Raw genomic sequence first — 108,125 nt, forward strand, 5'->3', positions numbered from 1 at the left:
TAGCTTGATATCATAGCTTAACTAGTCATGTTTCTCTTAAGACAGGTGGTTCTCAACGTCGGGTCCAGGGGCCCCCAGCAAAATGATGAATAGTCAAACTTCACCGTTATTTCATTTGCAAAATGTTAGCACCACTTGAGAAGGTACAATAACGACTGCTCTCATCATCATCTTCATAAGCGTGGACAGGTATGGGAGTTTGGACTGAATCGTATCTGGCAATAAAGTCCCTCGGATTGGGGGGTTCCAGAGACAAAATCTCATCCGACGGGGTAATGTCAAATCAAATGAAGGGTCCTTCATATGACAAAAAAGGTTGAGAATCACTGTTTTGAAAATGTCAGAGCTTTGCACATTCCACACTGATGGACACTGTGGGGAACTTGCTGGTTTTCCACTACGGACATTCATAAAGGGACTTATCAGGCTCTGCTTTCTTTCCGTGGGTGCGAGTGTCATGCGACATGATCGGCAACAGGCTAACAGGGTTTCTGGTAATCAAAGCTGTTTATAGTATTTACAGAGTAACCTTCAGTGTAGGGAAGTACACCAACGAAATAAAAAACAAAACCCACTTCCTCATCAACGTGCTACGGCTTGGATTTCCCCGTCGTCTGTCTTTTGGTTAAGACCTGTTTCACTAAATAAACAGAATTCTATTTGGCATAAATCCCACAACAACATTTCTTCTTCTTCTTCTTCTTCTTCTTCTTCGTCTTTGCCTCTGCGCGCCCCACCCGTCCCTGCCAAGTGTGACTCAAGGTTTAACCTTTTAGGATCACACGGTTCTTAAGGAGGCTCAGGAGGCCGCGTCTATTCATATCGCGGCGATAATCTCCAGCGTGTCGCGAGGGCGTCCCTTCGAAAACCCTTGCGCAAGCCTCCCAGAAGCGACCCCTCCCAGAAACCATCGGCTTCAGTTTTGGGGTAACCCATTTCAGAGAGAGGGACACCGACTGGCTTTAGCGCCTCATTTCGGAAGAGGAGTTTCAGCCCGTGAATTGATCCTGTGCAGAGAGCATTGCCACGCGCCTGTGTCCATACCCCTTCTGACTCTGATTGAGACAAATTATTATTGTAACTATTCCGAGTACGTGGCAATTAACTCAAACGTTTCCCAAAATAAAAAAAAAGAAAGCGGTCCGCACATTTACATAACATTTACGTTTTATCCCCCCCCCCCCCCCCCACCAAAACAACAAATTATATGTCGAATTGCGAAGAAGGCCGACGCCCACCGTGTAGCGGCGGGAGCGTGTCAGGGTGCGGACACGAGGGCGAAGCAGCGGCTCGGCGCAGGGCTCGGGGCTTCCAGGAGGCGACGGGCGGCGGGGGTCGGAGTCATTGTTCTTCGGAAAGGCTGCGGGCCGACCCTGCGAAGGCCGTCTCCGTCCATGACCCGTCATCCACCTGCTGAGCTGCTAAGCAGGTTAAAGATAGCGACAGGTGAACAGACACTATTTGCGGGATGACCCAGTGTCTGGACGGAGTGCGCTCAATCCCTCGCCACCGCCCCGCCCGCTGCCTGTGAGTCGGACGCTGGGTGTTTGGATTTGAACGTCGGAGACAGTTTGACTGTGTCACTTAGGCTCTGTCGTGTGGGTTCGGGGGATCGGCCGACGACAGACAGTTCCCTGAAATGGGATCCTCATTGTTCCTCCTGAAAGTGAGATTTGAGATTGATGATTTGGTTCGGTGAAAGCAAAAATAAAAAAAAGTGGAGGTTTTGAATAATGCTTTTTTTTTTGTTTGTTTTTTTGCTCAGAGGGTGTTTATCTAGAAGGGTTTCTTTTGGGGCATTGGGAGCCTGCGGCGTCTCTTATGAATGCCACTGGAGGACGAAATGAAGTACCTCAGCATGAGTGTGATCAGTTTGTGTCAGTGACATTTATACACCTCAAATCCTTTCAGTACTTTTAGTTGATGGTGTACAGGATTTGGCAGATGATGGTACTGACACCTGAGCTGAGATCTTCACTTGTTCACATGGAAAATACGTCACTTTATCTCCTTCACTCACTTCTCACTTCATCTATGTGTCACGCCGTATCACCTGGAATCAACGTTGCAAATGACTCCATTTTGGTGCAGTGTTACACGCATTCTCTGAACTTTTTCAGCAGTGAAAGGCCGCCGGGGCCGCCGCCGTGTTTCCAAGACACAAAGGGGACATTTCTTAAGTTACGCGGCATCTGGGTCGTGTGTATTTGTTCAGCGTTGCGTTGTGTTGTCGGAGGTGATCGCCGAAAAAGGGTGAAAAAAAAAAAAAAGGGTGTGTCATCTCGCAGGGTGGCCTGGTTTCCACGCCTGGGATATGAGATGACTCGGCAAATATTGAAACTAAGGGGTGAAAGGATTTGCCGTTTGTTTGGATTCTATTGAAAGGGCATCGTGCAGAATTCTGTCTCCGTTGCACGGAGGACATAATGCGACTATAGAGGAAGGAATCTCCGTCTGTATGTCCTTCGATTATCTATAAAGTGCCTCGGTTAGATATAGCAAACATGGCCGTTTGGGGTAACTTGTCTCATGGATTTTGGGGTAAATTATCACATGTGACACGTCCTCCAAAATCCCTGAGACAAGTTGCCAGTACACATAGACACAAAAAGTCCGCTTGTCAACTGGTGTCGTATGTAGTTTTGAATTTTGTGTATTGCGTTTTGAAAGACGAAGAGAAGAGGAGCGATGGTCAGGGATTATGAAAGAAAAACAGATAATGGCAGCCCTACCGCCTGACGTGGTGCCAAGGGCAGTGAGGCAGGAGAAGTTGGCGAATACTGTGAATCAGTCAGGAGTTTAGCGAAGGATTATAACATGAACTACCGTACGCTGGCCCGATACCGTAAGACATTCACCGCAGCCGGAACAGAAAGACAGACAGCCATCCCAACCACGGTGGTTGGGTATGAATCTCCACGGCAGGTTTTTAGCCTGGACTTGGCGCTGCGCCTCGACCAGCGCCTTCGCTAGATCAGCTGACATCTGTGTTGGTTTGTCGCCAGCTAAGGCGGGAAAGCGAGCGCATTAATTTGAAGCCGGCACGGGAGCTGCCGTTCGCTGCCAGCCTGGGCAGAAAGATAAACAGCCAGCGGCGAGCGGTTTGCACGAGAATGTCAAGACTTTCTTTGACAACCTGGGGACCAACCGGTAGAGTCACTGACATCTGGCGAGAGGCGTACCCTAGTGACGCGAGCATGCGCAGTCGCAGCAACAGGGAGAAATATTCTCCCCTCTTCTTCCTTATCCCTCAGGTGAACCTCCGCGATCACTCAACAATGTGACCGGCCAGCAGCAAAGGAGCGGCAAACCCTGCAAACTCTGGCTGGATGAAGGACACACACTTTGTGGATTTTCCTCAATCGTCTTGTTGAACATGCCAAATGTTCAAAGGAAAAGTCACGCTTACTCCTTCTGGACAACCACAGCTCGCATCGTTGACGGACGACATTTTTGCCAAAGAAAATGGCGTAATGACGCTCTCCTCCCCACCCTACCGCTCACATAGGCTGCAACCTTTGAACGGAACCGTTGATGGGCCGCCGAAGAGGCACATCAACTCAGTGTCACAATCTATGACAACTCTTATCTTCTGGTGCAACCCCCACTGAATATTCAGGCTGGCTTTCGGATGACAGGGGTTCAACCTTGCGACAGGGATGTGTTCTTGGAGGTGGCATTTGCACCATCCCATGTCTCAGATCTCACCTTCCAGGCCCCAACACTTCCAGGCCCCAGCACCAACCCAGTCTTTTCAGGCCCAAGCACTTACCCAGCCCTGCCCTTTAGCACCACCTCACCCTTGCCTAGTGAGGCCAGCTCAACCCACCAATTAACTCCGGAGGACATTTGGCCATACCCAAAAGCTGGTCCAAGTAAAAGTAGGCCACCAACCAAAAAAACAAAAAAAGAAAAGAAACTGCTATTCTCACTGACACGCCAGTGAGGGAGGCACTTGCAGCTAAAAGGCAGGCACAAGGTAAAAAAGAATCGTTTCCAAAAGAAATGCAGGGGAACCAAATCTAAAACACCAAAGAAAAAGAAGGCAGGTATTTAAAGAAAGAATCCAGATGCCGGTTCATCAGATGAGTGTCTGCGCCTTGTTCGTGTGGAGCCATTTGCAAACAACCGTCCAAGAGAGACCTGGGTGCAGTGTGTGAAATGCAAACATTGGGCTCATGAAGAGTGCACCGCTGGCAAGGCGATTATGTACGTCAGAGCTGCCATTCCGACTAGTGAGGTTTGAGACTGGCTTTGAGGTTTGTTTGAATGCTTGACATGTTTTATTTGAAGGTTGATGATTTTTCGATTTCTTTCGATTTGATGATTTTCCAGATGTTGTAGTTAAGAGTGATTTAGCGGCTATGTTCCCGCATTGATTCGAGTTCAATGAATTAATAAAAAAATTCTGGAGCTGAATTACATTTTTAATTTTGAGTTTAAAAAAGTGTAATCCAGTGTGCCGTCTTACCCCACATAGGGTGAGAACTTACCTGCTGATGGGGGTACGTGTCACGTGTACACACTCACTATTTAAATGCCTGTAACTCTGTATAGAAATGAGATATGAAAATGAAATGAATACAAAATATATGCCTGAGACTTTGTTCTTTTGTTTCGTATGCAATTTAACAATATGATATATTTATATGAAGGTATATAAAAGAATGTGAAAAGTGTGACAAGACGCCCCGGTCTCCCCTACTTATCCCATTTCACACTACACATAGTTATTCTACATACCTCTTAGGGGTATGAGTTTGCCCTTTTATCATTTCACTGCATGTGACCCATAAACAATCCTTTCAATTCAGTCTTGAATCATTCCAAATAATGATTAGCCATTCCATTTTCAGTGCTTGAGCCATCTCCCTGACTGCCGAGAGCAATGGCTTTCTCTTTTAATTTGACTTTTTATATAGGTCATAAAACAAGTCGAGGCGTCAGTGTGCACATCGATTTGCGACGCTTGTGATAATGAGAATATATCAGAAGAGGCCGACGGCATCAGCTGCCAAGTCATTGAGCGGACACTTTTCTTTCCGTGGAGACTGCAGATGCAATTTCTTGCACGGCCTATCGCACTCACATGTCCTGACTGAGAATGTGATGCAGGGCTATTAAAATAAAACAAGTTCCCCGGGAAATAAAACCCTCTCTCTCTCACTCTCTCTCTCTCTCTCTCTCTCTCTCTCTGCAGCGACATGTGACGTGCATTTTGATTCTCTCTTTCAGAAGGCGGAAGAATGTGTCAGCGGCGGATTACTTCTCTTCAGCGATGAACTACCTCCAATGTGAATTTATACTTGAATCAAACAAACATAGATCGATTTTTCGCTCTGGATTTCCGATAGCAAATCCAGTCTGCCGCGCAAATCTGCGGCTCCCCGTTCCCCTCTCCTGTGCCGCCGGCCGTGAAGTTTCGCTAGCTCTTCATCAAATTTCGCCCATTGTGTCCACTGGCCTACGGCCCAAAAAGCGGCAAACGAGCAGGGCAATCAGGAAGAGCCAGAGTGTGACTAACCAGATCTCTTCCCCAGGCCTCCACAGAGACATGGAGCTGGGAGCTGAGGGAGAGAACATCATTACCCCGGCCTGGGCCAATTAAGAGCAGATTCTAAGTTGGAAAAAAAAAAAAAAAAACAACAACCTTGAGTCTGCTCCATGTATTCCTCAAGTGGCTCCTGCTTGTCATGGAGACTGGTATCCCCCGGGGGGGACACCCATGCTCACGGGAACAGAAACAGGACACCTGCCTTTGTTTTGCATGTGAGCGTACAGGTAGATAAAAAGGAACAAAGGGCGGAGGGGATCAGAGGTTGGGGGGGAGACGCGGGGGGTGAAGCCACGGAGAGATGGAGGAGGGTGCGGGCGGCAGGTGCGTCACAGATCTTCGGTTTCAGTGTTTCGGGTCTCGTCATTTCGGTACGGGCTGGGTGTAGAGAGAGAGAGAGAGAGTGTGTGAGAGAGAGAGAGACGGGGAGTGAGAGAGAGCGAGACGGCGACCGAGAGAGAGAGAGCGAGCGGGAGGGAGAGAGAGAGAGAGAGAGGGAAGTCGGATGGAGGAACTGATTTGCCGCTGAACTGTGGAGTTCCCCAGCCGGTGCTGCCGCTGCCACCGCCGCCGCCACTGCTGCTGCTGCTGCGACAGAGAGGAAAGAAGAGGGACGGAGGCAGACGGGAGGCACGAAATAAGCAGAGATCGGCGACACCGTCGCCAGCCGGAACGTTCTGCACCAGAGACACGTTGATGAATCGCGTTCGCCCCAGGCTGTGAATATATAACAACAACAGGGAAGAGCGGGGTGGGCTGCCGCCGAGCGCCAGGAGACATGAAGACCGGCAAGAAATCCTTCATCGGTAAGATCATTTATGGATGATTCTTCAAATTCACTGCCTGCCATATATGTTACCGGGATGTTCTAGCGTCATGTGCCGCGCCGCCGGGACGCAGGCATCTGGGGGACGCTGCGCCTTGTGGCTTTGCATCTTTAGAGGTTGTTTATCTCGCGCGCCGTATCCGTCGCTCGTCCCTTCGCCGCGCGCACCCGTCATTCAGCCGGCGGCTCTCTCTCTCTCTCTCTCTCTCTCTCTCTCTCTCTCTCTCTCTCTCTCTGCCTGAGTAATCAACTTCAGTCTCCTTGGCCCTATTCAAGGATCCGTTTCACCCCCCCAAACGATCGGGATGGCCGAGTTTGAGAAAGCTTTATTTGTCACACCTCCCTTAAATCGCCGTGCCCGCTAACGTCCGAGCCCCAGGCTGTCGTCCTGATTCCAACGGCTTCCCAAATCCAAAATATCCTTCCCAAATTTGTTCTGTCACCTGAGCGCAGAGTAAGGGCTCACGGTGAATGGACGTGATTATTCTGATTCCGCGTCTTGAACGACACTCTGCTCCGGTCGCATAGAAACTGACACAATGGCGAGAATTCGGAGGAGTGCAACCTCCCCCTCTCCTCTACCCACCCCACACACGCAGACACTGCAAACTCCGAACCACACATTTCGAGGGAAATCCCACTTTCCTTGCTTTCAAGACGCGCGGACTTGAACAGATGAATTGTAAAATGTTTGTAAGATTTCGTTCAACCCCACCCAACAAGCCTACAACAGCCCTGGATTCTTTTATTCGAGAGCCCCCCCCTGTTCAGTCGTTCACGCAATCGCATTTTTCTCATAATCCAGGCCACGCATGGAGGCGCGGGGAAGGGATTTAAACGTCACGTGAAACGTGTGGAGTCACAACGCGGCGTCGGTTTCCGTCTACGCCTGCCCGCGTGGACGCCACACCGCCGCCGACGAGAGCACACTAATCAGAGGAGGAGGAGGGTTGTTTCGTACAACCTTTCCCCTCCCCTGGCGTGGTTCACTGGGCCGGGACGGTTTGGGTATCCCTAGAGAACACTCGATCCTCCGATGGGTCGTCCTGCATCACTGGGCCGGCGCTATACCGGGGGCATTATATCGGAGGTACAACTAAAGGTCTCCACAGCGATACGGCTCCTTCCCGCGTCTAATCCGTGCGAGGCGGTGCGACGAGGCCTAAGTACCGATATCGGATAGACTTTTTTTTTTTTTCGTACTGTTCGATGGCGTACTGTTCGATCCGGTCGATTGGAAAGCTGTGGTCTCGCGAGTCTGTCAACAGCCAGGCGGCTGCCCATTCGGGTTCGCAATGTCACAGCAGCAACACCGGACAATTACGGCACAAAATGTCTGACAGACTTATTAGGAACCTACGCCTCAGCGAGGGAGCATTTAATTCCACAGCGTCACACTCAGTGACCCATGACTGTCGGCCCACGTCCACGAAAAAAGACTCTTGCCCAAGGATGTGAACTTTTGTTTGGGACGGCAGAGTCATAGCCAAAGATGCACACAAATCACAATCACTCTAAGGAGGCCAAAAGCACGTTAGAAGACGGTAAGAACAGCAATATTAATTGCTGTTCTATTTATACGAGTAAAGCTACTTCTGCATAAAATATTCGTTTTGCATAGAGGCAACTTAGCACACACGATAAACCGCCTAACGACAGTGGTAGTATAAGTGAGTCATCTACTTTTCTGCCCCGTCAGTTTCAAACGGTGCAGGAAACAGTGCTGTCATGAAATCCCCGTGAGACTTTTAAGAACATAAAAAAAAACTAAAACAGAAAAGTCATTTTCCGCTCGGCAACTCAGAAGCGACGCGATTCACGATTCATTTGGCGATTCACAAGAGGTCCCACGAACCAAGGCGGCGCAGGCTTTACCGAATGTCTGCCCGGCGTCGATCACACGGTCAGTCGGAGCAACGGGAAGGAGGGCGGCTTTTGGGGAGAAGCTAAATAAAAACCTTTTTTTTTTTTTTAAATCTTTCACGTGTTTGAACTGGCCCAGAGGTGTGTGTGTCCTTTAAAGAGTGAAGGTGGCATCTGTCGACGCGTCGGGCAATGATTTTTTCAGTTCCAGGCCGGTAAATCTGCAGATACCCGGTAAAGATCCTACTAATAAGAAACTTTAAAGAAAATATCATCTGAAGAGTGAGGAAACCGATAGGATGAATATCATGAACATGCACATCAGTTTTTTTTTTTTTCTATTATAGTTTTCTATATGCTTCACGTAGCATCTAAATCCGCTGCATATTCAAGGAAACGGTCATTCTGGCATTATTTCTCATGACAGATGGCCGGGGGGAAGTAGATTTCCCAGAACAGTATGAGAGACAGAGTGAAACAGAAAGAGCAACCGTGGGCTTGACCCTGGGAATGGATGCAGAGAGGTATGCAGCTCAGCGTAGCAGCTCAGTATCAGTAAATTCCCGAGCGGTTCTCCTTCCACTTCGCCAGTACAGGGACTACCGGTACCAGGAACCAAAAGTAAGAACTTCCCCTGTGATTTCCCTCTGATTGTCAGGAGCTCTCTGTACCTCAAAGGATCTTTTGTCGTCCTTGGCAACAAAAAGCTCCTCTCTTACTCTCCCTCCGGACGACATTTCAAGCAGTTTCACCGTCAAAGACAAATCTCTGGCCGGCGATGTCAAAGGAGTGTCAAAACGACTGGGATTCATGCTGGATGACATATAAAAACACTCAAGCAGGTTCTTTTTCCCCTAAACCACATAGCGTGTGTTCCTCTACGACTCGAAATCAGAGTTGGTAAATGTGAGATGGAGTCCAGATTTCATCGCAGGGATGCACCGCATCACACACTTGAAAGGCTCTTTCCTCCATCCCGGTAACGCATCCCAAGATGTGTGATCACAGGGGATCAGGCATCTCATGATCCAGCCGTTCCTGGAAAGACGCATCATTCCTTGCGCGGCCTGAGGCGGGTCGCGGCGCTGCATCGCGCACGCGGTCGGTAAACGTAGGAGCCGAGGACTCAAGACAACATCAAACCAACCCCATCGCAAGGTTTTCTGAGCATCTCAAATCAAACAACCGCCGGCGATGTTAAAGCGTTCTAAACGACCCGCGAGACGAGAGAACTCACGATGATTTTCGCAACATCATGAATCTCGAAAAATCCTATAGCATCCCATAGTAAGTCGCAGGCATGGTCTAACAGTCCGGTGGAGTGTCCGGCTCACTCCCCTCGTTACGCTGCCAGCCTTTGCTCCATGACACTGTTATATAACATACAGGGTTAGTGGATCACATCTGCAGGAGCCGGAGGCGTACGGCATGAGCTTAATGGAACATGATGCCATATATAAATTCCTTTTATGTAATTTTGCTGAGCCATGCCACCTCCACAACCTTGACCTCAACAAACCATGTTTGCAGACAAAGAACTGCCGCCATTAACAGCCTGCATGGCAGGAAAACGAATGGGGACATTTTACTATATTCATTAATTAGACTTAAATAATAATAATAAATATATAAGATAAATATACTTTATTAATCCCCAAAGGGAAATTCCAGTGTTGCAGCAGCAATCACATACATGACAAAACACACATTGTTATTGAATCAATTACTATATAAATACAGTACATACACACACACACACACACACACACACATACATACATATATACACATAGACATACACACATATATACAGATACATACACATATGCGTGTGTGTATATTCATATACATATAATAGAAAGAAAGAAATATAAACAATAATATAAATAAATAGAATAAAATATAATAAAATGCATAACAACCAAAGAGCCATGAGGAGTTGAAATGGACCTCTGTAAAAGCTCGACTCCAAGGAGGAACTTTCTCTTCAACACATAGGGTGGGGCGCCGTCACTCGTCTATGGCTATCCAGAGCATAGAAATATTAATTATAGCCTATAATTAAAGTGTGGCCCTGGTCTTTGTGTGTTTATACGTCATCAGTCAAGTAAAATAGATGGATGCAGCGTTATTAGACGTTAATACCCTGGAAGCTCTCACAGTCCACTACATTTCACTGCATATTATTACATTTCACTGCATATATGTATGAAAGTATGTATATGTATGTGACGAATAAACCTCAAAAACCTCTTGAAACCTACCACTCAAAACAATAGGCGGTAACAATGTAACCTCATGTTTTATAATAATAATAATAATAATAGTAATAATAATAATAATAATAATACATTTTCAGGATCACTTGGGTGGAGTGTATTGAGCGGGTTTGATTATTGGAGTAGTTACCCCACCATCCCTCTGGAATCAGGAATCAGCACACATACGCTCTCAAGGCTCTTTATTATATCATAATAAATGAATGGCTGGGACGGATCTTTCCGTTCCGCCCCCCTGCAGGCAGAGCAGGGAGCGGCGGAATCCCGTGACGTCACGCCGCCGGCCGTTGCCTTAGTTACGCGGGTGACGTCGACGCGTTCCGCGCGCCCCGTATATAAAAGCCGACCGCCGCGCGCCGTGGGCAGCTGCGCTATGAAGTCAGCTCGTGGAGGTGCGTAGCCGCGCGTGAAACGGAGCGCTCGCTCGGTCGCAGCCACAGCGGGAGGAACTCCGCATCGCACCGCCTCTGTTTTCCCGTTTATATTGGATTTCTGCAGCTTTTCTTTAACATGGATGTGACCGAGGCTGGATGTGATTTGACTTACTGCAAAATGAGAGGGATTGTGACAGTTCTGACTGGTGAGCGTGTGCCCTGTGGAACGCGGAAAGATTATTTTCGGTGGATTATTCGTTGGCTGACGTTAATTATTGGTATTGATGGATATTTCATAGAAGTATGTTTCATAAAACGATATCGTAATCATAATACTCGTACTAGATGTGTGTGTGTGTGTGTGTGTGTATATATTTATGAAATTGTTGTTTTTTTACTGAATTGTCATTTCATTTAATTGTCATCTAATAATCTAAGTCATTTAATAATCATCAATTACAGCGTTAAAATAGAAATTCTTGATCTGCATAACGACAACGTTAGAAATAAATAAACTAGTAGTAATGGGAGGTTGCGTAACGCGTAAACCCCGCAACGTTCTATACCCATGGGTAATCTACCCCGGAGGACGTTTGGAATTCGAAATGTACAGATTGCGAACAGTGTGTGAAAACATCTCGGGTCTGTTTGTCCTTGCGAACGCCGCAAGTGTGTCGTGAGGCTCCGAATGGAAGGCAGCGCACGCAGTGCGTGACGTGCGCGCCTGACGTCACTGTGTCCCTGTTCGCAGCTTTCATCAAGGAGAGAAAGATGGGATTGAACGACTTCATCCAGAGGCTGGTGTCAACCCCACACATCTGCCAACAGTGAGTATAGTCCTGTGGCAACGAGCACAGATGTGAAGTGGATTGGTAACATGATGATAATAATAGTTTATTTCTGTAGCACCTTTCATACACAGCATGCAACGCAACGCGCTTTACGTAATAGCATGCCATGAAATGATCATTTTATTAACATAAGTAAATATTGCATTTTAGTTTTGGGTCATCAATTTAGACCGACAGTAATGCTGTCTCTCAGCCGGGGGGGGGTGGTGTCTTGCTCGTGGGCTGGTGCAGAAACTGAATTTGAAGAATATACAAATGAAATGTCCACGGCTGCGTTGAAAGAACGATCCCATCTAAACAGCGAGAGTGGAGACGAGTTGGAAGCCGAGCCGGAAGAAGGGGGGGGGGGATGTGTGCCGGTTCTCCGCGGCCTCTTTGGGTTTGTTTTCAAATCGCTAGCCCACGGCCGGTGCGTGGCGGCCAATCCCGTCAGCCGCCTGCGCTTGGCTGTACACTCTGCGTGGAGCGCTAATCCCTGTTCCAAGCAGGCGGAGGCGAGCGCAAGAATAAACCCTCGTCGTGACGAGCGCGTTCGTTCACAACCTCGCCGGTGCTTAATCACCTTTTCCGCAAATCCCTTGTGTCCCGGAGACAAAGATAAACCTGTAACCCACTTTGCTTGGCGTGGCCCGGACGGCTCACCGGGCCCCGCGGGGGGGGAGACATCTTCGGCCAAACGACGCGCGTCCTCCTCCCGTTCGCCTGTTTTCGCTCGGCCGCAGCGGCCTCGCAGACGGCTCCAGGAGCTCCATCCCCGTCGCAGCCGTCTCAACCCGGTTGCGCCTGACCGAGCCTGGTCCAATGGGCCTGGTTTGCGGGGCCGCGCTATCAAATATGTATCACTCGCCATTCGGCTGCAAGCCAGATCCAAACAAACACAAAAAAAACAAAAGAGGCCACCGTATTAGGTCAAATACGGGCATGTGACGGGAATATTAGATCATATCATCAACAGCCACCCGCTGCTTGCTGACTGGTGATAAACAGCCTGATAATAGTCGCTGTCCCCCCTCCCCCCCCTCTAGTGCTGAGGTGAACAACTTTCTAACGATTGATCCAAATCAAAACGAGGAGGCGGAGGAAGGTGACCTGGAAGACAGTCAGGTGAGCAGGGCTCTCACCAGATCTCACCACCGCGTCTTCAACGTGTGTGTCAAGTGTCCTGACGTGAAAAGTGTGGAAGCGCGGTTCCCTGACGTGTGTCCCCCCCCCCCCAATCGTGTGTTTCAGATGTGCCTGAATTCGAGAAGCTCACTGGCCGAGGAGACTCAGTAAGTAGCCTGTCGGCATCTTCTCCCAACGGATATTGGGTTTTTTTTTTTTCACTTATTCAAACTTTTTATTTTTTGAACACACACAACCACCCTGACCTCAATGTTAACCGCGCCGTCCCCCCCTCCCCATCAGGATCAAGCCCTGCCATTTTGACTACCTCAAGATCATTGGCAAAGGCAGCTTCGGAAAGGTGAGCGGTCCCGTCTCGTCGCCGTCGTGTCCGTGGAATCGCCTCCACGTCAGCCGCACGTTCACTGACGCGCTCCCCCCTCCTCCTCCTCCTCCTCCCACGCAGGTTCTGCTCGCCAGGCACAAGGAGACCACCAAGTACTACGCCGTCAAAGTCCTGCAGAAGAAGATCATCATGAAAAAGAAAGAGGTCGGCGCTCAACGGTCACCGCGCGACTTAAAAAATAAATAGACTACGAAACGCGCGCAATTGGTGCCGCTCGGGCGGCCTCGTTTTCTGACGCGCTCACGTCGGTTCGGTTTGTCTTGCCCTCGCAGCAAAAGCACATCATGGCGGAGCGGAGCGTGCTGATGAAGAACATAAAACACCCCTTCCTCGTGGGCCTCCACTACTCCTTCCAGACGACCGACAAGCTCTACTTCGTGCTGGACTACGTCAACGGCGGCGAGGTACGACGAGCGGGGGGAACGCAACACACAGCGCAGCGTGTTTTAACTTTGGGCCGTTAAACCATCCTGACTTGTTTGTTTGATTGTTTTTTTTTTGTTTGTTTTTTTTCCTTCCCCCGCCTCCCGTAGCTCTTTTACCACCTGCAGAGAGAGCGGATCTTCCTTGAGCCGCGGGCCCGGTTCTACGCGGCTGAAATCGCCAGCGCGCTCGGCTACCTCCACTCCCTGCACATTGTCTACAGGTGCGTGACGGACTTGGCCTGCACCTCCCCCTGGCGGACATTTAAAAACGCCACGCGTCACCGCTGAACATCGCGTCACGGGAAGAATGTTGCGTGGGAGGGTGAGGGGGGAGGAAAATACATCATTAATCCTTTTTTTTTTTCTTCCCCACAGAGACCTCAAACCCGAGAACATTCTCCTAGACTCCCAGGGCCACATTGTTCTGACGGACTTTGGGCTCTGCAAAGAGGGACTGACGGACAACGGGACCACGACAACGTTCTGCGGGACCCCCGAGGTGCGGATGTAGTTTTTGCTCTCGACTTAATTTGATTGAACGTGGCGCGTGGGGATCACGGCCGCTTTCGGACAACGCGGTTGACATCCTTCTTCTGACTCTTGCAGTACTTGGCCCCTGAGGTCCTCCAGAAGCAGGCGTACGACCGCACCGTCGACTGGTGGTGCCTAGGGTCCGTGCTCTACGAGATGCTTTATGGACTCGTAAGTGAAGTCAGTCGCCGTCAAGTCTCAGCGGTGTATGTTTGCAGATTTTGGACGTACAGATGTATGGACCATTGCTGTACCGGTGTTATTTGGATTCTAAATCCATTTGGCCTCTGACTCATCTGATGTTTGAAACCCATCTGATGTTCACCACCTTCAAATGACATATCAGAAAGCATTGAAGGTTTAAACCGTTCAACGATATGCGCAGGACGCAAATCAGATTTTAAACAGATCATTTTAGTTTAGGCACTTTACCGTCTTCTGTTGAGCGAAGACTTTCTGGAGATCCTCCCCGAATTGCATTGTAGAGGTTGCTAAGCATTTCAGCCATGTTTAAAAAAAATGGTGGTAGCTCAGAAAGCCAATTTTGTCGATTAATCTGAGCCATAGTAAGTAGATAAGCAGCAAATAGTCTACTCTTAAATAGGTTCAACTTGTCCTTTTAATGTAAATGCCTTCAGTGCCCGGGCCGTGGAAGATCCAACTGAGTTGCGATGTCACGTTCCCCCCCCCCCCCCCCCCCCTGCCCACAGCCGCCTTTCTACAGCCGCAACACAGCCGAGATGTACAACAACATCCTGCACAAGTCTCCCGTGCTCAAGCCCAACGTGTCGAACGCGGGCAGGGAGCTGCTGGAAGGGCTCCTGCAGAAGGATCGCACCAAGAGGCTGGGAGTCAAAGATGATTTTGTAAGTATCCGGAACTCGCTGGCGGGGTTCCAGTACTGGTTTGTCATGAGAAGGGAGGTTTGACTCGGCAGGGAATCGACCCTTGACTCTGGCGCCGCAGACTCTTTGATATTATTTCAGGGCCGATGAATATTCAACATGTAAAATCGAAGAGCAATTTGAAACCGAATGAGGAAAGTCGCATTCTATGTCCGCTCATTAAATATTTAGTTTACAATCCAAGGCAGCCGGGACAAAATGAAGCCTCATTAGCAGACGAGCATCGAAAGAAGAGTCTAGTTTTGACCCTTAACTATGACGATAGACACAACATTTGCAGTGTTTGACTCGCAGTGTACTGCTGTTGGTCTTTATAAAGTTCTAGCCCCATTGGTCTTAAGCGTTGGACGGTTAGAAAGTCTTGGGACCTGACCTTAGGGCCCCAAAAGAACCAGCCTCGACTTGGTCTTGTCCGGGTCTAGACCACCACACCGCTGACCGACTATTGCATGGAATCTGTGATTATTATTTTTTTTTATCCATTTGCTGATTTGTCGTTTCTATTTCCCCCCCGGCAGCTGGAGCTCAAACACCACTCCTTCTTCTCCCCTATCAACTGGGGCGACCTGATGGCCAGGAAGCTCACGCCGCCGTTCATCCCCTCCGTGGTACGGCCGCACTTTTCACGACCGCGTTTGCGCGCGTTTCCCACCGTCCGAACCACCCACGCGCTGCCTCGGTGTCACGGTTGTATCTCTTAACCCTCACCCCTCGCCCGCTTTTGCCTCCGCAGACCGGCCCGACGGACCTCCAGCACTTTGATCCCGAGTTCACCCACCTCCCCGTGACCTCCTCCCTGTGCAACACGGACGCCCTGACCGTGACGAGCAGCGTGAAGGAGGCGGCGGGAGCCTTCCCGGGGTTCTCTTACGGGCCGCCCGCCGACCATTCCTTCATGTGAACGCCCCCGGAGAGCGCGCGGCGCACACGACGAAACCAGGAGAAAAGGCGGCGCCATCATAGGGGGCCGCAGCGGAGCAAGCCTGTCCGGGGGGGGGGGAGGGCGTTACGCAGCGCGCCGGGGCGATCGAGGAGCGTCGAGAGCGGAGCTGCTTATATCTTCCGTCGCCACCCCCTCGGCTTGACCGGATGGACTCTCCGGCGGCGATTCTGAGCGTGCCAAGTTGGGAAATTGGGACGCACTTTCACGCTCTTGAGACAAATCATTTCTCTCCACACCGGGCTGGGGACTTCTCAGCCGGTAGTCAAGCGATGGAAAGAGAAGTGCCTAAAGGGTTTTTTTTTTTTTAAGGCGGTTTGGAAAGTAGCAACAGAGCTTGGGAAAGAGCCGCCCGCGTCAAAACCCACGACTTGTCTAATTTGTTTGGAAACTGTTACCAAGGCACTCACTCCAGAAAGAAATGGGTCTAAAGTTGGCAATGCATTTAATGTTTAATTTCTCCTAAGTCAATGCTCAATTGCACTTGAGGAAACCACGGTCAGGAAAAAAAATAAAAAAATATATATATTTTAAAAAAAAAATCTTGGTAAGCGTCTATGTTATTACTCAGTTAAGAGAGATGCATATCTTTTCACTCTTCAAATCATATCTAATGGTTGACTCGTTCCAAAGCTGTACATTTTGGAAGGCCACCAACTACAACAAATACGATTATTTGACATCCCTCTTAAGTTCTGACCAGTTTTTCCTACAGAAACAAAGAACAAACTTGTACTGTATAAAAAAACAACATTAATATATGTTAACATTTTTATGTTAACGAACGAAATTTTTTTTTTTTGTCATTTTAATAACAGCATTGTTTACTTTAGGCTTTTTTAAGTCCTATATACACTGGTTCTACTGTACATCTTTTCAAAATATAATGTATAAGGGTATCTCTTTATTTTCTTACATTTTCCCTTTTTCCCCAGTTTATTTTGGTGTACTTCCATAGACTACTGCTCTTGGCCGACTGAGACTTGAAAGATGAACCAGCAATAATGTTTCTGTGGAGGAAAGAAGACGAATGCTTTTGTTTAAACCTGCTATACCTACTACGATACTATGCTTGTTTTATATGACGCGTAATTTACACAAACATCGAGTTCTAGAGGATAGAAATGGACTGAATGTATTGTGCCTGTGTCCAAGGCGGCCTGATCCGTGTACGTGTACATATCTCCTTATCCATACGATTCCTATTCCAGTCAGAGATGGGTGCAAGTTGTGCTGCAGTCCCCTTGACAAGGAACCCAAAACACTTGCCACCCGAGAAATTATAGCGATTTTATCCTTGAAAGTGCAATATCTTGTTGATAGATCCAAGATTCATTCTTTTCAAAGTAAGTTACGATCACTCATTATGTTATCGACCCTCTTTAACGAAACAAGAATATACTTAGTTTTAGCCCTTCTCAAGTGTCTACTTTTTTAAGGCGGGAAATATGAATGGTTGATGTTGTGTGCGCGTCTCAAAAGGCGAAACACAGTTCTAGACCATTTTCTTCCATATTTGGAAGATTTACTTAACGGTTTTGTATTATTTTTCCATGTATATTTATTTACATGTCATTAAATTATATATAAGATGTCTTTAAGAGACCAGAGGAAGGAGAAAAATCTTGTTAAAACAAATGAAATATCGAACTGTAATCCGTTCCAAAAATGGAAAAAATACATTTATTGAAGTCGAAATGTCGAATGGCTTTTGTTCAGTTGTTTACTTTGTCCTGGAATCGAATAAAATTCAGAAATGCTGAGATTTGGGGATTTTTCTTATATGTAAAAATGGAAAGTGATTTGAGATCCGTTTTTCGTATCACTGAACTCTTGCGCTTGTTAGTAATTGAACTTTCTTTCATATCAAGCGTTCCATTTCTTGAATCTCCCATTCTGACTACGCTTAAAGCCGTTGTCCAACATCAACGTTCCAATTCTGACGTAAACAATTGAGATTTGGGACGTCAGCAAAATGATTTGATAAAATTCTAACTAGATATATTATTTATATCGGGAATTGCATTGTTGATTAGTATTATTATTATTGCAAAATTCGAATCAATAATGCAATTTCTGACACAAATCATGGAAAGTTATCGTTGGAACCGGTTGAAATACAGCTGTTTGCGTCGAAAGGTGCGCTTCATCTCCGGTTTCCACGGAATGCAGTGTGAAGGTAATGATCGCTGCCGCTGCCGCTGCCGCTGCCTATCCACGGTGGCGCCGCCCCCCCCCCCCCGCGCACCTGTGGCACCCCCCCCCCCCCCGCGCACCTGTGCCCCCCCCCCCCCCCCGCGCCGAGCTCCCACGTGCGCGAGCGCGAGCGCCTGCGCAGCGGCGCAGCGCGGCGGAACTTCCTGCCAAATAGTGCCTCCTCACAGGGCAGCGCGGCGGCACTTCCTGCCAAAGGGAGCTCCCTAACAACAGACAAAGCTTGACAGTGCGGGGTGTAACGATAGAAGGCGCTTGATAGCGTGTTGGCGTCCTCCATGGTAAGGCGGATGCGGCCCGCGCTGCTCGTTTGTTGCCCGGCTGACCGACATGTTGTCACGTTTCTAAGCTATTTCATTACCCAACTACCCTTGACTGTCCCCGGGAGCAGAAAACTTTGGTAGCGCGGCCAGGTGGCTAACTAGCTAGCTGACGCTAACGTTTAACCTAGCCGCCTTCCAATGTTGTCGAGGTCCGCTAACCCTTTCGCATGCTAAGTGCTAAGCGCCCACAGCGCAAACCGCGTGGGGTGAGACGTGCCGCGGTCCGCGTGAGGCGAGGCCCTTCGCCACAATATTTGGTTATGGCTAACACCAACTTTACCGACGCTCGCTAGCTCCAACCCCCCATAGCCCGGAGTGGTGGAGTAAACCCACCCAGATGAGTCCAGGCTCAAACAACCGCTGCGTTAAAGCTGCACTGTCACCGTTTCCTTGGTGATAGGAGTCAGGGGGTTGACGCTTGTTTGACAACTGACGTTTGGCTTCACAGCAGCGGAGTTGACGGTGCAGGTGGAGGGGAGGGAGGGGGGGGGTAGACTGAAATAAAGAGCTGGAGTCAGAATATCGCTTGGATTAAGTTCAAAATGGATTCGTTTTGGTTTAATGGAATACCCGCCCCTTGTTTCCCATGCAACACGTATTTGATGGTAAACAAAGAGGAAAGAGCTTTGATTCCCATTCTGTTGTTTGTTGATTTGTATTATTGTCTTTCCCCGATGCCAAGTCAGCCCCAACTTTGCTGTGGAGTCGAAACGTGTCAGTGACTTGTGTAGCAGGGATACTGAGATTCGATGGGCCGTCTGAGGATTTTGTTTGGATTATTTGGAGGTTTTACTGTCAAGGACTTTAATATGGTAGAGATAATTAAAAAAAAAAAATCTTGGTGCCTTATTTAGATCTTTTTTTTTTTTTTTTTTACAAGATGCTATTTTCTCATGGTAGACCATAGCCTAAATGTGGACTTCTAAGATTTAAGCTAACTCTAAGAAAGGTAGTACTGCTTCTGGGTCCGAGAGCTTGCATAAGCTGGCACGTGTGTTCATGTGGCCTAGCCAATTTTGGTCGCACCCTGTTGATGCAGAACGTGAGCCATTAACAAGTGCCTGTCATTTTGAGATGCTTTTCAATTTGCCATCTGGCCCGTTTCTCTCTCATGCGCCACGTTATACCAGTTATATAAATGCTCTGTCTTTCCATTTGTGCTGGAAAGGACAGTGGAGACAGTGGTGGACAAAATGAGGTTAGATCTTATCCCATAGGGCACCTATTGAGGCAACAGCTTACACCTAATGCTTTGAGAGAGTATATTTCGCTGAATGTAGGTTAGGTCACATGTAAGGAGGCACGCTCCCTTAATCCAACTGTAAACATATGAGTGGCGCACATGCCTCACCTGCCACTTGTGCAGGAGATTAGAGCAGGGTGCCCCACTTCCTGCCGTGCTGAGCAACCGCTGCATCTCGATACCGATCACCTCCGATGGGCGGAGGAGGTGTACAGGGGGTGTGTGTCGGGGGGGGTGTAAGAGGCCACGAACAGACTACAAAAGGCAGAGCCCTCGTCCACTCAAAGTGGCTATGTGTGTGTTTTCTTGCGGTTGTTGTAAAACAGGGTCCAGACGGTGTCTCCAGGTGCGGACAGTAGGCTGAACGTGCGGACATGGCAGCTCGCTCTGCTGTAGAGATGGACGACTTGCAGGAGCTTCCCGAGCTGCCGGTGAGTCCACATGCCGAGACGCTTCCCCTTTGATGGAAACCTCTTGTGGTTAGATCTGTGGATGTGTTTTGTGATGCTGCGAGGACAAGTCGACATTACATTGAAAAAGTACTAATTTTCAACTATAATCCAGTGGGTCTTGTTGTGGCATCTACCTGATGTCATAATGAAATGTATATATTTTTTCAGAAACATGCATTAAACTAAAGTTGTTTTTTTTAGTTTTTTTTTAATCTACATTAAAACTTTCAAAACCTTTCTTGCTTGCAGTCAAAGAAAGCCAAACTTGAGATAGATGATGGGCTTGAGAAAGAACCAAGGTCGGTGCTCTTCATTGATTACTTGTCCATTAAGAAATCCTTTACTAAACTTTGATTTAAAAACCTCTTTAACCCTGTAATTATTGATGGGGAACCACAGAAAAATAAATGTCAGAATATACTTTTGTATAATGACTTACTTAATATGCGGCTGTTGATTTGCTTGTATTTTGTTTGCAGGTGATTCTTTAAAGTTGTATATATTCATAGTATTGTAAACCAGCAGTGTTAATTAATTGTCTTTGCTTCCCCTCCAGGAATTCTGGGGAAGATGGGAACTCTCCTGCCCTGCTTGGCTCAGCAGAGCAGAAAGGCTCCTATCCTGCCCTATCCAGTGCTCCAATTGATGGAGGTTGGTGAAAAACTATGTGCAAGACTGGGTGTTGTTGTGAAAGAGCACGGGCAAGAGAGAAGTTGTGCAAGGAAATGTCAATGTGCTGATGTTTAACCATACACTTATTTTCTTTTATTTTTTAAATAGTGGTCAACCAAGAACAGCCTGACCAACAAAGTGGAGCAGCACAAGTATGCGGTGACTCTATGACCTCGTATACACATTCTGGTATGACCAAACCCCTTTAAACACTTTCATGTTTGCTACAGAAAAAATCAGAATTCTTATTAAAGTTGTCTTGTGCTGTGGCTGCAGTCGGGACCTGCAAAGAGTCTGATGCAACTGCAACGTCTGAATATACCTCGCAGATTTACCAAGGAAACAAGTAGGTGCCCTGCATGTGTGGAATATATCTGTGTACATATTTCCTGTCTCTTTGTTGTTGCTCTGCATTTTAAGTATTTGTTTGTTTTGCTTTTAAACACTTGTGGGCACCTTCATAGATTAATAGATTCCTAAACACGTTACCTGAAGCTCATGATATTTATATGCTTACATGATGGATTCATCAGTAAAAGAAAGAAATGCTTTAATAATCCCCATGGATGAAGCTTGGTTAGTCACCGATGCATAAAATGTGCAATATGTGCAAACACACAGGAACAGTGCATCAGGAACCAGCCTATAACTAATAAAAAAGGTGATATTTCTAAAAGAGAAATCCGAAAAAATCAGTTAAAACAACGTTTAGTAATTCAGGAATAATTTAAAAAAATATATTTTTATTTTATTTTTTTTTTAAAGCCCACTCCCCTAGTCAATATTTTACGGGTAAACCTGAATGTTGGAAAAAGCAATGCAGTTTTTCATGGCATTATGGAACTTGTACTGTAATCCACCCAACACAGACAATCTCATGGATTGCCACGTTAAATAACTTAACAGAACTTATAAAGAGATACTGAAATTTAGAGTTGGTAGCAATTCATAGAAACTGCGGGAAGGTATCCAACATGAAAAGCATTGGGATCTTGCATGAGTGACTGGTTGGGATGACTCGCTTTTCTTCCTCAGCCCTACAGTGACGTCCTACACCAGCCAGGTGGCGTTCTCTCCTCTGGCCCAGTCCAGCATGTACTCGACCTTCCCCCAGACGGGCCAGACCTATGGCCTCCCGCCCTTCGGTTAGTCATCCCCCCTTCCCCTCCCTCCTCTTCACACTGTCTGCTTACTAAACACCCAGTGCCGCACTTCTCCAGCTGTGCTTCAGGCCACGTGATGCTTTGGCTCTGTCTATTCAAGTGCTTTTGATTCCTGCCGACACATAAATCACATCTAAACTTGATTGGCTTTACTAATTTAACTCCCTTTCCCCCGACCCCCCTCCTCCACTCATCCTCCTTTCCTTTTCTGCTTCCGTCGGTCTCTATCTTCAGGTGCTATGTGGCCAGGCATAAAGGCAGAGACAGGGTTGCCCGAGGCGCCCTCTGTTGGCCAGCCCGGGTTCCTCAGCTTTAGCAGCGCATATACCTCAACCCAGCCAGGCCAGCTGCACTACTCATACCCCAGCCAAGGCAAGCTGCCCCTCCACCTTCTATAAAGCTTTCTAAATCTGATTACGACACGAGGGAATAAAAAAAAACAACAGCAACCTGCAGCGCTGACCTGCCGCCTTTACACTGAAGCTGGCAAACAACAACTGCTCACATGAAGTCTCGTTCATTTCTTGTGGAGAGTCGGAAACGGCACGCAAAAAGCTCCAACCCTCTGCCATGTGGAGTTTTGTGTCCAACCGAGGGTCCAGGTGTGTTGAGAATGTGACAGCTCTTGCGACAAATTTTTGTTCGAACACTATGACGAGATGCCCAAGTGTAACAAGCTAGCGTTACTGGAGGTGGGCTCAAACTAAGTGAGATATGTATATAAACAATGTTGTGAGCGTTAATGTTGAGTGGTGATTGCCCACCAGTAAATCGCTTTCTATTAATCAATGTTACCAATTATACGTCCCTGTAAAGAAAATATAAATGTGAGTTTGTCACGCCAAACCTTACAGCCAAATTTGAATGATTAAATAAATAAAATAAAATAGGGGGGGGGGGGGGCTCATGAGTTGGTTTGCTAGTGGTGGGTGAATGAAACTAATCGGGTTACTTAAAACTGGGGTTGCCAAAAAATGCCTCCGATCGGAGCTCACAGTGGCTTTACTAGGGGCGGTGTTAAGGAGTGGCCATGCCAAGTATGACCGCTCTACTTCATCGAGTCATGATATAGGCCCGCCCAAAAAAATTGAACACAAAAACGGTGAGAAACAATTTAACGGTCCTACATCGTTCAGTCTTTTCACGTGTGTTCTCAGCAATGATTTTCTTACCTGTATTATGTGTTTGCAAACAAATCATTGAACTCACTTTACAGGGACTTTAAAATTATTAATTTGAATTATTATTTTATGTATTGTGTATTCATTCATTTGTGCGCTCTTTGTGAACACTATATAAAGGAAGTTTTCAACCCTTCCATTCGTTAAAAGTGGTAAATGTCCTGCTGAGAAAACTACTCGGTATCGCACTGCGAAGCTCGAGATGCAACCAGAGAAAACAGTTTGTGATGTGAAATCTAGATACCAACGGCCACCAGAGCGGGGCGTTCGACAGGCGGATCCATTGCCCGTTTCGGTGTAAAGGCGGCTTCACTTTGTTCAGGGCTCACCCTGGGGTCCCACACCACTCCTCTCTCCTGCAGAAACAGTGATGTTTTTTCCTGTCCACCGTTGTCCCTTTATTATCAAGCGTGTACGAATTCTCTGCCAGGCTCCAGTTTCACCACATCCAGCGTGTACTCTAACATCCCTGCTACAGCCACAACCACGCCTACAGCTACCGGCGTCCATCAGGTAGGGGAAGCAAGGAAGGACAAACTTTTCACGAGGAGACAAATGCAAATAACAGACCAACTAAAGTATGCCCCCCCCCCCCAGGAGTTCAGCAGCTATAACTCTCTGGGACAGAATCAGTTTTCCCAGTACTACGCCCCACTCCCCAGCTATGCACCCGCTGGCCTCCCCAGCAGCAACTGCCACGGGGCCGACGTGGCCATGGCCGGGTATCCAGCCATCAAGTCGGAGAGCGCCGTGCCGGCCGGGCTGCCCAGCACCACAGGTGATTCTAACAGCTGAATTAATAATAGCTGCGGGTCGTCAACTACGGTTAAAGTGGTAATCCATTACATTGTCTGTGTCGGGTGGATTACACCTCAAGTCCCAGAGTTCCATCTGAGACTGAAACATTACGTTTTTATTTTTCCAATAACCAGATTGTCCCCGCTCTCACTTTCTTTTCTCGGAAGTTAGTTTTTGGGAATGTTAATCCGTATCAACAATTCACTGCTAATAACTCTCTGAACTCATTAAATTCACGTATCGTGTGCTGATTAGTGCTTTCTTGCCGGGAAAGGCGGACTCCACTGCCAGAAATGGAAACGGCATACAGAGGCGCACATGTTTTTGAACGGCTTTGTATTTTAAAATGCCAAATTTGTTATTTGAAGTATCAAATATGTGATCATTTAAAAATAATAATATTATATATATATATATATATATATATATATATATATATATATATATATATATATATATAAATAATCATTAAGTAATCTTATGGTTTACGACATTAATCCTTTTTAAATTGGTAATCCGTGCTGTCTTTAGTTGAGCAGTTTTTCCCAATTGAAAACCGATGGAAACTCCTCTGTGATAACTCCTACCATGCCTAGATGCTCCCCCACGTGAGAATCTCCCCACGGGCATTGCCCTTCCTGCAGGCGTGGCTCTCCCCACCGGGGCCCGGGAGGTGGACGACGCCAGCCGCAGGAACTCCGTCGGGAAAGCAAAGGGGAAAGCCAAAAAATCAGAAAGCAGCTCACCGGCTGACAGCGACCTGGAGGTAAACCTGCCGACGCTCATCTGAGTAAATTCAAGTTTATAAGAATGTGGCTGACGTTTATGTGTTGGTTTTCTTTAAATTAAAAATGGAACGCACTGAACACTAAGGTTCAACTTTGACAGCCCCGTGTGTCTATTATTAACAGTCATTTTTTCCACTGTTGTTGAAAGGAAATTGGATGTAGCATCAAACAGTCACACGTGGGAGCGGGGTTTCAACTGAATTGTTTTGTTTAGGTTTATGTACGAGCGTATTTTATATGCACTCGTACTCTGACTCCTGATATCAGTCCTGTGTTTTTCCATTGATCTAGTTAGGGTTAAAATGTCATGACATTTCTTCTAACCTTTCAGAAAAAAAAAAAAAAGCCGCCCTGCAAATCGTAGATAGTGAAATTGATGGGAAATATTTGTGCTCTGTTACGCATTACATTGAGTGTAGTGCTTCCTTTTTTAAAATTTGTATTTTTTTTCCCTGTGGTGTTTTCCAGCGCATCTTTCTGTGGGATCTAGATGAAACCATCATCATATTCCATTCCCTTCTCACCGGCTCCTTTGCACAGAAGTTCGGCAAGGTTTGTGTCACTTAATGGAATCCATTTAAACGAATAAGTGATGACCAAGACGGGGTTGATTTGTTATTATTGTTAATCTTTTTTTCACCTTGTCTTTTTTTTTTTTTTTTTTTGTGCTTTGTTAGGACCCCGCCACCGTGCTGAACATGGGCTTACAAATGGAGGAGCTGATATTTGAGCTGGCTGACTCCCACCTGTTTTTCAACGACTTGGAGGTCTCATGTTGTTCAATGGCTCGTGCATCTGTCGATTATTTATTTTAAACCTATTTTACAATTTAGCTCGATTTTTTTATTTTTATTTATTTTTTTACAATCTGTATATACCCGGAAAATATTTAGAGTTTTGGAGAGACGAGGTTGGATACAACCGTCAGCCGTGACCCCCCCCCCCCTCTCCCTCTCTCATCTCGTTTTTTTTTTTTTTTGTTTGTTTTTCTTCTCTTCTCCAAGGAGTGTGATCAGGTCCACGTCGAAGATGTGGCTTCTGATGACAACGGGCAGGAGCTCAGGTTTGTGTCCGATTTTGCTTTTCACGTGAAGCCACTGACATTGACAAAGCGCCTGTTTATCTGACTGGGTTTTGTGTAGCGCTTTCATAGAAATAGTTTATTTTTCAACTTCATACTTTAAGGTTTACCAGTAAAATGTCTTTAATGAACGGTTTTAGTGTTGTCATGAACAATGTTACGTGTTCAATCTTTCCTTCTTACCACCTTTTTTGGAGTTTTTCGCGCCAAATGGATTACCAACCACTGCTGCACTCTCTCTCATCCCCTCTTTGTAGTAATTACAACTTTGTGGCGGACGGTTTTAGCGGCCCCAGCGGCGGGGGCAGCTCGGGGGCCACCACAGGAGTCCAGGGAGGCGTCGAGTGGATGCGCAAACTGGCCTTTCGCTACCGTCGGCTAAAAGAGATTTACAACGGGTACAAAGGCAATGTTGGAGGTGAGTTTGTGTTGTTTCAAACATGTTTTTGAGACACTTGGTATCATGTGACTTTTTTTTTTTTTTTTTTCCCCCGTGGGAAGAAAACCCCCTTTGGCTTCTGCTGCCAGGAAAAACAGTACAATGTTTATTCGGCGTGTTAGTCAAACAGACACAAAACATGTTTTCACGTTTTACCATCGTACTTGAATGTATACTTCTGGTCCTGAAATAGGCACAGTTCCTGATAGGGATGCCTGAATTTTAGCTCACATTTTTGTGTGAATGTTTTTTTTCATTTCTGGTCGTATTAAAGATGCTGCGGGAAAAAGTCCCATATTTTATATTTTTCCTTTATTTATTTATCCGGCACATTTTTAAAGGGCACCTATTATGAAAAACTCACTTATCTCAGTACTTGTGCACATACATTTTGGTCTCTGATGGGCTTAATAACACACAAAGTGTGAAATAAGACAACCCAGTCAGTTTTTTTGTGAGCGGAGCGGTCTATTTCAGAAAACATGTGGTGAAACACGCCGTTCAGATTGGTCTCCCAACCCTACGTCACGTTGGGCCTGGGTAGAATTAGAACTGCGTTCCATCTGAGTAGCTGTGGCGTGTGACCCACTCTGCGTTTCTCCAAACAAAACCAATAAACATATAGAGTTTTTATTGTAGATGTTCTTATTTTATTTTCTGACATTTACATGAAACAAAAAATCCTGCACGCACTGTCCCCCACAAGCCTGCAGAGCGGCAACATAGTTGGAGCAAACTTTTAAATGAGGCCTTGTAGATCTAATATGAGTAAAGATTCAGCAACTGGATTGCTTATTTCTTGTCTCATATTTGTTCAGAAACAGATTTTGGTGGACTGACGAGATGAAATCAGAGAAAGTTAAAAGAGCAGCCGAATCCGGAAGTCAAGCTCACAGAGCTCATATACTTTTTACATTTAAAGGTAGCTTGGAACAGGATGGGTTAGAGAAATGTTGGCCTGAATGCATAATCGGAGTGGTATTTTCAGCAGAACAATTCAAAGACATGTTTTAGGCACCTCAGAGAAGTATATGTTAACTTGCGTCAAAAGGACCGTAAATGTTCCTCTTTAAGAAAACAGCCATTCAGTGTTTTTGATGTTGTATTTGAAAAAATATCCCCACCAACCCAAGTGATAATAATCAACTGATCAGTCTTAAGCTAGAGTGTGTGCGTGTGCGTGTGTGTTCGGGGTCGGTCTCTATACAATCCGGTCTCAAATGGCAACGGCAGTTTTCAACAGCCAGTGATATTCTGTGGCTGCCGACGACCGAGCCAAAGAAAGCAGCAAGTGAACGAGTGTGGACTTCTGAAATGGAGGAGCGACTTGTGGAATAATGGCAGACTCAGGGGGGTCTTGTAAGTGTATGTCAGCGCTGCAGGTTTTCCGCACAAACGACCACAGTGGCATGGTGGTACGGCATCCATGTTTGTTTTGGTGTCCAAATATCTAATAGATACATTCTCACGAGTGCTGGAGTACCACAAAACCTGTTCGTCCGTTCTCCGTCTTGAGGTTTATGCTCTGCAAAGACAGCAGTTATTACGTGAGTGTGTGTGTGCGCAGAAGACACTGAAAATCTGCAGATGACAGATGACTCAATCTTTTTCATTGTCGTTCACGATTTGGGGGGGAAATCACGTGATGTGGCCCCAGCTTTAGAGAGGAGACCAGGTTAATCCCAGATGTTGGGAGGGGAACAGTGGCGGCGGATGGAATTCTCGGACTTGTAGTGTAAGCCACCCAAGACAAGACGATCTCATGGACCGCCAGCGAACGTTATTGATCGCTAGCCTTCTCCCTGCCCGTTTTGTTTCGGATTTTTATTTTTTTTTAATTTTTTTTACAACTCCTCATAATGTTGTTTCCGTCGTCCTCTCTCCCGGCTCCGCAGGCCTGTTGAGTCCCATGAAGAGAGATCTGCTTCTGCGGCTTCAGTCCGAGATCGAGAACGTCACGGATGCCTGGCTCAGCACCGCTCTCAAGTCTCTGCTGCTCATCCAGTCCAGGTCTGCAGCTCCACCACTGATGAAGCTATTTTCTTTCTTCTTTTTTTTTTTTTTTTCTTTTCTCCTCTCTCCTTGTAGTGTTTGATGAGGGATAACTGTGCAAAACTTTGCGAAAGACTTGAATGTATTTGTACAGTAAGATAAGTTGTACAAGATGGTGTCCTCCTTATTTGCTTACATTTCATGACATGTACTTACCGTTCTGCCCAGAAAAACTGTGAGGTGTTTTGTGGGTAAAAAAGGCAGACTTAAAAACTTTCTTAAAATCAGGAGTATGAAATAAGGAAAGTAAATCAAAAGGTAGTTTTCTGCACATATTATAGATTTTAAGGACAATGTGACTCATGGGATGTGTAATTACACTGTACAACGATTGCAGTCAGTCACCCAGGGAAAGCTGGGTAGCTTGTAAAGTGCCCCCACACTCTGTGGCAACGTACGATGAGATCAACCTCAAGGGATCTTAAAATCCTTCCTCTAGGGGTAAGTGCATGAACGTCCTGGTCACCACCACGCAGCTGGTTCCGGCGCTGGCCAAGGTGCTGCTCTACGGCCTGGGAGAAGTCTTCCCCATCGAGAACATCTACAGCGCCACCAAGATCGGTGCGTATACGGCGTTCTCAGGGTTCCCACGTGCCCCGGAGATACCTGAAATTTCGTAACGTCGTTTTTTTTCCAGTCATGGAATATGACGGATTGCGTGGAACATCCTGTAAAAGTTGTATTTTAATTTTGCCAAAAAATATACAGCCCAGGGTAAACAACACAAGCTATTTTTATGCCATGCCATATAAGGCAGAGTTCAGATTTTCAACCTTCAAAGCCACTCTTTATTAATCATCAACAACCGCTCGCAAAAACTCCGTCCTTTGGACGACCTGCAGCTCGACGAGATCACATATTTCTGTTCTACCCGACTGGCACCAGCCCCCCTCTTTGGACAACCTCACCATGATTTGATCAATACACGACTAATAACTATTACTTTAGTTTTGGTTTGTTTTTAGTTCTCTGAAAGGGGGAGAATCGAGAGGCAAACATAGGAACACACATGTATTTGACAAAACATAATTAATTAATGCCACAGGCACACGACACAACTTCCTGTCTTGCGCTGGGTAGTCTTGCCATCTTGTGGTTGCACCCTACGTGACTGATGGGCGACAGGGGGGTCGCACATGACGAGATCTTTCACAAACAAGTCTGTGGGGCGTCCAAACAACGTTTTGTCACGAAAACACGCGCGGGAATTGACACGGGAAACGATGCAATGCCATGGGCAGAACAGGGTTATTTATTTATTTATTTATTATATTCTTGATCACTGTAAAAAAAAAAAAAAGAAAAAACAAACGAATAAAAGCTGAATTTTAATTAAGATATTATTAAAAACCTAGAGAAGAAAAGTAAAATGGGTAGTATGTCGTGTGTTTCCGGCTGCTGCCCTGTGCGCTCCCGTCTCTCCTTCTTGACCGGCTTCCTTTGATAGTTTGAGCTATAAAGGAGAAGACGTAATCAGGGGTGTGTTCGGAGCTGATAGTGTGCGTGCGTGCGTGCGTGCGTGCGTGCGTGCGTGCGTGTGCGCTTCCCCACTCCGCCCTGAGCATGCGCCCGCCCAGCAGAGTACACAGGGCACCCTGACACCAAACACATAAATATATATTTATAATACCACTTTATCGAAAATTCGAGCAGTTCTAATCAGGCAAACAGCCTCGATGGGCGGGTGGGGACTTGAATATGAATCCGTGTGAGTCATAAAAAAAAAAAAATGAAATGAAAGGGACGGAGGGAAACGATCCCTTGAAGGGAGCGGTGGAGTCCTGGAACCCGCCGAGGCTCGGTGTGAAAGGTCAAACTGTCGTTCCCCCTCAGGGAAGGAGAGCTGCTTCGAGAGGATCGTCTCCCGCTTCGGGAAGAAGGTGACCTATGTGGTCATCGGAGACGGTCGGGACGAGGAGTTTGCGGCGAAACAGGTGAAACGCCCACAAACACACAAAGGGGGGGTGGAAAAAAAGTCAAATGCATTGTTAATGGAAGTTATTTGTATGATTAATAATCATCAACTAAAATATCAGAGCGTGGCTGCATCATTTGATTGGATTGTTTTTTTTGTGTGTGTGTGTAGTGAAATGTACTTGTGTGCCTCCGCAGCACAACATGCCGTTCTGGCGCATCTCCACCCACGGAGACCTGGTGTCCCTGCACCAAGCGCTGGAGCTGGACTTCCTGTAGACGAGGGTGGAGGAGGGGACGTGGTCGTCTCATCAAGTCCTCCTCCACCTCGTCACTACACACACACTTCTCACCGAAGAGGGTTTTTGGTTCAGACTTTTGGGAAGAAGACCCGGATGCGCAAGCTCGCTGGGCTGTGGCAGCTCATCGCACCGAGGCTGAAACTGGCACTGACCGGGACGCAGGAAGGGAAGACGAAGACCTCTCTCTCGCTCTCTCTCGCTCTCTATTTCTTATTTTCTCATTCTGAAAAGCACCACGCCTCCGTGGATGCCGACATCCCGCAGAGCTCTCTTTCACCTCCCTGGATTTCCATCACAAAAAGGATTGAACGGGGTTCTTCGCCGGCGCCGCTCACTCCGGGCGGGGCAGGGATTTCCTTTTCCTCTGGTGTTAAGGGTCGACCTATGATCACGCTGTTTTTAACAAAAAAAAAAAAAAAAAAGCCCCCGTTCGAGGTCATATCGCACTCCTTCCAAAGCTCGAAAGCGGTGACTTTGGTTTTTTGTTTTTTTTCTTTCGTTTTTTTCTTGGACGCAAACCGTTGAGTCATCACCGTCGGGGGAGGTAAAAGTTTTAAAATCTGAGTTTTTCTTCTTTTTTCCCCCCCCCCCCTCTATCCTTGCAAACTGTTGACTAAAGGTACAGACGTTGTTCTCCCCGTTTAAGTGCAAGACTTGAGTTTTTTGACATTTTTCTTATTGTCGATATAGCCTGAGATGACAGGAGAAGTGCATGTTTTATCTTGTTTTTTTTTTTTTTTTTTTTTTGTTTTTTTTTGACCAAGTTGACAAAAAGAACATGACATCACCGTGACCTTTTTTCCTGTAACTACGTGACCTCCTCCATCTAAAGGGGGCGGGGTGGAAACATGGGTCAGTCAGCTGTCCAGACCGCCGCACTCTATGTCAAGTCACGGCAGATGGTTTCCGCGGTCGGTTCTCTGCTCGGAGAAGAGGAAGTCTCTTCTACAGCCCTTATAACTTGTGTAGGAAGCGAGGCGATCCAGAAGGCAGCCCCCCTTTCTGTCCCGCTGGGGTGAAGCGAGCAGGGTCGGGAGTGAACGCTGCCCACGTCCTGCTTGTGGCTGGGAAGTTTGACAACTTCACCGTAATCATTTTTATTTTAATTTTTTTGTTGTTATTTTTATTTTTCCCACCACTTAGGACCATTCAAATGGAAATAATGCTCCCTGCATTTTGAAACGTACTCACGTCGGGACAGAAACGGCTCTGAAACCATACGTTGGTTATTAAACGCCGTGTCTTTGTTGGGGTCGGCCATTCCTCGGAGCACAGTCCCAAGTGTCCTTGAATTCCTACGAGGAGACTTCCATTGAGAAGTGCTGGAAAGGAATAGTCACACAAGGTCTACATATCGTATTAAATAGATGATCCAACGGTTTTGTTCTCGGCGTTGGAATAGTGGTCTATACTGTTTAACCTGTAGAAATGGAAGCTGAAACCTATTTAAAAGAGGGGGGAGGTCCTTGTGTTTTCTTTGTGCACAGTGTTTCCATGGTGATGGCATCCCTGCTGTCACAATATGCAAAGATATGCATTAGTTTTGGATAAATACTAGATTCAAAGGACCATACTTGTATTTTTCCATATTAAGCCCATTCACTTCAAATTGCAAATATTATACTGTACATTACTGCTGACAACTTTCCAAAGTTGGTTTTTGGTTTTTCAGTGAACATTGTGACTTTTTTTAATTTTATTTTTTATTGTTTTTATTGAGTTATGTCACAGTAAAGCGATCGAATTTAAACACCAACGATCGCTTTGGGACGACTTCAATGTTAGCCGGAGAATCTGAGAATTTTATTCGGGTTCATCACCTGCACGTTGGAATTCAAACAAAATAAATCGGGGAAATTGGTTAACTATTCCAAAATCTGAGGGGAAAAAAACCCAAAAAGCCTTGTTTGGTTTGTTTGCCATGTAGAACGGTCGGCAGTAATGTCAATGTAAGGTTCAAGTATATTTATATAGCGCTTAAACAAAAAAACAAAACTAACCAGGTTACATTACATTTGTACCAAAGTGCTTCACAACAACGGGGGAGGAGATGCATATTACTTCAACTTGTACATACCAACAATTGGAGCACAGCTTCAGTGAAATCAGAATGCTGGCACACAAACACAAACCACCGAGGGACGAGTCAATCGCAGTTGTGGGCAAAGGAGTGAACGTAGGATTAAAAGGTTTGGAAAAAAAAAAAGGTTTTCTCGGGCAGACCCCTCCAAAGGTTGGTCGTTTGGATTGAACGTGCGGAAGCCCTGGTGCTATCATTTGTTTATTAATGCATGTATCATTGCTTTGACATGACGCTGTTGATGCTGCGTTATGCACAAATACTCCAAAATATTCCTTTTTTTTTTTTTTTTTTTTTATCAATTTTTAATTTTTCCAAAAAAATTCTAAAACAGGGGCCCGTCTGAATCAAGTTATACATCTGGGGTTATGAGTCGGCCCCGTGACAGCTCTTGTAAACCACTCGAACCGTCAGTCATCAGTCAGTCACGATGCAACCCACAACTTTTGTCACTAAATGGCGTCGCGGCGGGAAATGAGGGAGGACTGTGCAATACATCTGCAGTTAGTGGAACGCTCACTAACTGCTTTTCAAGGGACTCGTCCCTGGTCTGTGAGATTATACGACTGAATTGTACTGAGCCTAATTTCTCATTAACACACATGCAGCTTGACCATTAAGAATGTTTTTAGGTTTTGTTTTTTTTTGTTTTTTTTTGTTCCAGTGTATTGTTTGTCTTTCTTGCGTGACCGTGCATATTTATATTGTGCCTTTTAACCATTATTGGACGCATAATCTCAAAGGGAAAAAAAAAGTTATTTCAACATATGTTACATTATCTGAAGTGTTTTATCTTTTTTTTAACTATACTTTTTTTTTTTCTATGGAAGCCTATTGTAAGTTATGTTAAAACTATTGTCCTGCCTGTTTGTTTATTTCCAAATGTTTGACTTAATTTTCCTTTTTCCTCAAATATATGAAATGTTATCTGGAGCATAAATTCACCCTCTATAGTGACCATTTTTTCTGTAGTTCAAGGACTTGAAACGGCTAATATCAATATCTCCAACTCTCGCTAGTCAAGTACTGAGTTGACGTGAATATAGCAGCAGGTTCTAAATAATCGTATTCCCTATAATGTTTTATAAGAGTGTGAAATCCTCATCTCAACGGCAGCAACGTCTGCTATTAGGGATGCATTGATACTGGCATCAAGGGTCTGAAACGTCTCGTATTAAAGGAAAAGTAGATTCTCTGTTTGACACAGAAGCATGGTCGATTCCTCTCATTCAGAAAAACAGATTTTTATTGCAGATTTTGTTGATTGATTACTCTCCTGGCCCCAAATGAATGTTCTACATTTGAACTTTTAAGAAAGTTAAAAAAGCTGTTTAATCAATTTACAAAAACGGCAAAAAAAAACAAAAAACGTAGGCAGTCTCCCCCGCTGCTGTGAATCGCCTGCATCGCTTAGAGACAATCACCTTTTACTACATTGCTTGTTGAAAACTATCGGATGGAGAAATGTAGAAGTTCTCAGCTCAGACGTTGGGTGTTTGACTGCAGAACGACGTGCTGCCTGAAAACCCTCGTGCGGTTCGGTCGGTGGTTCAAGCCGCCTCGCAACGAGCCCTGACCACATGCAAACAAACGTTTCCGGGTTACGACGGGAGTCCACTGCTTCGTACTTCTCAACTCATTTCTGTAGAAGCTTGTGTCTGTTTACCATGTTTGATTTTTTTTGCATGTAATGTCTGTTTGGATGTATACTCTTGCCCTCAGCACTGGCCGTGCAATGTCATGAGGGCGTATGCTTTAGTTTTGACTGTCCTCCTTCAATGCCAAAGACTTAAGTATTTTCAAATGCTGTACTTTTTTTAAATATATATATATATTTCATCTCATCACAGCGGTGAGGGTACGTCGCATTGTTGCAGAGGTTCACTGTCAACTCATCACTATCTCATTACTTAATCACTATCTACATCCACCAAGCTGATGGGACTGAAATGCAGTTTGGGACTGAAACCGTTTCTGGTCCTGTAAGACTTTCCTATGTACTTTGGACACTCATTACAATGTAAATAAATTATCAAAAAAAAATCTGAAGTTGAACTTGACATTTTACTGATTTGTACATTGCTGTATAACAGAACAATTCACTATATAAATGATATTATGTTAATAAGTGGCTAGAAACAATTTGTTTGTAGCACTGTATGGATCCAGCTCATTATCCAATATACACATTAAATAATTACTACATTTAAAATATATATATTTTAATTGTAGACAGAGTGGACAGGAAGCTTATTGTAGGCCAGTGTTGTAGAATTATAACTCTTAATTCCACAATTCGCCATGATGCTGGTGAGCAAATTTTTTTTACCATATTTGCGTGACTTTAGTGTCAAACGATGAAGTTCAGGAGTAGAAGTTCTCGGCGAGTTTCCTCATTCTTTTGTTCAGTCTTTTCGGCGCTGGTTCTGGTTCTGGTTCAGGTTCGCGGGGCCGGCTGAAGTAAACGTCCCCTGACTCTCTGTCCCAGCCTTGCGGCGTGGTTCGGCCGCTGTCCGGAACGTCCTCCCAAACGGAGCGAAAAGTCACACCGGGGGACCCGGCCTCCCCGTCGCTCTCTTTACGCTCCTGCTTGGCCATCTCTGGATGGAAGCATTTATAGTATATAACTCTGACAACGAGACCCAAGAAGTAAACTGAAATGAGGACACAACTAATAAGCATGGCTGTCTGCGGCGACAGCTCTAAATGGGCGGGCGGGGTCTGCCAGTACGAGAGCCCGCAGAGCAACAACAGATCCAGCCCCATGCAGACGTGGTAGGCCAGCGCCTTGTACCTAGTCTGCCCGTCGACCACACTGAACCAACTGAAGTACCAGATGAGGCCCACGGTGGCCCGGAAGAGCCACTCGCCGGCGGCACTGTCCATGAAGGTGGTCTTGAACCGCCAGGCGAAGAAGGCCAGGATAATCCAAGAGCACAGGAAGTGGGTGAAGACGTAGCAGGGCAGGACGGCGGCGAAGAGGGCGATGGCCGCGATGCGGGGCATGATGAGCAGCAGGTTCCAGAGGAAGTAGACGAGTGACGAGAGGGGAGGCTGCCGCTCCTTATCGGGGAGGAAGGAGCGCAGGGAGCGGTGGTACAGAGTCACGCTGCAGGCGATGGCCGACGCCGAACCAGCCGCTTTCGCCACTGGGGGAGAGAAGAGTCGCCACGTGAGAGCACGACGACGCCAGATGGAACACCACAGTGGTCTGCACGGCATTTAAAGTGTCCAAAAGCCATAGACATAGCACAGTGGCCCCCAAAGGGCCAGTAAAAGGGGTCAGATGCAACATATAGGAAAATAAATAGAGATTTGGAACCGCTGGAAAAAGTGGTGCATCATTATATTTGTTAAAATTATGGGATGCTACGCGATGGAAACCTTGCAAAACTGATGAATTGGAGCCAAATTTTAGGCTACCGGTCCAGTGATTTCAGTCCAATTTCCTGACAGCGCACCATTTATTCCGTATCAAAGACCAGTATCAGTGAGCAAATTCCTACTCCCAAAATACAGGGTGCAAATTAAAGCGGTAATCTGTAAAATTCTTAAAGAAAAAAATAAAAAAATCATTTGATTCTTGATTTAGCCTGTACTTTATAAGAAACAACCACACAATGTATTTTGCATTGTGCATGTGCTTCACTATTATGCTGTTTCCACTGTTGGTGGCGGGGTCGGCCGTGCCAACCGTCTCAAATGACCAAGAAAAAAAACAACCCCAAATCAATATGATCAAAAGGGTAGGGAACCGAAGAGTGAAGAGGAGGGCAAACCCAGATGCCAAAAACAAAACGTTGCAGTTTCGAGTGGAACTCTGGCGCCCGTCGTGTGAGTACGACTTTGAGACTATAAACGGACGTACGTGTGATGGTGTCCCACTGGCCGCTCTGCAGCAGGATGCTGAGCATCAGGACGAGCTGCGGGGCGCTTTCCGAGAAGGTCTCCACCAGCCGCAGCATGCTGAGGTCGTGGGACAGGTACACGGCCACGTCCTCGGAGTGCAGCTTCCTGGTGGCGAAGCTGCACACGGCCACCTCCAACACGCTGGCGTACCTGTACGCGTGAGTACACCGTTTTAACCACCGTCCGTGACAACCGGGGATGAAAAGAACACACTCCTGGAGCCCTGACTCGCAACGGGGCATTCCACCTGGTGATTCGACGGTCATCGATTGCAAGACATTTTCCAAAATTCGAACTAATTAATAGCTTAAATAAAAAAAAATTATTTGCAGTGTACCTGTATATTGTCACTGTTGCCTACTCCTACAGTTCAATCACGTGAGCAACTGACAAGAGATGAAGCTACAGGCGGCGGCGGACCGAGAAAATGGCCACGAAAGAAGGCGGAAGACCGTGAAGACGGGCGCGTGGGTCACCCAGCCGAAGAAGGGAAACCGGACCGGACACGAGATACGTCACAAAATATCACCGACGGCGACGCTATCTCAGCCCCGGCGCGCCGCGGGCGTTTGCCCGTCTTTTTTTTGGGGGTGTGAGCGAAGCTGTGACACTTGTCACCGTCGACCTCGAGGCAGCGTCGCGTGAGTCGGAGGAGGAGAACACGGAAATATTGTTATAGAATATAATATCAATACGTCTTTTTTTTTTAATAAGTGTATAATTCCATGAAAATAACAATAGTCGTGTTTTCGCCCCCTTGGAATGAGACGTTTTTTGGTTTTTTTTTTAATCTACGCAGGGAGCGGGTCCCCTCCCTACGGAGGCTGCCATGTCGCGCCGCCATGTTTCTACAGCGGCCCAGGAGGGACAAAGCCGACCCTGGCTCCGGGGAGGGGGTGGGGGTGAGTTTCTTGAACTTTGAAGTTTTAGATCTCAGCTCCCACTTCAATCCCAACCGCGATCCCGTGCTGGAGAGGGCTGAAGGCCAGCGACGTAGCGCCCCCCGCGGCGCCGGCCTCCTCCTCCCGGTGCCCGCTGCGGAACCTGACGTCACTCGCTCGTTACGGCCGCTGCAGAACTGGAAAGGCGCGCACATGGCGGCACCGGCCACTCGGTTCCACTCGCCGTATTTATAGTGTTCACGTTCAAGCGCTTGTAGTGTATAACAAACAAGGCCCACGGCGTTTAGGGGCAGTGGCAGGGCAGCTTATGGACCAGGCGGTCCTATGAATGTGATCAGAACCGGTTCCTTTAGGGCAGCTGATCAGGAACACACACACAAACGCTGCTTTATTTTTTTGTTTGTTTGTTTGTTTGTTTGTTTTACACCCAGCAAGCGCGGACACGCGAGCACGAGGACTCCGTTGGATTTCTCGCCGCGCCTGAGGCACGGAGGGAGTTTCGGTTCGCCTCGGACAAGCTCGGCATCGGGTGCCGTGGCGGTGTCCGGGCGCGCACCATCACGAACACCGACTCGGAGGCGGGATCAACGCCGACCGACCGGAGCGACCGACCACGAAGCGACGTTCGGCAAGTTAAAAAAAAACAACAAAAAACAACAACCCGTTACTACTCTGCCAGTAACGTTTAAACACTTCCAGCACCTGACGTAGACTCCCAGCTGGAGGACGTGGAGCAGCTTGTAGGCGCCGGGGACCAGGCAGCGCTCCACCTGCGTCTCGGCGCGGTACTGGTCGTAGCGGTACCACAGCCAGCTGTAGAGCTGGGCCAGCACCGAGGAGCCGACCAGGAAGAGCAGCAGGAGGCCCAGGCGGACGAACGCCCCTTCCCGGACCAACGCCGCCACCATGCACGCGTCCAGCACAATGTCCACCGAGAAGAAGCACAGACCCCCGAAGGTGAAGAGGAAGTCCACGGGGGAGTACTTGGAGCGCCGCTCCTCCGTCATGGTCGCGGTGCGACACCTACGACCGCAGCACCGGCTCTGCTCCGCTCCGCGCCGGGCGGGCCAGGCCCCGGCGCTCAGACACACTCCCACCTTCAAATCAACCCTCCTCCGCTGACGCCCGGCACGTCACGTCCCCAGGGGCCATGCCCAGCGAGGGGTGTCTACGGAAGGGGAGTAGCTTCCACGTGAGACTGTTTTTGCTTGACTTCTGACTTTGAAGCGTGAACTTCTGGGACGCGAGTGAGAACCAACTTTCTGCGAGAGGGGGCGTCTTCACGCCGCAGGAACTTTTTCCACTGTTGTAGGAACTTTTTTAATTTATTATTATTTTTTTTTTTTGGAGGAGGAACCGTCCGCGCTGCAGGAACGATTGTAGTTTAGGGTTAGGGAAAATGTATTTCAGTTCTGACTTTTAAATCAGAATTCAAGATCCAGGATTCGAGAGGTTTATTCAGGTCACATACATGTACATACTTTCATACATATATGCAGTGAAATGTTAATGCAACGCACCCTGTGATTACGCACAATATGTTCTAGACTGAACACAATAGCTACTTAAAAAATTCTACTTGACTAAGTGATTCCTAAAACGTAATGCAGTAAGTCGAATACTATAGAATAAAATAAAATATATAGAATAAAATAAAATAAGGGTAATGCAAAATAGAATAAAGGGAATAGACTTATGTATATGGGATAGGCTATTTATGTATATACAGATATGTGCATTAAAGTATTATATTCATATTAGAATTCTGAGGTTAAAGTCAGAATTCTTAGAATAAAGTCTGAAATCTGAGGTTCAAGTCAGTATCATGAGATTAAAGTCAGAATTCTGACATTAAAGTCATTTTTCACATGTGGCCCTAATCCTCTTCCCTACTACGTGAGTCAAAGCTACATATTGAAGTACTCTGGAGTGTGGATGTGAGTCCAATAGTAAATAGGGCCCCTGAAAACATTGAAATTACAGGAACTGCCGCATATCAAAGGTTGATGCCATGGCCACATGACAGAACAGTACATCAGCAAAACCTATCCATGGTTGTTTTTGTTCTTGTGTAAAGTCAATGTTGACTGAGGCCCTGTGCACACCTGGCGCTGGTACGCGTCACCACATGTGTCGCAGTGACCACCTGTTATCGGATCTCACTTTCCCGCTCTATATGCAAATCCGATTTATTTATTTTCCCCATTTTCTTACTTGTATTGAAGTTTTTTTTAATACATTAAAAACGTAAACCTTACTCAGAGAATTGCAGCAGGGTGGTTTTTTTCTCCTCCTCGCCGGTTCCCATTTTCCTGTTTTTTATTTTATTACTTTATACCTATTTGTTTTTGTTAGTTTCTACTTGCACGGAACGAGCATTTTTAAACGCAGCGGAGTCAAGGGACTGTCCAGATCACTGCGTAATGGTACGAACGACACAAAAACATGCGTGACCCAAGCGGCGTCACGCATGTCCTCACGTGCTATGCGACTATTTAGTAAAAACTGGACGCGTCGTTAACCTGGGGAGCAGACGAATCTGCAGCTCATGTTTCATTGGCTGACACGTCTCGTAACCCCAGGGTCGGGGCAATCACAACGATTTATCCAGTGTGGGGCGGTTTTGATACGATGACGATAGAGGAGCGGAGCGCCGTTCGGGCACCTTGCCAAGATGGCTGCCACTGATGTGGAGCGGTCTGTTGGATTCGCTATCGCCGTTGAGGCACCTTACCAAGATGGCTGCCGCTGACGTAGGAGGGTCTGTTGAATCCGCTATCACAACAGTATTAAACCAACTGGATGGTATATTCTCCTGGAAAAAGCTTTTGTTGATAAGAAAGATGTGTTTGCTGTACTTCCGACAGGATTTGGTAAAAGTTTGATTTACCAACTCACGCGCACAGCGCGACGTCACACGTTTTGTTGCTCTGATTAGTTGTAGGTCTATCCAATGCCCTGATTGGTTGTCGATCTATCCAAGTCTGTCCAGAGACCTTTTGGTCTGAAAATTAACAGAGCTTCCTGACTGATGATGTGCATTTTCAAATTGGTCTGGTGATGGCAGGCCACGCTTTTGTGGAAATACGAGTAAAAAATAAACCCTGCACTTCTGTAACAGGGAGACTTTCTCCGTTTCCTGACCTGACTTTAATATGACGCTGTAGAGTACGTACTTCCACTAAAGCAGAGGATGTCAGTTGAGTAAGAGGTCCCTCAAATGTTGCCCAGGCCTCATTTGCGTTTATACTGCTAAAAGGATGTGGCCATGTGTGGCCCAGACCACTTCCGCCACACCTGGCATTAGAGCTGTCCACTTGTGATCGGATCACCCAAGACGCATGTTCATGCCAGGTGTAAACGGGGTCTCCCGTAGATTTCAGTAAAACACAATAACTAAATCATTAGGTGACACAAAAGCAGAGTGATGTAAAAATAAAGACAAATAAGAAATGTAATAGTGGCATTTTTTTTTTTTTTACAAACTTAAAAACATAAAAAAGAGATGATCCTAAATAAACAAACAATACATTTGTTTGTTCTGCAAACAGGTAACTTTCCAGCTTACATCCAGGCAAATAGAGGCTTGATAGACAAACAATACTTTAAAAAGTCATGAATGAGTGATGGACATTAACATTATGTCTTCACATGTATACATATATATCTGTTACATATAAAAAACAGCTTTGGTGGGTTTAAAACAACAAAATACATTCATCCCGCACCCACTTGTCGTATTAATGATATTATTTTATTAGTAGAATGTTGTGGTGTGTTACTTTAGGTCCAGTATCATTGTAGGGCACAGGAAAAGGAGAGAATTATCATTTAAAAAATACAATGCTCAGGTAAATTGTACATTCATCGATCTATAAAAAACAATCTCAAATGATAACAGTTGTAACAGCGCTCCAAAGCCCAGGAAGCCAACAAGCATTTGGACACAACATATTATGCACTAAGCCATATGCACCTCAATGGAGGGACAATTACTTTGAGATGCAAGACTTGACCCAAATTGGAAAAAATACATTATTAAATAGAACATTAATTGAACATGTTTAACATTTCGAACCCTACACCACCAATATATTGAACTTTTTATTTAGATGCAGCATGAAAACACTCTTGCCTAGAGCTGGTTTGGGAGGGGGTTGCTGCATTCCACAGGCAGCAGCTGGTTAAATTACAGTCCATGGCCCGCTCTGACATGCACAGTCACACAGTGGTGGTGGCTTCGTGTCCCTTTCCGCTACTGGCAGTTTGGACTTGCTGTTCTTGGTAAAAGAGGGAGGCTTGGTGGGCCATCCTCTTGTTGAGGGCCTGGGAGGACAAGGTGCCATCCTGGCTGGAAAAGTCTCTGCCGAACACCTTCCCGTCGGGCATTTCATCAGGCAGTCCATGGTCTGTGTCCGGGGACCTCCACAGCGTGGGGTGGAAGCGGTAGTAGTAGAGCGCTTTGAGGACCAGCCCCAGGAGGTGGGTGACCGGCAGAGCAGTGAGCAGCACCAGGGCGTAGGACTGCGTCAGATCCGGGTCCCGGTATCCCCACCAGGTGACGAGCAGGATCCCTCCGTCCGCCGCCATGAAAGAGTGGTAGATGACGCTCCGGCCCCGCGTCCGCCCCTCGGCCACGTTGAACCAGCTGAAGTACCAGATGAGACCCACCGTGGCGCGGTAGAGCCACTCCCCCCCAGCGCTGTCCATGAAGTCCGTCTTCTGCTGCCAGGCCCACAGCACGAACGTGGGCCACAGCAGCAGGAAATGGAGTGCGATGAAGCCCGGCAGGACAGAGGCGAAGAGCGCGATGGCCGCCACGCGCGGGGCGATCAGGAGCAGGTTCCACATGAAGTAGACGAGAGAGGAACACCAGCCCTGCTTGGCCTTGTCCGGGAGGAAGGACCGCAGCGAGCGGTGGTAGTCCACCACCATCCACGCGATGGAAGTGGTGGATGCAGCGACGCTCACACCTGCGGCAGGGAAGTTGGGAAATCAGCGCCAGAGGAAGCGGAGACTGTAAGCTGTTCTTAGCTGCGGTTGTTCCTTCCACATAGAAGTGTCCCCTACTACACAACTGCCTGTGCTCAGCTTGTAAAATCACTGGATTTCACAACATGTTTCCCTGCAGAAATGTGGCAACAAATCAGTAGCATTTCATTCGGGTTGAGGTACATTATTCCCCCCCCCTCCATTGTTCAGTGTCAATATATCTTGAATATTACCTCTTCTTCATCAGTTGGATGTGTATTATAATAGTATTATATGATTATACTGATCTAAACCAAACAATACATCTGGGATACGGTCAACTGTGAGAGGAAAAAAACAAACTAGGCTACTACTCCACACCTCGACGTTCCCGTCCGCTGAAGCAGAGAGCTACTCACACTGTACCGTCCGGGCCTTGTTACTGTGCAGCATGATGTAGATCATGAGAGTGAGTTGGGGAGCGCTCTCGCAGAAGGTCTCGATGAGCCTCAGCATGCTGAGGTCGTGCGTCAGGTACACGGCATACTCTGACCCCTGCTCCTTACGCCACCAAACCCGAAAGCCCTGCCATATGGCCGAGATGTGCCTGCGTAACACAAACAGAACGGGAGAGGTGTCGTCTTAATTTTTTTTAAACAGTGCATCATGTGTGGAGATGGGACATTGTTTTGACATACTGGTTCCGTGGCCTATTTGAGGTAAATGCACGGTGACAGGATCTCCGAAGCATGTCACCACCCTGTCTAAGAAACTAATAAAACCTTCATGAGGCCCCCACATAATTATCCATTCAACGTCGGTGAATTTCGCGCATTCGCGCTCTTCTACGTGACGTTGGTCCTTCTTGTTGACTCGGCTGAGAGAGCCTCACTTCTCACTTGGTTGAGAATTGACGGTGTTTGCACCAGTCACATATTACCAGGTGTTTGCTTAAGCCGGTCTGCAAAGTGTTTCATAATGTGAAATACCTGAAATTCAGTGGACGTTTCACTCAGAACAAAATGTGACACCGGTACAAAATACTTTTGAGGTTTTCGTTTATGTCCCCGAGGAAAAGCGTTGGATTTCATGCAACCTGATGATGACGGATCGGCTTCGATTTCATACAATGATATATGGATATATAGATGTATAGATCGATAGTATCGTATACATTTACACTCACATATAAGGGAAACCAAAAGCAGTAATGCGTAACTTTTTGTCTGATATGTATAACAAGCAAATGTAAGGGTGAAAAAAAAAACAGGATATAACTTAAGAGTGGCTCAGTCTAACTGACCCATTTACTTAAATATATTTAGCTCATCTACGCCACCAATATGGACTGAAGAGATGACAACAGGGTCGGTCCAAGAAGCAAGAGAGAGGAAACCAGCAGCTTACGAAGACAATAGTGGAGAAACATAGGAAGGACCTGCCCGGAAAAAGATAAAGAAGGACCCACTTGAATAAAACTGTGTCAAATGTTTAGGTCGAGTCTGGAAAAATCAGTTGTTTTACGCAAACCAGCGCGGCCCTCGTTACGTTTATAATAAAGGTCTGAGAAGCTGAGAACTCAACGCCACCTCGACCACTGCCTTTTTTGATAAAGAATCCAAGACTTTGTTTTATCCATGACAACACATAGATAGATAGATAGATAGATAGATAGACAGACTGATAGATAGACAGATAGATAGACAGATAGATAGATAGATAGATGGATAGATGATTTGTTCATCCCTCAAAAGAAAAATAAGCAGCAAGAATAAAGTGATGACAATAAGAAAATATTAAAATTAACCTAAAAATAACTACAAAACAGAAATATATACAGTAAACAAATGGCACCAAATATTAACAGTAAAGGGAACAGAATATTAACCCTAACGTTGCTTTTGTGCCTAAAATACAAACTGACGTGTACGTCAGGTAACACTGAAGCCACATCAGAAGCTGATCACCGGCCGCCGTGAGCCAACTTTCCCCGAATACCTGCAGAAGAAGCCCAGTTGGAGCACATGGAGGAGGCAGGAGAGCTTGACGTGGTCGCCGAAGACCAGCACCGTCTTCGCGGAGCTCCGCGCGGCGTGGAAGCCCTCCAGCTCCCGGTCGTAGCGGAACCAGAACCAGCTGAACATCTGGACCACGACGGAGGCCAGGACCATGGAGCTCACCAGGACCCCGAACCAGGACAGGTCCCCGCCCGAGTAGAACTCGGTGGCCACCCACACGTCCGACCCCCAGTCGAAGAGGAACGTGCACACCCCGATCACGGAGAACACGAAGTCCAGCCAGGAGTATTTGGACAAGTTCGGCCACTCCATGGCGGACCCGGTAAACACGAACCGAGCTAACCCGCCCACCGTACCGTTATTTCACACATTTAACATGCGGCCTCTTCGGCCGGCCGGGGAATCGCCACAGCACTTCCATGTCTCTGAACCGGGGGGCTGGATCCCGCTGGCTCTCCCGAGCTGAGCTGGTCACGGAGCGGGGGCACGAACTTTCTCCGCTGCACAAAGACGCCGTGGAGCTCTGCAGGAGCGACGCACGTAGTTCAAACCCAAGCTGCCTTCGCGTCGTGTGGGAATTTCCAGGTGTGAACGAGTCAGCCTTCGCGCGTTTGACCCTCAACCCGTCCTGCGCCAAACCCCCGCTGGTCGGTGTGAATTATCGACATAATACCTCCTGTCACAACGTGGTTATGAATTAAGAAAAATAAATAACGTTTTATAAACTGATCTATGCGATGATATATCATATGTAGGAAATACTTGGCCTTGTCTGTCTGTACTACACATCAGTTGATCCGTTCTTGTATAAACAATCAATCTGTTATATGCTGTATTTTGTTTGTTTGTTTTGTTTCGTCGATGGCAATGAACTACTTTCGCAGTGACCGTACGCTGCAGTTGGCCGTTTGGGATGCGAAGCGGGAGAAATCAGAGCGGGGCAAGACTCTCGAGTTCACAAATCGTTTTTGCAGCCGGAGATCAGATAAAAACGTGTTTTGCCACCGGCGAGCTGACGTGAACGCCATTGGTCGGGAAAGTTACAACTCTCCCATGTGACATGAACGCAGCATAATACCAGACCCGCCTAGTCGGCTGCTGGCCCCTCCCACCACGAATTGATAAAAATAAACATATCTATTGTTATTATATCCCATGTTGTGTATTTCATTTTGGGAGTAAATGGTATATGTGTTCTGACTTATAGTGGAGTTCATCTTTAGAATACCGTTAATGTGAATTACTGATGTCAAGTGTACTGCAAAATAAGTTACATCACTTAAAACAAAGTACAACACGAGTAAAAGTGATCAGATGTCACCCTGCTCTATCCGGACAAGTTGTCTTGGTAAATTAAATGTTAACCCAACATTTCACTGACACGATACTTTATCTTAATCATCGTTAATTCAACCTCAAGCGAAACGTAGACTTGTAAAGGGAACCACATTGCGGCGGCCCGTTGTCCTGCCAGTTCCAAAACAAGCTTGCAACGGTGCGGTTACTTCCGAATATTCAACACGAGACACACACACACACACACATATAGAGTCAATCAAAGTTGGAAAATACAAAATTAGTGTTTTTTTTTAAATGATAATTAACACATAAGAATTCACATACATCTCGGCGTATACCATTACAGATCTATCAGACGTGCTGTCGTCCGACACACTGTTTCCCCGTGCGAAACTCCCCGAAGCAGCGTTTTGGCAAAATAAATTAATGTTAAAAATTACAAATTAAAAATAAAAAGGAAGTGTGGGGGGGGGGGGGGTGGTGGGATTCTGTAAACCGCAAAGTTCGAGCACAAGCGTGTCTCAGAAAAGCGCGGTAGGCGGCGTCTGGTAAAGCTTTGCTCTAATAATAATAATAATAATATTAATAATATATGCAATCGTGGTAAGTAAATAGCTGGTGGTGCTGCCAGCAAAAAAAAAATTAAATAAATAAATAATAATAATAATAATAATAATAATAAAATAAAAATATATATATATATATATTTAAATGTGTGTGTGTGTGTGTGTGTGTGTGTGCGCGGGAAGATCATATTTTGCCATAAGAAACATAAACCGATGACACTGAATTTGGTGAGCTCGGCACGAGTCCCCAATTTTGAAAGCATCACAGCTTCCATCAAAGCAGGTAAACGGGGTCGTCCGGTCGGTCCGTCGGTCGGTCCGTCCGTCGGTCCGTCGGTCGGTCCGTCCGTCGGTCCCGCGGCTTTGTCGGCGCTCCCCGGGACACGCCCCCTCGCCGCGCTCAGCGTATCGGATCAAAGAGGCGCGCGTGCGATCTGCGCACCGCGAGAGCCCGCGGCAGAGCGAGAGCGAGACAGACAGAGTGTGTGTGTGAGAGAGAGTGTGTGTGTGTGTGTCTCCTCGGCGTCATCGAGCAACACACTCACGCAGGAGCGCACCCCCCGCCACCCCCCTTCCAAAAAAAAAAAAAGAAAAAGGAGAAAAAAAGGCCTCAAGATGTCCAGAGTTTACATCGGAAGACTGAGCTACCGGGCCCGCGAGAAGGACGTGGAGAAGTTCTTCAAGGGATACGGGAAGATACTCGAAGTTGACCTGAAAAACGGGTAAAACATATCGTGCGCCGTCGCCGCGCCGCGCCGCGTTTGGGGCCTTCTCCGAGGCGGGCCACCCCCCCCCCCCTTCCCCGAAGCCTGCGGAGCCAGGCCCGGGCTCGGTCTCCGTCCGTTCTGCTCGTCTAGACGCCTGGTTCTCCCCGATAACGCGTCGCTTGTTTTTATTTTTGTTTTGTGTGTGTGTGTGTGTGTGTTTTATTGTCGCCCGGTTCGTGCATTTCCTGACGGGCGCCGTGTGGTGATGGCACCGTGGTCTCCAGATTAGCAACCCCCGGCGCTAACACGGCAGCTAGCAGTTAGCCGCTAGCCGTTAGCCCCGGTCCTTGGCCACGGCCATACGTGGCCATGTTGCTCGGAGAGCTCTGCGCTTTATCTCCGAAGGGAAATAACACGACGGCGTTACCGCAACCCCAAAGCAATAGGCAGCAATAATAATAATAATAATTAACATTTACAAAGATGTATTTTTAATTTGCCACGTGCACTAACCTATAAATTGAGGAAAGTGTAGGAAAATAGCAATAAATAGAAACGTGTATAAATAGAGGTGTGTATAATAAACCCAGAAATGTACAACAAAAAGCACGAAATGGGCGATATGCGTTCCAGTTAGAAAACAAAACTCTATAGTCATCAATTTGCACTGTCAAAATTAGTTTAAATTGGCCTCCATTCAAAGTCAGGACTGTCCATATATTGTGTGCACCAGGGTGGAAAACAAAGCCATTCTTTTTAAATGTTTTATGTATTTTAAATGTATTCATTTAAAAGCATTAGGTACGCGCAGGAAGGTACCCTCGTGTTTCGAGAATAAACCAGAGCTCCGACATCGAAAGTTGTGTGGAAATTGTTGGATTTCAGGCTCCGAGCCAAACCCGGAGGTGCATATCCCAACGCCGCCCACGAAAAAGCGGGCCCAAGGCATGGAGAACTGGCGCTGCGGGCACCCGGACGTCATGTCCCCTACGTCCCCACACTCGAAACATTTTTTGGCCCCCGGGTTAGCGTACACCATACCGTACACCCCTGTGTTTCGCCCTCAACTCTACATCCAGGTCCTGCTACCGGGGAGTCGGGCTGCGCAAGTTCCTGTTTGGCGCGACTGCACGCCTCAGCTCTTGGGTTTTTGCACCCGAGCGGGATCACCTTACACGGGGTTGGAATCTTTTTAGCGGAACGCTGCCCCTCACCTCGTTGGGGGGCGAACGGGTTAGCGCCCAGAGTAATCGCCGCCCTGGCGGAGGCTCCCACAGAATCCATCCACCGAGAGGTCGCTCCCCGGACCAGTCTGGCCGAGTGGCGCTCCCCGCTGCGGAACACAGCGGGCAGGAGACAGAGCCAGTGTCGGGCTGAGGGCCATGGTGGCTGAACCCGTCGGGGCTGCACTGTTCCCACAATGTGTTCTGACTTTAAATCTCAGAATTCCAACTTTATTATTAAAGCTTGACTTCCAAGTCGAAATTTTGGGTTCGTTCACGAAACACGAGGCCCCCCCCCCCCCCCCCCCCATGACCCTAACACACTTCTTTGTTATTGACTGAAAACAAACCGCCGATGCGTTCAGGTCCAGGGTAGTATTTTGCAGTTGTTTGAGAGGAGGATCGCTGTGGTATCTCAGATGTTTTTTCCGTCTTACATTTCCATTGGATTTAACTTCTCCTCTCTGTTTAAAGTTATGGGTTTGTTGAATTTGACGACCCCCGGGATGCGGACGATGCGGTTTACGACCTGAACGGGAAGGACCTGTGTGGAGAACGGGTGATAGTGGAGCACACCAAGGGGCCGCGGCGTGATGGCAGCTATGGTGGAAGGAGTAAGTATCAAGTGGAACATTTTTGTCCTAAAATATTAGTATTTGTTATTGATCTGGGCCGTTATTTATGATATTGACATTTAATTTCCAAGCTTGTCATTGGTGGCTAATGTGCATTCAGTACCCAATCTGTTTATATTAATAATAATCATTTATAAGTACATTTATAAGTGTAGGCATGGTTCGTGCATTGTAGTGCAGTCAGCAATTTCTCTAGTTTAGACTGACCTGTTTCTTCTTTACTATGAAGGTGTGGTAGTGATTTTTAGATAGGGCAGCTACACAACAGCAGGGCCACGTGTACAGTCTTGCAAATGCCTTTTAGCAGAGTACTTTGCAGTCCTTTACTGTTAATGGGAGGAATGGGCGTAGATTTCAATGTCATTGTCATTAAATGACAACTTGAATGCACCAGAGCCACCAATGACTTGAAATTGTCTTGGATTTCCATACTCTTGATTGGCGTAGGATGGGGAACCGTAAAGTCGGAAACCCAAGAAAGCAACTACAAATATTTTAGTTTTGGGTGGGTGGGGTTGCTTAGTGGTGGGACAACATAATTTAAATGATTTTTAATATAACTGTACAATTTCATGTAAGATATGTTGTATTGTTGTTTTTATGCAGGATTTTTTTATTTAAAATTGACTGTCGATTTAAAGGTAAAGATTTAACAAAGAACCTCAATGTTTTAATTGAAAGAGTCCTTTGCTGGCTGACTGCCTGCCCCTATTGCTGGCCATGGTGTCCCCTTTCCAAGAGTGTGGTTTGACCATTCTGGGCCCCTGGGCAGACCAAAAAAGGGAGCCATTGTGAATGAAGACCGCTTTTCCCATTAGGCCCAGGCCGGGTGGTGAGGATACCATGGGGTTAGGAAAAGATGTGGGTTCCGCTCTTATAGGTGCCTGAAAAAAGAACATGTTTATATTAAAATTGAATTGTTTTTTTTTTTTTTTTTCCTTAGATATGATAGTTTAGATTAAACTTGCTTTAGTTCACAGTAAGTACTTTTCCAGACAGTTTTAAATGTTATTTGTTTCGTTTGTTTTTGTTTTGCCTTTTTCTTAAAAAGAATAGGCCTTTTCAAGTCTACAGATTTTTTTATCAATTGTTTCGTATAGGCCTAAACATTCCTCAATGATTTTTTTTTTTTAGGTTTTTTTTTCTTGTTTTTTTGTTTTTTTTTGCAACTTAACTAAGATTAAAGTTTGAGTATTTTTAGTTTTTTTTTTTTAAGACTTTGTAGTTGTGTTGTCTTTATACCCCCCCTCCCCTTTTTGGTTTCCTTTTGTCCCAGCATTATATGGACAATATTTAGTCAGTAGCTTGGAGTTTAGCGATGTGGCTGCGCGTCGCCTGAGCTCTCGTCCTCACTGCTGCTGCTCTCTCCTTGTTGAGGTGGTGGATACGGGCGAGGAGGCAGAGACCGCTACGGCCCGCCAACCCGCACAGATTATCGGCTTATTGTTGAAAATCTGTCGAGCCGCTGCAGCTGGCAGGACTTGAAGGTACGTTGCCGCTTACGTTGTTATGTTTATTTATCTAATTTAAGTTGTGAGATTTGCTTAAAACACCAACGCATCGCTCCCTTCCTCTCTTTTAGGACTATATGAGGCAGGCGGGTGAGGTGACGTACGCCGACACCAACAAGGGGCGCAGGAACGAGGGCGTAATCGAGTTCAGGCTCTACTCGGACATGAAGAGGGCCCTGGAGAAGCTTGACGGCACCGAGGTGAACGGCAGGAAGATTCGGCTCATAGAGGATCGTCCCGGGGCCCGGCGCCGCCGCTCCTACTCCCGCAGTCGCAGCCACTCCAGGTACGGCAACTCAAACCCGCCAAACGTCATTGGCGCCGTTGTAAAATACGTTGAAGGAGTCCACGTACGATGGCGTGACAAACGCTCGTCGGAGAAATCGGTGATCACCAGACCGCAGAGCAGAGAACCAGGCGACTGCCCTGTGTGTTTGTTTTTTGTTTTTGTTTTTTTATATGCTGAAATAAGATTTTCTGATTCGTCATCCACTGCGTTTGACGTCCTCGCTGGTGACTCCAACCCCCCCCCCGCCGTCTCTCCAGGTCTCGCTCCAGGAGCCGCAGGTCCCACAAGAGCCGCAGCCGCAGTGAAAGCAGCAGCCGGTCCCGCTCTCGCTCCAGGTGAGTCCACAACACCTACCACCGCGCACACCTCCCCGTGCAGTTGTACCTCTGGTAGTTTCCATGTTGATTTAAAAGTTACCCCAAAAAAAAAAAATGTCTGCTTCTCCCAACACTGAATGGGACATTACAAAATAAAACATCACAAAAGAAAACAATGACTTTTTGTAGCGCGTCTATTTGAAAGCTTCCCTATTTTGATCCATTTTTTCTTTTCTTCCTAATGTTTGTACAGTTTTCATCAAGATAAACTCCAGTCTTGTTTTTTCATAAATCACAGTATTTGTAGGAAGTAGCATATGGCCTCTATACCCTACATGCTGCTTGGAGGTTCCTGTGTCCTAGGCCTCTTGTGTTATTGATTTATGTTTGAGCAGTACGGTAGATACAAAGTACAGAATGAATTTGCATTTGGGATTTTGACTTTACCAGACAAACTGGTAGAGCCTCTTGACTTAACATAGTCAAAGTCTGAATATCTGTTGCTCTCCTCTGGGGACTGAGTAATATCCTCACGTAGGTTGGCTTCAAACATTGGGAAGTCATTTATGTGTCGAGCAATTAGTTCCTGTTTGGTTTGTTTTCCAAAACGGGCAACGTTTTTTCATCCCTTAATTTCAACAAAACGTTGGTCATCGTTTCATAAAAATCATTAAATCTGCTGCAGTTCTATATATATTTTTTTAATTTCCTGGTAATTGATTCCTGGTAACCACTGATGACGTATGGATGCACGGATACTGGTTCTTAATCCTTAAAATAAGCCTCAGCAACGCCAGTGGATTAATTAGAAATTTTTAGGAACCAAATTCAGTAAAATTCTTTCAGTAATTCATAATCACTTTATTAAACGTATTTAGCAAAGTTTACTCAGGTGACGTGATTGAAAAACACTTGCAAGCTTTTTATTTTTTTTATACACCTTATATCTTTTTTGTTTATTTTTTGTTGGGTAGGAATCATGGCACTGTACCCCCAAAAAATGGTGAATTAGTTGGAAATACAGGAGCTTCTACTAGTGTTTTTATAGCTTCTTTTTTTTCCGCCTTTTTCCTTCCTCGGTAGGGCGGCGTCCCACTCTCGAAGCCGCTCTCGCAGCAAGAAGAACAAGAGCAAGAAGGAGGAGGAGGAGCGCACCAACGGCTCCCACAAGGGCAAGGAGGGCCGGGGCCACGACGAGGGCCACAGCCCGAGCCGGAGTCGCAGCCCCAAGAGCAAGAAGCCCAAGAAGGAGGTCAAGAAGGGCCGCAAGGAGGAGTCCAGGTCCCGCTCCCGCTCCCGCTCCAGGAAGTCGGGCTCCAAGGGCCGCGAGCCGCCCAAGAGCGACGAGGAGGAGGGCCCGCCACGCCAGGGGTCCCGGTCGCGCTCCCGCACCCCCGTCGAGTCCAAGCCCAGAGCCCGGTCCAAGTCCAAATCCAAGTCCCGCTCCCCAACACCCGCCAAAGCCCGCTCCCGCTCGCCGTCCGCCTCCCGCTCAGAGTCCCGCTCGCCCTCCCGCTCCCGCTCCCGGTCCTAGTCAGAGTGGTTCAGCAAGCGCCCTCTGTCCCCAGTGTCCCCCCATCTCCCCTCTGTCCCTCTGTCCCCCCCATCTCCCCTCTATCCCTCTGTCCCCCCGTCTCCCCTCCGTCTCCCGAGCTGTTGCTCTACATTCCCCAAAACCCTACAGCCTTTCACTCTGCGCATTTGTTTTTTAATGGCTAGCTGTAGAATACTAGGCACTCGTTCTCGACGTGTCCTCCGTGTACGTGCTTCGTTTTATTTCACTGTTGTTCTGCGCATCTCTCCGGGGGGCTCGTCTTTTTTTTTTTTTCTGGGGGGCGTCGGCAGAACAACGGGGCGGGGGGCCAATTTTATAGGTTTGAGCGTATTCGTTAAGCTATAGTATGTGTCGTAGCCTTTTTATCACATTTAAACGCGTTGGGTTTTGATGTGCTGGGTGAGATTTTGTTTTGTTCAGTGATCACGCCATTACGAAATCCTTTTATGATTTACTTTCAGAATAAAAACAAGAAACACAAGTCTGGTCTCATCTGTTTCATTTATTTTTCGAAGCCTCTTTTATGGTTTAAGAACGACCGCGCAGTACACGCCGAGCGTCGTTCGGAGACGTTGCATTACGTTGTCATTTAGTGGACGCCGTGTTGTCGGTGCCGGTGTCGAAAAAACCAACTGCGCCTCCCAGCCAGCGGAACACTCCAGAAGCAGCCAGTGCTCGAAGGGGGAGACTTTCATGAATGTGTTGGAAAGTATTTTAGGCAGCCCAGGGGCGAAGACGCTCACGGGCCGGGCAGGTGGGGTGCCGTTCATCCGCCACCAGGGGAGGTAGGGAGGCGGGCGGGCGGGGGCGGGGGGACACCCCTGTCGACCCCGTGGCGGCGGAGGAGCCGGCACAGTACGACTGCCCCCGCAGGGTGACTTGTTTCATTACACGTCCCATCGATGAAAGGGCGTCACCCCGCAGGGCCCAAGGCGGCAGCAGCGGGAGGGACGCCGCCGTGTTCGGAGGTTCCCGTGTCTTTCATGTCAACGAACTGAGCAACTAATCACGGCTCTGCTCAAACAAAAATCCAACTAAACAACGGAAACACGGTTCCAAAGATGAGCGCCATAGGAACTGCACAAAAACGTGAGGTCGCATCGTTGAGCGGCTGAAGAGTTAGCAGTTGCAGAAAGGCTTGAAATCACGATGGACACACGTCGGCGCGTTGGTGGTATAGTGGTGAGCATAGCTGCCTTCCAAGCAGTTGACCCGGGTTCGATTCCCGGCCAACGCAGTCTTTTGCTGTGTGGTCCACTGAGACGCGCACATGACTGTCGCTCCTGTCCTATCTTTGTTTTCCCCTCTCAGGCCAAAAGCTTTTATTTTATTTTTTCAAGCGTCATTTTTTAAAAATTTTGTGTATATATATGTGTGTGTATGTATAGTTTTTTAAATGTATTTTAAGAAAACAGGAAATGAAGTGTTTCTGATGTTCTGAAATCGGACCTATACCAGCCTCAACACAGCCTCGGGTTATTATCGACACTCATAAAAGCGGCCACATTCAGGCCGTGGCCCTCAGGGGCCAAATAAGCGGCCCTTCTATATCTATCTTTTCAATACATGTCCCTGCAGCTGTGCCTCAGGAACTGTCTGAATACGCCTCGAGCCTACATTTACTTACTATGTTAAAACTAGCCTGACTTACTATATTATAATTATTATTAAATGTAGGCATTTTAAGTAAATTAATTATGATTGGGAAAAAAAAATATGAATCTAGAAAAAAAATAACAAGCCCCTGTATAAAATAAATTTAATCACAGATATACAAGGTAAAGTATCAGTGATTAACACGGTCTCATCACGCTCCTTCCATCGACTACTTTACATATAAAGCCCTTGCAGAGCCCAGATTATTTCAGTTCATTTCCTACGTGTTTTTGTTTTCAGCGTGTTCTCATTTCCATTATGCTCCTCACACCGCTCATCTCTGAGTCACCTCCTGATGAAACTGACTCACACACCGGCACATTGTTTGCGCCTTTAAATAACCGTACAGGTTGAACTTTGACCCCTCGCCATCACCCATGAATGTCCGTCTGTTAGCTTGTTTGTTTTAATTTGCTTGCTTGCTTTAATTGTCGTCCTGTCCGTCTGCTGGTGACCAAAACATGTGAGAAAATTCTGGATGAATTTTCGTTATTTTTTCGTGGACAGCGTCCCCATACAGATTAAACTATTGCATTTTTGATCGCAATCAACCAACCACTGGGGTTGTCTCCAATTCTGCTTAAAATAAATAGTCAAAATTAGCTCTCGTGTTGGAAGATGCCATAATAAGCACAGCTGTATATGTTTGTCAAGTGTGTACCGGTCGCAAGGCACAGTGGGGTGCCGTGGGGTTATTTCATTGTTAAAAGGTGGGCTGCGGCAGAAAAGAGGTTGGGAAACGCTGATCATGACCTTTATCAAGACTCAGATTTCGTGCTCTCGCCAATACAATAGTGAAATGTCAATTCGGCCTTTTGCAACGCAGGCAGATGTTTGGTTTTGCAAAAAAAAAAAAAGACCCCACGCGAACACGAGTCATTCCAATCCACCGCGCGCGCGATTTCTGCGGAAAGGAATGCGTTTCCTTTGGCCGCATCCCATGGGCCAAAACATCTCAGGACGACTCTTTTTGGATGCACCGTGCAGGGGACGGGAGGGATGAAAGGCCAAAACAGAGGACGTCTGATATCAATTTGAAGACTCAAATAGATTGTGGTAAAATTAATACAGAAGCTTTTTCAAAAGTACAAGTCGGAACAAGCGGCGTTTCGGCGAGGGGACATGATGACGCCGGTCCGGTCCTGGAGGAGGGCGTGCAGACACCGATGACCTCAGAGCCCCGCAGCACTTCGGACCGGGCGGTCCGCTTTGTCGTGGCGACGCCATCAGTCGTCGTGGCGACGCCATCAGTCGTCGTCGTCGTCCTCCTCGGAAGAGGAGCGCGCCGCGCCGCCGCTGTCGTCGCGGTAACAGCGCGCCAGGAGCCGCAGCTGCTCCAGGGCCTCCTGGTAGTCTGCCAGCTCGGGCCCCTGGGAGAGGAAGCTGGGGGCCACGCGGCGGACGTCGAGGCCGTGGACGCCGCTCTGCAGCTCCGAGAGCCACGAGCCGAGGGCGGGGCTGGACTGGAGCGACGTCAGGACGGGGACGGAGGAGACGACCGCCGCTGCAGGGGACCCACCAAGTCCACGTCAGTTCAAAGAATATGAATATAAATGATATTTATGTTGGTGTGTTTGCTTCTCATATTTCAAAAGCGCGGGGAAAAAAATGGAACATTCGCGTAAAAATTAGATGGTGGCTCGTGCCGCTGAAGAGTTCCGTCTGTTTCCTCCGCTTAGCTTGAGTGACAGATGGAAGCCGACGCACGGTCAACCGCAACATTTTTTAACAACACGGCCGCTGCCTTTAACGGCGGCTTCTCAAAAACAAATGGTACAGTCCCCGGGGACAAGGGGAGAGTTGGCATCTCGCTTACGCTCGGCCCCACGTACAAAGAAACAAATAACGATTGTTATCGTCCACCCTCCAGACGCCGGCCTCACATTCATGAACACCACGGTTAAAAGATTTCGATTTGCAGAGCGGCCCCAACACGTTTTGGTGTGACCGGGGTGTACTCACGGCCGGGGGGCGGAGCCTGGCTCTGCAGGAGCCCCGTCCCGCTAAGGTGCGGGCTGAAGATCTGAGGGAAGGGCGGGGTCAGTTTGCTGGGGGAGGGAAGGAGCTGCAGAGACCTGGAGGCGGCGAGGAAAAGAAGAGAAGGCGATTAAAGGCTCGAAACGCTGATTTACTCAACATATGGCGGGGCTGTAACAGCCTTCCAAAACAGTCACCCAAACATGAAAGAGCTGCGGACGGCTTTCCCCATTCGTTTTTGTGGCCGTGTTCCTAAAGTTCCCCAATCTAAGATTTAGTGTATCGGATTGCGTTGCCCGGACGGAGGGACAGAGAGAGATATGGACGCGCCGAACGCCGCCGGCTGAATGATGGGTGCCTGCGGCCACACACACACACACACACACACACACACACACACACACACACACACACACACACACACACACACACACACACACACACACACACACACACACACACACACACACACACACACACACACACACTCCTTTTGGTGCTGCTTACAGGGGGCTCGCCGGGTAGAAGGTACTGATGTAAGAGGCCAGGACGTCCTCTCCGCTGTGGAGGCCGTGCAGAGGAGTCGGGGGTCGGGTTCCTGGAGCCAGGGAACTGTCCAAGAATCACAGAGGTCAGGGTCACGTCAACAGAGACTCCAGAGGAAAAGTATGCAGAGCAAACCAGAGTCAGCCAAGCAAGGGTTTTTATCTATTTATTTATTTTATGGGATTTTATACTGAAGTGATTGGTTCATACTTGAATATATTGCGATAAAAATAACTATGGTGTGAATAACTGCTAGATGAAAAATCTAAACATTTCATAGACCCCAGTGGACCTTAAGTATTAGTAGCAGCAGTCCGACCTGATCAGGCTCCGCTCCTCCAAGCCCTTGAGCGTCACCAGCTGGCCGTAGCTCCGACCGTCGGCGGGCTCCGGGCACGCCGAGAGGGGTCTCCACGGCAACGCGTCCGCGCAGCCGCTCAGGGCGTCGGGGAGCGAGGCGCCTTGCGGCACGGGGAGGGGGACAGCGCCGTACGCGGCCACCACCTGGAAGTCACATCGCCCCGTTTTACCGCAGAGCGCCGGCCGAGTGCATCGGGGGGGGGGGGGGGGGATGACGTTCTAGCGGCGGTCAGACTCCAGCGTTAGCACCACACGAGAACGTTCAGAGAACTCAATTATTTATTTTATTTATTACTTAATTATATTCATAGACAATGTTATAACACCTCATATTGTCTGATGTTGTATTTGTCGTATTTCAAATGTGTATTATACAGCTGTGCGAATTTCAACAACGTTTTGTTATGTGGAGCTCAGGATCCACCAGAGTTCCCCAGGAGCCCGTTTGGGGGATTTGCTCGTAGCCTTCGCAAAACTTCGCCCCGGCGAGAGCGAGAAATGACTCTAAATGTGAGGTCGCTCAAAACGCGGATCCTTTTAAATGGTCGGCGGACCGGTCCGACGTCTCCGGGTTGTTACCTTCCTGCCGGACACCGCCAGCGCGTCGGCCACCTGCCACATGGGGACGCTGTTGTGCCTCAGCCTGTAGGGGACGGTGAGGGCGTCCAGGGCCAGGGCCAGGACGGCGCTGGAGTGGTACCACAGCGAAGGCTGGAAAAAAAAAAAAGTCACTTGAGGCAACGTCAGAGTGCAAGGCATCGACCGGAAACACGATTTTGAAATGACCTCAACTCACATCGTAGTTCAGGTGGGGGAACGCCGCGGGAGGGGCGGGGTGCCGTCCCAGCCCGCCCCTCAGGGTCAGAGGGCAGAAGAAGGAGCTGTGTTCGGCCAGGTGGATCAGACCCAGCGCCGAGTTGAGGACGTGGTACAGGTCCTTCATGGGGGTCTGGAGCGACACCAACAACAACGCCGTCACCACACGGAGACACCATCAGTCACCACACGGAGACACCATCAGAGACAGGACAGGTGACTCACAGTGTTTGGGTGGGTGACCGGCGCCAGCCCCCAGGTGAGGATGCCCCTCCCACCGTATGAGTCTTGGAGCAGCTCGGTGACCTTTGACCCGAGGCCAGCGAAGCCGTTAGCCAAGTCGCAAAGAACCTGGAATCCCTGAGAGGAAGTAGAGAGGAGAGGACAGAGGCGAGAGATGATTAAATGATCGGCAAAAAAGGGAAGTAAACAGTATACTCCCTTTTCCATATGATACTTTGTATTGGCTGATATAATAATACTTTTAAGATTGACATAAAAAAAAAAATCTCCATTAGGAGACATAACATGTTTCACTGCGTCAAACAAGTAGAAATTGAAGTTGCTCCGATACCAATAACCTATTTTGGCCGACATCAGCCAAATATATGGTTTTGTACATCGCAGGTCACGGAATGATTCAAATGGGGATAAAAGCAGAAAAACAACACGACCTTTGATATCATCTATTTACTTTTGTGGAATTCTTCGACTTGGAATTATAAAAAAATAATAATAATAATAATAATACCTGAAGGTAATCACACTCCTCTACAAAGAAGTGTAGCCGGTCCTCCAGGTCTTCCAGAAGCGACCCCTGGAGGAGAGCCTCTCCCTGGCCAAACGCCTCCAGGCGATGAGCCTCCCTGGAGAAACGACGCACAAGACGTACTAGAAATTTAGCGGATTTTGAGGATGGAATTGAGACGATGTCTGACGGCAGGATCGGTACTGATCCCTAACACCTTATGCGGCGGCAAACCACTGCCCAAACGCTTACGCTACATTATTTCCAAATCCCCGCATCATCAACGACACATTCCAGAAAACGCAGCGCCGCGCCTCACCCCTCATGGTTGTACTGGTGGATGACGGCGATGGTGCGCGGGTGCAGGTGGAGCCGGAGGAAATCTGACCACACCCAGACGCTGCCCTCCAAGCGGTAGCCCCGTTGGAGGCGCTCCAGGCGGCTGTTCACGCTCTCAGCCCTCACCGCTCCTTAAACGGAAGTGTCGAGAGCGGGTGAATTGAACTGAGGATTCATTACAGATGTACAAGAGGGAGAGGAATCTAACCGGCTGGAGGCTCCCCAGTTAAATCCCGTTGGACCTTGAGAAATAACTATTAAGGAAAACAACTATAAAAAAAACGTCTAAGTACCTGGACGCTGGGTCTGCGAGCGGGAGTCAAACTCAGCCTGGGCCAATACCGCCCCCTTCTGGAAGGAAAGGGAACAGCGAGACATCCTTCACTATAACGTCGCCAAATGTCGTATGGCGAACAAAGTAATACACCCGTCTGTCTTCGCAGACCATAGAAACACGACATGACGGCGATTCAAACTGCGCTCCGTGAAAGCAGGAGACACCACTGCACGTCAATATTTTTGACCAGATTTCACCACCGCGTCACTGTATCACGAGCGGCCGTGCGGCCCAACTCTATTTGAGGTTACAAAATAGAGTTCTAAAAACAAAAAAAAAAAAAAATAGTTACGTTTTCTTTATAATTCACTCTTGGCAAAAAAAAAACAACACATTTTTTACTAAATTACTTTGGAAAACGAGAAGATGAGATATGTAATACTTGCCCAGGCTGCGCAGAAACTAAACTTATTCCCAATTTTAATACTCACATCTAGCGTGTCCAGGTCTTGGAGGAACAAGTTCTTTGACGAGGGACTCTCCTTATGCATCTCTATGTCTCCCTCCCTACAAGATAGAGCAGATATTAATTTTGCCTGAATTTATTAATAGCTAGGGGAAGGAACCATAGGCATTTTAAACACTTACAACTGAGGGGTTTTATGTTGCAAAAAAAAAACAACTACATGTTCACATTTCTCCCTCTAGAACTTTCATACAATAAATTATTAGAAGTTGTAATATAAAGTTAAAAAAAAACTGATGTCAGAAGAGGGGCAGGGTAATAACAGAAGTTATTCTGACACTAACATGTGCAAAAAAAAACCCAAAACAATACCTTATTGTGCACCCTTATGGACAAATTATAACCAGAAAACCTTTAATTACCATGTAAACGCTGTATCTGTGGTATCTTTGATTGTGTCATAAAGACAACCCTCTTGTCGCAAAGTCTGAAGGCTTCCTATTGTAGAGTGTGTAAAATAAAGAGTGGGAAAGAAGAAGAGAACCACCGATCAAAACTTGCTCCCAAAGTTATGCAGGATGATGGGCTTAAAATGACAAATCACCTTTGAGATCCATAGCGATGAGCCGAGGCGTGTAGGTGACGTGCCCACCCAGGGTCTGCCCCTCGCGAAATGCAACATCACTGTGTATTTCGCCAGGGGGCGAGTCATGGTCATACGGTAATGAGGCATCCTAAAAAGAAATAAAAAATAAATAAAAAAGTTGGAAAACATCCCACAAAATTTCACTGACAAAGTCTGAGCAAGTCAAATCACATGAATGTAAAGATGAAGTGATCGCTACTCAAAGCCAGATTTTCTGGCGATGTGTGCAGTGATAACGTTGACACAGGTGTGAAGCTATCAGAGTTACACTTCATACTTTTAAAAAACCTTAAGACAGACATTGACAAAAGCTAAGCCTACGATTTCTGCCTCTCTTATTCAATAAAGTATTCCAGGGAATTATTAAGTCAAGTACTATAGTATGGCAATACCGTTGCCATGAAGGGGTGTACTTGGTCTGCAACAATGTTTAGGTAGGTGCTACGTGTCAAAGTAACATCCACATGAACGACAGGACCCAAGGTTTCCCAGAAGAACATTGCCCAGAGCATCACACTACGCACCCGCCCATGCACATGATGTCGAAGTAAAAACATGATTCATCAGACCAGGCCACCTTCTTCCATTGCTCCATGCTCCAGTTCTGATGCTCACGTGTCCATTGTAGGAGCTTTCAGTGGTGGACAGGGGTCAACATGGACACTCTGACCGCTCTGCAGCTACACAGCCTCACACACAGCAAGCTGTGATGCACTGTGTGTTCTGACACCTTCCTATCACAGCAGCATCAACTTTTTAGTAATTTGTGCTACAGTAGCTCTTCTGTGGGATAGAACCAGACGGACTAGACTTCACTCCCCACGCGCATCGCTGAGCCTTGGGCGCCCATGACCCTGTCACCTGTTCACCGGTTGTCCTTCCTTGAACCACTTTTTGGTAGGTACTAACCACTGCATGCCTGGAACACCCCACAAGACCTGCCGCTCCGGAGATGCTCTGACCCAGTCCTCTAGACATCACAATTTGGTCCTTGTCGAAGTGGCTCAGATCCTTACGCTTGCCCATTTTTTCCTGCTTCCAACACATCAACTTCAACAACTGACTGTTCACTTGCTGCCTAATACATCCCAACCCTTGACAGGTGCCACTGGAACCAGATGATCAATGTTGTTCACGTCACCTGGTGTATATTTGGTGCAGGGCAGAGGAAGGTATCAGGAAGAAACAGGGCAGGCTATGAACCAGGTTGTTCCATGAATTGTGACCACTGCTGTTTCCTTCGGGTCAGGTAGGGAGTGATCGGGAGCTTGAACGAATCGAAGGACCTCTGTCGACGGGTAAGTATGAAAGGTGACTAGGAACGGGCATGAAAGCCTGAAACGTTGACCCCGACCCAGAGGAGCTTTGCGGAGACGCCAGACACGTGTAAAGGTCGAAATGAAGACCCCATGAATTGAAATGGAGACCACTGACTGAATTCTGATAATAATGGTAAAACTGACTATAAGACATTCTCGGACTCTTTATGGACCTACACACACACCTGTGAATAATGAACACTTTCCCGACTTGTAACACCCGTTTTCACATACATACATACATACATACATACATACATACATACATACACACATACATACACACACACACACATACATATACACATACATACATACATATACACATACATACATACATACATACATATACACATACATACATACATACACATATACATACATACATACATACATACATACATACATACATATACACATACATACATACATACATATACACATACATACATACATACATACACATATACATACATACATACATACATACATATACATACATACATACATACATATACATACATACATACATACATATACATACATACATACATACATACATATACATACATACATACATACATACATACATACACACATACATATATATATATATATATATATATATATATACATACATACATACATACATATATATATACATACATACATGTGCTAGTTAGTGCGTTTCATCACAGTGGAAACAAGGAAAGCGCGTTTCAACTTCGGTTCAAAACCCCGACCACCCTCACCTGCAAATTCCACCAGTGTGTCCCGACAAAGTTGGAATAGTGTCCTAACTGGAGTGTGATGACTTCTCTGCAGTGGCCGCTCATCGCGAAGGAGGTTAAAAGTCCCGATGAGCCGCAGGGAAAGCGTGTCCGCGCTCCGCCACCATGATGGAGTTGACAACAGTGTGCCGCAGCGTCACAGCCCGGAAGCTAACGGTTTCCGGCGCTCCCATTGGTTAATATTTGCACGGCGACATCCGATTGGCTGCTGACCCCCCCCCCCCCCCCCCCCCCCCCCCCCCGGTGTGGCGAGTAGTTTGGTTGCGTCGTGGCTTTTTTTTTTTTGTTTTTTTCCTACAATTCTAAGGATTTGGCATCTAACGAGGCGTTGCAAACAGCTTTGGAATAAGTGTTCTGCAAACCGAGAGGCAAAGCGACACAAAGGCCGATATTTATTCTTGTTTCACTTTAGTTTTATCCGCGGGCGACATCTCGAACGTGCCGCGCTTGCACCACCTGCTGGGGATCACTCGTATTACGTCAAAATGTAACGGGTACATTTTTTTTTTATCAGGGGTTAAACAAAATCACTTTTCTTTATCAGACTAAATATTATTTGTTGTTGTTTTCGTTAATATATATTCCTCCTCACTATTTCTATCCAATTTCTCTTTGCTAAAAACATATATTAAGTAGTGTACTAAAGAAGGTGCAAAGGTAAAACAAAAAAAGGAGTTTAAATTGCCATCTTAAGGGATGCCACTATGTTCTTCATTCACAAATCAACCTATAGTCTTCACTATCAACTTGTAGCAGCTATGGAAACCGTGTGCAGTGTCAGCGATCTGAGGTGGATCAGCTGGATGGATCCTCTCTGGCACTTTTGACATCTTTGAGTTACCTAGACGTTGCCTCCAATTATAACCGTTGACTTGAAGCAGATCAAAAGGAACTTGGCTGATTCTTTGGTGCCACGCCGCTGTTCCCACGGCCCTATATACCCAAACCCTGATAGTACGAAAAATGTCCCATTGGACATGGACGACAGCCTAATCCTAACCATCTCGAACAATACACCTAAACTTAACCATCTCTAACATTATACCTAAACTTAACCATCTATAATATTATACCTAAACTTAACCGTCTCTAACATTATACCTAAACTTAACCGTCTCTAACATTATACCTAAACTTAACCGTCTATAACATTGTACCTAAACTTAACCGTCTATAACATTATACCTAAACTTAACCGTCTCTAACATTATACCTAAACTTAACCATCTATAATATTATACCTAAACTTAACCGTCTATAATATTATACCTAAACTTAACCGTCTCTAACATTATACCTAAACTTAACCGTCTATAACATTATACCTAAACCTGACCATCTCTAACCTGATATTTTTCGGACTATAGGGGTTTTGAAATAATGGGCCGTCCTATACTTTTTTCAGAAACGGTGCTTCATCCTCTTTAAATCTGAGCATGACAAACCTCAGCCCTGAAAGCAGAAACTTGATTTGATGTGCTGCAGCAGTGGCCTGTGCATGGATTTAAGGGCTGCAATGAAAGGCTGATTTAATTCGGTCTCTTAAAGTGGATGATAGATGACACTCGACAAACACGCAAGCAAGTTGGTTTTTATTTTGAATTTCACCACAGATCACCATGAATACGTTTGGACGCCTAATGGCGCCGGCGAACACTGAAAGCATTTGTGCTAAACAAACTCGTCCCTCGACCTTGTTAAAAAATTAAAAAAAAAAGCAGATTACGGCTCGGAGACGTTTTAAGTCGACGCCGCTTGCGTCTAGTTGATGAACATGTCGATGTAGGGCTGGAACCAGGCCTGGAGCTCTGCCAGCTTCTCCGCCAGGGCCGAGCGCAGGCTCTGGGTGGCGTCCTCGAAGCGATCGCTGATGTCCTCGGCCACGTCCTCCATCTTGTCCATCACGTCGTCGGCCCGGGCCTTCAGCAGCCGGTTCAGGCTGCTCGCCTTGACGGCGGCGTGGTCGCGCACCTGGGCGAGGTAGGGGTCCACGTGCGTCCTCACCGTGTTCACGTGCTCCGACGTGCGGGACTGGAGCTCCCCGAAATAGGCCTCGAATTTGCTGAGAGGGGGAACGTGTCGAGTGAAACATTTCGGGAAATTTCGGAAAAAAAGGGCTTTTACAATGGGAACCTGGAATTTTCCACCTCTAGCGTGGACACATTGCAGTATAGCTGGGCCTTGACGTTGGTGGAAATGTGTTTCAAAATGTGTTATTCATCATGTTATTGTTATTTAACTTAATGGGATTCACACTGATCCTCCATGAGCATCCCACATTATAACCCAAGGGGAGTTCCACTCAGAAACCCATTAAATCAAACCAGGGCAATAGAATTAATAGTATATTATAATCTTAACATAATATTATTATTACGCCTTCTGCGTAAAAGCTCAAATCTGAGCCCCGGTCGTCAGGATGGACTCACTTGTTGATGTCCTGCTTGTCCTTGCTCAGCCTCTTCCTCAGCTTGCGGGCGTAGGCGTTGAGGCGGCTACTGACGTCGTCGGCGTTCTGGCCCACGACGGCGTGCAGCTCGCGGCCGTACACGGCCACGCTGTCCCTGGCCTCGGCCATGTGCGACAGCATCTTCTCCGTGTGCCTCTGCAGGTCGCGGCCCGCCTTCTCCGCCGTCTCCTGGGCGACGGGCCCCAGGTTGTTGTGGAAGTTGTCCCTGTGGGTGGCCAGCTCCGCCATGCTGTCCTGGATCAGGGCGCTGCGGGAGCCGCGATGGGAGCAGAGGTGAGTTCATTGCGTGGACGAAAGGACACGCAGGAAGCCAAAATGGAGGCTTTCGCCGAGGAAAAACGGTCAGATAAATAAGCAAAGCCTTTCATCATTTCACTTTGTTCTGTTTTATAGAAATGATTATAGGGCCAAATATAAGTGTGGCCTGTTTGTTGTTGGTTGAAATCAAAGAGCGACATCACAAGATATGGTGTAGCCTTACAGAAATAGAATTGACTTGTTATAGACCTTTTGTTTGCAATGGTTTTTACTTTTGGCCCACAGCAAAACCTTTGGTTTCCCTTCAGCACCTCGACGGGGGAGAAACGTTTGCCCCCCCCCCCCCCCCCCCCGGTTTAAACATTATGGGATAGGCCTCTTCTCGTCCAGTGGTGCAACGGAGGCGCGGTAGCGCAACCAACACTGTGAAGAGGCTTTCGTCAGAAGCTGTGGTTTCACCAGAAGGTTAAAACTTGGTTCGGCGTCATAAAGTAAAATACAATCAACCATCTTTGTCCCATGTATACATTGAAAACATAAATATCAGTCATTTAAACTTCCATTTCACCCATGTACATGGTTACTAGCACATGTCACACTGTTGACAATCATTCGGGGACTGCCCATTGATCCGACGGCCCATTAGTCTGGAACCCCAAAAGTCCAAATAAAGTCGGGTCAGGGATGGTTAAGTTGAAGTATAAGCTTAGAGGTGGTTAGGGTTAGGGTGTCGTCCATATTCAATGGGACATTTTTCCATCTATTGGGGTTTTGGAATAATGGGCCGTTGGAACAACGGCATCATTCAACCTAAAGAGAACAGAATAACCACTGTTGTTTTTCTTTTCATGTTTTTTTTGTTTTTTTTTCTTTTTTCTTTCATGTTGTCAAACTGGAATCAGTACGTTATATAACGTGAATTTGGACTCACTCCAGCTCCCTGATGATCTCAGAGTTCTTGATGCCCTTCATCAGGTCCTCTGCTCTGGAGCTCAGTTCGGAGAAATACTCCTTGAACCTGTCGATGGTCATCTCCCAGGGGGACGCGTCCTGATCCTGGGGCAGGGCGTAGCCATGGCAGCCTGGATCGGACAATTTGGATTAGCATGGACAGTCGTATTTGGAAAGAAAAAGTTTATCTAGGTTATTTCGTTTAGTGTTGGGGTTTTTGTGCACATGTTGAAACAGCCAGCTCACCTGAGAAAACTGAGAGGGCGAGAACAAGTGCAACCACCTTCATGTTGGTCAGACAAGAGAGCACCTGTAGGGCAATAAATCACCGCTTACACACACCGCTAGTACATTTTCATGAAAATAAAATACTATATTCTCTAGAAAATATTAAGATATTATCAAGAACAGATACACTGTTACATTATTATCATTATTATTATCATTATTTTTTTATTATTATTGTTATTATTTATAATATTAATATTATTGTTATTATTATTATATATTATATAATAAAAATAATGGACTTTATTGAATTGAATTAGTTAAAAATATAATCAATATTATGGTAAAAATATAGGAAAATTGTGCTAAAACGATTTATATATATATATATATATATATATATATATATATATATATTCAAGATTCAAGATTCAAGATTTTTATTCGTCACTTACATATACATACTTTCATACATATATGCAGTGAAATGTAATGCAACGCACCTGGTGATAACACACAATATGTCCTAGGAAAAATTTCTAATATATATATATATAACAATTATATATATATATATATATATATATATATAATCTATATTAGATTACCTATATTATTTATATTAACTATATTACCTATAATAACATCTGTATATCCAGTGGTCCTTAAAAAATGCAGTTTTGATTAATTTACGTTAATTTAATAAAAAGTAAAAAATAAAAATATAAAAAAACCAGATAAAAAGTTTTCAGAAAGAAAAATGAATAAAGCTTTTATTTAGATAAAAGACCTAGACCTAAGACCGTGCATCGTACACCAAATATTGTATATATAAATATAAATATAAATATAAAATAATTCAGCAGAGCTTGCAGTGGAAAATGTTCCGCAACTCACCCAGTGATCCTGCGTGTGGTCTGTCCAGTGGGAACGACGGAGAGTTTTTATGTTGCTTATTTGGCAGCGATGTGGTCCAATAAAATGTGGCGGTGATTTGATGACTGGCGTCCGAAGTTCCCAACTTGTACTGTGTTGTTGTCAGTTTTTATTGCACTGTTGTTATTTTTTGTTCCAGGGTCAAATGTGAGAGAACACATGAAATTCTTATAAATTATATTGTACTTTCTTGGAAAGTATATTACAGGCCTAATTACGCCCGATTAGGATGTAATATTTGATTTTCAGAGCAGCAGAAGCAATAAAACATCAGAATAATACACATTTAGACAAAACAATAACGTGAAATACAAGTGATAATTGACCGTAGATGGACATATCTCAGCGTTTCCCTGGCGGTCATGTGGCCGTGCAGTGAGTTGTATTAATCACCAGTCATAAAGTTTTAATGCATAACTGTACTACAAGGCCACGTTATAAAAGCTGAGCAGCAGCGTCTGCCAAGAGGGCGCAGGTCGAAGGTCAGTTCTGCATCATATCACCGTCCAGGTGATTTGGAAAAAAAGGACATGGAGCATCTTTTTTTTTTCAACTTGATGGCAATATTTCTGTCCTACTCTTGAAGGAATCAAGGTGGAGCGCCTGTGCGGGCAGCCACAACGGGGGGCGCCACGTCACAATACCGTATATAAGACTATATATATATATATATATTTATTTATTTTATTTTTTTATATATGCGCGTTTCCTGTTTGTTGTAAATGGTTCCACAGTTGCTTCAAGAGGTCCACCGTCGTTCCTGTCCCGAAGATCGCCTCTCCAGCCTGCTGCCTGAATGACGACCGTCCGGTGGCCCTCACCTCGGTGGTCATGAAGTGCTTTCGAGAGGCTGAATTAAGGATTATATCTGCGCCTCCCTCCCCCGCACCTTGGACCTGCTGCAGTTTGCGTACCGGCCGAACAGATTCGCAGACAACGCGGTCTCCCAGGTACTGCACACCAGGCTCGCACACCTGGATGCCCAGAAGGGGGCCTATGTGAGAATGCTGTTCATCGATTATAGCTCAGCTTTCAATACCATAGTCCCCACCAGACTGGCTGTCAAGCCACGGGAGCTAGGACATTACATTACATTACATTTAGTCATTTAGCAGACGCTTTTATCCAAAGCGACTTACAAGGGAGAATAACATTCAAGCTACATTGCGACAGAGATTAGTGTAACAACAACATTCGTGTAACAATAAATACTGCAAGGTGGTGCTATGTAATTGTAGGTTAGGACAGGAGGTACTCACTGAAGAGCTGGGTCTTCAGGTGCTTCTTAAAGACAGAGAGGGAGGTCCCCGCTCTGGTCATTTTTGGCAGCTTGTTCCACCAACGTGGAACTACAAATGAGAATAGCCTGGATTGCCGTGGCTGTATGGCCGGCAGAGCCAAGCGACGCACATTTGACGAGCGCAGCATCCGGGGGGCAACATGTGCTCTTACAAGAGCATTTAAGTAGGCGGGAGCATTCCCAGCAATCACTCTGTAGGCCAGCATAAGAGACTTGAACTTGATGCGGGCGGCTACAGGTAACCAGTGGAGCTCGATGAGCAGCGGAGTGACATGTGCCCTCTTTGGCTGGTTGAACACCAGTCGCGCCGCCGCATTCTGTATCATCTGTAGTGGCTTCACCGCACAGGCCGGCAAGCCTGTTAAGAGTCGAGACGGGACATCACCAAGGTTTGTACCAGCAGTTGAGTGGCATATTGGGTCAGGTACGGCCTGACTTTTCGGATGTTGAGTAGTGCGAAGCGGCAGGACCGGGAGACGGCGGCAACATGGTCCGAGAATGTCAGTTGGTCATCAATGATGACACCAAGATTCCTTGCAGCCTTGGTAGGAACAAGAGATAGAGAGTCGATTTTAATATTAATGTTGTGATAAATACCTTGTTTGGCCGGGAAGACCAGCATTTCCGTTTTCGCCAGATTTAGTTGAAGATGATAATCCTTCATCCATGTGGATATGTCAGCGGGACAATCCGAGATCCGCGTCGAGACAGTAGGGTCGTCGGGAGGGAAGGACAGATAGAGTTGAGTATCATCCGCATAGCAGTGATATGAAAAGCCATGTGAGCGGATGATCGGGCCCAGTGAGGTGGTGTATATGGCAAAGAGGAGGGGTCCTAGCACCGAGCCTTGGGGCACCCCTGTGGTGAGGTTGTGAGGCACAGACAGCTGGCCTCGCCATGTCACACTGAACGAGCGCCCAGTAAGGTAAGATTCGAACCAGGAAAGTGCACTGCCCGTTATGCCCATGCTTGAGAGTATGGACAGGAGTATGCAATGATTGACAGTGTCAAAAGCAGCTGATAAGTCTAGCAGAATGAGAACCGAGGATTTGGCAGCAGCTCTAGCAGTTTTTAAGGCCTCTGTCACAGACAACAGGGCTGTTTCGGTGGAGTGACCACTTTTGAAGCCAGATTGAAGTGTATCAAGAAGGTTGTTTCTTGACAGGTACTCTGTAACCTGTCTAGAGACCGCCCTCTCTAAGGTTTTGGAAAGGAATGGGAGGAGAGAGACCGGCCGATAGTTTTCTACTTGATTGGGATCGAGTGAGGGTTTTTTGAGCAGTGGTGCGACCCGAGCCGCTTTGAAAGCGGAAGGGAAAGTGCCGGAAGTTAGGGAAGAATTAATCACATGTGTGATTGCCGGGGTGATAGTCGGTGATATGGCTTGAAGGAGGTTAGATGGGATCGGATCTAGCGGACAGGTAGTAGGACGGCTACATGTTAGTAGTTTAGATACCTCACTTTCAGCGAGGGGGGTGAAACCAGGGAACGATGAGCCTAGGGCTGGAGAAGACAGGTTGTGAGTAAGTTGTTTAGTGAATTGGCTGCTGATGGCTGCAACTTTGTTAGTAAAAAAGGAGGCAAGGCAGTCAGCAGTGAGGTTAGTAGCTGGGGGAGGTGGTGGAGGGTAAAGCAGAGACTTGAAGGTGGCGAATAACTTACGTGTGTCTGTGGCACCGTTGATCCTATCGTTGAAGAAGGCCTTCTTGGCAGCAGTGATGCTGGAAGAGAAGGAGGACAGCAGTGTCTGGTAGCTAGCAAGATCCTCAATTGTTTTGGATTTGTGTCATTTCCTCTCGGCTGCTCTGAGGTCAGTGTGCGTTGTCCGGAGGGTGTCAGTCAGCCAAGGGTGCGACTGGGTTGAACGAGCAGGTCTGGTGGATAGTGGACACAGGCTATCCAGACATGAGCTCAAGGTGGAGCAGAGGGAGTCAGTGGCATCATTAACCTGCAGAGAGGAGAAAGTGCCGTGGGGTGGAAGAGAAGAGGAGAGCACAGAAGAGAAGTGGGTGGGAGACAAGTTGCGGAGATTGCTGCGGATAGTAACCATGGGTGGGGAGGTGGGGGGTTGTTTCGGTAGCTGGACATTGAAGTGGATGAAGAAGTGGTCAGAGAGATGAAGAGGAGTGACCCATAGGTTGTCGGTGGTACAGCTCCGAGCAAGAATGAGATCAAGCTCTTTGCCAGCCTTGTGAGTCGGTGGAGTCGGGATCTGTCTTAGGTCGAACGAGCGAACCAAAGACAGGAAGTCAGCCGAGCTCGCACTGTCCAAGTGGATGTTCATGTCTCCGAGGACGAGCATGGGACACTCATGCTCAGGAATTGATGACAGCAGGGTGTCAAGCTCATGTAGGAAGTCACCTAGTTGTCCTGGTGGACGGTAGATGACGACCACATAGGCTTTTACCGGAGCAGTCACCAAGACGGCGTGATATTCAAAGGAGGCAAAGTTGTTTAAAGGCAGCAGTGGATTAAATTTCCATGTGTTGGAAATTAGCAGGCCAGTCCCACCACCACGGCCAGATGGTCTGGCTGTGTGGGAGAATGAGTAGTTAGTGGAGAGTGCAGCCGGGGTTGCGCTATCTTCCGGTTTAATCCATGTCTCAGTGAGAGCAAGGAGCTCCAAGGAGAGGTGGTTTGCATGACCAGAAATGAAGTCTGCCTTGTTAACTGCAGATCGACAATTCCACAAGCCAACAGAGAAGGAGGTCTTTGCAGAAGATGTTTGCTGCAGGGACCTGAGGTTACCCGGATTGCATCGGCGTATGGTATAACGACGCTTTCTGGGTGACCTTGAAGTTGTAGGGATGCGGTAGTAGCACATTATGTATGGAGTGAGAGAAAGAAGGCAGGTTTGCCTTGTTCCGTGTCCTTGCTTCGGTTGACGTGCAGAGGTAGACGTGCGTCTTCACACGAGAGCGACTACAAATGGGCCAACGCTTGAAGCTAACGCTTCAAGGGCAGGACCATAAATAGGTGATAGAATACAGCTGCTCGTGTGATTAGGGTTGCACCTGGCTAAGAGCACGCCCACATAAGAGAGGACTTACCTCAGAGTTAGTTTGTAGTGCAGGGTATTTATCCCTGTCCAGCGGAAGGAGGACACGCCCAGAAAGTTAGACAAAGGGTTTACTGATTAGAGGGAGTTGCTTGGCTCACACCCTTGCTGATGGCTGAGCAGTTAGCAGCAGATATGCCGGTACTACCCTGAATCAGCTAGGACAAAGTAATTGCCAAATAAGACTGAACCAGCAATAATAACAACAAAAAACAACAGCAAAGGACAACAACAAACGACAACAATAAAACAGATTTAGTCAGTAATGCACTTCTATTTGACGTGCAGAGGTAGACGTGCGTCTTTACACAGAGCGTCTTCACACGAGAGCGACTACAAATGGGCCAACGCTTGAAGCTAACGCTTCAAGGGCAGGACCATAAATAGGTGATAGAATACAGCTGCTCGTGTGATTAGGGTTGCACCTGGCTAAGAGCACGCCCACATAAGAGAGGACTTACCTCAGAGTTAGTTTGTAGTGCAGGGTATTTATCCCTGTCCAGCGGAAGGAGGACACGCCCAGAAAGTTAGACAAAGGGTTTACTGATTAGAGGGAGTTGCTTGGCTCACACCCTTGCTGATGGCTGAGCAGTTAGCAGCAGATATGCCGGTACTACCCTGAATCAGCTAGGACAAAGTAATTGCCAAATAAGACTGAACCAGCAATAATAACAACAAAAAACAACAGCAAAGGACAACAACAAACGACAACAATAAAACAGATTTAGTCAGTAATGCACTTCTATTTGACGTGCAGAGGTAGACGTGCGTCTTTACACAGAGCGTCTTCACACGAGAGCGACTACAAATGGGCCAACGCTTGAAGCTAACGCTTCAACGGCAGGACCATAAATAGGTGATAGAATACAGCTGCTCGTGTGATTAGGGTTGCACCTGGCTAAGAGCACGCCCACATAAGAGAGGACTTACCTGAATAGGGGGTGTGTCTGGAACACAAGCTTGTTGGCAGATCAGCAAATAGCAGTGAAATGTACAGAGTCAATCCAGTAGTCCAAGTTGCAATACTACAATACGAGCAGTGATACACTACACAGCAACCTCAGCACTAGAGCTCAACTCGTGGTGGACTGAGCACTCCGCTTTGCGCTTGGATCCTGGACTTCCTCTCAGCCCGGCCCCCGGTGGTTAGGGTGGGGAGGCACACGTCCAGCTCCCTCACCCTGAACACAGGACCCCCCCCCCCCCAGGGCTGCATCCTCAGCCCCCTACTCTACTCCCTGTACACACATGACTGTGTGGCCAGGTCCAGCTCCAACACCATCATCAAGTTTGCTGACGACACCGTCGTGGTGGGCCTGATCACTGACGGCGATGAGAAGGCCTACCGCGAGGAGGTGGCTGACCTGTCACTCTGGTGCCAGGACAACAGCCTCCACCTGAACATCAGCAAAACTAAGGAGCTGATTGTGGACTTTAGGCGTGGATCACAACTGAGGACGCACGCGCCCTTGGTGATTATTGGGACTTCTGTGGACAGAGTGAGCAGCTTCAAGTACCTGGGAGTCCACATCACAGAGGACTTAACATGGACTTTACAAACAGACACTCTGGTGAGAAAGGCGAACCACCTCAGGCAGCTGAAGAAATTCGGGGTCTCGGTGAGGATCCTCAAGTCCTTCTACTCTGGAGCGGTGGAGAGCATCCTGACAGGCAACATCACTGCCTGGTTTGGGAGCTGTGCCGCTCAGGACAGGCGGGCCCTGCAGAGGGCGGGGCGTTCAGCTGAACGTACCACTGGAACTACCCTCCCCCCCTTGCAGGAGCTATACACCAGGAGGTGTAGTAGCAGAGCCCTCATGAAGGACCCCAACAACGGACTGTTCCAGCTGCTGCTGTCGGGCAAGCGCCTACATACAGTATATGTATGAAAGTATGTATATGTGAAAAATAAACCTCTTGAATCTTGAATCCTGAATACATGAATTAATTGAAATTGTCCTGAACCATGTCATTGGGTATTATGAAGTAATTACAGAAAGGCAAAAGAATATTAATTATAATTATTAATTTATTATAATATTGCCAGAATATTTTAGCAGGGATTTCAGCATGTCTTTCTTTCTTTCTTTCTTTCTTTCTTTCTTTCTTTCTTTCTTTCTTTTTTTTGAACCCCAGACTACCTAGAACCAACATGTGAATTAATATCACATAAACTTAGCAGAAGACAAAAGTGATCCACCTCTCGTCGGTCAGATTTTGAGTCTGTATGAACGTATGTATATGTATGTGACAAATTAACCTCTTGAAATCTTGAAATCTTGGTCGAAGAATGAATTGAGCCCTTCGATCCCTGAATGGTCAGGGTGTTACGCAGGTGGGCATTTTGTTTTTATTTTTTGGAAACCGGACCAACCCAGAATATAAGGAACTCTGTTCAACAGGCCAGTAATGATTGGATGTACTGTAGAAAGCAACTCTTTCAATACGATGGAGGGACACCGATGGATGCTTTGCACTAATACTTATACTTTGTACTTTGGCTTATTGCAGTGATTTCCAAAAAGACTTTGTGTTTTTCTCTGTCCAACACCAAGAGAGCACCGTGACGACAGAACATATATTTTAGATTTTTATTTTGCTTTTACAGAAAGCACACATGTAAAATACACGTCCGTCTAAGTAGACACTGTCTGACACGGTTCAAATGCCCGCTGGTCTCAGTTCTCACAGGACAAACCATGGCAAGCAAAATGTCCAATGTTAAGTTAACGTCCATGTTCTTCACGAGTCAATATATTGCACTTTTCATTGTCCGTCGACTCTAATCCAGCAGCGAGAGGAGCTGCTGAGGTGGAGTAAAGTGGGATGATGTTCAGTCCAGTTACTGGATGTTCTGAGTGAAGGATCTCCAGAGCGCTTCCAGCTGCTCCTTCACCTTCTGGGCGTGGACGTCCAGGTTCTCCTTCATCTCCTCTACGTAGGGGCCCAGGCTCTGCATCGCCTCGGTCCGGTCCTGGAAGTTCTGGGTCAGGGGAGCCAGGTTCTTCTGGAACTCGCCGAAGCTCCGGTCCCACTTCTGCTTCAGCTCCTCGGTGTAGGGAACCATCTGGGCTTGCAGCTCCGTCACGCTCTTGTCCACCCTGGCCTTCAGCTCCTGGGTCTTCTGGAGCACGGCGGCCTTCACGGCCTCGGGGTCCATGGCTTCCGTGTAGGGGGTGGCATCCCTCGTCAGCTCCTCCACCTGCCTCTGGAGGTCCCGCCTCAGCTCCTCGGCGTAGGGCTGCAGGAGGGCGCTGAGGGAGCTCAGGTCCTTCTCCAGACGGGCCTGGAGCTGCTGGGCCTCCTGGGAGAGCTTGGACAGGAGGTCCTGGGTGATGGGGGTCACCCGGGTCTGCAGGGCCATGGTCAGCTTGTTGACGGCCTCGGTGCTCTCGGAGATGAAGGTGCTGAGAAGACGGAAAGAAAAAGAAAAAGCGGTCAATGAGACGGTAGAACCCAGAAGGATCTGCTTCTTCTCATTCATTTCGTTCATACTATCGGAAACATACTTGACTTCCTTTCCCAGCTCAGACCGCCTGATCTTCTCCAGGGATTCCTCCCCATTGACCGTTGCCATGGCGACGTAGTCCCAGAACGCATTTTTGACCATGTCCAGCTGCTGCTTGGGCTGGTTCTGCCGGACGATGTGGGCATTGCAACCCGCTGAGGGAACGGTCAACGCAATCGTCTCAAAACTCAATAGGAAACGGAGTAAAACGCCAAGAGCAAAGAATATTGTCTCACCTTTCGTCTTCACAGTCAATTCATTGTTTGTTTTGAACGTATTTAAAGGCCATCAACCCAAAACGACTGCACTGTAGAACCCCAACTCACCTGTGAAAACAGCCAGGACGACCACCACGAAGACCTTCATGACTGACACTGCAACTGAAGAAAAAGGAAAGTTGTAATCCACTCATTTCATTCTGTCATTTCTTATAACTTTCTTTTTTGGAGCTATTTATCTTCCGCCTGCTCGCGTCTTACCTCCGCACCCTGATCAGCCTGAGAGGGGATTGTGGTTTCGAGGGAACGAGGGCCGGGTATAAATAGAAGCGGATGAGTGATGGGGACGGTACAGGGACAAAGTCCAGCGCAGAGTGTCCTCGACTTCCACATCATTCCTGCTGAGACACAGTTGGACTGTGGAGTCAAAGCGACACGGAGCATAAAATGATTAGTCTCGTGAAGCAGATTTGAGTGAATGTTTAATAAACGGTTATGATATTTAATCTACTCACGCTCAGTTAAGGTTTTAGGATTGTGTCTTTGTGAATTTTTATTTTTAATCCAGTTATATGGGTCCATGTGGACTTTTTGAGACTTCTGCTTTCCGTAGTGGTCCACTTGAATATTCAACTCTAAGTTTTTATATAGATCATAGAAAAACATTTGTACAAATGGGAAAAAAAATGGCGAAATGATGAAGGAGATTTAAGACAAAAATGTTTGGATGTATAGAAATTATAAATAATATTATACATCTGATAAATTAGATCATACGAAAAAAGATCCTTGTCTGATGTCTAAACTATTAACGACTAACAAAATAGGAATTTTCTGTTTTTTATTTAGGTGAAAAAAAAATGCGAGAAATGAAGTGATGCAATAACATATTGTGAAATGTGTGTTGAGATGAGATCATCGGGTTATCAGTTTGGAGACAATGTCCTTATACAGTGTCTGTCAATACCGCAAAGCCTGAGCAGTAAACAGCAAACACACAACTACTACCAGCACCCTAAACATTGACATTCCCACCCAGTCCCAGTCTTATTTAATGCTCCTATTTTTAACAAGTAGAGTATGTCATGCTATTTAAAAATGATTTCCATCTTTCCATTGTATATGGATATTAATGGCGAAGTAATTCATTTTATGTAAATGATTGTAAATTATGAGTGCAAATTGTAAATGATTGCAGGTTGTGAAAACATAACATCAGAAGGAGACAAATCTCCTATTTGTCAAGAGTGATTTGTACTGCATTTGAACACTGTGAAAATCAGACACAACCACATCGTTGAGATGAACTCATCTGTCGGGAGCACAAGACAAACGCAAACAGCCGACGGAACAACTCTCACAAAGAATATTTTCTTTGCCCTGAGATCAGTTTCCGGACGTCCACTGTGCAGCGGGATCGCGGGAGGAAACCAACACGGAAAATAATATGTCCCCTGTACACGCCTCGAGGCATCTCTACACAACATTCATATGATATGATGATATCATGATATATTCCGGGGAGACAGTTCAAATCAGTGGAAATTAGAAAAGACTGATCTCGTGTTATGCAATAAGTGTCGGTATCGGTGTTGGCATGGGCGAGTGACACAATTTGAGTCTTATTTGCCACAAGAAATTTACACAAAAACATGATTCCATCCGTACGTTCCATCCCTCCATATGTTCCATGGCTCAGCATGAAAACAAGCAAAAGAAGCGGACATACTTCTACAGTCAGGACCACAAAGGTCCAAATGATAAAGGTTAGGGTTCAGGTGTCAACGGTACCAACGGATCGGTATCCACAGTGAAGAGGTGGCGTGGTCCATCCCCGGTGGCCGCTCCCCGTGCATTTGTGTTCGCGGGATGCAAACAATAGTGTTTGCTGCACCAAACCCCTTTTGTTGCCGCGAGGCCTCCACCTCATTCAGCAGATAAAGAGCCGCGGCAAAGACAATGTGACGTGTAGTGACAAGCGGTGACCGGACGGCGACAGCAGGGCATCCGGCGCAGGACTTTGGCCCCTGGAAGAGGATATAAAAACTTCCTGAACAGACGTGGGCCACCAGACCGACACTGACCTGTCGCACGGCCGCCGAGAGGAGAACGGTAGGGTTCGATTCGTCCGATACGACCGTGAGCAGTTTCAATTCTTGGAATGAGCCATGGAATATAAATAAATAGCAAATGGTAAAATGCTGTGTTGATCACATCTACTTTTGTCCGCCAGCATCCCAGCGCATCATGAAGGTCCTCGTGGTTCTCGCTCTGACCGTGTTCTCTGGTGAGTGAAAAGAAGAACAGTTTGAATCAACGCTCCACTAAAACGTTAGGAACTCATGTTTTTTTTTTTTTCCTCCTTCCCCCGCAGCCTGCCACGCCAACCTGCTGTGGCAGGAGCAGCCCAAGACGCACCTCGATATGGTGAAGGACGCATTCTGGGATTACGTTTCCAAGGCGACGCTCACCGCCGAGGACTCTCTGGAGCAGATCAGAAACTCCGACGTGGGACAGGAAGTGAAGTAGGAGTCTTGACTTTTCCTGAGTGGCACACAGTCTCATCTTTGGATTTATCGATTGATACGATACTGTTTTGGTTTTTTTGTTTTGTTTCTTAACAGCACTAAGATCTCCCAGAGCGCCGATGCTGTAAACCAGTACGCCGTGGCCCTGCGAGCCCGGGTGACCCCTCTGACCCAGGACCTGCTGTCCAAGCTCTCCCAGGAGGCCGAGCGGCTCCAGGCCCGTCTGGAGAAGGATCTCAGCACCGCCGGTGCCCACCTGCAGCCCTACGCCGAGCAGCTGAAGGAGGACCTCCGGAGGCAGGTGGAGGCGCTGAGGAGGGACGCCACCCCTTACGTGGAGGCCATGGACCCCGAGGCCCTGAAGGCCGCCGTGCTCCAGAACAGCCAGGAGCTGAAGGCCAGGGTGGACAAGAGCGTGACGGAGCTGCAGGCCCAGATGGTGCCCTACACCGAGGAGCTGAAGCAGAAGCTGGACCAGAGTCTCGGCGAGTTCCAGAAGAACCTGGCTCCCCTGACCCAGAACTTCCAGAGCCAGCTGGTCCAGAAGACCCAGGAGATCCAGAGGAGCCTGGTCCCCTACGGAGCGGAGCTGAAGGCCAGGCTGGAGGTCAACACCCAGGACCTGCAGGCTCAGCTGGCCGGCCTCTGGGACTCCTTCACCAAGAAGACCCAGTGAAGGGACATTTCTACCCTATCTACACGAGTCAAGTCAAAAACTGCTGCAAAATCTCTTCTTAAGCCTCAACGCCCGAGGACACTCCTGTCATGTGAAACCACATATTTATTAATTGTGTTAATTTTTGTCTGCAATGATACTAATAAATGAAAACTTGACAGAAAATTGTGTTTCAGTTTCAAATTGCAGCTGAGTCAAAATATCTGACGTAAATTAGGAGGTTTCGGGCAAGAAAACAAAAAAGGACATTATTGGAAATGTACACCTCATTCTATTTGAATTTATTTTTTATTTTTTGTCACCAGACTGCATGCTACACACACACACAGGAGCGTGCAATGACACGTGTTTGCATATACCACTGCAAAACTATGTGTTGCACAAGACCAGAGATTGATTGGCTGTTTGGGAACATCTGTAATCCTGATGTTGTACAGCAGTGGTTCTCAACCATCTCATATCAAGGACCCTCAGTTACTCATTAGGTCAAACGAGAACGGTAAGATTGATGAGATTTAGTCTCCGGGAGCCCAATCTGAGGTGGTTGTTATTGTTAGATAGGATTTAGGCCAAACTTTCATAGCTGTCCATGAAATAGTTATGGAGTTCAGTGAAACGAATATCAACGTAGTCATTTTCATACATTCTCTGACGTCTTGTTAATTAAATAATGTTTATCTATTAATCATTTTACTCGGGACCCCCTATTACAGGGGTCGGGAACCTATTTCTGTCTGTCTGTCTTACAGGGGGGATGGGCACATGGGCTTGCAAGCGGCCCAGCAGTGGAAGGCCATTCCTCCTGCGCCCAAGAGGATCATTATTATCCACAATTATCATAATCCTCAGTGATATATATAATTGTGGCCTGCATGCCGCATATTGAAATGAACGATAAAACTCTTGCCATGTCGGCGCACCACGGCCAGAAAGACTCCGTCTCCCTCCCTAAACCCTCACCTGTGGGCAGAGACTCCCACAAGTGGCGTAAAAGGCCCCCGGAGTCTTTCTGTGGTCCGCACCCGGTGCTTGACTACGCCCCTTTGTCCGCCACATTTATATTTTCAATTTTATTTTCAAAATTGTAATTTCTCTTACCTGTTGTACTTTAAAATAACACAGAACAATTATTTACTTGTGAATTGGGATGAAAAATCTTAGCACAAAATTGTCTGCGAGCCATAGGTTCCCGACCCCTGCCCTATAACCTCTTGAATGAGCTGCTATATCATTAATTATATTTAAGGCAAGTATAAATGCAAATCCTCATATATAACCACAGAACCACCCAGCTAACCTCTAACAGTAAAAAGGCCATTTTTGTACCAACACAAGGCAACATCCACAAATAAATAATAGTTAAAAAAGCAAAACAATAAAAAGTGGGTGGGGCCTGATGGAATATAATTGTCACCCTACTTTCCTTGAAGAAAAAGCATTCAAATGAGTTGAGGCCATGTTGCGTGACGGTTTGTATATAGAAAAAAAAGATTAGCACTTTAATATCTCTTAAAGACGCCATTCAATATATTAATGTTTCGGAAAGATCAGAGATGGACCACATACACCAATGCCTCTTCAAGTGAACATAACCAACGAGAGCCTTTTTTGTAAGAAATGGCATTTATCGGTCCAATAGATATATACAGGTAATATATACTTTTCCATATATATATATATTTACCATTAAAAGTGAGAAAACACAAAAAGAAAATCAATGAGACTTTGACACACGACTTACACTCAGACCCAGTTTGTTAAGTGACCCCAACAAAGACTCCCCCATCCTGTGAAATGAGGATAGTTGCCTTGACGCCAAGACTCACTTTACAGTACAAAACATAAGATTAAAAAAAAAATAAAAATAAAACAGCGAAACCAAAGAGGCACTGAACTAAACCGTAAAACCAGAGCAATGGAACTCTCCAAACCCTCTCAGTAACAGATGCTATGTTTGACTGCTCTCCTTTTCTGATCGAGTCTGTCATTTCCACTTTGCCCCAATATCTCGACAGATGGCATTCCTTCCTATAATCCATGACTGATCACTTTGATTAATTTTAAACTGTTAAATGCATTTTATTTACATTTTTTTTTCTTTAGGGTCCAGTTATTCTATTCACCACACACGCACACATTGTACAATGTGATTCACACGCATGAAAAACCAAAGACATAACAGGGTTTATCTGCTCACATACGAGACTAAGTGAGGTGACGCAACATTGAGTAGAGTAAATGGCATAGTCTGCTTGTCCATAATGTGTTTGTCTGTCCGTCCTCCGAGGTCCCCCCCAGCAGTGGCGGTGGCGGCGGCTGGTCTAACCGATGGTGATGCCGAAGCCGCACTGGAACTTGTTCTTGCGATGGTTGAGGAAGGAGCAGAGCGCCAGCGAGAGCGGCAGCGGAAGCAGCTTCTTTTCTAACGTTGCGCCGACCACCCAGTTACTATCTACAGAGCCTGGACCAGAGGGGGAAGAAGAGAGGAAGCACAAAACACTCAGGCGGGGGCTCACAAACTTCATTTATTTTGTTCAAATGCATTAAGACAATAAAAACAACTAGGCCATTTCTGGTGAAGTTGTAAATGTGTGCTGGCCAAGTGTATGCACCAGTGGATTTCTCATTATACTCAACAACTTTAGCTTCTATCGACTGGACAAATGTGCCAACATTTAGATTTACAATGTGTGTGTCGCGAGTTAGAAATGTTCAGTCAAAATGGCACATTTTCCCAAACACACACACACACACACACACACACACACACACACACACACACACACACACACACACACACACACACACACACACACACACTTTTGCTGCGGACCTGCAATTCCCCCCGGGGCCCAGTGGGGCATTACAATCACAGGGGCACTTATATCCAAGGAGGAACTTGGACTTATTTACCCGCCAGTGATGGTATAAATCACTCCAAGCTTAGAAATAGAACAAGTCTATTGAAGAGTTTGACAAACGGTACCTTTGAACAGTAAATTGGCCTTGGGCACATCCAGCTGATAACCAACTGATACGCTGGTGTCTTGCATGCGGGTGCTGGCCTCAAACTCTACACCGACCTGCAACTGTGACGGACAAGAGCAACGTCAGAGGCAACGCCATTTAAAATGCAAACGCAACACACTACTGAGACAGTACCTGGTCGTTGGCTTTATGGTAGTATGACGCGTGGGCTCCAGCGCCCCCTAGTGTCAGTGTGGCAACGTAGTTACTGCCTGTCCAGGGGAAAAGAAAAAAAAAAGGAAAACATGGATCAGTTTCCCAAATGAAGGGCCGCATGTGACCCCACTGTGATCAAAGTTCATTGTTCACTGCGTTCAGTGTACATCGATCCTGCAGAACAGACTTTAAGGTGTTCGTCACCTGTGTATCTGCCAGCCAGAGACACGACGGTGCCTTCCTCTCCGGGCCGGCGGTGGTAAACCAGCTCCCCGCCCAACGCCAGGGACGGAGTTATGGACTGGAGGTAGTGAGCTACGACGATACCTGAGGGGGCCGCACACAGAGACGGAAACCAGTTCAGCGATTCCCAGTTATTGTGGGGTGAATTTTAAGCATTTAGCTGAAACCTGCATGCAATGACCTGGCAAAGGACACACCAAAAAGGCAACGTATATAATTAAAAATGGGGACAGTACAATATGGTCAAATCCTGCGTCTTCATCTCATTTACTGTAGGAATTCTGAACCATATAGACGGGTGTCACCAAAGTGTCAGGACATAAAACTCCATCAGTTCCCTGTACGTTTTTGAATTAAAACAAGAAATGTTACTATGGCTAATGTTGCCATGACAACCAACCACCTACCAGAGCCTACAAGGACATCTGGGTTGCCGAGGGTTACGGCTGCGGTGAAGTCCTCTCCTCTGAACTCGGCGTCTGCCTGCCAGTTCACAAACTTCTGCTGTTGTGTCTGGTGACGAAACATTCATTCTGGCGTTACAAAATGAAATTCAAGGACTTTAGAGTAGCTTTTTTAAAGACAATTTTATTCATTTTCAAGGACTTCACGCAAAAAAAAAAAAAAAAAAAAACACAAACAAATGTCAATGTGATCAAAAATCATAATATCAGTCTCATTGTCTATTATTGACATCAGTGTGCATGTCGTACAAGCTATTCCGGAAATGTTTCATCATATTAGGATTTGAATAACAACCTGGATGAATATCCAGGACTTTAAGTATTTCAGGACAAAAGGGGCCATTTTCAAGGTATACATGTACTTATATTTCTGAGGGCAAATTCCACACTTTATCAGAACTCTGTATGTTTGTTTGTATGTGGCATAACCAGGTTATAAAAAACTCAACTGGAATTACGTAAATACGCCGGTTACTGTACTATGTGAAAGGTGTAAACCGGCTGAGATCTTTACAAGACTCCTGTTTGTGTGCGTAAACACACTTATTAGCAGAGTGAACGAGGGTGTGTTAACAAAAAGGTGACAGGAGGTCGTACCTGGAAAGCCACTTTGGAACGGATTCTGTGCGTGAGCTGGTGGATTATCTGGGCGTTAAGGCTGCCGCTGTTGTCCATGTCGCCCACCACGACTGGAAAGGACTGGACCAACCGCCAAAAACGTGAAAACAAAAACTGGATCTTTAGACTGATCATCATACACAAATCATCAACTTCAATCAACTTCTCAAAAATAGCAACCGCACCTCTGCTGGACCAGTCTGCTTGGACCCGACGTAGGTGACACCGAACCGGTAGCTGGAATCTCCCAGGGTGCTCAGCATCACAGTGTGGTTCACCTGACAAACGGGTTGGAAAGTAGACAGTTACCATTTAAAATAAAATATTAAGCATAGAGCTTGATATGTGCTGTCCATAGTCAACATTAGGTGAATTGAATGTAGTTGTCCCTAAACTGCAGCGTGACTAGGGAAGAGCGAGTATAAAGGGACTTCAAGGACACTTCTAGAGACACAGCCATTGTAAAACTTTGGGCTGGAACCCCGGCCACTCAGACCCTCTTGTCCTTGTGCTGTAACTGAAAATGACTTTGATACTGACCTGGAAGTGATTACTAAGGCCCTTATTGACTGTTAGCCTCACGCCCTCCATCTGCATCGGGAACACCTCTGAGGAATGGAAACAAATAGACCCAAAACTAATTACTGACTAGCTCAGTACACACACACACAAGTAGGGCTGGGTGGCGCCACGACATTCATATTGATTGAACTCTTCAACTTCCTTATTCATTTCAACTGCCAGAATAACAAGACAGTTACGTGTTGGTCGCCGTCATGCTAGAAATATTTAAAAAGACAGATGGAGACCCTATAAGATCAGGTTTCCACTGGCACAACCGTGACCGTTTACCTTTACACTTTCGATGGCACTCCTCAAAGGCCCCTGGGTTTGGCAGCAGACCCTCGGCCTCCTCCGGCTGCCCGGACGCCACCCCGGAGGGGGGTATGACCGGGGACACCGGGGGCATCCCGAAACCCGGGGGCACCGTCAGCCCTGGGGCAGCGGGACTCCCAGGGGCCGGGGGCGGGTTAGGGGAGCTGGCAGCCAAAACACTCCCCATCCTGAGAAGGTAAGAGCAAAGACAGGCGAGCCCGGGTGATGGACGAATGAGAGGCAGGAATTCCGGTACAGTACAGTGGGGTGGTGCTTCCGGTAGGGACCTAACAGAATGATAGGGTGCAGCCGAAAGGTGCAGGGTGCAGCTGAAGGTGCAGGGTGCAGCTGAAGGTGCACACTTCAAATAACAGCGGTTCACCTTCACTCCACGTGCAGCAGAAGCCACTTGGGCGCTCGACGCGGTCTGACAGGTTATGACTAGAAAGGACGGCCGGATAGAAATAAAAGCCAATTCCAACACACTGTACAACAAACCTAAAAACTAACTGAAAATAGTGATATTGGCGATACACAATAAAGCGAAAGAAACAATTTGGCAGAACAGAATAAAACGGTATGGGGGGAAACTAGCAAGACCGGCGGCGGCCGCTCTGAACAGACCACCCCCCCCAGTTCTGCCCTGGCTGCCCGGCACCGCAGCGCCTCTGAATGAAACTAGCCGTTAGCTTAGCTCGGCTAGCCCACCAGCCAACGCCGTGGAGCCAGATGCGAGCTGTTCCGGCGGCGGCCGGAGCGGCGGCTGTAAGCTCCGCGATAATGAGCCGGAGGACCCGTCGACCCCGCGCCCCCCACACAAACACACAAGCCCCGGCGCCGCGAGTGGAACGTGCGTTAAATGGCGGACCTCGTGGCGCGGACGCCGGGGTGAGGCTGGATACTCACGTTGTAATTTCCAGAGGACGACACGACCGGAAGTGATACCTGACGGTAACCAAGACGAAAAGACGCCAAGGCCCGCCCCCTCCCGCCCGCCCGCGACGTTTGATTGGCCGGCGGACCGGGCGACGCGGAAGTCGACGCCGCGCTGACGGCCTCGGGGGCGGGGCTTGCGCCGGCCCCCACCGCGGCGGCCGATTGGGTGCGCAGAGCGCAGAGGGCGGGTCGAGGGCCTCCCGAGGCCGGCGATTGGTGGGAGAGCCCCCTCGGCGCTCGCTCGGTCGCCGAGGGGGGCGGACGGAAGGTCGCCTTCAAGGTCAGTGCGGGGGGAGCGGGGGGGGTCCCGGGTCAAGAGGCGCGGCCCCGTTTCGGCCCGAGGACAAACGCGCATGGACGTTGATCGTAGAGTGAGAAGCGCTTGCATGTGAAGCATCTTTCCGTTGGAAGTTCTGATCAAAAGAGCAATCACAGCATTCCCCCCCCCCCCTTCCGAGTGCTCCCGAAAAGATCAACAGACAACACGTTTGGTTTGAATTCAATTTATTGGGATTTTTTTTTTTTTTTAAGCCTCTTTCGTTCATGTCCATGTTAATAGAGCAGAGGACAAAGTGATCAGCGTAAGTAATGAAATGCCTTGGGCCTCACCTCAACGCATTTTAAGGGACATGAAGGTCAAAATAAAACATCGCCACTCGGTTGCCGTCTCACCGTTTCAATATAAGCCAATCAAAACATTAAAAATAAATACATGGCATGTCTCTTCGATGGTGTCTTAGGCTAGGGGATAGGGTCGTAAAAAAAACAAAAAACTGCTAACACAGGAAACGCAGGATAACAGATCCATGGGAAAAAAAACCCCAAAAAACCCCACTATTTAAAATAAAAACTGAGGGATAGGGCAACATTTTTATATATATTTTTTTATAAACCAATGTGAATTCTGAAGGCCAATTACTCACATCCTGTGTTGGGGGGCAAATATTCTTTTTTTTTTTTTTTTTTAACATTTTCCATCTCAGTATCTACCGTGCCAATTATGCTGAGGGTCTCACTGAATTTTTCCTAAAGTGTCTTTACACATTGCACCAATGAAGAGATCCACGTAAATTCTTTGGGCGATGAAAACTCCGCTATCACATACATTTTCAAAGTGGCATGGGAGATTTAAGGATTGACTACCCAACAAGACTTTTCCCCAACCCCAAGAAGCAGTCAGATGAGAGCTGCTTTGTACCCCAAATCCATCCTCAGTGGGGGATGCAAGTTGACAATGTCATCTTTGACAAGTTTTGTGACGATTGACATAACCAACCAACATCCCTCCCTCCCTCCCTCCCACCCACCCACCCACCCAGCACACACAACTGTGAAAAAAGGAGTGCAAACAATTGGAAGTAAGACATACATCTTAATATTAGATGGAAAATAGGTCAAATCAATCAACTTTGACTCTGATAGCACAGCCTCCTTGCTAAACAATGAACACAAAAAAAGAAAGAAAAAAAAAAAAAGAGGGGGGGGGGACGACGACATTAATCTGTGGAGGAATTTAGAGCTCACTCAATCCAATCCAGAGATATTTATGTTCAATCCAAATTGGAGAAATAGTGGTCTAGAATATCTCACGAAAGAGTAACTCGAAAGCCGAAAGTGAAAGCATTTTGCTCTGGAAAGTCACTCACACAGCCATACTCGAATAAAATGATTGCCATCTGTCCTTGTCCAATCCCCCGACAATGAAATTAAGCCCGACCTCCATCTAGTCAAGTTGGGAATTTTTAATATGTTTTGTACGCGTCACCAGGGAGGCGGTGTGATGGATCATAAAGAAATAAAAAAAATAAAATAAAAAAAAGCTGACCATTCAGAAACGAGGGTCATGTCCAGCATCCATTCAAATAAACCATGGAAAAAAATAAAACATTCATTACAAACAGAAAAAGATTCATAAGACACGAGACAGTCTAAACCATGTCAGCACAACACACAAACGTACACCAACCGCACTTTACATGCAGCTTCAATATGTTAAGAGGACCGTACATTTAAACAGCCCCCCTAAATTTACTGGCTTCAAATAGATGTAGGAAACATGGCCACCCGACCCTACCTTTCAAATTGAGCGTTTGAAGCTGCATGTAAACATTTTCACACACACACACACACACACACACACACACACACACACACACACACACACACACACACACACACACACACACACACACACACACACACACACACACACACACACACACACACACACACTTTTTTTTGGTTTTGTTTCAATGTAAATCCTGAAATTCAGTGTGTGTCATGAAGCAAACCTTTTTTTTTTCTTTTTTTGGCAATTGTAAATGACCCGCGTAAACAACGCATCATTTACAACTGGGTTTTGTCGAGACGATTCTAGACGCCTGGCGTACATACCGCCCTGGCCGAATTGGGAGGCGTTCCCTAAAAACGCCGTCGCACTTTGATCGCCGGTTACACGCGGATGTACATAGAGACCACAGCGCTCCAACGCCTTCGAGAAACTCCTCCCCCGCAGGGCCGAGCGCTCTCTCGCACTTAAACCTGGAAGCCAACCAACGGTCAGAAGGATTTGGACTTTGTACGTCGTGTACTTTTTGCTGAGGAGGGGGGGGGAGGATTCAAATTGAACAGATTGCCTTTCTTCCATTGTCCAGCTGATGGTCTTAAGTACTAGAGGAGGATTAAAGAGAAAAAAACAACAAACCCCCCCCCCCACGAGACTTGGTCCCAGATCCCCATCCCGGTGCTAAAGCCAAAAAATGCCCCCCCCCCCCCCGCCCCCTTTAAACATTGTTAAAAATAAATTGAGGGGAGGGGGTACAAATAAAGTCACAGCTGCCTGTTCAAAGATGCTACAATTTTGCTTTCAAAAACACAATGCTCCCCTCAAAACGCAGGAGAAAAAAAAAAAAAAAAAAGTCCCTTACATTTGAACAATTGCAAACAAAGCTGACGGAGAAAAGGGGAAAAACTCCCAGAAATCGAGATATTGTTGCTGTTGTAAAAAAAAATAAAATAACAACAACCTTGCTGCTGCCATTTCAGTTATTTACACGGCTCTACTTGGATTTAAAAAGGATGTGTGTGGTCCTGGGGGGCCGTGAAACGACTTTCAAACCCCCCCCCCCTCCAAATTTAATTTTCCCCACCGGATTTGTGAAAGTGTTTTTGGCAATTCAAGGTTTGGGTCAGAAAACAGCAACCTGGAAAATACTTTTAAAGTAATGCTGGCAGTTCTTTTGTTACAATTGAAAAACGTTTAAGAGCGTGGCTTCCCCAAACAGGCTGCAAAAGTATACAGTACATTGGCATCTAATACATTCACAAACTTGAATTTGTAAAGACGGGGAATTTCCCCCGCAAAAAATAAAGTTTAAATTAAAAAGTGAAATCCAAATTTATCCAGAATGTATTTTGTTGAGGACAAGCAACGGAAAACTAAAAACCAGGAGTCAAAACAAACAAGTCAAACCATTGTTTTGCATCAACCCATGGAAGGCTCACTCAACACAGTATGAAGCTTCACTAACGGACCAAATTAAATTTCATTTTTGTACTTTGTTCCCCACGGGACAGAGAGACGGCGTTGCCGCGTCAACCATAGACGCCAGACGGGGATTTCGATATCCAGACATTCAAACCGAATGTGATTTCTCGCTTTTAAATATGGTGAAGAACCTCTAAATGGCAGCTCAAAGTAAGTGACACTGGCGAGTGGAGCAAACAGTCAAGACCTGCCACCGTTTGGTGTGTGGCTGGCGACGGTTGCCAGGTGATCATCCATCCATCCATGTTTTCCATAGCGACAGGGAAATGATCACGCAGAGTTCAAATAAAGCTGCCCTGATTTTATTGCAATGCTCAACGCCAAAACAAAACGTTTGTACTTAGGACGACAATCTGGGAGCTTCTCCGCCCTCCGGCAGAAGTACTGAACTTATTGTCCACTTGCATAATGGGTGTTTAAATGAATCCAGATCGGTAGACATTTTCATATTTGTGCTCGCGTCGCCCGCCTCTCGCGGGCTGTACGTTTTTTTTGTTTTTTTAAATGGAGGAGAGCGTATGAAAGGAAGTAAGGCACTTGAGTGACAACAGCAGTGTGGACAGAACGACGGCTGTGAGAGGCCGACCTCCTCAGTCGCTAACGATAACGAAAAAGGTCCACGGAAGAGAATGTTTCTAGACAGGTTCAAAATATCGGTTTATTTTGTCGTTGCTTCTTGAATTTCCAGCCCTCTGCCTTTACAGACAAGCATAAAAAAAAAAAAAAAAAAAAAAAAAAAAAAAGGTTGTTTTTGGGTTATTAGTTAAGATTCATACGCAGGATGGTGAGCCAGCTTGGGTTTGGTGCAAAACATGATTTGACTTAACGCAGTCAAAATATTTAGGCAGCTCTTATTTCTTGGGGGAAAAAAAAAAAAGTTAACAAATAGAAGCATTTACATCCACCGGGCTTCAATGTTAGTTGTCGAGGTTGACGCCGACTATGAAGCTCGTGGGTCGCCGAAGCCTTCGTGCAAGCGCTGATGTTAGTGCCTGGTGTGTCCTACAGTCCTGAAACACAGAGAAGTGTATGTAGTCAGTGACCGACTAGTTTGATAAAAAAAACTTGTCGTTAGAGAAAGTAAAATACAACTGAAATAAAAACACAACAAATGTTTGTTTGTCTCCATTATGCATGGACAGGGGGTTAAACTGCGCCCTGACCGCTCCCACAGAGGACCCAAAACTTACTCACGTTTTTGTTCAACGATGTCACTATTTTCCAGTGGCTTTAATGCATGATTGGAATTACAGAAGAATAGATCTGGGCCCATTTCCTTATAATTCTTGTTAGAATTTTATTATTATAATTTTTTTTAAGACCAGGGCTATTTGAGAGAGATTTTTTACCCATTTGTCCTTAAATGCTTTTCATATATTTATATGTATAATAACTTATAACTGACAGTTTGTATGAACCGCAAGTTATCGGTAGTGAAAACCTTTACGACCCGCCTCTTTTATCCAATTGGCTAAGTGAACATAATGCTGCTGCTGCTGCTGCTGCTGCTGCTGCTGCTGTTCTCGAGTCGCACGGGAAAGAAAAGCTGCGGCGCAACACAGGATTCCAAGCGGCGCGCTCCAATGTTTCGTGAAGGCGCGTGTGGATTTGGAGCACCCGAGGGCGGATATTTCAATCAGCAGCTCGGGAATGGCACCGAAATCTGCGTTGCAATCCGGTCGATACCCATCGTATGGGAACCGGTGCCATAATGGTACCGGGTTTTGGTACCCAACCCAAACAGCCCGTGCACGCTCATGTTCTGATACAGAGTGTGCACGGAGAGGAGCTATTCACAGATGGGTCCTTTGTCAATGTGTCCGTCTCAGAGAGAGTGGCGCAACGAGGGGCTGAGGGAATCAATGCACTTCTCGCAGCTGTACAATGAAATACAATTTTACCCGTTTTAAATAGTTTAAAAAAAAAAATAGAAAAATCAATATATGTATGGGAAACACTGCAAGCAGGTTCACGATTCTCCGCGTCTTTTTGAGGGTAATATTGTATGACTGTCACGGTCAAGATCAGGTCGACTGCAGCTGGTCCCAGCTCTGAACCGACTTTCATGAAAATTGGTTTGGAGTTGGGTGAGCTGTGGTCGGCTCTGAAGGGGTCCAATGCGCCGCACCCGTCAACGCACACTGCACCCGCTGACCAGTGGATCTCGACCGCTCCAAGATGGTAGACGCACAGACACAAGTTGAGAGTTGACGACCGAGCCAATTGTGTTTGAGTCCACGTAGACAAGACAGGTAGTAATCTGCCTTTTACGACCAGCGTTCCCCTCTGGCAAAAATAGCATCCATTTTTCTGCGCTAACTTTGTTCAGTAGCTTAAAAGTAGTGTAAAAAGTAACTTATTGTTTATTAAACTAAAGGCTAGTTTTGATGAAGCTCAAACTGTTGGTTTTTGTCCCAAGTGTGTTTAAATATTCCCAAATATGTTCTCATTTATAATTGTTATTCACCAAATGTGAATGGATTCGCTAACGTTAGCCTAGACACGAGAGTCTAAACCATGTAAGCACAACACAAACATACACCAACCACACTTTACATGCAGCTTCAATATGTAAAGTACAATTTACCCTCCCCCCTAAATTTACTGGCTTCAAATATTTCAAATAGATGTAGGAAACATGGCCACCCAACCCTACCTTTCAAATTGAGTGCTTGAAGCTGCATGTAAACATTTTTCAGTAAGCCCCGAAACCAGTCCACACACACTTTTTTCCAAATTCTATTGGAATTTCGTTCCTGCAGCCCTAATACACCGTTCGCCCACATATTAAAGCCACCACTAATAACCACTAATATTGTGTAGCTCCCCCTCGTGCCGCCGAAACAGCTGTGACCCGTGGAGGCATGGACTCCACAAGAGCTCTGAAGGTGTCCTGTGGTATCTGGCACCAAGACGTTAGGGGCTTGTTGTTCCAGCACATCGCACGGATGCTCCATCAGATCGGACCCTAACCCCACCCATCCACATGATGTAGAAGAAAATGTGATTCATCAGACCAGGCTACCTTCTTCCATTGCGCCATGGTCCAGTTCTGATGCTCACGTGTCCATAGTAGGAGCTTTCAGTGGTGGAAAGGGGTCAACATGGACACTCTGACCGCTCTGCAGCTACACAGCCCCATACACAGCAAGCTGTGATACACTGTGTGTTCTGACACCTTCCTATCACAGCAGCATCAACTTTTTAGTAATTTGTGCTACAGTAGCTCTTCTGTGGGACTGGACCAGAAGGGCTAGACTTTGCTCCCACACGCATCAATGAGCCTTGGGCGCCCATGACCCTTTTGCCAGTTGTCCTTCCGTGGCCCCTTTCGGTCGGTACTAACCACTGCATGCCTGGAACACAACCACAAGACCTGTCGTTCCAGAGATGCTCTGACCCAGTCGTAAAGCCATCACAGTTTGGTCCTTGTCAAAGTGGCTCAGATCCTTACGCTTGCCCATTCCTGCTTCCAACACATCAACTTCAAGAACGGACTGTTCACTTGCTGCCTAATATATCCCACCCCTTGACAGGTGTCATTGAAATCAGATGATCAGCACACACACACACCTTGAGATTCAAGATTTTAGGGACCGTGGCTCACCAGATTTAGTTCCTACTGGCGGCGCGTCTTGACGTCGACCTCCTCCACCTCGCAGTCGGGGTTGGCAGAGTGGAACTCTGCCACATACAGGCTCTTGTCGATACTGCTGGGAATGGGTTTGATGTCTGTCACCAACTGGTCCTCGATGGCCTTCAGGTTGAAGCGGTCCTCCGAAGTGATCAGGTTGATCGCCAGACCCAGGTGACCGAACCTCCCTGTAAGGGAAACAAAGTGAGGATATTTTAAAAGGTGCATTTTAGGGGTTTAGTTTAACGACATGGGGAATCTACTTCGGCTGTGATGGATTTGGGTTCTAGCCGAGTGTCCTGGGTCGAGAAAGATCTCTTAAAAATCAGTCACAAAAGAGCGGGTACTGCTTATATGAAGCTGGTAGTGTGATAAGTTATGTGGTTTTCAGCTGGCGGCTTCCCATTCAAAATGGTGTTGCAGGGTGGCTTTTAAGTGAGCCAATGGTGGGTGTATGCTTTCACTTCTTCAAACATCAATGTAGAAATGTTGTAATGTACAAAATTTCCCATTCAGCACTTCTATTTTTGCATACAGCTATGTTCTCTTGGGTGACTTTAGTACAATTGTTTCGCCTTCCTTCCGTCACCAACCCTGGTCAACATTTACACTTCGGAACGCCTTTGATCAGTGAGAGGTCGTACCTGATCTTCCGATGCGATGAAGATACGTCTCAGCGTTCTTGGGAAAGTCAAAATTGATGACCACGTTGACGGCCTGAATGTCGATTCCTCTGGTGAAGAGGTCTGTTGGGAGACGGAAGCAAAATGGTCAACATACATCAACGCAGCCGATCATCGAATTTTCTTCAAACAAAGCAGTGAATAAATCAATTAAGATAAAACGCAGAGATCGCAGAAATAGGTAATAATCCTATAATCACTTCACGAGTGAATGCGCCGTAATCCTACTCAATAACAGACTGTCCCATTGGTACATCATGCCAACCCACCAGTGCAGACCAGGTTTCTGCACAGTCCGTTTCTGAAGTCGTGGAACACGCGATTTCTGTATTCCTGGAACACAAAACAGCTCGTGTGAGACAGACTCACGTCTTCTCATCCCCACAGACCGAAGCTTCCCATTTTGTTTCATCCCTGTAATTAACAAGTTAGTACAGTATTTCCTTCAATATTTAAAAGGCTATGCAAGGTTTACTTGCAGTATTATTAATTTTAAATAGAGTACCTCTATTTTAAGTCAAGCACACCTCCATCTTAATTCGCCGTTATCAATTATCATCACAGCACTCAATACAAGATACCATTCATTAAGCAACGTGAACTGGGACATTGTTTCGGACTCAATCCCAAAAATACAACCCCCTCACCTGCATCATCTTAGCGTGGATGTAGAAACACGAGTAGCCCAGCTGAGTTATCTTCTTGGCAAGGAGCTCCACTCTCTGGGTGGAGTTGCAGAAGATGATGGACTGGTTGATCTGAAGCTGGGAATGATGGGATAAAACGTTAGGATGGACTGCGAAGTTACCTTTTGGTATTGCGCCTATGTGTTCGTATTTACGGTACTTCTGTTACAGTGAGTAAAGTTTGTTTTCTGTCTTTAATACTAGATTCTCAATAATAATAATGAACAAAGATTTCACGGATTATAATAGAAAAACACATTTCCCATCGGTAATTACATTTTTTTTTTTTTTTTTTTTTTTTTAAGCGCACAGTCTGACCAAACCGTTCATCACATGCAGCGACGATTCATCCAGTGTTTTCTGTTTACATCAAACGGCGCCAAAAAAGCATCCATTGTTACAAGACTCACTCAGACAAGCGTCACACTTTTGCCTCAATAGTATTAAAATAATTGTATATACATGTCAGAAAAAAATAAAAATAATTGCCAGATTCATGCGTGGACAAGACCACGGCTCCTTAACTGTTGCAAACGCACGACAGACAAACGCAACGCATAATGTGCTCACTGTGTCACTGATTTTTTTATGGACTTCCTGCTGCCGAATTCCAGCACCGCCGCCATGGAAACAACCCATACAGTCAGTGTGACTTGGCGACACCTTTTTTGTGCAAACGCGGAAGAAGGCAGATTTCACAGTCTGTGACGCGATTTCACAGCTGTGAATTTGGTAGGCCCCTAACCATATCCAAAGTTCTGATCAATAACTTCTACTGGACCGGATGGACTTAAGACCGCTAGTTTTGAACCAAAGAGATTTTTTTTATCAATAATGGTTTAAAGATGTCATAAAATGCTTTGTATTGTATATTGTCAAATTTTCTATGTTTTCGCCAATCCTTATATCACTGCATATTGCCATTTGTTTCCACTGTTGGCACTTTGTTATTTTATTGTGTGAGCTGCTGTGAGACCACAGTAACTCTCCTGGCATGAATAAAGTATCTATTCACCTGTCTGCCAATCTCGTGCACCACTTTGTTAAATTTTGCTAAGGAGTGTATTTATATAAATGTTAACACATGCTATTTATTTACCCTGGAGAAGAGAGTGTTAAGGCAGTGGACTTTCTGCCTCTCTGTGACATAGGCATAGTACTGGGTAATGCCCTTCAGGGTCAACTCCTCCATCAGGTTTATCTCGTAGGGTTTCTGAAGGTGCTTGGCCTGAGGAACGAGAGAAAAGCAAGGCAGAGATTTTTTTATATTAAAAAGACAAAAATAACCTTTTACATGGTATTACGCTTATCAGGACCAGTTCAGTATTAAACTTTGATCATTTTTAATATAAACAGTAAAATTAGGGTCGCAGTCTTGTAGATAACTGGCAGCAGAACTGTAATTGCATCTATGACCCTCCCACGGTGCAGTGCATGCTGGGAAGACCTTGGCCCGGGGCCAGGTGGATGCAGCCACCGGCCAAACACTCACCATGAACTTCTGCACGCTGATGGGGAAGGTAGCGGAGTAGAGCAAGATCTGCCTGTTCTTGGCCAGGAAGCTGATGATATCCTCGATGAGCACCACAAAGTCCTGAGACAGCAGCTTGTCCGCCTGAGGGGAAACACACACTTTAGTTAAAAATGAAATAGAGCAAAGTAAAGCTGCTTTCACACATGCACTGCAACCCAGATGAGCTGAACCTATGAACACAAATTTCCGACTCATTTGACCCAGACTTTACCCAGCCAACACCCTGGTACACTGTCCGGGTAATGTCAGATTTAGCAGTATGTGTGAACAGCGCAGGTAAATTGTCCGGATAATTTACAATGAGCGAGTCGCGTGTTGATGATGTCTCTATCATGCACGGAGCTGAGCTGCTGCGTAGTCTTTTCTGCTTTCTTTATTATTCCTTTCCACGCTCTCATTTATATTGTGGATAGGTCCAAAAACATGGAGTATCGGCGTAAATCAAAGCCCAACTACTGATAAGTCTGTAGCCTTGTCCGCAATCTTGGGTGTGCTGTAAAATTCCCCAGTGGCATTGCGCCACGTCCTGCCTCCTGCACGCTCTACCCAGGCTCCTCGTCTAAACCAAACAGAATATTTCCAGGTAGCGTAAACGCGTCTGACACAAACAACCAGCTGTTTATTGCTCCATGTGTCAAAAGGTAACTCCGGAAAATGTCCGGATAATCAGGTCCGGACATTATCCGGAGTGCATGTGTGAAAGCAGCTTAAGACACATTTCACAGTCCCCTTAGGATATCGCAGAGTGAGTTTTGTGATAGTGTGACCAAAAAGGCTAGATTCTGAGCTATTCTCAAAACATGCAATGCCATTTATGACAGTTTTTTTTTTATTCCATCTCATCATATTGTGGCAGAAAATGCAAGTTAAACAGTAGTTTGTGTTAGTTTCTCTAGAGAGAGCGATCCTTGTTCCGCTAAGCATCCCCGGTCCTCCAAACATAAATAAAAACAGTGTGGGGCGAATTCACAAAGAATGATTGTGGCTGCTAATCGTACCGTGAATTGCACATCAGTTGCACAACACCGCTACCTGCGCCGTCCCAGTGTCCGATTCACAAAAGATATTGGGCTAATGCTATGCCAGTGCAAACATGGCCATACAATTTTGCTGCCGAGTGCAATTTGTCCTTGTTTCACGTCTGATCGCAATTATCCATGTGGCAAAGTAAAAAATCCGTGCCTCGCTAGGTGGGGGAGGTCTCCATTGGATAGTCCTCATACATTTACGCCACTGCTCCACACTTGCCTGTTGTAGGAATTATCAGTCTTAAATAAATATAAAACTTAAAATTATTGTTGGACAGTAGTAATTTTGGTTTTAAGTGTTTAATAAAAATGTAAAGTTGGAAGAGAATCCTTGGAGGGACTGCGCCAGTGCTATGCCAAATCCCGATGCATGGATTTTAAAATAATGGAATTTGTGCAGCGCTGGCTTCTTAAAACTAAATGTATTTCTTTGTGAATCAATAATTATTTTGTGAATTCACCCGTGTTCTTATTTTAGATGTATGCTCCATCCATGCCCCAACCGCATATGTTCATGACTTTTTCTCCCCCCGAGCCACCAGATCAGCCGTCTATGTGTTTCGGCACCTCCTGATTTAGAGATTAAGCACTGCTCGTACCTCATCCATCACCATCATCTGGACTCTATCAACCTTTGCCACTCCCTTCTTTATCAAGTCCAGGATTCTGCCTGGTGTGGCGATGACAACATGCACTGAGAGCAAGCACACAAAAAATAATATTAAACATTTATATTAAGAATGCTTCTCAATGCCTTTACCTGCTTGGTTATAATATCCACATTACTGATGATTGCTTCTCAAATATTTATTATGTGTGAATATCTTATTAAAGCGCCAATAGCCATCCACCCACAATAGTGTCAAAATATATTTTAATGTTTGATTTGAAGAATAACAGGCCCTTACCTGTTTCATCAAGACGCATGATGTCATCTCTCAGATTGGTGCCGCCAGTGGTGGCCATGACTTTGACTCCTCCCAGATGTTTGCTGATCTGGATGCAGATCTGACTGACCTGCAGGGCGAGCTCGCGAGTGGGAACCATGACGAGCGCTACGGTGTAGGAGAGAAAGAGCGGAAAAACTAAGCACAGCAACACAGAGTTTTCTAAATAAATTTGACCAACAGGGAAGGCACAAATACCATTTTTTCCTTTTTACGTAAACTAGCAGAAATAGCTTAAAGATATGGATTTGGCTCCATCATATGCAGAGCAGTGGTTCTCTTACGGTGTACGCCTGAACACCGGTCACACCGAAAACCGCGGCAACCCCAATAGATAATATTCGGCATAATTTCATTAACATGACTTAAGCACCATTAGAGAACGTACAGTGACGACTGTTTTAATCATAGTTTTACTTATATCTCCCTCCCATACCTGTAGTATAGACGGGTATGGACTTTTGACAAATTCATATCCAACAATAAAAAGCTTCTGATTTGGCTTCCAGATACAAAATCTGATATAATGGGGTTTGTTGCCTAACACATATAAAATTGAGGGTCCTTAATATGAAAAGGGTTGAGAATCACTACTATAGGGAATATATTTTTGAGGGTAAATATTGCATCACAATGAACAGCTGCTAACTCAGACAAAGCTCCTGACGGACCAGTAAAAACACATGGGTACGGGATCCCGTTCATGTGAGGAAGCGTGTAAAACCCTACATGCAAACATAGACGAGTGACGATGTGGACAGGGAGTGCAAATGAGGCCGTAGCGCTGGTGAGGGCGCTATGCCAACCGTTTGGATTTGTGAAGTTGTTGTTGTAATAGAAGGAACCTGCCAATCGTTTGGATTTATAAAGTTGCTGCTGTAATAGAAGGAACCACTACAACCTCAAAACAAAGCATGTGCCTGAATATGACGAAAGTATGAGTATGAGTTTTGACACAAGCTCTTGAGTCAGTGTGGGGAAAAAACAAACAAAAAAACAAAAAAACTCAGCCAACGCTGCTGGAGTTAACCAACCGTTTACAATAGCTTATAAACAAAAGCTGGCAGGAGGACAAATATTTACATAACCAATTATATGGACTGCATTTATATAGCGCTTTCCTAGTTTTGCGACCACTCAAATTGCTTTATAATACATGCCCCACATCCACACACAATCACCGGTGGCGGCGGCAGCCGTGTAAGGCACACACCTGCTCATCGAGAGGAGTTAGGGGGCTAAGTGTTTTGCTCAAGGGCACTTAAACACGCTACCAGGAGATGGGGATCGAACCGGCAGCTTTGCGATCACTAGACGACCCGCTCTACCTTCTGAGCTGCTTGAAGTTCTACAGACAAATGATTGCGTTGAAAATACAGTCCAAATTAGGACTATTTAATGACTCAAGGCCTCATATGTATCTGTGTAAAATGGGTCTTTTGAGACTTTTTAAGGAGCCCGATAAGTGCATATCAAAGAAGGCAGCTGAAACTGTTTGAAGAGACACACAAGCTTTCAACGCTGGCCATCAGCACTATCACAAGTACACTGCACTCGTGCACACGTCTCTGTATGACATTCACTGAAGCGTAGAAGGAAAGGCAGGAATCAGTCTTTACCCTGTATATGGTCCTTTTTTAAATCAATTCTTTCCAGCAGAGGGATGAGATACGCTCCGCTTTTCCCTGTTCCGTTCTTGGCCCGAGCCAGAATATCTCGCCCTGACAGGGCGATGGGAATGCTCTCCTCCTGGAAGGGAAAACACAAAACGCTTAGCTCGGGTCCCAATACTAAACAAACCCACCATTCTTTTTTTTTAACCTATGATAGAGTACTGTTTGTAATAGGTTAAAAAAAATTCACACCGCTGGAATTTCTTTCAATTTCAGCGTGACAGGGCAAAAAAGCTGTGTGCATTTGGTGTCTGTACAAGTCTACTTTGAGGTATTTACTAACAACAGAGAGTGTGATGGATTTACCATGTTCCAAATGCAAACCACACAGATAAATCCAGTTCCCCGTTGACAAATGAAACACCCGTTTTCTTGTGGTCTATTTGTTCTTGTTAGAGAATCGCACCTGGATGGGTGACGGCTTCTCCCAGCCCATCTCGAAGATGCCCATCAGCAGCTCCCGTTTGAGACAGTAATCCTCAAACTCGTTCCCCTTGGTGGACGTCACATCCTGTTGCAGATAAGAGGTGTCAGACAGACTGTGCGCTGGAGAACAAAAATCGACAGTCACAACACCCACCCCAGTTCTCCTCCACTGCTTAAAATAGTGGTGGGGAAAATGTGCAACTCTGTACAGGTTAGCCAATACTGATTATATTATAAACAGTACTTTCAACTGTATGGTTCTATTCAGTAAATATCCATGTTATTTTTATGTAATTTCTAATTCAACCTTTTAAATTGATCCAGTATTGAGAATGAGCTTGGTGAGTTGTACTCACTGAGGTTTTGACCCTGGTGTCTTTAGGAGGAAGCTGTAGGCTCCTTTTCCAGTCGTCTCCAAATTTGATGCCGCCCTCCTGGGGGGTGCCGCCCGTCTTTTGCTGCAGAGCCACCGCCTTCCCTTGAACCTGGGGTCCTGATTGAATCGAGGCTGGCTTGGTCTGCCCTCTGAGCTGCCCGTTCTGTTTGTTAAGTCCCATGACAATGGGGCCAACGTTCTCTGTTCGGGCGGTCGCCATTTCCTCTTCCTTTCTATAAGTTTTTATTTTTGTACAAATGTTTCCTTTCTGGGTTTTCCGTTGGTTTAAAAAAAAAAAAAAAAAAAAAAAAAAAAAAAGGGAATCCCTTCAAAAGTAGAAAACTTTAATAAAGCATAAACGATATTTGATGTCCTTTTTAGTCCAAAGCTTTTAAACAACAAAGTCAACTGGTAGTATTTACATATAGAGGTGTACGTGCAGTTCGGTCCCCTTCAACAACAGAGTGACTGACGTAAACCAAAAATGTCTTTTTACAAGAGCTCTTCGAAATGAAGAGAAATGTGCATTGATATGCGTAATATACCTGCACACGATATAGAAAATTATATGTGCACAAGTATCAAAGGGCTTAAGTCCTGAAATAGAACAACTAAGGCAATTTCAACCTGGGGAATAGCTTCTTCAATATAATCTTAAATACTTAAATTCTCTGATTCTATATTCAAGATTTCCTGCTTGTTTTGAGTCCATAAATGTCGCTCAATATCTTTGTGCTTGAAAATGGGATTTCAAATTTTTGTACAAGTAGTCCCCCACAAAAAAAAAAAAAAAAATTCATATAGTCTGTAATGGTCAATAGTTATTTTCCATTCTGTGAGTAAGCGTTGCTCCAATAGCGAAAGTAGATTCCTGACGGCAAAAAATATATATATTTACAAAGGGTACTTCAATCCAAACTGCTGCACGGACTCTGCCTTGGAGTCTATGGGGCAAGCTTTGTATCTGCTCCAGGCCTCCAACCTTCTCTCCCACCTGAGACCACAAGTCTTACATCGGAGTAAGTAATAGTCTCGATCTGCGGCCCAAGAAACTGTTTGCTCCTGAAATGTCAGCCAAAAATGTTTGAATTGTCACCTAAAAAAAAAACAAAAAAAAAACAAAAAAAAAACAAAACAGCAGCAAGAATAGTAAGTGCATGGTTACAGAAATCATACATTCAAATTATCAAAGGAGATTAATATTCAAAAGGGACAATGTTTGCTGTTGGAGCTGTGTGTTTGCAGTGAACCAACAACACCCAAGTGTCAGATAACGAAGGGTGAATACAAATGGAAATAACATTCAAAGTAGAAAAAAAACAATTATTTGATTTGATTTATTAATTTATAAATCATATGTAGTCATATTCATTCATGCAAACTCTCACAGTTTACTACTTTTGTCAGACTATTGAATTATTGATTTCAGAGGTTTATTGTTTAAGATTTAATGGGTTGTTTATTTGGTTCATATTTTCTTCTCATAGTAGTCATCTCACTATTGGTGGATCTGCCAGACGACAAACTGTGCAAAGACAATAATACTTAAAATGACGGGTCTACTACATAAAACATGACTGATAATTAAGAACAGCTCTAGTTTGAATGAATTGAGGAATGTGTGCAATGACTGACTTTACCGACTTGTACTTAGATCTTTTACTTAAGTAAAAGACCAAATATCCTGACACAAAGAGACTCAGGTACAGGTTCAAGTATCACAAAGACATTTCTGATTAAGTATTGTTAGAAATAATATATGGCGCTTGTTATAAAATGGCGCCTCTGGTTGGAAAACAGCTCTTTGTGACCAGTCGCACACATATTGTTTCCAGTACTTTTCCTATTGCGTGCATGTTGCTCATGCTTTATTGGACGTCCACAGTTCTTTGTGATCCATATATCCTTTTGTGACGACTTGCTTAGGGGAGACTTTATAAGGGTTGTAGTCTTTGTCGTCAGGGTGTTTTTTTGTCTTGTCGTTGGTCTTGTCATCGACGAGACTAAGAACTGACCCTACTGCAGTAGCACCAATAGGCTTATTTTGCATCGCTAGAGGCTTATTTTGCATCGCACCCGTCTCCGTCTAATTGAGGAAGGTCCACACATCAACCCCAATCCCGGACGAGCCCCCAAAACTGTTGGGATCTGGAAAACGGATCCCTCCCAGGTTGGTTGATGTGTGGAGCTTCCTCAATTAGACGGAGACGGGTGCAATGCAAAATAAGCCTCTTTATTGGTGCTACTGCAGTAGGGTCAGTTTGTAAAGTCTCGACGATGACAAGCCCAACGACAAGACGAAAAAGACCCTGACTACAAAGACAACCCTTATAAAGTCTCCCCTAAGCAAGTCGTCACAAAAGGATATATGGATCACAAAGAACTGTGTACGTGCAATAAAGCATGAGCAACATGCAAAACAACAAGCAAACAATATGTGTGCGACTGGTCCCAAAGAGCTGTTTTCCAACCAGAGGCACCATTTTATAACAAGCGCCATATTATTTCTAACAGGCGCCATTTTATAACAAACGCCATATATTATTTAGAACAGTATACATGTACTTTCTCTTAAAAGTACTTGTCGTATGTAGAGCCCTGATACAACACACCATCATATTGCTCCTGTTTTTTGTTTTTTTTGCAGATAAGTGCTTTTGAATATCATGATCAGATCGAAAAACTATAGATGCCAGTCATTTACAAATATAAACCTTGATTTAACTTTGTTTTTTAAATATTAACTTGAGTACAGTGACAAAGTACTTGTACTGTTACCTTCTACACCTGCCAATGTTGTGAGTGTGCGTCGGCGGTTCGCTACTCCAATAAGCAATTTAATATTGAGGTTTTGCCCTTTATTAGCACAAAATATGAGTCGTTAGCTCAATTTAAACAAGTTGGTCACGATAGAAATTAAGATGATTTTAGGACGAGAAACCCTACCATCAATAATTAATGGGTTTTTTATAGTGTACCAGTATGATATTTAGTATGAGGGGTCAAACTTATCGAATGTTAATTTGCAAAAGGCACAAGTTTATTAAAATGTATTATTAGTTATGAATTTAATATATGCATTCATCGTCATGACATTCAGAATGCACCAATCCTTGTGACTTTTTAAATTAGGTAATCTCCCTGGGATTACTGTTCATGATAAACATCTGCGAGGTTTAGCTGGACAGCTAGCTACGGCCAACATCAACGCCGCAAAGAACAGGGGGGGAAAAATGACAAGAAACGTGTAATTTCCCTCCAGTTAACTTATGTGCAGAACTTATACGAAAACGTTGCGAGCATCAACTCTCCGGTGGCAATGTTTGAGTGGTAGGTTAGCATGCTAGCAGCCATTGTGCGCTCACTAAACCAGCTAGCATCACGAATATATTAGCTTAGCCCAGCGCGGATGTTTTTTTGAACGATATTCAACTGATTCGGCAACTTCCAAACCCACCTTGATTTTCGTTGGTGATGTTCGTTGGATGCTGTTCGCGGCTGATAGTTTTCTCTCTTCTCGGATCGCTCGTTTGTTGTCATCGGTCGAAATAGATCGCCTCTATTGTGTTTGTTCGTGCTAACTCAACATGGTCGCCTCCTTCTTCGCCGTAGTCCCGTCTTCCTCGTGGCGTTATTTATCACATCTGAGCCCCCCCCCCCCGCGCGCTGCTGCCTCCCGCAGGGAGCCCCGGGTACTGCAGTTCCGTCTTTTTTATTTCATTATTATCATGTATACACTGTACTTGTATTATTCTATGTAGCCATTCATCCATCTACTTAGTTGAAAGCATCTAAACAATTGGCTCTTAAATGCATTTAAAATATTAAAAGTACTTGCCGCGTCCAGGGTCCTGATATAACAGCCCAGTATTTATTGTTACACTAATGTTGTTGTTACACTAATCTCTGTCGCAATGTAGCTTGAATGTTATTCTCCCTTGTAAGTCGCTTTGGATAAAAGCGTCTGCTAAATGACTAAATGTAAATGTAAATGTATAATACACAACGAACTGCTTCTCTACCCTTCATTATGCAGATGAGCGCCCATACAGATGTTGATCATAATTTACGCCCCCCCCAAAAAAAACGGTGTAGGGGGCGTCGGTCATTTACAGACATATGGAACTAATGGAAATGAATCACAATGTTTGATAGATCCAGTCCTTTATTATGGTTATTATTATAACTATTATTAATAAACTTAACCAGTGGAGTAAAACATAAGAGATATTTGCTTAGTGGAGTAAAAGTCGAAAGTCTCCAAAATCGAATACTGTATACTTAATTAAGTGCAGATATTTGAAAAGTGGACTCAAGAACAGTAAAGCTGTTGAGGCATTTCAGCAAACACAAAAACTCTGTTCAATCCAAGCTATATAATATAATATTATATTATATTATATTACATTATATTATATAAAATTATATAATATAATATAAAATCATATATTATAATATAATATCATATAAAAGTATATAATGTAATATAATATAAAACTAATACTATATTATATTATATGATATAGAAAGCAGCAGGACAGTTGATCTCTCCTCTGTGTGATGATCTCAGTGAAGGTTCATCGTTTGGTGGATCCAGTCTGTAAACTGACAAACCTGTTGATGAAAAGCCAGAAAAGATCTCCAATCGACAACGTCAGGGGAACAAAAACAAAAACAAAAAAAAACGATTTCCAGTGGTGAACTACCTTCGAGATTCGGCTCCAATATCACACCGACGGATTGCACTAAACAAACTACTAAATATTACGAGATGGAATTGGCAGAATTAGAAAAAAAAAAAACCGCCTCGGCAAGGAGCGCATCTGTTGTTCGTAAATTAAAAACCTGTTGATCGTGGACGAAACAAACCTTGGCGTAGACGCCGGGGCGGTTCTCCTCGGCGCAGCCCCACCCCCAGGACACCACGCCCTGCAGCTCCCCGTCACACACCAGGGGACCGCCAGAGTCCCCCTGGGAGCCGGGGGGGGGGGGAACAAAAACAAAACAAAACAAAACAAAACAAAAAATCAATCACACGTTATTTGAATCGCCTGACTCACGTGTTCGACACTGGAGTCCATGGGCGTAAACACGTCGCGCCCCGGTGCTCCCCGCCCCCACGCACCTGACAGGAGTCCTTGCCCCCCTGCAGGAACCCGGCGCAGAACATGGAGGGGGTGATGCGGTCGGGGTAGGACGCCTCGCAGTCCTCCTGCGGCAGGATGGGCAGGTCCAGGCAGTGCAGGCATTTCAGGCAGCCGACTGGAGGGAGGGGGAGGAGGAGGAGGAGGAGGAGAAGTTGACGCCCACGTCCTCAGGTCGAAGCGCCGTGCGACGCTGACGTCACATTCTGTCTGACGCCCTCGTGTCTTTTCACCGTCGGGGGACTCGGTGTCCTCCCGGTTCGGTTCGTTAAACCATCGTCTAAACGCTTTGTGAGTCGGGTGCTGCCGGTTAAGTAATGGAATCCCTAGTCTTTAAAACAATCTCAAGAATGCAGAATGAATGAAAACACTGATATACGACGACAGTAGGTAGAAAGATATTAAGAGAAATATATATATATATATATATTTGCAAAGAAGTAATATTTTGAAAATGAATGAATAAAAACGAATTCATATTAAATACATAAATGAATAAGATACAAATGAAGACAATTACCAGTAAATGTAAAGTTACATTTTGAGAAATAAAGTTGAATCAAAAGCAAGCAGCCATAGCCCACGGAATTGAAGCAACGGAAGTCCAAATTGTAGGAGATATTAAAAGTAAACAACGATATACTGCATACTGCGCTGTACTGCTGTTCTGTTCGGTGTTAACTGTATTGCTGTGTCGTACTGTTGTATACTGTACTGTATACCTCCATACTCACTTTATCCACATGCACTCTACTGCACATATCTGTACATGCAAATAGCCTATCCCATACGTATAAGTCTATTCCCTTTATTTCTATGTTGTACCCCCATTTTGAGTCCTATTTTATTTCATTTTATATTATTCTAGCACCTTGTGTCGATTACGCACATTTTGGTATTTTTTAGTATTTTTACAGCTTATTGTGCGTAATCACCGGGTGTCATGACATTTCACTGCATAGGTGTATGACCGTATGTATATGTATGTGACAAATAATCTCTTGAACTTGAACTTGAACTTTACTAACTGCTTTCCCTTTTAGGAATCAGTTAGTTCAGTTAGTTCGTTGGGTGGGAATTAGTTATCTATCGTGTTCAGTTGAGTACTTATTGCGCACACGCTCCGGGTGCGTTGCACCGACATTTCACTGCATATATATGTACGAACGCATGTCCACGTATGTGCGTGCAACCCGAACTCGCGGGGACCCACAGGGGCTCTTGGTGGCCCCCCAGCCAGAGACCAGGCACCGGGTGCCGGCGGGGGCGCAGCGCGTCGGGAGGGCGACGGGCCGCACGTAGCCGTTCAGCCGCGCGGGCTCCGAGAGTTTGATGAGCATGACGTCGTTGTCGATGGTGTAGCGGTCGTAGTCGGGGTGGCGGACGACGAGGGCGGGGGCGATGAACTGCTCGGGACCGTCCTTGTAGCCGATGTGGTGCTCGCCCAGGCGCACCTCGATCTCCTCGTCCCTGGCGGCGATTGGGATCGTTTGCCAAACGGAAATGAAGAAGCAGTCAAAGGAGACAAAATCGAGAGTAAATGATGTGTAATAAAATGTGATAAAATATCACAATATAACTGTTCTATCCTTCTTCACTGTCGATGTTTGCCAGGTTCTTCCCAGTTTTTATTACTAATCCATCCATCTACGACGACTAGATGAGACAGTGCTTTATCGGTCCCCCGTAGTGGAAACTCGAGTGTTGCGGAGTGAGACTTACAGAGTGAGAATCTAAGCACTAAATTCACAATATATACATAAAAACAAAAAAAAAAGTAATATACAGCACAACAAAGTCAGCTAAAATAAATACCAAGTAATACCGTTATAATAAACGGCTCTCGAATATACGGTGCGGTTTCAGTGAGATGGCAACTAGAACGGAACGTACACACACCTACGCCTCTACATATAATAATACATAATAATAATACATATAATAATACATATAATGACGATAATGCAGATCCTGTGTGAGCAGAGTGGGACTGACTTGAAGCAGTGCGCAGCGCTGAGCACCCAGCGCTCGCTGATCAGGGTTCCGCCGCAGTAGTGCCAGCCGTCGTTGAGCGACGCCTGCCAGGGGACGGAGTGCTCCGCGCACTCGTAGCCCCCAACGATCCGGTCCTCCGCCCCCAGGGACCCTGGCGGGGGGGGGGGCACAGGGAGCCTCATTGTATTTTTATCATAATGTCATAAATATTATTATTATATCATCATCATCATCATCATTATTATCATCATCATCATTTTTTTACATTATATTGAAGGTTTGAGGCTCACAAAACATGAACCAATTTTCCAAACTTCCACACACACACAATTTAAATACTTTGTCTAAATAATTATAAAGTTGATCAAATTGGGAGCTAAATATCATTGAGATATTGAACTAGATTAGCTCACAGTTTGTTCACTTAATACATGACCTAACTGTACTGATGCTGGTTATTCTTATACAAGATTAAGCTGTGACTTTGATATACAGTTGGTTTGATACAACCGACAAAATGTAATTATTCCAAGTTGCTTTGGTCAAACGCATCTGCCAAATGCAATGTAATGAGAATACAAATTTAGGAAGCCAGAAAGTGGAATAGCTTTTTTTGGGCGGGATCACTGATCAGCCAAACTCACCGCCGGCAGATAACAGCAACAGGAAAAGTGGAAGCATCATCACAAGAGACTGGACCTCCGCAGACTGGGAAGGATCCAAGGAAAGTTCCCAAACTTAAATTGAGAAAACACAACTCTCCCTATGGCAACGTCATCAATATCAGCCTGTCAAGGGGGAAACCAATAGGGGACTTTGAGATGGGGAATGAAAAAATGTCATACATACTGTTTCTGGGAATGTGGGCAAGTGAGACAGGTGTGAATAGTGTAAACAGCAAACAGCGGGGGACAGGGAACGTGAAGATGTGTCCAATAATTCAAATTCAGTGAGAATTAAACATTGAGGGTTTCATCTCATGTATTGGGATCTCAGAAGAAATACCATCAGATTATACAAACACATTATGAAACAGGCAACAATACCGCACAAAAACAATTGAGTTGTTTGTAACAGAAAAAAAACAACATGTTCAGCCATACGTTTCAATATAATCAACATAGTTCAAGCCCAAGTCTGTGTTTGTCAACCTTGTTCACATGAGGGTCCTTCCATTTGATACACCGCAGGCTACAGACACAATTTGATAAGATTTTGTTTCTGGGACCTCAAACTGAGAAGATTGCTCAATATGATTTAGTTAAAACTTCTACACCTGTCTAGACTATATTTAGGGAGAAAACAGTGAAAATAGGATTTTGAAAAAAGTCACCATTGGACCTTCTCAAATGGTGAAGTTTAACTATGAGGTAAGTACCGGAGGTAAATTCAGGTAAG

At 45.9% G+C, this 108,125-nt stretch overlaps 11 protein-coding genes across 11 annotated transcripts; 4 read left to right on the plus strand and 7 right to left on the minus strand.

The window, feature by feature from the left end:
• Nucleotides 1-10,902: 10,902 nt before the first annotated feature.
• Nucleotides 10,903-17,821, plus strand: LOC307238156 (serine/threonine-protein kinase Sgk1). Its single transcript, XM_080011036.1, has 13 exons — nt 10,903-11,102; nt 11,648-11,723; nt 12,773-12,851; nt 12,978-13,018; nt 13,155-13,212; nt 13,318-13,401; nt 13,530-13,661; nt 13,791-13,903; nt 14,058-14,181; nt 14,289-14,384; nt 14,924-15,079; nt 15,637-15,726; nt 15,852-17,821. The coding sequence occupies exons 1-13, from the start codon at nt 11,033-11,035 to the stop codon at nt 16,017-16,019; spliced, it is 1,287 nt and encodes a 428-aa protein (XP_079867162.1). The 5' UTR covers nt 10,903-11,032; the 3' UTR covers nt 16,020-17,821.
• Nucleotides 17,822-20,212: 2,391 nt separating this feature from the next.
• eya3 (EYA transcriptional coactivator and phosphatase 3) lies at nt 20,213-30,657 on the plus strand (the record flags this gene model as incomplete). The annotated part of the gene is made up of 18 exons (XM_080005063.1): nt 20,213-20,269; nt 20,540-20,589; nt 20,847-20,941; nt 21,071-21,151; nt 21,239-21,308; nt 21,998-22,107; nt 22,360-22,497; nt 23,737-23,819; nt 23,904-24,084; nt 24,701-24,870; nt 25,361-25,444; nt 25,570-25,659; nt 25,897-25,955; nt 26,231-26,391; nt 28,308-28,422; nt 28,904-29,025; nt 30,298-30,398; nt 30,577-30,657. The coding sequence occupies 18 exons, from the start codon at nt 20,213-20,215 to the stop codon at nt 30,655-30,657; spliced, it is 1,848 nt and encodes a 615-aa protein (XP_079861189.1).
• Nucleotides 30,658-32,021: 1,364 nt separating this feature from the next.
• On the minus strand, nt 32,022-38,773 carry LOC307242673 (XK-related protein 8-like). Its single transcript, XM_080017209.1, has 3 exons — nt 38,274-38,773; nt 36,629-36,819; nt 32,022-35,909 (listed from the first exon to the last, which is right to left on the minus strand). Exons 1-3 carry the CDS (start codon nt 38,576-38,578, stop codon nt 35,125-35,127), a joined length of 1,281 nt encoding a protein of 426 aa, XP_079873335.1. The 5' UTR covers nt 38,579-38,773; the 3' UTR covers nt 32,022-35,124.
• A 2,256-nt stretch (nt 38,774-41,029) lies between these two features.
• On the minus strand, nt 41,030-44,872 carry xkr8.3 (XK related 8, tandem duplicate 3; the record flags this gene model as incomplete). The annotated part of the gene is made up of 3 exons (XM_080003135.1): nt 41,030-42,544; nt 42,962-43,149; nt 44,541-44,872. 3 exons carry the CDS (start codon nt 44,870-44,872, stop codon nt 41,793-41,795), a joined length of 1,272 nt encoding a protein of 423 aa, XP_079859261.1. The 3' UTR covers nt 41,030-41,792.
• Nucleotides 44,873-46,904: 2,032 nt separating this feature from the next.
• Nucleotides 46,905-53,143, plus strand: srsf4 (serine and arginine rich splicing factor 4). The gene is given in 8 exon segments (XM_080009411.1): nt 46,905-47,147; nt 48,830-48,969; nt 49,809-49,838; nt 49,841-49,870; nt 50,368-50,477; nt 50,573-50,787; nt 51,048-51,125; nt 52,191-53,143. Coding segments are annotated over 8 exon segments (1,161 nt in total). The 5' UTR covers nt 46,905-47,040; the 3' UTR covers nt 52,642-53,143.
• Nucleotides 53,144-54,407: 1,264 nt separating this feature from the next.
• msto1 (misato mitochondrial distribution and morphology regulator 1) lies at nt 54,408-62,711 on the minus strand. The gene is made up of 14 exons (XM_080008199.1): nt 62,565-62,711; nt 60,452-60,581; nt 60,270-60,345; nt 59,873-59,948; nt 59,398-59,455; nt 59,085-59,235; nt 58,769-58,883; nt 58,243-58,377; nt 57,998-58,150; nt 57,781-57,912; nt 57,161-57,345; nt 56,803-56,907; nt 56,281-56,393; nt 54,408-55,822 (listed from the first exon to the last, which is right to left on the minus strand). Exons 1-14 carry the CDS (start codon nt 62,646-62,648, stop codon nt 55,566-55,568), a joined length of 1,770 nt encoding a protein of 589 aa, XP_079864325.1. The 5' UTR covers nt 62,649-62,711; the 3' UTR covers nt 54,408-55,565.
• An 11,935-nt stretch (nt 62,712-74,646) lies between these two features.
• LOC307233769 (uncharacterized protein) lies at nt 74,647-75,678 on the minus strand (the record flags this gene model as incomplete). The annotated part of the gene is made up of 3 exons (XM_080005182.1): nt 74,647-75,211; nt 75,314-75,467; nt 75,639-75,678. The coding sequence occupies 3 exons, from the start codon at nt 75,676-75,678 to the stop codon at nt 74,647-74,649; spliced, it is 759 nt and encodes a 252-aa protein (XP_079861308.1).
• Nucleotides 75,679-77,777: 2,099 nt separating this feature from the next.
• On the plus strand, nt 77,778-78,734 carry LOC307240939 (uncharacterized protein; the record flags this gene model as incomplete). The annotated part of the gene is made up of 3 exons (XM_080014858.1): nt 77,778-77,817; nt 77,905-78,055; nt 78,155-78,734. The coding sequence occupies 3 exons, from the start codon at nt 77,778-77,780 to the stop codon at nt 78,732-78,734; spliced, it is 771 nt and encodes a 256-aa protein (XP_079870984.1).
• A 1,522-nt stretch (nt 78,735-80,256) lies between these two features.
• tomm40l (translocase of outer mitochondrial membrane 40 homolog, like) lies at nt 80,257-85,062 on the minus strand. Its single transcript, XM_080010175.1, has 10 exons — nt 85,025-85,062; nt 84,095-84,306; nt 83,783-83,850; nt 83,428-83,520; nt 83,222-83,323; nt 82,568-82,673; nt 82,122-82,244; nt 81,897-81,973; nt 81,721-81,823; nt 80,257-81,195 (listed from the first exon to the last, which is right to left on the minus strand). The coding sequence occupies exons 2-10, from the start codon at nt 84,303-84,305 to the stop codon at nt 81,056-81,058; spliced, it is 1,023 nt and encodes a 340-aa protein (XP_079866301.1). The 5' UTR covers nt 84,306; nt 85,025-85,062; the 3' UTR covers nt 80,257-81,055.
• Nucleotides 85,063-92,220: 7,158 nt separating this feature from the next.
• On the minus strand, nt 92,221-99,808 carry LOC307233855 (putative ATP-dependent RNA helicase ddx6; the record flags this gene model as incomplete). Its single annotated transcript, XM_080005302.1, has 11 exons — nt 92,221-92,423; nt 92,880-92,981; nt 93,188-93,251; nt 93,566-93,682; nt 94,704-94,832; nt 95,097-95,219; nt 96,766-96,860; nt 97,075-97,221; nt 98,733-98,862; nt 99,193-99,297; nt 99,569-99,808. 11 exons carry the CDS (start codon nt 99,806-99,808, stop codon nt 92,221-92,223), a joined length of 1,455 nt encoding a protein of 484 aa, XP_079861428.1.
• Nucleotides 99,809-104,147: 4,339 nt separating this feature from the next.
• Nucleotides 104,148-106,909, minus strand: LOC307233945 (trypsin-2-like; the record flags this gene model as incomplete). Its single annotated transcript, XM_080005424.1, has 5 exons — nt 104,148-104,202; nt 104,458-104,559; nt 104,714-104,850; nt 105,946-106,202; nt 106,728-106,909. The coding sequence occupies 5 exons, from the start codon at nt 106,907-106,909 to the stop codon at nt 104,155-104,157; spliced, it is 726 nt and encodes a 241-aa protein (XP_079861550.1). The 3' UTR covers nt 104,148-104,154.
• Nucleotides 106,910-108,125: the final 1,216 nt, after the last annotated feature.

This window comes from Zeus faber, assembly GCF_960531495.2.
Source record: "Zeus faber genome assembly, chromosome: 1".
Classification (NCBI taxonomy): domain Eukaryota; kingdom Metazoa; phylum Chordata; class Actinopteri; order Zeiformes; family Zeidae; genus Zeus; species Zeus faber.

Excerpts from the sequence above, each read along its gene's own strand:
- LOC307238156 (XM_080011036.1), top strand. The coding sequence starts at position 11,033 with ATGGATGTGACCGAGGCTGGATGTGATTTGACTTACTGCAAAATGAGA. Across the intron at positions 13,213-13,317 it reads GCAAAGGCAGCTTCGGAAAG|GTTCTGCTCGCCAGGCACAA; the intron begins GTGAGCGGTCCC and ends CCTCCCACGCAG. Across the intron at positions 13,662-13,790 it reads ACTACGTCAACGGCGGCGAG|CTCTTTTACCACCTGCAGAG; the intron begins GTACGACGAGCG and ends CGCCTCCCGTAG.
- LOC307242673 (XM_080017209.1), bottom strand. The coding sequence starts at position 38,578 with ATGACGGAGGAGCGGCGCTCCAAGTACTCCCCCGTGGACTTCCTCTTC. Across the intron at positions 36,820-38,273 it reads CAGCTGGGAGTCTACGTCAG|GTACGCCAGCGTGTTGGAGG; the intron begins GTGCTGGAAGTG and ends TCACGCGTACAG. Across the intron at positions 35,910-36,628 it reads CCAGTGGGACACCATCACAC|TGGCGAAAGCGGCTGGTTCG; the intron begins GTACGTCCGTTT and ends TCTCTCCCCCAG.
- msto1 (XM_080008199.1), bottom strand. The coding sequence starts at position 62,648 with ATGAGCGGCCACTGCAGAGAAGTCATCACACTCCAGTTAGGACACTAT. Across the intron at positions 57,913-57,997 it reads TCCCCCACCTGAACTACGAT|CCTTCGCTGTGGTACCACTC; the intron begins GTGAGTTGAGGT and ends TTTTTTTTCCAG. Across the intron at positions 57,346-57,780 it reads TGGCGGTGTCCGGCAGGAAG|GTGGTGGCCGCGTACGGCGC; the intron begins GTAACAACCCGG and ends TGTGACTTCCAG.
- tomm40l (XM_080010175.1), bottom strand. The coding sequence starts at position 84,305 with ATGGGGAGTGTTTTGGCTGCCAGCTCCCCTAACCCGCCCCCGGCCCCT. Across the intron at positions 83,521-83,782 it reads GCCTTAGTAATCACTTCCAG|GTGAACCACACTGTGATGCT; the intron begins GTCAGTATCAAA and ends CCCGTTTGTCAG. Across the intron at positions 82,245-82,567 it reads AGATGTCCTTGTAGGCTCTG|GTATCGTCGTAGCTCACTAC; the intron begins GTAGGTGGTTGG and ends CGGCCCCCTCAG.